Here is a 144,179-nt window from a genome sequence, read left to right on the forward strand (position 1 = left end):
TTTACTTCATTATCACATGTTTTACAGACATATGACCTTTTTCATAGGTCCTACATACACTTGATTACCACTTTACTTTCATTCACACCACCTTAGACCTTGTTATGGCCTTCTACTATTAGCCAGGAATATTATTGTTAGGTTCATTTCGACATCTTGATGTGCACATGCGCTTTGTTGTTGTGGACATGATCTCCTGCTTATGGCACTAGATAGGGTTAGTGACTTCCACCCTGTTTTGGCTGCTGGAACACATGCATTCCATTGGCTCCAGAGATGGGAGGTCCCTTGTGGCTGCAGCGTTGAGGACACATGCACCACCGGATATTGATGCCTTATGCGTTCATGGGGTAGTGAGAGTACGGGCACTTCTGCTGTTGGGAACGCAATGCTCTCCAACAATATCATTATGTGTCCATGGGGAATTTAAAGTCAGAGGGGCATTACCGCTGTTTTGGAACGCAGTACACTCCAACAACATCACTATATGTCCATGGGAAGTCCACTGTGTGGAACACAATGCACTCCACAATTTTACTTATGGGCAAGCGAAGTATGATAACAAAGACACATGACCAGATAAATCCAAAAATAGAGTAATTTACACCGGCTAAATAATTAACTACTCATTATAAGTGGGCATTTATGGGTAGTAATTGGCTAGAGGGTAGGATAAATACATCCCCATTTTCCACTGGTAAGCACACCCCGGAAGAAGATTATCTTGAAATTTGCGTTGGGGTAGAAAGCAGGTCTCTTGTAGCTCCCCATTGAGGTAATGATATTCACTTTATTAGATCTATTTGAGCTGGTAGTGTTTACACGCATTCAAGCACTTTGCTTTGGACTTTTTTTTAGGTCATTCTATTGCACATTGCCTACGATATATTTATTGTCTATCACACTTGCTCTTTGGCATTTTATTTTATTTATATCTGTGAATGGAAATAATTATTTTGACCCATGGAAAATTTCTATGAGTGGCATTACCAAGGCGTTATTGCTATTTGTATACTAGAGTATGTCACTCATGTTCTGGGGACCATTTTTTTTCTGTTTTTGACAGGTGACATCATCATTAATGTTTGTTAAATACCTTTGGATTCTTGTGATATAAATAAATATACTTTTTACATTCCTTTGCCTTTCCATTATGGTGGGAGGTTTGGCTATATATATACTGTACATGTGTGTATATATAGTAGTGTTTTGTGCTCACTCAGCTGTGGTTGAGGTAAGCACGGGAAATGGTTTCATTAACATGTCCAGGCAGGTTTACTAAACTTCATAAACCTCTCAGTATGATCAAGAAAATATGGCCTTCTCTAGACCAAAGTAAAAAAAAAACAGAAAGTAAACAGTCCACTTAGTAGTGTGGATTCACCTGCTCAAGTTACTGTCCTTGAGCAAACACACTGGCAGCCTCTACACCTCCTGTCAGAGACACAGATACTTTCTCTCCATTTTATTAGCCAAATCACACTCCAGGGTAGTTATATGTGAACAGTCATTCCCTCCCATCTCTTTTGACTGCTCGTAAAATCGACTGTGTTATGCCCTATTAACTCTTTCAGCACTACACGTGCTGGAGCATACTTTCCCTGGCTTACATCACCAAATCTACCGACCTCACTGACACATATCTCCCCTCAAGGACCTAGGTGTCTGTTGGCCATCTTACAATATGCAGATGAGTGAAAAAGATTTTGCCCCTTTCCGATTTCTTATTCTTTTGCATGTTTGTTAGACTTAATTGTTTCCGATCACAAAACAAATGTAAATATTAGACAAAGATAGCGCGAGTAAACACAAAATGCTATTTTTAAATGAAGGTCTGTATTATTAAGAGAAAAGGATATCCAAACCTTTGGAGCCCTGTGTGAAAAAGGGATTGCCCACCCTCTTAAAACATAAATTTACTGTGATTTATCACATTTTTGGGAAACTGAATTCAGAATTCCTAGCCAGACCCTGGTCTGATTCCTGTCACATGTGTTCTCAATCAAGAAATCACTTGAATAGGACTTGCCTGAGAAAGTGAAGTAGATCAAAAGCTTATCAAAAGCAAAACATCATGCTCCGATCCAAAGAAATGTTGGAACAAATGAGAAACAAAGTAATTATAGTCGGGAAAAGGTTAAAAAGCCATTTCTAAAGCTTTTGGACTCCAGCAAACCACAGTGAAAGCCATTATCCAGAAATGGTAAAAAAAATGGAACAACGATGAACCAACCCAGGAGAGGCCAGCCAATTAAAATTACCACAGTACATCAACTACTAATCCATGAGGTCACAAAAGACACCACAACAACATCCAAAGGGGTTCATAGGATCCAGTCTGGTGCCAAGAATCCTCCACGTATACTGGTAAGTGCTGCTCTTAGCATGAACTATACTTTTACACATCTCTAAAATGCTTACTCTATTGAATAGCATCTTACCTGTCTAATACAGAACATTGGTGGTTGTTTTGGCATCGGTGGTCCTACATTTCCATTCTTGTGGACTTTAACACTTTTTCTATTGTATATCTTTTGTACTAATTATTTGTTTATATGTAATTAATAGTGTTGAGCGATACCGTCCGATACTTGAAAGTATCGGTATCGGAAAATATCGTCCGATACCGGCAAAGTATCGGATCTGATCCGATACCGATACCCGATACCAATACAAGTCAATGGGACTCAAGTATTGGAAGGTATCCCTGATGGTTCCCAGGGTCTGAAGGAGAGGAAACTCTCCTTCAGGCCCTGGGATCCATATTAATGTGTAAAATAAAGAATTAAAATAAAAAATATTGATATACTCACCTCTACGACGCAGCCTGGACCTTACCGCTGTGAACCGGCAGCCTTCTTTGCTTAAAATGCGCACGTTTATGGCCTTCCATGACGTCACAGCTTCTAATTGGTCGTGTGCCGCTCATGTGACCGCCATGCGACCAATCACAAGCCGTGATGTAATTTTCAGGTCCTAAATTCCTAGAATTAGGAATTTAGGACCTGAGAATTACGTCACGGCTTGTGATTGGTCGTGTGGCGGTCACATGAGTGGCACGCCACCAATCAGAAGCCGTTACGTGATGGAAGGCCATAAACGCGCGCATTTTAAACAAAGAAGGCTGCCGGTTACCAGCGGTAATGTCCAGGGGCCTCCGGACAGGTGAGTATATCAATATTTTTTATTTTAATTCTTTATTTTACACATTAATGTTGTTTTGATACCGTTTCCCGATACCACAAAAGTATCGGATCTCGGTATCGGAATTCCGATAACGCAAGTATCGGCCGATACCCGATACTTGCGGTATCGGAATGCTCAACACTAGTAATTAATAAAATAATACTCTTTTTAAACCATGATACTCCTCTGTTCTCTTTATTTTCTAACATTCGAAGAACTACAGGCCTCTAGTGACGAGCAAGTATTCTCGTTAGTCGGGTTTCTCCGAGCATGCCTAGGTGGTCTCCGAGTACTTGAGCGTGTTCGGAGATTTAGTTTGTCGACGTAGCTGCATGATTTGTGGCTGCTAGACATCTTGAATACATGTGGGGATTGCTTGATTGTTAAGCAACCCCACATGTATTCAAGCTGTACAGCAGCTGCAAATTGTGCAGTTGCGTCGACATAAACTAAATCTCGGAGAACACTGAAATACTCAGAGACCATCCGAGCACACTAGGAGAAACTCGAGTAACGAGCATACTCGCTCATCACTACAGGCCTCATTTGCCTCAGTTAAGGTCAGTATTCCTGACTCCAATATAGAAAAGAGACTGGGCAAAAAAGGCCTGTGTGGCAGAATTCCAATAAGAAAACCATGGCTGAGCACTAAAAACAATAAAGGCTTGTCTCAGATGTGCCAAACACTATCTTGATGATACCCAAGACTTTGGTGAAATACTCTGTGGACTGATGAGACCAAGTTGTACTTTTTGGAAAGTTTATGTCCCATTACATCTAGAGTAAAAGAAACACAGGATTTTAGAAAAGGAACCTCATACCAACAGGAAAATATGGTTGTGGTAGTGTGATGGTCTGGGGCTGTTTTGCTGCTTCAGGACCTGGTATACTTGTTGTAAATGATACCATGAATTCTGCTGTTTAACAAACAATTCCTGAAGGAGAATATCCAGCTATCTATTTATGACCTCAAGCCGAAGCGAATTTGGGTTATGCAGCAGGACAATGATCCCAAACACATCAGCAAGTCCACCTCTAAATGGCTTAAGAAAAATAAAATTAAGACTTTGTAGTGGCCTCATCAAAGTCCTGACCTTTATCTGATTGAGTTGCTGGTTCATGACCTTGAAAAGGTGGTTCATGCTTGGAAACCCTCAAGTGTGCCTCAATCACAACAATTCTGCAGAGATGAGTGGCCAAAATTCTGCCCGAACATTGGAAAAAACTCACTGCCAGTTACCACAAATGCTTGATTTCAGCTGTTGCTGCTAAGGGTGGCCCAACCAGTTGTTGTGTTGAATGAGTAATCACTTTTTCCCACAGGGCCCTGTAGGTTTGGACTTCTTTTTTCTTTAATAAAAACCTTCAATGATAAACTGCATTTTGTGATTACTTCTGCTATCTTTGTCTAATATTTACATTTGTTTGTGGTGATTTGAGATATTTAAGTGTGACAAACTTACAATAAAACAGGAAACCAGGAAGGGGGCAAACTTTTTTTCACGCAACTGTATATACATGTACTGTATATATACATTGTATATTTGAAACCAATATGTGGCCTAGGTTTAAGCCCTTAGTGACCACCAATATGTCTTTTTACTGACCTGAGATATAAGAGATTAGCATCCCCAACGGGTGACAATCTAGCAGCTGTCGGCTGTACACTATAGCTGACAATTTGCTGCATCAGCCACAATCAGTGCTGGTGCCGACAATAATCATTTAACGCCTTAAATGCTGCTGTAAATAATGACTACAGCATCTAGATATTTAACAGGGTGTGAGGGCTTCCTCTTTAACCTCATCGACACCCTGAGATCTTGATCTTGTGGTCCTAATGTTTGTCATGGCAAGTCATGGCCAAATAACGGCCTTATAGTCTGACGGCTCTAGTGACCAGTTCGAAAGTTATCAACATTTATGTGGTAAAAATTAACTTCTTCATTTCTGTTATGCCACTTTGCATTAATTCCTGAAAAGCACCTGAAGGGTTAATGAACTACCTGAAAGCAATTTTGAATATGTTGAGGGATGCCATTTTTAAAATGGTATCCCTTTTGTCGGTTTTCAACATGTAGGACCTTCAACAGTCACTTCAAAACTTACCAAGTCTGTAAAAGTATGTTTTATACATTTCCTTGAAAACCTGAAAAATTACTGCTACATTTTTAAGCCTTCTATAATCAATATAAACAAAATAAAACAATTTGCAAATGGTGCTGATGTAAAACAGACACAAGGGAAATGTTATTTATTAATGTTTTTGTGGGTTTGACTGTCTGGATTAAAGGGGTAATCATTCAAAGTTAAAAAAAAAATGCAAATTTTTGGAAATTTTTGTAAAATTTCTGATGTTTTTATAAATAGCCACAGAAAATATTGACATAAATTAACCATTATCATAAAGTACAATATGTTATGAAAAAAAACAGTTTCAAAATCAATGGGACATATTTAAGCATTGCAGAGTAATTATCACAAAAATTGACGCTGGTCAGATTTGAAAAATGTGGACTGGTCACTAAGGGGATAAGATGTTTTTAACATGATGAACCATTCTAATCATTATTTTAACATTGATTTCAAGTCATTCGACCTCATCTTGTGAAATTTTAGAATAATGGGAAAATAAAAAATAATGGGGTCTAACTTAAAAAAAAAACATATTAGGGAACTTTTTTGTATTTTTAATATGTTTGTGTAACACCAATACACCAATAATAGAAATATATTGTAGCGGAATATAATACATAGATTTCCATAATAGAATGTAAGTCTTCAGTAGAATTCTGCATTTGGCTTGATTCCCATATGACTGCATAGAGCAGATGATTTTATATTAATATTGTACTAATAATATTCCCTCCCAATCTCTCACAAGCACCATCCTCACTATATAAGACGGCTCGTTCAGGAACCTACTGCTGTACACGACATTCAGAAAGCTGCAGGACAGATGTATCTGTTATGATTAGATTATATTCTAGGGAATATTCCATGGATGAGCCTCCTACCTGCAGAGATGTCGGGGAAGTCGCTAGTAGTAATAGTTATTATTTTCATCGTCTTTATAGTAACACAGAGCCAGAAGCTAAGCTCAGGACCAAACTGTTTTATTAGAAAAGACTATCCTGTGTTAAATACAAATTATTTCCAGGATGGAGATATGATCATTGGAGGAATATTCACTGTACATTATTATTATGATAACGACCAGAAACAGCCAATTGATGGAGTCTGTAAACTGTAAGTATAGATCTCGGAAAATCATTTTTATTTTGCTAGACACATCTTTCAATTTCTCTTTTTAATTTTTTTGATCCAATTATGGGATTTGACCCTGTATTTTTTTTAGTTGCCTCTACAATATACTGCAATATATCTATATTAAACTCATCAATGAAATACTGAAAGGCAGCCTAGTGAGCCTAGTGAGCTCAACTGTAGGGTATAAAGAGGTTAGATCCAGAGAAGTCAATATTTGCTTTATAGATAAGCCTCCAGCTGCCAAAGCAACAAAATAGCACCCAATGATCGCATTGCATGTCTCATGTGAGCTCCTACCCTTTATCTAGCCACATAGATTCTACTGTCAGCATTTACAACAGCACATTCAGTGGCTTTCAAAAGTATTCACCCCCTTGGCATTTTTGATGCTTTGCTACCTCACAACCTGGAATTTCACTGTTTTTTGAGGGTTTGCATCAGTTCATGTAAAGAAAATGCCTACAACTCTTAACATTTGATTTTATTTTTATTGTGAAGCAAACAAAAAATGGGGCAAAATAGCTGAAAACTTCAGTGGGCACAACTATTCACCCATCTAAAGTCAGTACTTGGCCGCTCAAAAAAACACTTGCACACTTTCCCTTAAACCACTAGAGATTTGCTTCAGCAGCATGCTTTGTGTCATTGTCTCGTGAAAGGTGAACGTCTGTTCCAGTCTCAAATCACTGGCAGACTGAAGCAGGTTTTGCTCAAGATTGTCTCTGTATTTCACCCTATCCATCTCCCCCTCGACTTGGACTATTTTCTCTGTCCCTGCTGTAAAAAAAACATCCCCACAGCATGATGCTGCCACCATCATGTTTCACTGTGGGGATTCTATTCACTGTGCTGGTTTGCCACCAGGCACAGCGTTTACCTTGTGGAACAAAAAGTTCAATTTTGGTTTGATCTGACCAAAGAACCTTCCTCCATACTTTTGGGGAGTCTCCCACATGTCTTTTGTCAAACTCATAACAAGACATACTTTTTGTGTGTAAGTAAAGGCTTTTTTTCTGCCCACTCTTCCATGAAAGCCACCTCTATGGAGTATATATGCTGTTGTGGTCATATGGACAGGCAATCCAGTCTCTGCTTAGAACTATGCAGCTCTTTCAAGGTTACCTTTTGTCTCTGTATTGCCTCTCTGATTAATGCACTCCCTACTCGGGCTGAGAGTTTTGGTGGGTGACGCTTTTTTGGCAGATTTGTTGTGATTAGTGTTGAGCATTCTGATACTGCAAATATCGGGTATCGGCCAATATTTGCTGTATCGGCATTCCGATACCGAGTTCCGATATTTTTGCGATATCGGAAATCTGTCGGAAGTGTGCGGTGCGTATGGTTCCCAGGGTCTGGAGGAGAGGAGACTCTCCTTCAGGCCCTGGGATTCATGTTCATGTAAAAAATAAATAATACAAATAAAAAATATGGATATACTCACCCGTCCGGCGGACCCTGGACCTTAGCGGTGTAACCGGCAGCCTCCGTTCCTAAGAATGCAGGGAGTGAAGGACCTTCGATGACGTTGCGGCTTGTGATTGGTCGCGTGAGCGGTCACATGAGCGGTCACACGACCAATCACAAGCCGCGACGTCATCAAAGGTCCTTCACTCCCTGCATTCTTAGGAACGGAGGCAGACGCTTGGACCGGTGAGAGCCGGGGCCGCCGGAGGGGTGAGTATATCAATATTTTTTTTTTTTATTCTTTATTTTATACATGAATATGGATCCCAGGGTCTAAAGGAGAGTTTCCTCTCCTTCAGACCCTGGAAACCATTCCGATATTTTGTGTCCCATTGATATGCATTGGTATCGGGTATCGGTATCGGCGATATCCTATATTTTTTGGATATCGGCCAATCCAATCCGATACCGATAGCTTTGCATATCGGAAGGTATCGCTCAACACTAGTTGTGATATTATATTCTTTCCATTTGATGATAATGGACTTGGTGGGGATCCAATGATCTGGGGATCATCAGAGATTGGGATATTATTTTATAACCCAACCCTGTATTGCACTTCTCAAAAACATTCTTCGTGAACTGTTTGGAGATCTCCTTGGTCTTCCTGGTGTTCTTTGGTTAGTGGTGCCTATTTTTAAAGGTGTTGCAGCCTATGTAGCCTTTTAGAAATGGTAAAGTGTATATATTGGTAGACTTCAACATCCCCATTAACAGCCCCACTTCCACATCTGCATCCCAGCTTCTATCACTAACCACCTCTCTAGGCCTCTCACAGCTCTCAACCTCTGAAACACACAAAGACAGTAACTCCCTTGGCCTGGTCTTTGTCTGGCTCTGTTTAATCTCCTACCTAAATAACTCACTGCTTCCCCTCTCTGACCACAACATTCTCTCCTTCACAATTTCTTGCCCATCCCAGCACACTCCTACCTAAGACACATTCAGAAATCTACATGCTATTAACCCTCATACACTTTCAGACTCCATACAGTCATTATTGTCCCCAATCTTCTCTTTTTCCTTTCCTGATCTGGCTGTACATCACTACAATGACACTCTTAGGCTGGTTTCACACTTGCGTTTTTATCTGCATGCGTTTTTTAAAAAAAACGCATGTGTGAAAAACGCATGTAAACGCGGTAAAACGCATGCGTTTTTTAGACGCATGCGTTTTTATAGAAAAACACAAGAAAAAACAAGAAAACCCTAACCCTAACCCTACCCCTAACCCTAACCCTAAACGTGACTGAAATACGTGGCACTGAAATACGTGCAACTGAAATACGTGGCACTTAAATACGTGGCACGTGGCACTTAAATACGTGGCACGTGGCACTTAAATACGTGGCACGTGGCACTTAAATACGTGGCACGTGGCACTTAAATATGTGGTACTTAAATACGTGGCACTTAAATACGTGGCACTTAAATACGTGGCACGTGGCACTTAAATACGTGGCACGTGGCACTTTAATACGTGGCACGTGGCACTTAAATATGTGGCACGTGGCACTTAAATACGTGGCACGTGGCATACGTGGCACTGAAATACGTGATACGTGGCACTTAAATACGTGGCAATATGACTGTCAGAAAATGTTCATTAAACGGTTAGGGGTGAGGTTAGGGGTAGAGTTAGGGTTAGGGTTTGGATCCCTTTATCACCTTGATGGTGGTGGGTGGCTTTTCAGTGTGGTTTCTGGTTTTTTTCTATAAAAACGCATGCGTTTTTAGCGCAAACAAACGCATGTGCTTAAAAGCGCATGCGTTTACATAGACAGCAATGCATTTTTTTGCCGCGAAAAAACGCATGCATTTTTTCGCGGCAAAAAAACGCGCAAGAAAATACTGCAGGTAGCATTTTTGAAAATGAACGCATGCAGACAAAAAACGCATGCGTTTGAAAACGCGACCAAACGCATGTGCAAAAAAACGCATGCGTTTTCAATGTTAAATATAGGAAAAAAAACGCATGCGTTTTTTGTGCAAAAAACGCTGCAGACAAAAACGCAAGTGTGAAACCAGCCTTAGAAGCACCCTTGACCAAGTAGCTCCACTCACCCTCAGAACCTCCAAACACAGAGTAAAAGAGCCCTGGTTTACATCGCAAATCCGATTTCTCCAGCGATGCTCTAGGTGTGCTGAACGCTTTTGGAGGAAAACTCGCACCCCAGAAGACTTCATACACTTTAAATTTATGTTTAGAACCTATAATTCTGCCCTTCATCTCGCCAAACAGACCTTCTTCACCACACTGATCTCCTCACTATCCAACACCCCAATAAACTTTTTGACACCTTTCACTCCCTCCTCAGGCCAAAAGCACAAGCCCTGTTGTGAATTCTGCTCTTGGGCTCCCTCCGGTGGTTGTTGGTGGTAATGCAGTTGTCCCTGGGTTGCAATCCTTGGCAGGTGTCCCTGCTGATTACAGCTCTGACTGGGGTATTTAGGTGTGCAGGATTCATTAGTCATTGCCAGTTGTCCATTGTTCTTGGAGGTTTTGCATCTCTGTGTCACCTCCTCGCGGCCCGGGGCACCTACTTTCTCTTCCCTGCCTGTTCTTACCTCCTCCGGTCCTGTCCTGAGCCAGCAGGGTCACGCTCCGGTCGTCCGCCGGCGCTCCGGGGTCCATCCCTGCAGACATGCTGCCCGGGTCCTTGCTCTCATGTCTGCTGCACTTCCTCGTTCCTCTCCCTCTCCAAGGGAGTGCATAGGGGGCAGGCAGGCCAGCTCTCAGGCTTCTTAAAGGGCCAGCCCGTTCCTACTCACTGCCCCTCCTCCCAGCCTATCACCTGCAGGCTGGAGGGATAAAAGGATCTCAGTCACTCCTGGACTCCGCCTGGGCAACTTCTATTATCCTGAAGTTGCTGCTCCAGGTCTGATCCTGCTATGCTTACCAATCCAATTTGCCTGCCTTACTCTGTGTTCCTTTTTCCCTAGGATCGTGTCTGGCCTTCTCGGCATCCTGAGTCCTGGATCCTGTAAGGCTCCCTGCAGTCTTCAGCCTGCTTCCTAGTTCCACGTTCTGCCCTGTTTTGTCAGTTCATTTCTTCCCAGCCTCCTAGGTCGGTTTAACACAGGTGTCTGCTTCATTGGACCCTCTATTGGTGGTCAAGGGGAAATCCCTGTATAGGGGTCACTCCAAGCCTTGGACTCCTTAGAGGCACCCTGGTGTTGTGGTCCTGTGGCCCGTCTTTGGGGTGTCTCCCCTAGTATTTGTATTACTTTACAATAAAGCGTTTGAACCTGCTTTCTTGGTCTGGCTCTCCCTTCCTGGTATCAGCAACCGCTGTATTTGCGGTCCAGAGGGTCCACCCGATAGATCCATCTGTAGGGCGTGACAGATTTTGCCCAGGCCATGGACCCCGCTGATGCCAGGTTCGATGCTCAGAGGGAGCTTGCTAGTCTCCGCCAGAGCCAGGAACAGCTTGTTGCGTTTATGTTGACCCTTGAGGCCCGTCTAGGTTCCCCTCAGGGGGTGGATGCATCTTACTCCTCTCATCTTGCAGATCTACATCAAGAGCTGGATCAACAAGGACGGATACAGACCCAGATGCTGGAGTACATGACGTCTGTTGACGAGCGGCTCTCGAATCGGCAGTGGTCTCCTCCTGCCACGGTTGCTGCACCCGTGTTGGATCCCGGTGCCGTAGGAGGCGTCTTCTCTTCCCCTCATCTCTGCAAACCCACCAGGTACTCTGGGGATCCAAAAATGTGCAGGGGTTTCATCAACCAATGCCAGCTGCATTTCAGGCTTCTCCCTCATCAATACCCTACGGATGTGGCGAAAGTGGCCTTTCTGGCATCACACCTGGAGGGCGAGGCCTTGGCCTGGTTCAACCCACTACTGGAGAGAGAGGACCCCATTGTATCCGATCTGCTGTCCTTCTTGGACACCTTCCGGAAGATCTTTGATGAGCCAGGTCGAATGGCTTCGGCCACGGAGGAGTTGTTCAACTTACAGCAAGGTACTCTGTCGGTTGGCCAATACGCCATAGAGTTTCGCACTTTGGCTTTGGAGCTTCGCTGGTCTGACGAGCCCCTGATCGGTGTCCTCCGGAGAGGGTTATCCAGTCACCTGAAGGACGAGCTTGCCGTACGAGACCTTCCCGGTACCCTGGACGAATACATCTCCCTTGCCGTCCGGATGGACCGCCGCCTACAAGAACGCACCAAGGAGAGAACCCAGGAGAGAAGACCACCTCAATTGGCACCCTCTTTTCAGAGGCCCCTGTTGCCAGGTAACGCCTCGTCTGCCGAAGCACCCGAACCCATGGAGGTGGATCGTCTCCGGCTGAGTCCCCGGGAGCGTGAGGAGAGAGTCGCCCGGAGGTTGTGTCTCTATTGTGGTGGCTCCAACCACTTCCGCCGGCAATGTCCCAGAAGACCGGAAAACTCCTCCACCTAGGACAGATAAGAGAGGCCATCCTAGGTGAGAGTGATACCTCTCTACCGTTAACTGTTTCCATACAGGTGAAAGTCGGTGACAGGCGGTTCTCAGAGTTGGCGTATTTGGACTCGGGATCTGCAGGTAACTTTATTCAACGAGACATGGCTCTCCGCCTCGGCATCCCTATACACCCCCTGCAGCATCCCCGCACCATCACCTCCATTGACGGGAGACCCCTACAAGTCTCCGTTGAGGGCATTACCAGTGAGGTGGAGCTTCAGATCGGAGCTCTCCATACTGAGAGGATTGCCTTTTACGTGCTATCCACTCTCTCCCCACCTTTCATGCTCGGTCTGCCATGGCTGCGTATGCATGAGCCAGTCATAGACTGGCGAAGTGGGGAGGTCCAGCGTTGGGGTTCGGCCTGCCATAGCCGTTGCCTGCTGTCTGTCCGGCCTATCCATTTGCCTCCCTCACCTACGTCCTTGCCTGGACTTCTGGAGGCCTACTGGGCATATGCGGATGTCTTTGATAAACGAGAAGCAGAGGTCTTGCCCCTGCACAGGCCTTATGATTGTCCCATCGATTTGGTTCCAGGTGCTTCTTTTCCTACAGGACGAATCTACCCACTGTCCCCTGCTGAGACTCAGGCGATGTCAGAATACGTCACAGACAGCTTGGCCCGGGGATTCATCCAGAGGTCCACATCCCCTGTTGGAGCCGGGTTCTTCTACGTGAAAAAGAAAGACGGGTCTTTGCGTCCTTGCATTGACTACCATGGATTAAATGCCATCACAGTAAAGAATAAGTACCCTCTGCCTCTTATTCCAGAACTCTTCGATCGGCTCCGGGGAGCCCGGATGTTCACCAAGCTGGACCTGCGAGGGGCTTACAACCTTGTCCGCATCCGGGCCGGTGACGAGTGGAAAACCGCCTTCAACACCCGTGATGGTCACTTCGAATACCGGGTGATGCCCTTCGGACTGTGCAATGCACCAGCCGTTTTCCAGGAGTTTGTGAACGACGTCTTCAGTGACTTGCTGTACGTATGTGTTGTGGTATACCTAGATGACATCTTGGTTTTCTCCCCAGACCTACCCACACACAGAAGAGACGTCCGACGAGTTCTCCTTCGATTACGGGAGAACCGCTTGTACGCCAAGTATGAGAAATGCCTCTTCGAGCGGTCTTCTCTGCCGTTCCTTGGATACATCGTCACTGACTCTGGGCTGGAGATGGATCCTGATAAAGTGTCGGCCATCATGAACTGGCCTTGGCCGGTCGGGATCAAAGCCATCCAGCGCTTCTTGGGATTCGCCAACTACTACCGGCAGTTTATCCCGCACTTCTCGGATCTGGTCAAGCCCCTCACTGCACTCACACGCAAGGGAACACCTGCTAATGGATGGGCTCCAGAGGCCGAGTGCTCCTTCCAGGCACTCAAACGGGCCTTCTCCTCCGCACCAGCCCTGCACAGGCCCGTCGCTGAGAAGCAGTTCTTTCTGGAGGTGGACGCATCCTCCACAGTTGCCGGGGCCATCCTCACGCAGAAAGCCGCCTCCGGACGTATGGTCTCTTGCGGCTTCTTTTCGAAGGCCTTTTCCCCCTGTGAGTGGAATTACTCCATTGGTGACCGTGAGTTGCTTGCCATCAAAATGGCCTTGGAGGAGTGGCGTTACCTCCTAGAGGGAGCGGTGCACCCGGTGGTGATCTACACCGACCACAAGAACTTGGCCTATCTCCACTCTGGCCAGAGGCTCAATCCTCGCCAGGCCCGTTGGTCTTTATTCTTTGCTCGGTTTGACTACCGTCTTCATTTTCGTCCCGCAGATAAGAATGTCAAGGCTGACGCCCTCTCCCGGTCTTTTCTTACCGACGATCATGAGGAGGAACCTCGTCCCATCATCGATCCATCCAAGGTGATCATAGTTGCACCGCTCCGACTGTCGCAGGTACCCCCAGGTAAGACGCTGGTGCCTGAACCTAATCAAGAACGCATCCTTCGCTGGGGACATTCCTCTTTACTAGCTGGGCACGCGGGTCTGACTAAGACCCTACAGTTGATCGGCCGGTACTACTGGTGGCCTGGGATGCGTCAAGAGGTGACAGACTACGTCTCTGCCTGTTCTTCCTTTGTCCGCAACAAGACCCCCAAACGGCTTCCCACCGGTCAACTCTTGCCCTTGCCTATACCATCAAAACCATGGCAACACATTGCGATGGACTTTGTCACGGATCTTCCTGCATCCTCCGGGAATACTGTCATCTGGGTCGTGGTGGACAGATTTTCCAAGATGGGTCACTTCGTTTCTCTGCCTGGTCTTCCTTCGGCACCCAAGCTGGCCGAGTTGTTTGTTCAACATATCCTCCGGTTGCATGGGTTACCCTCCAACATTGTTTCCGATAGGGGAGTTCAATTCGTGTCCCGATTCTGGCAGTCTCTCTGCAGGAAACTCGATATTGCCTTGGACTTCTCTTCGGCTTATCATCCACAGTCTAACGGACAGGTGGAACGGGTAAACCAGGTGTTGGCAGGTTATCTACGGCACTTTGTCAACGCACACCACGACAACTGCATGTCCCTACTGCCTTGGGCGGAGTTCTCGTACAATAATCATGTTGGTGAGTCTTCACGTAACACTCCATTTTTTATTGTATATGGGCAGCACCCGAGGATCCCGACTCCCTTGGACATCGCAACTACCAATCCTGCAGCAGAGGCCGTGGCTCGCGACTTCGCCGACATCTGGAACAAGACTCGTGTAGCTCTTGAGATAGCATCCCAGCGTATGAAGGACCATGCCGACAAAAGAAGACTTGATGCCCAGATGTTTCAACCGGGTGACAAGGTATGGTCATCACCAGCCAAGTACGTCCGCCTTAAGGTGCCCTCTTTCAAGCTCGGACCTCGGTACATCGGACCATTCGAGGTGTCCCGGAGACTCAACGATGTGTGCTATCGGCTACGACTGCCTCCTTCTCTGCGAATACATAATTCTTTCCACCATTCCCTCCTCAAGCCTGTGATCCTCAACCGCTTCTCCCAGGATCCGGGAGAGCGTCCTCCTCCTATCTCGGCCAATGACGAGTATGAGGTCAGTGCCATTCTGGACGTGAAAAAGAGAGGGCGTGCCACATGGTACCTGGTCGACTGGAAGGGGTTTGGTCCTGAGGAGAGGTCCTGGGAACCGGAGGGCAACATCCATGCTTCTCGTCTCCTACGTCGGTTCCTTGCCAGTCGCCGCCCGGGGGGGCCTGGAGGGGAGGGTACTGTCACCTCCTCGCGGCCCGGGAAACCTACTTTCTCTTCCCCGCCTGTTCTTACCTCCTCCGGTCCTGTCCTGAGCCAGCAGGGTCACGCTCCGGTCGTCCGCCGGCGCTCCGGGGTCCATCCCTGCAGACATGCTGCCCGGGTCCTTGCTCCCATGTCTGCTGCACTTCCTCGTTCCTCTCCCTCTCCAAGGGAGTGCATAGGGGGGCGGGCAGGCCAGCTCTCAGGCTTCTTAAAGGGCCAGCCCGTTCCTACTCACTGCCCCTCCTCCCAGCCTATCACCTGCAGGCTGGAGGGATAAAAGGATCTCAGTCACTCCTGGACTCCGCCTGGGCAACTTCTATTATCCTGAAGTTGCTGCTCCAGGTCTGATCCTGCTATGCTTACCAATCCAATTTGCCTGCCTTACTCTGTGTTCCTTTTTCCCTAGGATCGTGTCTGGCCTTCTCGGCATCCTGAGTCCTGGATCCTGTAAGGCTCCCTGCAGTCTTCAGCCTGCTTCCTAGTTCCACGTTCTGCCCTGTTTTGTCAGTTCATTTCTTCCCAGCCTCCTAGGTCGGTTTAACACAGGTGTCTGCTTCATTGGACCCTCTATTGGTGGTCAAGGGGAAATCCCTGTATAGGGGTCACTCCAAGCCTTGGACTCCTTAGAGGCACCCTGGTGTTGTGGTCCTGTGGCCCGTCTTTGGGGTGTCTCCCCTAGTATTTGTATTACTTTACAATAAAGCGTTTGAACCTGCTTTCTTGGTCTGGCTCTCCCTTCCTGGTATCAGCAACCGCTGTATTTGCGGTCCAGAGGGTCCACCCGATAGATCCATCTGTAGGGCGTGACAGATTTTGCCCAGGCCATGGACCCCGCTGATGCCAGGTTCGATGCTCAGAGGGAGCTTGCTAGTCTCCGCCAGAGCCAGGAACAGCTTGTTGCGTTTATGTTGACCCTTGAGGCCCGTCTAGGTTCCCCTCAGGGGGTGGATGCATCTTACTCCTCTCATCTTGCAGATCTACATCAAGAGCTGGATCAACAAGGACGGATACAGACCCAGATGCTGGAGTACATGACGTCTGTTGACGAGCGGCTCTCGAATCGGCAGTGGTCTCCTCCTGCCACGGTTGCTGCACCCGTGTTGGATCCCGGTGCCGTAGGAGGCGTCTTCTCTTCCCCTCATCTCTGCAAACCCACCAGGTACTCTGGGGATCCAAAAATGTGCAGGGGTTTCATCAACCAATGCCAGCTGCATTTCAGGCTTCTCCCTCATCAATACCCTACGGATGTGGCGAAAGTGGCCTTTCTGGCATCACACCTGGAGGGCGAGGCCTTGGCCTGGTTCAACCCACTACTGGAGAGAGAGGACCCCATTGTATCCGATCTGCTGTCCTTCTTGGACACCTTCCGGAAGATCTTTGATGAGCCAGGTCGAATGGCTTCGGCCACGGAGGAGTTGTTCAACTTACAGCAAGGTACTCTGTCGGTTGGCCAATACGCCATAGAGTTTCGCACTTTGGCTTTGGAGCTTCGCTGGTCTGACGAGCCCCTGATCGGTGTCCTCCGGAGAGGGTTATCCAGTCACCTGAAGGACGAGCTTGCCGTACGAGACCTTCCCGGTACCCTGGACGAATACATCTCCCTTGCCGTCCGGATGGACCGCCGCCTACAAGAACGCACCAAGGAGAGAACCCAGGAGAGAAGACCACCTCAATTGGCACCCTCTTTTCAGAGGCCCCTGTTACCAGGTAACGCCTCGTCTGCCGAAGCACCCGAACCCATGGAGGTGGATCGTCTCCGGCTGAGTCCCCGGGAGCGTGAGGAGAGAGTCGCCCGGAGGTTGTGTCTCTATTGTGGTGGCTCCAACCACTTCCGCCGGCAATGTCCCAGAAGACCGGAAAACTCCTCCACCTAGGACAGATAAGAGAGGCCATCCTAGGTGAGAGTGATACCTCTCTACCGTTAACTGTTTCCATACAGGTGAAAGTCGGTGACAGGCGGTTCTCAGAGTTGGCGTATTTGGACTCGGGATCTGCAGGTAACTTTATTCAACGAGACATGGCTCTCCGCCTCGGCATCCCTATACACCCCCTGCAGCATCCCCGCACCATCACCTCCATTGACGGGAGACCCCTACAAGTCTCCGTTGAGGGCATTACCAGTGAGGTGGAGCTTCAGATCGGAGCTCTCCATACTGAGAGGATTGCCTTTTACGTGCTATCCACTCTCTCCCCACCTTTCATGCTCGGTCTGCCATGGCTGCGTATGCATGAGCCAGTCATAGACTGGCGAAGTGGGGAGGTCCAGCGTTGGGGTTCGGCCTGCCATAGCCGTTGCCTGCTGTCTGTCCGGCCTATCCATTTGCCTCCCTCACCTACGTCCTTGCCTGGACTTCTGGAGGCCTACTGGGCATATGCGGATGTCTTTGATAAACGAGAAGCAGAGGTCTTGCCCCTGCACAGGCCTTATGATTGTCCCATCGATTTGGTTCCAGGTGCTTCTTTTCCTACAGGACGAATCTACCCACTGTCCCCTGCTGAGACTCAGGCGATGTCAGAATACGTCACAGACAGCTTGGCCCGGGGATTCATCCAGAGGTCCACATCCCCTGTTGGAGCCGGGTTCTTCTACGTGAAAAAGAAAGACGGGTCTTTGCGTCCTTGCATTGACTACCATGGATTAAATGCCATCACAGTAAAGAATAAGTACCCTCTGCCTCTTATTCCAGAACTCTTCGATCGGCTCCGGGGAGCCCGGATGTTCACCAAGCTGGACCTGCGAGGGGCTTACAACCTTGTCCGCATCCGGGCCGGTGACGAGTGGAAAACCGCCTTCAACACCCGTGATGGTCACTTCGAATACCGGGTGATGCCCTTCGGACTGTGCAATGCACCAGCCGTTTTCCAGGAGTTTGTGAACGACGTCTTCAGTGACTTGCTGTACGTATGTGTTGTGGTATACCTAGATGACATCTTGGTTTTCTCCCCAGACCTACCCACACACAGAAGAGACGTCCGACGAGTTCTCCTTCGATTACGGGAGAACCGCTTGTACGCCAAGTATGAGAAATGCCTCTTCGAGCGGTCTTCTCTGCCGTTCCTTGGATACATCGTCACTGACTCTGGGCTGGAGATGGATCCTGATAAAGTGTCGGCCATCATGAACTGGCCTTGGCCGGTCGGGATCAAAGCCATCCAGCGCTTCTTGGGATTCGCCAACTACTACCGGCAGTTTATCCCGCACTTCTCGGATCTGGTCAAGCCCCTCACTGCACTCACACGCAAGGGAACACCTGCTAATGGATGGGCTCCAGAGGCCGAGTGCTCCTTCCAGGCACTCAAACGGGCCTTCTCCTCCGCACCAGCCCTGCACAGGCCCGTCGCTGAGAAGCAGTTCTTTCTGGAGGTGGACGCATCCTCCACAGTTGCCGGGGCCATCCTCACGCAGAAAGCCGCCTCCGGACGTATGGTCTCTTGCGGCTTCTTTTCGAAGGCCTTTTCCCCCTGTGAGTGGAATTACTCCATTGGTGACCGTGAGTTGCTTGCCATCAAAATGGCCTTGGAGGAGTGGCGTTACCTCCTAGAGGGAGCGGTGCACCCGGTGGTGATCTACACCGACCACAAGAACTTGGCCTATCTCCACTCTGGCCAGAGGCTCAATCCTCGCCAGGCCCGTTGGTCTTTATTCTTTGCTCGGTTTGACTACCGTCTTCATTTTCGTCCCGCAGATAAGAATGTCAAGGCTGACGCCCTCTCCCGGTCTTTTCTTACCGACGATCATGAGGAGGAACCTCGTCCCATCATCGATCCATCCAAGGTGATCATAGTTGCACCGCTCCGACTGTCGCAGGTACCCCCAGGTAAGACGCTGGTGCCTGAACCTAATCAAGAACGCATCCTTCGCTGGGGACATTCCTCTTTACTAGCTGGGCACGCGGGTCTGACTAAGACCCTACAGTTGATCGGCCGGTACTACTGGTGGCCTGGGATGCGTCAAGAGGTGACAGACTACGTCTCTGCCTGTTCTTCCTTTGTCCGCAACAAGACCCCCAAACGGCTTCCCACCGGTCAACTCTTGCCCTTGCCTATACCATCAAAACCATGGCAACACATTGCGATGGACTTTGTCACGGATCTTCCTGCATCCTCCGGGAATACTGTCATCTGGGTCGTGGTGGACAGATTTTCCAAGATGGGTCACTTCGTTTCTCTGCCTGGTCTTCCTTCGGCACCCAAGCTGGCCGAGTTGTTTGTTCAACATATCCTCCGGTTGCATGGGTTACCCTCCAACATTGTTTCCGATAGGGGAGTTCAATTCGTGTCCCGATTCTGGCAGTCTCTCTGCAGGAAACTCGATATTGCCTTGGACTTCTCTTCGGCTTATCATCCACAGTCTAACGGACAGGTGGAACGGGTAAACCAGGTGTTGGCAGGTTATCTACGGCACTTTGTCAACGCACACCACGACAACTGCATGTCCCTACTGCCTTGGGCGGAGTTCTCGTACAATAATCATGTTGGTGAGTCTTCACGTAACACTCCATTTTTTATTGTATATGGGCAGCACCCGAGGATCCCGACTCCCTTGGACATCGCAACTACCAATCCTGCAGCAGAGGCCGTGGCTCGCGACTTCGCCGACATCTGGAACAAGACTCGTGTAGCTCTTGAGATAGCATCCCAGCGTATGAAGGACCATGCCGACAAAAGAAGACTTGATGCCCAGATGTTTCAACCGGGTGACAAGGTATGGTCATCACCAGCCAAGTACGTCCGCCTTAAGGTGCCCTCTTTCAAGCTCGGACCTCGGTACATCGGACCATTCGAGGTGTCCCGGAGACTCAACGATGTGTGCTATCGGCTACGACTGCCTCCTTCTCTGCGAATACATAATTCTTTCCACCATTCCCTCCTCAAGCCTGTGATCCTCAACCGCTTCTCCCAGGATCCGGGAGAGCGTCCTCCTCCTATCTCGGCCAATGACGAGTATGAGGTCAGTGCCATTCTGGACGTGAAAAAGAGAGGGCGTGCCACATGGTACCTGGTCGACTGGAAGGGGTTTGGTCCTGAGGAGAGGTCCTGGGAACCGGAGGGCAACATCCATGCTTCTCGTCTCCTACGTCGGTTCCTTGCCAGTCGCCGCCCGGGGGGGCCTGGAGGGGAGGGTACTGTCACCTCCTCGCGGCCCGGGAAACCTACTTTCTCTTCCCCGCCTGTTCTTACCTCCTCCGGTCCTGTCCTGAGCCAGCAGGGTCACGCTCCGGTCGTCCGCCGGCGCTCCGGGGTCCATCCCTGCAGACATGCTGCCCGGGTCCTTGCTCCCATGTCTGCTGCACTTCCTCGTTCATCTCCCTCTCCAAGGGCGTGCATAGGGGCGGGCAGGCCAGCTCTCAGGCTTCTTAAAGGGCCAGCCCGTTCCTACTCACTGCCCCTCCTCCCGGCCTATCACCTGCAGGCTGGAGGGATAAAAGGATCTGTCACTCCTGGACTCCGCCTGGGCAACTTCTATTATCCTGAAGTTGCTGCTCCAGGTCTGGTCCTGCTATGCTTACCAATCCAATTTGCCTGCCTTACTCTGTGTTCCTTTTTCCCTAGGATCGTGTCTGGCCTTCTCGGCATCCTGAGTCCTGGATCCTGTACGGTTCCCTGCAGTCTTCAGCCTGCTTCCTAGTTCCACGTTCTGCCCTGTTTTGTCAGTTCATTTCTTCCTAGCCTCCTAGGTCGGTTTAACACAGGTGTCTGCTTCATTGGACCCTCTATTGGTGGTCAAGGGGAAATCCCTGTATAGGGGTCACTCCAAGCCTTGGACTCCTTAGAGGCACCCTGGTGTTGTGGTCCTGTGGCCCTCCTTTGGGGTGTCCCCCCTAGTATTTGTATTACTTTACAATAAAGCGTTTGAACCTGCTTTCTTGGTCTGGCTCTCCCTTCCTGGTATCAGCAACCGCTGTATTTGCGGTCCAGAGGGTCCACCCGATAGATCCATCTGTAGGGCGTGACACTCTGTCTGGTTCCTCCTGCCCTGCTGCCAAATCAGCAAAGATAAGTGTCTGATTTTTGTTTCTGCAGCACACATGCTGTGTGCTTTACAATTCAGTGCTATTCATTGTTTTTTCTTGTCCAGCTTAGACTGTGTTAGGATTTTTTCAGTCAAGTTGGATTCTCAGGAGATGCAGATATACATTCCATGTCTTTAGTTAGATGGTGGAATTTTTGTATTATCTGCTGTGGATAGTTTTAGGGTTTTAATACTGACCGCTTAGTATTCTGTCCTATCCTTTCCTATTTAGCTAGAGTGGCCTCTTTTGCTAAATCTTGTTTTCTGTCTGGTGTGTCTTTCCTCTAATACTCACAGTCAATATTTGTGGGGGGCTGCCTATCCTTTGGGGTTCTGCTCTGAGGCAAGATAGAATTCCAATTTCCATCTATAGGGGTATTTAGTCCTCCGGCTGTGTCGAGGTGTCTAGGATGTGTTAGGTATACCCCACGGCTACTTCTAGTTGCGGTGTCAGTTTAGGGTTTGCGGTCAGTACAGGTTCCACCTACTCCAGAGAAAGTCTCATGCAGCTCCAAGGTCACCGGATCATAACAAAGCCCCTATTACAGACATTTGTGCTGATGACCTGGCCTCCCACTTTATAGAGAAAATAGATAATATCCATCAGTAAATCTGCTCCCAGCCACCAAGTTCAGTGACTCCCATCGCTCCCTGCATTTCTAATATACAAAGTTTAAAAACGTTTATCCAAAATTGCAGACAAGCAACAATACTCTAAATATACTATAGGGAAAAGTTAATGAAGACAAATAATATGTCCTATTGGGCCCTACAAATCAACTATGATGGCCCTTGCCTGACAGTGGAGGTTGGCACCCTAAGTTTCAGCAGTAGGCGCCCCCACTCCGTGGCGACTTGCCCTCCTGTCCCTACAAAACCCTATAGTCAGCTAAAAAATGTGTCCCAATACACCCATTGCCCAAGTGAAAAAACACAAATAAAATATACAAAAAACTAGAAAAAATGAAAAAAATGAAATAATAAATAAAGTGAGTAGATTCCACAAATGATCAATGCTCTATTAAACTCCAAAAAATGGGAGAAAAATGGCGACTAATATCCCCCCTTTTTTTTATTTATACAAAGTATTAATGTCAATCTATAGGGGAATATGGTGTAAAACTGTATACTTGTCTAGTTTATTCTGCAATGTTATTAGGGGGAAGCAAAAACAATGAATCCGCATTCAATATCACATATTTTTCATTCTAGATCACCAATGATTACCATTTGTATGAAGTATTGCAGATAATCAATACCCATTTAGATGGACATACACAGCGGAGTTTGCCATGCACAATGGGCCACCGATCGACACCAACAAAACTCAGAAGCCACTTTTAAACATAATAGTACAAATAGCCTCCTACAGGCATCACCTCCAAAATGTCATCTGCATATTTGAGGCTAGTAATACTCAATAATTCATGCCACATCAAAAAATGATGCTCAAATGACCATGTACTCATCTGTGCTGTGATGTAGGAGGTCACTGTCACACTGGGTCATCGATATGCCACATAAAAATGACATCCCAAACAGTATCCAATGCGTTTCCCCTCCATGGGAATAGTGGGGGTTCATCAGGGAATGTTGGCCATCACAGTGGAATAGGGCTGAAAGCACGCCGCTCATTCCCTTCTTTTAAACCTTACTAAAAATGCCGCTCGTCGCTCCTCTCAGGATCCACTTCCAGGGGTACGTCACTGCTCCCCAATGACTGGAAGCTGCGCAACAGAGCATGCGCAATCGGACAGGCATCCTGTGGAACGCATCTCGGTATTAGCTTCTGGGGGTATGCCCCCAATCACTGGTTACAGGAAGCTGTGCAGAAGAGCTGCGCCATCGGACCTACGTTCTGTGGAATGCTTCTGCGCACCACCGAATGGCGCACTAGCTTACATTTAAACCGGAAATGACGCTTCACAGTCTCAAAAAAAATACGGCAGCATATTACAGGGGCAACAAATAAATAAATAAATCATTGTCAAAAGCCATATGCACAATATACATGGCATAGGGCGCACGTGTGCTCAAATCCATAAAGAGACAATGATATGTAGTCAAAAAGAACCTATAACTACATGGGCATCATCCCTGTAATGCCACATATTGTGAACATGAGCAAAACGTTTGTGATTAGAGCGGGTAAGTACAGCCCTGAAAGGTCCAAATGCACAAAAACATACAAGAACAAAAAGCACAAAAAATGAACAACAGATATAAACAAACAAATAAACATTGTCAATCAATATAACATAAATGAAAATATGAATATATCAGGAAGTAATGATGCCTCAAAGGGACAATAAGTAGCTCTAAATGAAGCTTGTAAAGGACATCTGTTCGTTGAGACCCATCGGGCTCACTGACGTTAGCAGATAAATCCACCTGGTTTCTCTCTGAACAATTCTATTATCCCAGTCACCCAATCTCACTGATGGAGGGATAACCTCAATAGCAACAAAGGATATTGAATCCAAATCACCCCGATATATCTCAGTCACGTGTCTAGCCAGAGGGGTGTCCCTACCATGTCTGATATCCCCCAAATGATCCCCAATACGTACGCGTAACTCGCATTTCGTTTTCCCAACATAGTCATTTGGACAGCTACAGGTACACAGATAAACCACTCCTGTCATCCTGCAGCTGGCAAACTGTCTCATATAAAAGGTCCTGTTGGTAACCAAGCTTTTAAATGTCTTGGAGGGCCGCACATATTTACAAAAGGAACAGTGTCCACATTTAAACGTTCACTTCGATCTGTTAGAAAGCCACGTATTTGGTTTCTTTGGGGGAGAAAAATGACTATGAATGACCAAATCCTTAATTGATTTCCCTCTTCTGTATGTGATAGAGGGATATGGGGAAATGCAATCATCAATTTCCGGGTCTGACCTCAAAATCTGCCGATGTTTCTTCAAAATGTCATATAATTTCTTGGATTGGTCGTCATAAGTGCCTATGAGGCATGTAACAGGTTTTGTATCACGTTCCATTCTTGGTACCAATAAAGATGTACGATCAGCATTATATGCAGTCTCATAGGCAGAACTGATGACGTCCTCAGGGTATCCTCTGTCTCTGAAACGATACCTCAGATCTAGTGACTTGGCTTCAAAATCACCCATTGAAGAGCAGTTTCTCCGTAACCTAAGGAATTGCCCTTTCGGAATACCTCTCTTCAATGGGGCGGATGATGGCTTTCCCACCTTAACAGGCTATTTGTGGCCGTGGGTTTTCAAAAGATTGTGGTATTCAACGTGCCATCCTTTTGTCTTGAGATGTGGATGTCAAGAAAAGAAATCCTGTCCATGCCAATCTCATAGGTAAAAGGTAATCCCCCAATATTTGTATTGAGGTACTGCATGAATCCAGTAAAGGACTCAACATCCCCTTTCCAGAAAACCAAGATATCATCGATATATCAGCCCCATAAAATAATTCTGGGGACCCAAGTCACATCCTCATCACTAAAGACAAATTTATCCTTCCACCAGCCCAGGAGTAGATTAGCATAAGTGGGGGCACACGGGTTCCCCATAGCGGTGCCCCTGAGCTGGTGGTAGACCTTTCCGCCAAAAAGGAAGTAGTTCCGCTGTAGGACAAAGCCCAACAAGTCAATCAAAAACCTGTTATGAGGCCCAAAATGGACTCCTCTCCCCCCAGATAGAATTTTACTGCTTCCAGACCATCTCTATGTTGGATACTACTATATAGTGCCTCAACATCAATTGAGGCAATAAGGGTATCTGAATCTATTGTGATACCTTCCAGTTTGACCACAAGTTCACTAGTATCCCTGATGTAGGAGGGGAGGGCTAGTACAAAAGGGCGTAGTAACTTGTCCAGATAGATGCTGGAATTATGAGAGAGGGCATTGACCCCAGAGACGATAGGACGTCCCTTCAATGGGTCAATGCCCTTGTGCACCTTTGGAAGAGCATAAAAAGTTGCAATAGTAGGGAATTTAGGCAAAAGGAAGTCAAACTCGTTTTTAGATATTAATTTCAAAATGAAGAGCTTGTGTGAGAACCACAGATAGTTCCTGAGTATATTTACTCGTAGGATCGCATTTCAAAATTTCTTGTTTTTTCTTGTTTGGTTTTGTTGGTAATTGAGGATCCTGACTAGTGTTGAGCATTCCGATACCGCAAGTATCGGGTATCGACCGATACTTGCGGGTATCGGAATTCCGATACCGAGATCCGATACTTTTGTGGTATCGGGTATCGGTATCGAAACAACATTAATATGTAAAACAAAGAATTAAAATAAAAAATATTGCTATACTCACCTCTCCGACGCAGCCTGGACTTCACCGAGGGAACCGGCAGCATTCTTTGCTTAAAATGCGCGCTTTTACTTCCTTCCGTGACGTCACGGCTTGTGATTGGTCGCGTGCCGCCCATGTGGCCGCGACGCGACCAATCACAGCAAGCCGTGACGTAATTTTCAGGTCCTCAATACCTAATTCTAGGCATTCAGGATTTTAAAATTACATTCCGGCTTGTGATTGGTCGCGTCGCGGTCACATGGGCGACGCGACCAATCACAAGCCGTGACGTCACGGGAGGCAGGAAACGCGTGCATTTTTAAAATTACATCACGGCTTGTGATTGGTTGCGTGCCGCCCATGTGACCGCGACGCGACCAATCACAGCAAGCCGTGACGTAATTTCAGGTCCTGATGCCTATTTCTGCATTCAGGACCTGAAATTACGTCACGGCTTGCTGTGATTGGTCACGTCGCGGTCACATGGGCGGCACGCAACCAATCACAAGCCGTGACGTAATTTTAAAAATGCGCGCGTTTCCTGCCTCCCGTGACGTCACGGCTTGTGATTGGTCGCGTCGCCCATGTGACCGCGACGTGACCAATCACAAGCCGGAACGGAATTTTTAAATCCTGAATGCCTAGAATAAGGTATTGAGGACCTGAAAATTACGTCACGGCTTGCTGTGATTGGTCGCGTCGCGGCCACATGGGCGGCACGCGACCAATCACAAGCCGTGACGTCACGGAAGGAAGTAAAAGCGCGCATTTTAAGCAAAGAAGGCTCCCGGTTCCCTCGGTAAGGTCCAGGCTGCGTCGGAGAGGTGAGTATAGCAATATTTTTTATTTTAATTCTTTATTTTACACATTAATATGGATCCCAGGGCCTGAAGGAGAGTTTACTCTCCTTCAGACCCTGGGAACCATCAGGAATACCGTCCGATACTTGAGTCCCATTGACTTGTATTGGTATCGGGTATCGGTATTGGATTAGATCCGATACTTTGCCGGTATCGGCCGATACTTTCCGATACCGATACTTTCAAGTATCGGACGGTATCGCTCAACACTAATCCTGACGCATTTTTTTTGTGGATTTCTCACTGCATTTCCCCTGGCTAACTCTCCACATTCGATCCTATCACAGAAGAAGTCTCCAAGCTCCTCTCTTCTTCTCATCCGACTACATGCACTACTGACCCCACTCCCTCTCGTCTCCACCAGTCTCTCTCTCCAGTCATCACAACTCACCTAACTACAATCTTTAATATCTCTATCTCCTCTGGCATTTTCCCCTCCTCCTTCAAACACTCTATCATTACTCCATTGCTAAAGAAACCTGCCCTCGACCCATTCTGCACAAACAACAACAGACCAGTCTTTAATGTGCCCTTCATCTCTAAACTCTTGGAGCGCCTGATCTACTCCCGCCTTACCTGTTACCTCTCCACTCACTCCCTCCTAGACCCTTCACAGTCCTGTTTCCGCCCCCTACATTCGACATAAACTGCACTCATCAAGGTGACCAATGACCTTCTGACAGCAAAATGTAACGGTGACCACTCTCTGCTCATTCTTCTTGACCTTTCTGCAGCTTTCGACACTGTTGATCACCCTCTCCTAGTTTCTAGGTTCCAGTCACTAGGCATTAAGGACACTGCTCTCTCCTGGTTCTTGTCCTATCTTTCTGACTGATCCTTCAGTGTTCTGTTCACTGGCTTCACTTCAACTCCTCTTCCTCTCACTGTTGATGTACCTCAGGGCTCAGTCCTTGGCCCCCTTCTTGTCTCCCTCTACATGGCTCTAATTGGACAGACCATCAGCAGATTTGGCTGAACTATCCCTGTGTGGCCCATTCAAAAAAAAACTTTAATCAGGTTCCTCACATTATGTTCTCATACATTTCATGCAGTTAATAGCCCTCTGTGTCTGTACTGTTACATACTTAGGCTGTTAACTGGTTCATGAAGCTTTACATAAACACCCGATCCTTACACTATGGCTGGTCAGATCAACAAAAGCAATTGTTACCATCCACCTCTCGTGTCTCCCTTTTTCCTATAGATTGTAAGCTTGCGAGCAGGGCCCTCACTCCTATTGGTATCTATTTTGAACTGTGATTTTTGTTATGCTGTAATGTCTATTGTCTGTACAAATCCCCTCTATAATTTGTAAAGCGCTGCGGAATATGTTGGCACTATATAAATAAAATTATTATTATTATTAGGCTTACAGTACCATCTTTATGCTGATGACACACAACTATACACGTCATCCACTGACCTTACCCCTGCTGTACTACAGAATGCCAGTGACTGTCTGTCTGCAGTCTCCAACATCATGTCTACTCTCTATCTGAAACTTAACCTCTCCAAAACTGAACATCTTCAGTTGGGTGTTATCTTTTACTCCGATCTCTCCATCACATCCCATATATAATCTCTTGCCCGCTCATGCCGCTTACACCTAAATAACATCTCTAGAATCCGCCCTTTTCTCACCATGGAAACAACAAAATCCCTCACTGTCACCCTGATCCACTCCCGCCAAGACTACTGCAATGCTCTATTAATTGCTCCCCCCTTACTCAACTTTCCTCTCTCCAGTCTATCCTCAATGCAGCAGCCAGGGTTGTCCATCTAGCTAATCGGTATTTAGACGTGTCTGCTCTTTGCCAGTTGTTACTCTGGCTGTCCATTCATTATAGAATCCAATTCAAAGTACTTGATCTCACCAACAAAGCTCTCTACAGTGCAACCCCTTACATCTCCTCCCTCATTTCATTCTATTGGCCTAGCCGACCACTGAGCTCTGCAAACGACTTTCGACTAACCTCTGCACTAAGCCGTACCTCCCACTCCCACTCCTCTGGAATGCTCTTCCCTAGGATATTAGGACCATCCACAATTTGCATGGTTTTAGGCGCTCCCTCAAAACACATTTTTTCAGAGCGGCCTACCACGTTCACTAATCAAAGTCATTTTATGTTTGTGTATGTAGCCCATTCACTACTTCCATGTATCCCCTGCCCCATGAAGATGGCTGGACCATTATTGTAAATACATCATTGTAAATACACACCTGTACTTTGCATCTCCCCTACCTCAATGTAGATTGTAAGCTCTCACGAGCAGGGTCCTCTTATTTTGCTTTAATTATTGTATTGTTAGCGTTGTTACTTATGACTGTTGTGTTTGAAACTTTTAAACGCTGCGGAATATGTTGGTGCTATACACATAAAGCTTATTATTATTATTACTATTATTATTATATTGACAGATCATGTGACACTTTGATGGACTTCCTTTCACTAAGCACACAAAAAAGCACAGTAAAACAAAAAAATACTCTGTTTTAAAAAAAAAACCCAGTAAACAGCAAGTGCTAATAAAAAGATGGAAAAGCACAGGGTATTTGGTTAATACATTTTTTGCAAAAAATATATATTAAGCCGCTCCACCAAACATCAAGGTATACCTGTATTAGAGCAGTCCTAACTCATGTATGTAATCCCTAACTGATGTATTTAAAAACCTGGTCATATGTATAATACCTGTATGAGCAGGATTCAGAAAGGTAATGTCCAATGGGACACGCAGTATAGATAATAAAATCCGCTCTATACTGCGTACCACATTGGACATCACCTTTCTGAATCCTGCTCATACAGGTATTATATATATGACCAGGTTTTCAAATGCATCAGAGAGGGATTACATACATGAGTTAGGATTGATCTAATACGGGTATACCTTAACGTTTGGTAGAGTGGCTTAATATACAACTTATGCAAAAAACGTATTAACCAAATACCCTGTGTTTTTCCATATTTTTCTTAGCACTTGCTGTTTACTGTTATATTTTTTTTGCAGCAGAGTATTTTTTGGTTTTACTGTGCTTTTTTTGTGTGGCTTTTCTCCTGGTGGTGTGAACAGTGTCCCTACAGGCCTGTTCACTGTGTGCACAGCTCATGTGTTTCTGGTTTAATTCCTTTAACCCCTTCCCGACCCATGATGCCACGTAGGCGTCATGAAAACCCGTGCCAATCCGACCTGTGATGCCTATGTGGCATCATGGAATGATCACGTCTCTGCAGATCGGGTGAAAGGGTTAACTCCAATTTCACCCGATCTGCAGAGACAGGGGGAGTGGTGCTTCAGCCCAGGGGGGGTGGCTTCACCCCCCCATGGCTACGATCGCTTTGATTGGCTGTTGAAAGTGAAACTGCCAATCAGAGCGATTTGTAATATTTCACCTAAAAAACTGGTGAAATATTACAATCCAGCCATGGCTGATGCTGCAATATCATCGGCCATGGCTGGAAAACCTGATCTGCCCCCCCACACCCACCGATCGCCCCCCCAGTCCTCCGTTATGGGGTCCGGTCCCCTCCGTCCGCCTGCCCGCTCCCCCGTCCTCCTGTCCGCTCCCTCCTTGCTCGGATCCACCCCCCCCTGTGCTCCGATCACCCCCCCTGTGCTCCGATCCACCCCACCACCACCCCTTCATACTTACCGATCCTCCCGGTGTCCGTACGTCTCCTTGCTGGGAGCCGCCATCTTTCAAAATGGCAGGCGCATGCTCAGTGCGTCCGCCGAATCTGCCAGCCGGCAGATTCGTTACAAGTACATTTTGATCACTGTGATAAAACCTCACAGTGATCAAAATAAAAAAAATAGTAAATGACCCCCCTTTATCACCCCCATAGGTAGGGACAATAATAAAAAAAAGAAAATATTTTTTTTTTCTTTTTCCACTAGGGTTAGGGTTAGAACCAGGGTTAGAACTAGGGTTAGGGTTAGGGGTAGGGTTAGGGTTAGGGGTAGGGTTAGGGTTAGGGGTAGGGGTAGGGTTAGGGTTAGGGTTAGGGCATGTGCACACAGTGCGGATTTGGCTGCGGATCCGCAGCGGATTGGCCGCGGATCCGCAGCGGATTGGCCGCGGATCTGCAGCGGATTGGCTGCTGCGAATTCGTAGCAGTTTTCCATCAGGTTTACAGTACCATGTACACCTATGGAAAACCAAATCCGCTGTGCCCATGGTGCGGAAAATTCCGTGCGGAAACGCTGCGTTGTATTTTCCGCAGCATGTCAATTCTTTGTGTGGTTTCCGCAGCGTTTTACACCGGTTCCTCAATAGGAATTCGCAGGTGAAATTCGCACAAAAAAACACTGGAAATCCGCTGTAAATCTGCAGGTAAAATGCAGTGCCTTTTACCTGCAGATTTTTCAAAAATCGTGCGGAAAAATCTCACACGAATCCACAACGTGGGCACATAGCCTTAGGGTTAGGGTTGGAATTAGAGTTAGGGTTGGAATTAGGGTTAAGCTTAGGCTTGTGGTTAGGGTTACGGATAGGGTTAGGAGTGTGTTGGGGTTACAGTTGTGGTTAGGGTTGGGATTAGGGTTAGGGTTGGGATTAGGGTTACGGGTGTGTTGGGGTTAGGGTTGTGATTAGGGTTAGGGCTACAGTTGGGATTAGGGTTAGGGGTGTGTTGGGGTTAGTGTTGAAGTTAGAATTGAGGGGTTTCCACTGTTTGGGCACATCAGGGGTCTCCAAACGCAACATGGCACCGCCATTGATTCCAGCCAATCTTGCTTTCAAAAAGTCAAATGGTGCTCCCTCCCTTCCAAGCCCCGACGTGCGCCCAAACAGTGGTTTACCCCCACATATGGGGTACCAGCATACTCAGGACAAACTGGGCAACAACTGTTGGGGTCCAATTTCTTCTATTTCCCTTGCAAAAATAAAAAATTACTTGCTAAAACATAATTTTTGAGGAAAGAACAATTATTTTTTATTTTCACGGCTCTGGGTTGTAAACTTCTGTGAAGTACTTGGGGGTTCAAAGTGCTCACCACACATCTAGATAAGTTCCTTCGGGGGTCTAGTTTCCAAAGTGGGGTCACTTGTTGGGAGTTCCTACTATTTAGGCACATCAGGGGCTCTGCAAACGCAACGTGATGCCCGCAGAGCATTCCATCAAAGTCTGTATTTCAAAACGTCACTACTTCCCTTCCAAACCCCGACGTGTGCCAAAACAGTGGTTTACCCCCACATATGGGGTATCAACGTACTCAGGAGAAACTGGACAACAACTTTTGGGTCCAATTTCTCCTGTTACCCTTGGGAAAATAAAAAATTGTGGGCTAAAATATCATTTTTGAGAAAAGAAAAATTATTTTTTATTTTCATGGCTCTGCGTTATAAACTTCTGTGAAGCACTTGGGGGCTCAAAGTGCTCACTATGAATCGAGATTAGTTCCTTGGGAGGTCTAGTTTCCAAAATGGGGTCACTTGTGCGGGAGCTCCAATGTTTAGGCACATAGGGGCTCTCCAAACGCGACATGGTGTCCGCTAATGATTGAAGCTAATTTTCCATTCAAAAAGCCAAATGGCGTGCCTTCCCTTCCGAGCCCTGCCGTGCGCACAAACAGTGGTTTACCCCCACATATGGGGTATCATCGTACTCAGGACAAACTGCACAACAACATTTGATGTCCAATTTCTCCTATTACCCTTGGGAAAATAAAAAAATTGTTGCGAAAAGATCATTTTTGAGGAAAGAAAAATATTTTTTTATTTTCATGGCTCTGCGTTATAAACTTCTGTGAAGCACCTGGGGGATTTAAGTGCTCACTATGCATCTAGGTAAGTTCCTTGGGGGGTCTAGTTTCCAAAATGGGGTCACTTGCAGGGGAGCTCCAATGTTTAGGCACACAGGGGCTCTCCAAACGCGACATGGTGTCCGCTAACGATTGGAACTAATTTTCCATTCAAAAAGTCAAATGGCGCGCCTTCCCTTCCGAGCCTTGCCGTGCACCCAAACAGTGGTTTACCCCCACATATGAGGTATCGGTGTACTCAGGAGTAATTTCCCAACAAATTTTAGGATCCATTTTATCCTGTTGCCCATGTGAAAATGAAAAAATTGAAGCTAAAATATTTTTTTTGCGAAAAAAAAGTACTTTTTCATTTTTACGGATTAATTTGTGAAGCACCTGGGGCTTTAAAGTGCTCACTATTCTTCTAGATAAGTTCCTTTGGGGGTCTAGTTTCCAAAATGGGGTCACTTGTGGGGGTGCTCCAATGTTTAGGCACACGGGGGCTCTCCAAACACGACATGGTGTCCGCTAAAGATTGGAGCCAATTTTTCATTCAAGAAGTCAAATGGCGCTCCTTCCCTTCCGAGCCTTGCCGTGTGCCCAAACAGTGGTTTACCCCCACATATGAGGTATCAGCTTACTCAGGACAAATTGGACAACAAGGTTCTTGGTCCAGTTTCTCCTTTTACCCTTGGGAAAATAAAAAAATTGTTGCGAAAAAATCATTTTTGTGACTAAAAAGTTAAATGTTAATTTATTCCTTCCATGTTGCTTCTGCTGCTGTGAAACACCTGAAGGATTAATAAACTTCCTGAATGTGGTTTTGAGCACCTTGAGGGGTGCAGTTTTTAGAATGGTGTCACTTTTGGGTATTTTCAGCCATATAGAACCCTCAAACTGACTTCAAATGTGAGGTGGTCCCTAAGAAAAATGGTTTTGTAAATTTTGTTGTAAAAATTAAAAATCACTTGTCAAATTTTAACCCTTAGAACTTCCTAGCAAAAAAAGAATTTGTTTCCAAAATTATGCTGATGTAAAGTAGACATGTGGGAAATGATATTTATTAACTATTTTTTGTCACATAACTCTCTGGTTTAACAGAATAAAAATTCAAAATGTGAAAATTGCAACATTTTCGCCAAATTTCCATTTTTTTCACAAATAAACTCAAAAATTATCGACCTAAATTTACCACTGACATGAAGCCCAATATGTCACGAAAAAACAATCTCAGAATCGCTAGCATCCGTTGAAGCGTTCCTGAGTTATTACCTCATAAAGGGACACTGGTCAGAATTGCAAAAAACGGCAAGGTCATTAAGGCCAAAATAGGCTGGGTCATGAAGGGGTTAACTAAGCATTTGACTAATGAAGGTACCGTCATTGCCTGCACCAGAAGTTTATCAGATTACAAATATATTTAAAAATAAGTTTTAATATAACAAAATAGGTGAAAAGCTGTGGGAGAAAGGGGCGAATACTTTGGCAAGCCAATGTAGGATCAAATACATCTGTCATGCTACAGTAGTTGTTAGGTTTCTGCTAAAATAACTTTTACTTTTGTGCCGGTCTGGAGTCTTAAAGTTGAGACAAACATCTGTCAAGTAATTAGTGCAAATACAAGTGTTTTGCCATGACATTCTACAGTGAAGTTTAGCATATTGAATGTGGGATTACCAGTGTGAACCAATTATTAAATGACACTTTGCTCTCATAACTGCACACAGCTCTGCAATGAAATCAGAACATTACAACAGCGGTAGTACAGCAGAGCTATCAAAGTACAGCAGAAGTGAAGTTTTTCTCATTACAATCATTTGCAGCAGTTTTCCTTTTACAGTTCTGGCAAATCTGCTGCAGAGCTTTACCTGATTATTACTAATACAGTACAGCAGAGTTGAATCTTGCCTTATTACAAAAACAACAAGCATGTTTGCAGTTGTGGCCTCACAGTGCTGTCAGCTCTACTGTACTGCCTTTTCCCCCACCCTAGCTGCCTGTGAAATGGTAGCTGCTTTTGTAATGAGACAAACTTCACTTATGTTGTACTGTGTTAGCTCTGGTCTTACTGAAAAGTTGTGTGTGATTACTAGAGCAAAGTGTCAGTCATTACTTGTTCACACTGGCAATGCCCCCTTTCATTAATAATAAGCTCTGGAGGTGGATTCTTATAGAGAACTGTTATGACCCCAGTGGACAGGGTCTCAGAGGAACGTGTAAGTCTGCAAGATACAAAAATCCAGCTCATAGGGCTGTGGTAACTGGGTTGACCAAATAGCTACTCCTAACGCCAACACTAGAAGTAGCCGGGGATCATGCCTACGGTGATCGCTAGATGACTCGCGCCAGCCGGAGAATCTAACTACCCCTAGGAGAAGAAAACAAAGACCTCTCTTGCCTCCAGAGAAAGGGACCCCAAAGCAAGATACAAGCCCCCCACAAATAATAACGGTGAGGTAAGAGGAAATGACAAACACAGAAATAAACCAGGTTCAGCAAAGAGAGGCCAGCTTACTAATAGCAGAATAAAGCAAGATAACTTATCTGGTCAACAAAAACCCTATAAAAATCCACGCTGGAGATTCAAGAACCCCCAAACCGTCTAACGGTCCGGGGGGAGAACACCAGCCCCCTAGAGCTTCCAGCAAAGGTCAGGATACAGATAGGAACAAGCTGGACAAAAATACCAAACAAAACAAAAGCAAAAAGCAAAGAAGCAGACTTAGCTTGAAAAACAGGAACCAGGATCAGAGGACAAGAGCACAACAGATTAGCTCTGATTTCAACGATGCCAGGCATTGAACTGAAGGTCCAGGGAGCTTATATAGCAACGCCCCTGAACTAACGGCCCAGGTGAGGATATAGGAAAAGACAGACGCTCCAGAGTCAAATCACTAATGATCACTAGAGGGAGCAAAAAGCAAAATCACAACAGTACCCCCCCCTTAGTGAGGGGTCACCGAACCCTCACCACGACCACCAGGGCGATCAGGATGAGCGGCGTGAAAGGCACGAACTAAATCGGCCGCATGAACATCAGAGGCGACCACCCAGGAATTATCTTCCTGACCATAGCCCTTCCACTTGACCAGGTACTGAAGCCTCCGCCTGGAGAGACGAGAATCCAAGATCTTCTCCACCACGTACTCCAACTCGCCCTCAACCAACACCGGAGCAGGAGGCTCAGCAGAAGGAACCACAGGCACAACGTACCGCCGCAACAAGGACCTATGAAACACGTTGTGGATAGCAAACGACACAGGAAGATCCAGGCGAAAGGACACAGGATTAAGAATTTCCAATATCTTGTAAGGACCAATAAAACGAGGTTTAAATTTGGGAGAGGAAACCTTCATAGGAACAAAGCGGGAAGAAAGCCACACCAAATCCCCAACACGTAGTCGGGGACCCACACCGCGGCGGCGGTTGGCAAAGCGCTGAGCCCTCTCCTGTGACAACTTCAAGTTGTCCACCACAAGATTCCAGATCCGCTGCAACCTATCCACCACAGAATCCACCCCAGGGCAGTCAGAAGGTTCCACATGACCCGAAGAAAAACGAGGGTGGAAACCAGAGTTGCAGAAAAACGGCGAAACCAAGGTGGCGGAACTAGCCCGATTATTAAGGGCAAACTCAGCTAACGGCAAGAAGGTCACCCAATCGTCCTGATCAGCAGAGACAAAACACCTCAAATAAGCCTCCAAAGTCTGATTAGTTCGCTCCGTCTGTCCATTAGTCTGAGGATGGAAAGCAGACGAAAACGACAAGTCAATGCCCATCCTACTACAAAAGGATCGCCAGAATCTGGAAACGAACTGGGATCCTCTGTCTGACACAATATTCTCAGGGATGCCGTGCAAACGAACCACGTTCTGGAAAAACACAGGAACCAGATCGGAAGAGGAAGGCAGTTTAGGCAAAGGAACCAAATGGACCATCTTGGAGAAGCGATCACATATCACCCAGATAACAGACATGCCCTGAGACACCGGAAGATCAGAAATGAAATCCATGGAGATATGTGTCCAAGGTCTCTTAGGGACAGGCAAGGGCAAGAGCAACCCGCTGGCACGAGAACACCAAGGCTTAGCTCGAGCACAAGTCCCACAGGACTGTACAAATGACCGCACATCCCTAGACAAGGAAGGCCACCAAAAGGATCTGGCCACCAGATCTCTGGTGCCAAAAATTCCTGGGTGACCTGCCAACACCGAGGAATGAACCTCGGAAATGACTCTGCTGGTCCACTTATCAGGCACAAACAGTCTGTCAGGTGGACAAGAATCAGGCCTATCAGCCTGAAATCTCTGCAACACACGTCGCAGATCTGGAGAAATAGCTGACAAGATAATACCATCCTTAAGAATACCAACAGGTTCAGCGACTCCAGGAGCATCAGGCACAAAGCTCCTGGAAAGAGCATCGGCCTTCACATTCTTTGAACCTGGTAAATACGAGACAACAAAGTCAAAACGGGAGAAAAACAATGACCAGCGGGCCTGTCTAGGATTCAGGCGTTTAGCAGACTCGAGATACAACAGATTTTTGTGATCAGTCAAGACCACCACACGATGCTTAGCACCCTCGAGCCAATGACGCCACTCCTCAAATGCCCATTTCATGGCCAACAACTCCCGATTGCCCACATCATAATTTTGCTCCGCAGGCGAAAACTTCCTAGAGAAAAAGGCGCAAGGTCTCATAACAGAGCAACCAGGGCCTCTCTGCGACAAAACGGCCCCTGCTCCAATCTCTGAAGCATCCACCTCAACTTGAAAGGGAAGCGAGACATCAGGCTGGCACAAAACAGGCGCCGAAGTAAACCGACGTTTCAACTCCTGGAAAGCCTCCACGGCAGCAGGAGCCCAATTAACCACATCGGAGCCCTTCTTGGTCATATCCGTCAAAGGTTTCACAATGCTAGAAAAGTTAGCGATAAAACGACGGTAGAAGTTAGCGAAACCCAAGAACTTCTGAAGACTCTTAACTGACGAGGGCTGAGTCCAATCAAGAATAGCTCGGACCTTGACTGGGTCCATCTCCACAGCAGAAGGGGAAAAAATGAAACCCAAAAAGGGAACCTTCTGTACACCAAAAAGACACTTTGAGCCCTTGACAAACAAAGAATTTTCACGCAAAATTTTAAAGACCATCCTGACCTGCTGCACATGCGAGTCCCAATCAGAAAAAACCAGAATATCATCCAGATAAACGATCAGAAATTTATCCAGATAGTTCCGGAAAATGTCATGCATAAAGGACTGAAAAACTGAAGGGGCATTAGAGAGCCCAAAAGGCATCACCAAGTACTCAAAATGACCTTCGGGCGTATTGAATGCGGTTTTCCATTCATCCCCTTGCTTAATACGCACAAGGTTGTACGCACCACGAAGGTCTATCTTGGTAAACCACTTGGCACCTTTAATCCGGGCAAACAAGTCAGACAACAGCGGCAAAGGATACTGAAATTTGACAGTGATCTTATTTAAAAGCCGATAGTCAATACAAGGCCTCAAAGATCCGTCCTTTTTAGCCACAAAAAAGAATCCCGCACCAAGAGGGGAAGAAGACGGACGGATGTGTCCTTTCTCCAGAGACTCCTTGATATATGAACGCATAGCGGTATGTTCAGGTATCGACAGATTAAACAGTCTTCCCTTAGGAAACTTACTGCCTGGAATCAAATTTATTGCACAGTCACATTCCCTATGAGGAGGCAATGCACTGGACCTGGACTCGCTAAAGACATCCTGATAATCAGACAAGTACTCCGGAACTTCCGAAGGCGTAGAAGAAGCAATAGACACAGGCAGGGAATCCTCATGAATACCACGACAGCCCCAACTAGACACTGACATAGCCTTCCAGTCAAGGACTGGATTATGGGTCTGTAACCATGGCAGCCCCAAAACAACCAAATCATGCATTTTATGTAGAACGAGAAAACGTATCACCTCGCGGTGTTCAGGAGTCATGCACATGGTAACCTGTGTCCAATACTGCGGCTTATTTTCTGCCAATGGCGTAGCATCAATACCCCTAAGAGGGATAGGATTTTCTAATGGTTCAAGAACAAAACCACAGCGCTTAGCAAATGAGAGATCCAAAAGACTCAGGGCAGCACCTGAATCTACAAACGCCATGACAGGATAAGATGACAGTGAGCAAATCAAAGTTACAGACAGAATAAACTTAGGATGCAAATTACCAACGGTGACAGGACTAACAACCTTAGATATACGTTTAGAGCATGCTGAGATAACATGTGTAGAATCACCACAGTAGTAGCACAAGCCATTCCGGCGTCTATGAATTTTCCTCTCATTTCTAGTCAGGATTCTATCACATTGCATCAAATCAGGTGTCCGTTCAGACAACACCATGAGGGAATTAACGGTTTTTCTATCACATTGCATCACATCAGGTGTCTGTTCAGACAACAACATGAGGGAATTTGCGGTTTTGCGCTCCCGCAACCGCCGGTCAATTTGAATAGCCAGGGACATGGTATCATTCAGACCTGTTGGAATGGGAAAACCCACCATAACATTCTTAATGGCCTCAGAAAGGCCATTTCTAAAATTAGCGGCCAGTGCACACTCGTTCCAATGTGTCAGCACGGACCATTTCCGAAATTTTTGGCAATACACCTCTGCCTCGTCCTGGCCCTGAGACATAGCCAGCAAGGCTTTCTCTGCCTGAATCTCAAGATTGGGTTCCTCATAAAGTAAACCGAGCGCCAGAAAAAACGCATCAATATCAGCCAATGCCGGATCTCCTGGCGCCAACGAAAAAGCCCAATCCTGAGGGTCACCCCGTAAGAATGAAATAACAATTTTTACTTGTTGAGCAGAGTCTCCAGACGAACAAGGTTTCAGGGACAAAAATAATTTACAATTATTCCTGAAATTCCTAAACTTAAATCGGTCTCCTGAAAACAGTTCAGGAATCGGAATCTTGGGTTCAGACCTAGGATTTCTGGTAACATAATCTTGTATACCCTGCACACGAGCGGCAAGCTGGTCCACACTTGTAATCAAGGTCTGGACATTCATGTCTGCAGCAAGCTTAAGCCACTCTGAGGTAAAGGGGAAAAGAAAAAAAAAAATGAGAGAGGGAAAAAAAAAACTCAAAATTTTCTTTCTTATAATCCCACTTCTGCAATGCATTAAACATTTAATACTGGCCTGGCATACTATTATGACCCCAGTGGACAGGGTCTCAGAGGAACGTGTAAGTCTGCAAGATACAAAAATCCAGCTCATAGGGCTGTGGTAACTGGGTTGACCAAATAGCTACTCCTAACGCCAACACTAGAAGTAGCCGGGGATCATGCCTACGGTGATCGCTAGATGACTCGCGCCAGCCGGAGAATCTAACTACCCCTAGGAGAAGAAAACAAAGACCTCTCTTGCCTCCAGAGAAAGGGACCCCAAAGCAAGATACAAGCCCCCCACAAATAATAACGGTGAGGTAAGAGGAAATGACAAACACAGAAATGAACCAGGTTCAGCAAAGAGAGGCCAGCTTACTAATAGCAGAATAAAGCAAGATAACTTATCTGGTCAACAAAAACCCTATAAAAATCCACGCTGGAGATTCAAGAACCCCCGAACCGTCTAACGGTCCGGGGGGAGAACACCAGCCCCCTAGAGCTTCCAGCAAAGGTCAGGATACAGATAGGAACAAGCTGGACAAAAATACCAAACAAAACAAAAGCAAAAAGCAAAGAAGCAGACTTAGCTTGAAAAACAGGAACCAGGATCAGAGGACAAGAGCACAACAGATTAGCTCTGATTTCAATGATGCCAGGCATTGAACTGAAGGTCCAGGGAGCTTATATAGCAACGCCCCTGAACTAACGGCCCAGGTGAGGATATAGGAAAAGACAGACGCTCCAGAGTCAAATCACTAATGACCACTAGAGGGAGCAAAAAGCAAAATCACAACAGAGAACTATGCCCAGCCCATAGATTTTAACAGATCATTTACATATAAAAAAAAAAAACATGTTTTTCTCTGGAACAATCAGATCGCAGATATCAAGGTATCAATTTATTATATGACCTGCATGTTCATAATGACGGCTTAGGAGGGTAAATCCTACTGGCAGGTTACCTTTCAACTAACTGAAAATAATGTTGTCCCCTACCATTTTTTAGCCTGCATGATGTTTTTGCAGATACCTGAAAAATAAAAAAATAGAAGTCCTGTAGAGAACACATTGGTAAAGTTCCTGGTGTTCTAGTTTCATCTGAACAATTGGTTAATTTTCTTTCCTTTTTCAGCTCAGGAAAAGATGGTCAAGGAGAATTAGTATTGATTAAAGGTAGTTGTCCATGCAGAGGTATCAATGATTTATCATCAAGATGTAATCAAAAGTTGATCATTGGTAGTCCAACACCAGGCACGCTAACCGAGTAGCTGTTATTTGCTCAAGTGGAATGTCGTTGCCGAGCAATGCTACTGCTGGCTGGTGCCTGGTATTGAATTATAGCTTATAGCTCTTATTCTTTTGAACAGAAGTTGCTCTGTAGTAGCTGCTCACAGTCAACAGCGGTTGTAACACTTTAAATGGAGATTGCATGTTCAAGTTGGTAGGGACCTTCAGGGTCATCAATGCATTCAGCAGGTCCAGACAAAGCGTTTACATCTGGCTACCAACAAAACAAACAACAAATTACTAATTGATAAAATAAGGACACCGCGCTAACTAGATAAAGTAGTACAGGGGGATAAAAAGTGAACGTCTAACTAGACAAGACGTGCATCTCAATAGGAGTATAAACAATATAGGCAATATAGGCAATCAATAACCAATACAAGAAAGAGCAGAGCAGGTGCCTATTAAAGCCGAGATTTCACATCAAAGTGCGTGGCAAGTAAAAGTAAAAACAGCACACTTACTAAATAGTTGTAAAACTGCTTGAGAAGGTGCTAACGTGCTCCCAATGAAGGCTGTAGTCGTCCAGATGGGTATGGGAAGGGGAACACCAGCGGCCAAAGTAAATCGTATACGATGTCCAAAGTGGAAGCGTGGGGCGGTACAAACACCTGGTGGTATAGGGAGCGTCCTCCCTGGTGAGTGTATGCCCGCCACACACGATAGGAGCGCTGCTAACCGGCACACGTGGACAGGAAAAAAACCGCTGCACAGAGCGGTGAAGGGGGGGGGGCGTGATCTGGGTGACGTCACCAAAAACAAAAAGCAAAGGACGGATGCCGCACAGGACCAATTGCCTACGCGTTTCGAAGGTCTCCGGACCTTCTTCGTCAGGGCTAGAGGTGCTGGCGGTATCTTGCACCTTATAAAGCCCCATATACTCACACGATGTGCCGGTATTTGGAACAAAGCAGCACTAATGGGCCACTTAGCTGAATGAAAAGGGGGTAATGATTGAGAACTTAGATATGCGATGTGCATAATAAAACAGGATTTATCCTGACTAAAGCAACCCTTATTAAATATACATAAAACAAATAACCTTTATTTAATTGTCCATAGACACACAAAACACTGCATAAAAAGCAATATAAGCCAATAAAAACAAGGGCAAGAAACCCTCTATATGACAGGAGGTCTAAAACATTAAATAATGTAAAATGTGAAATATAATAATATATAGTAAATAATCAGCTGTATCGCTACAAGTTTTGAAAAAATATAAAATATATAAATATAGAGATGCATACAAATATATATATATATAAAAGTATATAAAAAAAAACATATAAAACAAATGAGCCCAATAAAAGGGAGGGGGGGGAGGGGAAAAGCGAGAAAAGAGGAGAAGGGCAGGAAGGGGACGAAAAGACACCTAACAAAGGAGGAGGCTACGCACACACTATAGACGAAAATTTAGCTGAAAGCATATAGCTCAATTTCACAGTTCAGACCTTTAGGGGCTAAACTGTCTAACATAAAAATCCACTTGGATTCAGTGCGTGACATTAACTTGATATAATCGCCTCCCCTCCAATTCCTATGTACCCTCTGAATACCACAAAAACTTAATCCTCTACTTGACCTCCCATGGTGCTCATTAAAATGTCTTGACAGAGGGTGGCCTACAAAGCCTTTCTCTATGTTCTTAAAATGTTCCTTAAGCCGGTCCATAAGTCTGCGTTTAGTCCGGCCTACGTAGATTTTATCACATGGACATTTAATTAAATAAATAACCCCCATAGACCAGCAAGATATGCTGTCTTTAATTAAAAATTCCCTAGAGCCGTCTGAGTTGAAGAATTTTAGTAGTTTACTTTTCTTAAAATTGGTACGCACACAACAAGAGCAGGTGCCACAAGGAGTAAAACCCGGATTTATTGAGGGTGTTTTCTTAAAAGGACCCTGTCTGGTTGGAGCTATAATATTCCCAATTGATTGCGATTTCCTAAAAATAAACTTTGGGTTTTGGGGTAATAAGCCGCCTATCACCTTATCTAATTGGAGGTTTGCCCAATGGTTGCGTATAATTTTTTTAAAACGTCTATACCCATGATGATACTGCGTAATAATGGGTAGACGATGAATTTGGTCTATAATACCTTCACCAATGGGTGTATTTCTGGTAGTTTTGTGTATAAGGGTGTCTCTTGATGTATCATAAACCTCCTTATTAGCTGCCGTAATTAGGTCCATGGGGTAACCTTTTTCCAGAAATTTTCCCGTCAGGTACTCGGCCTCGACTTCATAGTCCTGAATTTTAGTACAATTCCGTCTTAATCGCGTAAATTGACTTTTAGGGATATTAGTCAACCAGACGGGAAGGTGGCAGCTACTTATATCTATAAAACCATTAGAATCCACCGCCTTACGATGGCATTTGGTTAATACCTGATCCCCTTCAATAAAAATATTCAGGTCTAGGAAATTGACTGTAGTTTTACTAATAGTTGCTGTAAATTCCAACCCAAAGTCATTGTGATTGAGGCTGGCTACAAATACATCCAAATCATGTTGGGGGCCATTCCAAATAAACAAAACATCGTCTATAAACCGTTTCCACATGACCAACCCAGTATTGGGGCTATTAGTAAGTTTTATATGTAGCTCCTCCCATCTCACTACATAAAGGTTCGCATAACTGGGAGCGAAGCGGGTACCCATGGCCGTTCCCCATGTTTGAAGATAGAACTGGCCATCATATATGAAATAGTTATGTTCCAAGATAAATAGGATACTCTCAATAATAAATTCAATCTGTGTATCCTTATAAATATTCAACTTGTCCAAATAATATTCCGCTGCTTCACAACCTTTAGAGTGATTTATCACTGTATAGAGTGATTTAATGTCGAGTGTCCCAAGAATAAAACCACTCTCCCAGCGTATGCCCTCGAGTAATTGTAACACATGGCTAGTATCTTTGAGATAGGCCGGGACAATAGACATGCACTTCTGGAGATGTGTATCAATGTAGTGTGACAGGTTTGATGTTAAACAGTTAACGCCTGAAATAATAGGTCTACCTGGCGGGTGCATTAAATCCTTGTGCACTTTAGGCAGGTAGTAGAATACTGCAATACTAGGATTTTTATTCAAAATAAAATGAAATTCTTTTTTGTTCAAAATACCTAGAGTTTTACCCCGTGTTGCAAGAACACTAAGATTCATGACAAAGCGTTCAGTAGGGTCACTAATAAGTCTCTTATAAGTGGTTTTGTCAGTCAGGAGTCGAATAGATTCTTCCTCATAGGCAGTCTTGTAGAGTACCACGATACCCCCCCCTTTATCAGCAGGCCGTACGATAATGTCATTATTCTCCAGAAGGTCAAGGAGTGCTTTTCTCTCAAGATGCGTTAGATTTTGGGGAATATATTTAGCCTTATTGGTTTTTATTTTTCGAATATCCTGTGTCACTGCTGACTCAAATGCATGAAAGGCATTAGAGTATTCGTATATGGGGTGGAAAGTAGAAGGATTGGATAGCGATGTCTGTATAAACTCCTGGACATTGATGGTAGTAGGCTGAGAGCCTTTTTTAAGAAAACATTTTTTAGTAGCCAAGTTACGTAAAAATTGTTTCAGGCTAATATATAAATTAAAAGGCTTCACCATGGTGGTAGGTGCAAACTTGAGTCCTTTCTGGAGGAGGGATATTTCATTCTCCGAAAGTGTATGGGAGCTTAAGTTGAATATTTTTTGGGTAGAGGGGGATTTTGTCACTTTCTTTTTGGAGAGTTTCCCCCCCCCCTCTTACCTCTTTTGGAAGATTTACCCGAAAAAAATCCCGATTGATTGTTGATTGTGATTTAAATCCTCTCCCTCTGTTCGATAGGAGGCTGGGAATTCTTTTGGGGTTCTTACACCTAGTGTTAGTGTTCCCAGTATTAATGGTAACTAACCCTGTCCTTGCGGGGGGTTTTTGTATTTTCTGAGAGATGGAAGAACTCAGCGGTCTCACATTTCTATTAAACTGTTTATTATTGATGACATCATTAAACGTGATGGCATTAACTTGACTAGGTCCAGGAAGTTCGTTCCTTCCAGGAGTATCAACGCTATCTTCCTCTCAAGGTAGCTGTGCAAATCTATTAGTAGTGGGGACAGGAGTTTCATATATCTCCAGTATTTGTCCTGGCTGTTCAGGAATACTATGGTTCAATGACAGGTTGACTAATTCCATACTACCAATATCCAAGACATCAGAGGGTCGATTAAGTGGTTGATGCCTATTAGTAATCGAAACCGGAGTATATTGAGTAGAGTTGGTATTGGTATATGTGGAAAAAACAACAAATTACCATTGGCTGCGTCTGGTATTGAACATCCACAAATCTACTATTGATAACCTATCCTATGGATATGTCGGTAATTTATGCCTAGACAATACCCTTAACAATATTTGTGTTCTCATACAGATAGGTCTCAGAGAGGAGGCTCAAGCTGCAGCTAGTTGTCTTACAGCCAGAACAAAATTAGTAAAGAAAAGGAGGGAGGTAAAGCTAATCTTCTGGGACACAAGTTAATCCATTCTTCACACAAGTTTTAGCTTTAATTGCAATATGAGGCAAAAAGGATCAAATGAAGTTTAGGTAATAGGAGTTGTGATTTTATTTGTGTTATTTTTTTGCAAAATTCCTTTCAAGAAATGAGTGAAGAGTACAATTAAAGAAACAGAAAATGAGACAGCAGGATTCACAAAGTTAATATTAGGATTACTAATATTTCCCCTCTTTAAAACATAAATTAACTGTGATTTATTACATGTTTGGGAGGTTGAGTTCAAATTCTGCAGCCACACCCACATCTGTTCTCATTAGAGAAATCACTTAAGTAGGACGTGCCTGACAAAGTGAAGTTGACCAAAAGACTCTCAAAAGCTAGATATGTGACAGATGTAACAGAGTCTGGATACAACATGGAGAACGTTCTGCTGCTTGGAACATCCTTCAACATGACAGGTTTGGCAGTGGATCAGTAAGGATGTGCTAGCCAGAAGAACTCTGACTACAATTAGGTACTGAGCTGAGATCCTCAGACCCACTGTTAAACCATATGCAGGTTCCATTTGATGCATGACAACGCTAAGCCTTATGTGGCTGAAATGTGTCAACAGTTTCTGCTTGATGAAGGCATTGATGTTATGGGCTGGCCTGTTCATTTTCCAGACCTGAATCCAATCGATCACATCTGGGACACTATGTCTCATTCCATACACCAATGCCATGGTTCACCACAGACTGTCCAGGAGTTAACTGATGCTTTAATCCTCATCTGAGAGCAGATCTCTCATGAGTACATTTGCCGCCACATCAGGAGCATGACCGGGTGGTGTAGTGAGGTCACACAGGCACGTGAAGGCCACACACACTACTGAGCATCATTTCCTTTTCTTGAGGCCTTTCCACTGAAGTTGGATTAGCCTGTTTGATTTTCAACTTTCATTTTCAGTATCGTTTCAAATTAAGTCCTCTATGAGATATTAATTTTTGATTTTAAGTCCTCTGTGAGATATTAATTTTGATTTTAAGTCCTCTATGAGATATTAATATTTTATTTTAAGTCCTCTATGAGATATTAATTTTTGAGTTACATTGATTATTTTTGTTCTATTTTTCTCAACACATTCCACTATGTAATGAATAACGATTTACAACTGGAATATTTCATTCAGTGAAATCTAGGATGTGGTATTTTAGTGTTCCATTTATTATTTTAATTTCTTCAACAGTGCAAATAAAATATGAAAGCAAAGCTGAAAGAAAGATTAGCTTTAGGTAGAATGTACAGATTACAAAATGTGAACTACATAGTTTTCTTATTGAAGTACTTTAAAGAGCTTTTCTTATTTTGGTATCTTGAGCTAGTCTAAAAAAATGTTTTTTTTTTCTCTTTGCTACCCTTGCAGTCCTTTACTGTCCTTCTATAAGTATGTTCTTGCATTTATTTTCGCCATAGATGAGATTAACAAGAATCCATATATTTTACCTAATGTAACTCCTGGATACCATGTGACCGATTCCTGCAACAATGAAAATAAAGCCATAGAGAACTTACTACAGATCTTATCCGGTCCAGGAGACATAATCCCCAACTATTCTTGTCTCCGTAATGGCAAACTGGTGGGTGTAGTTGGCGATCAGTCAACGAAGACGTCATTACAGATAATAGAACATTTAAACGTTTATGGTTACACACAGGTAAGTATTGTTTATTCTTCGGAATTATTATAAAACCATAAACAAGATTTTGATTATAAACTGTATTGTTAATGGATTTTCATATGGACAATCCCATCAGTACCTGAAATGTAATTTTATCAAATAAAAATCTTGAGAAATAGTAATTAGTTTAAGATAAAAGCAGCTCTACATTTCTCCTGTATCAGTCACTAGAGTGAAACGGTGTCCAATGGATTGAGTTGAGTACCATGTGGTATATGGTCACCTTAAGTCTTTTGGTAATCTCAGTAACTCTCTATTATAATGTGAAGTCCCAAACTCAAATATCTATATATCTATAAAACTTATTAGATGGACCAATTCTAGATTTTCTCCTTAGGTGAAAAATGAAATGTTGTCCGTACCTGTGGGGCAATTTAAACCTGCAGTGAAAAGAAAGACAATTCCTTAAATGTTTGGTGGAGTTTCACTTTTAAGTTATTCATTCATTAATATTTAATTCCTTTGGGGGATTTGAACCTGTGACCACTTGATTATTTTTAGGACACATCACTGTCTCCTATAAAGAAGTACAGCAAAAGAATAATTATTAGTGCAGGAATACAGCACAACAACCACTATCAGTACATGACTACCAGTTCCACTATCAGTGTAAGAATACATGAACAAAACCATAATTAGAAAAACATCAACAGAACCATCATTGGTACATTAATACATCACCATACCCACCATAAGTACATTAATATACAAGTAAAACCAATATCACGGCTCAAAAACAACGCTCGAACCATCATCAGTACAATAATTCACCAGAGTCACCTGCCGTACATGAATGCAGCACCAAAACAGCCATCAATACATGAATATATCACAAGTACTACCTTCAGCACAGACATACAGCTCCAGAACCATCATCAGTACATGAAACATTATTAAATCATCCATCAGTGCATTCACATATCACCAGAACCCCATCAGTACATTAATAAATCATCAGAATCACCATTAGTATGTTAACACAGGACCAAGACCGTCATCAGTACATTAGAACATCTACAGCACTAGAATCAGTACATGAATACAGCATCAAGCTTAGTACAATAGTCAATTGTAGGGTTGAGCGAAACAGATCGGACATTTTCAAAAGTCGCCGACTTTCAGCAAAGTCGGGTTTCATGAAACCCGACCCGATCCCACTGTGGGATCGGCCATGCGGTTGGCGATCTTCGCGCCAAAGTCGCGTTTCATATGACGCGTTCCCCGCCATTTTTTCAGCCAATGAAGGAGTGTGGGCAGCGTGATGACATAGGTTCTGGGTTGCTTTGTGCGGCGTCACAGGGGGTAAAACCGCCATCTTAACGTTTGGGATATAGCGTTTTACACAAACTTTGCTTTGCAGGGACGGAGAGAGAGATAGAGGGAGAGAGACTTTATTCCCCCGTTGACTTACATTGGGTTTCGTGTTTCGGTCGATTCCGGACTTTGCGCGATAATCGGCCGATTTGACTCGACTCGACTTTTGACTAAGTCGGGTTTCGCGAAACCCTACTCGATCCTAAAAAAGTGAAAGTCGCTCAACCCTAGTCAATTGCAATGTCATGTCAGCACTTGCCATATACGTAGGCTTCAATTCAAGATATAACTCCTAGTATGTCCTTAACATTGGTAATTCGGTGGCAGTCGTAATCAAGCTACAGATCCTTCAGTAATCACAACACTGATGAACTATTGTCTACAGTATCTGCTCTCATCAACTATAGCCTCCATGCCATCCTTATATTTCATAACACACCATCAAGTCTTGTGATCTATAAATCTATAACAGCAGCAGCATCTGCCCTTATGAACTGTGACCTCAACACAATCTGCCCTTAAAAATCTTTGATACAGAAAGTTTCTATAAAACTGTGATATATACTTGAAGCATGGGCACTTTTTGGCAATTATGCATTATTTTTGGATTTAATGTAAATTGATATCCTCGCTGCTACTTTTTTATATACAGCTCTGGCAAAAATTAAGAGACCACCACATCAAAACCCTGTCATGGGCAGCCCAATCTCCAGACCTGAACCCCATTGAAAACCTCCGGAATGTAATCAAGAGGATGATGTATAGTCACAAGCCAACAAACAAATAAGAACTGCTTACATTTCTGTACCAAGACCAGTGTGAAAGACTTGTGGAAAGCTGCCAAGACGCATGAAAGCTGTGATTAACAATCATGGTTATTCCACAAAATATTGATTTCTGAACTTTTCCTGAGGTAAAACATTAGTATTGTTGTTACTAAATGATTATTAGCTTGTCTTCTTTGCATTATTTGAGGTCTAAAAGCACTGTTTGTTTGCTTTTATTTTGACCACTTTGCCTTTTCAGAAAAAAATACAAAATCTATTGCTTTGAAATTTGCAGACATGTTGTCAGTAGTTTATAGAATAAATGATAAATTTACATTTTACTCAAAAATATACCTATAAAGAGAAAAATCAGACAAACTGAACATTTTGCAGTGGTCTCTTAATTTTTGCCAGAGCTGTTTATTGAGAGTTTTTTCCAGCCTCGCCTTTTTCCTATCACCTTTTCCTGATTTTTATCTATGTCATCATTTTAATCATATATAAATAAAATGTAGTAATTTTAATTGAAGTTCATTTTGTCACTTCTAATATTTGCATATAGTTAAGTATAAGTTTGGATCCCTATTGCAAATACTTGTTTATGTATACTGGGCCAAAGCCCCTATATACAGCATGAAGGCCCATAGTTCTTATATACAGTATGATGACCACCACACCACATCACATGCACGGCTCAATTTGGTGGCTGCCACCCGGTACTGCCCCTCTCAATAGCGGCCAGATCCCAGTCCAATTATGGGTGCAATACCCTTACGGGGCCACTATTGCATTGACAGAGCTATGCTGTGCACCTCCGCAAGTCCATACACTTAGATAACGCTAGCACCGGGAACAGTTCATCTGTGGGACTGCCAGGGTTCACATCTCTACTTTTTTGACATTGATGACTTAGCCTAAGGAAAGGCTTTTAATATAAAAGTGTAAAAAGTGACAATGCCTTTAAGCATTATACTTGTGCTCAATGTGAATGTTAAATCAAAATATGGCACTGGCAATAGATGTGGTACAGTGAGAGAAAATTATCGTCTATATCATGGCAAAAATGGTGGGAAACTCTATCAGCACCACAGGTACTTATGGAATCACCCCAACAGAAGTAGTATAAATCACAGTTCACAACTGGCCAACTTTGCCTCTGGCAAATATGTCAGTGATGATAAAGTGGAGGGTGCCATGGAAGATATGTCACAACTAGTGTTGAGCGATACCGTCCGATACTTGAAAGTATCGGTATCGGAAAGTATCGGCCGATACCGGCAAAGTATCGGATCCAATCCGATACCGATACCCGATACCAATACAAGTCAATGGGACTCAAGTATCGGACGGTATTCCTGATGGTTCCCAGGGTCTGAAGGAGAGGAAACTCTCCTTCAGGCCCTGGGATCCATATAAATGTGTAAAAGAAAGAATTAAAATAAAAAATATCACTATACTCACCCTCCGACGCAGCCTGGACCTCAGCGAGGGAACCGGCAGCGTTGTTTGTTTAAAATTCGCGCTTTTACTTGGTTACGTGAAGTCCTGGCTTGTGATTGGTCAGGGCAGCCATGTTGCCGGGATGCGGACCAATCACAGCAAGCCATGACGAAATTACGTCACGGCTTGCTGTGATTGGTCCGCGTCCCGGCAACATGGCCGCCATTAACCAATCACAAGCCGGGACGTCACGGGAGGCTGGACACGCGCCCATTTTAAAAAGCGCGCGTGTCCAGCCTCCAGTGACGTCCCGGCTTATGATTGGTCACGGCGCCATGTTGCCGGGACGTGGACCAATCACAGCAAGCCGTGACGAAATTACGTCACGGCTTGCTGTGATTGGTCCGCGTCCCGGCAACATGGCCGCCATTAACCAATCACAAGCCGTGACGTCACGGGAGGCTGGACACGCGCGCTTTTTAAAATGGGCGCGTGTCCAGCCTCCCGTGACGTCCCGGCTTGTGATTGGTTGCGCCGCGGTCAACCAATCACAAGCCGGGAGGCTGGACATGCGCGCATTTTAAAATTTTAAAATGGGCGCGTGTCCAGCCTCCCGGCTTGTGATTGGTTGACCGCGGCGCAACCAATCACAAGCCGGGACATCACGGGAGGCTGGACACGCGCCCATTTTAAAAAGCGCGCGTGTCCAGCCTCCCGTGACGTCACGGCTTGTGATTGGTTAATGGCGGCCATGTTGCCGGGACGCGGACCAATCACAAAGCCGGGACGTAATTTTAAAATCCTTAAGGACCTGAAATTACGTCACGGCTTGCTGTGATTGGTTGTGTCTCCCATGTGACTGCGACGCAACCAATCACAACGCCGGAACGTAATTTTAAAATCCTGAAGGACCTGAAATTACGTCACGGCTTGCTGTGATTGGTTGCGTCCCGGTCACATGGGCGGCACGCAACCAATCACAAGCCGGGACTCACGTAAAGGAAAGAAAAGCGCGAATTTTAAACAAAGAACGCTGCCGCTTCCCTCGGTAAGGTGCAGGCTGCGTCGGAGAGGTGAGTATAGCAATATTTTTTATTTTAATTCTCTCTTTTACACATTTTTACATTAATGTTGTTTCAATACCGATACCCGATATCACAAAAATATCGGATCTCGGTATCGGAATTCCGATACAGCAAGTATCGGCCGATACCCGATACTTGCAGTATCGGAATGCTCAACACTAGTCACAACACTCGTCTCAGTCACAGCAGGATGATGTTACCTCTGACAGTAACATCAGTAGCCTGAGTCTGTGTTCTGTGCAGTTCATCACGTCCTCCTTTCGCCATAACACATAGACCCGATTCATCAAAATGTTTTTACCAGAAGACTGGCATCAACTGTTTGAGAAGTAAATTTTTATGTAATTGTTTATTATTGCTCGAAGATGTTGAGACTTTTAGTGTTTACCCAATAGTTAGGCCAAAATGGATGTAGCTGGGAAGGAATCATGATGGATCAGTAAGAGATTATGTCTGTCTGTCAAATTCATCAATAATGGTGACATTTCTTATGCCAGAAATTTCTGGTGATACGCACACCGCTGATCAAGGTTCTTAGCGCATAAATCGGCCAATTCATGTATGCCCTTCAACCATGACAAGGTGACCTCCCTCTGATGGGTCCCTGTTCTACTGTACATGCCACTCTTGGACTTATTCTGCATATTTATCTACCTATATATTCTTTATTATCCATCTATCTACCTATTATCTATTTATCTATTATCTATCAATAGTCTATTATCTATCTATATATATTTATGTGCTGTTTCTTGTTCTTTTTTCTATCTATCTATTATCTATCTACACTACTGTTCCAAAGTTTAGGGTCACTTAGAAATTTCCTTGTTTTTGAAAGAAAAACACACTTTTTTCCAATGAAGCTAACAGTAAACGATTCAGAAATACACTCTATACATTGTTAATGTGGTAAATGACTATTCTAGCTGCAGACGTCTGGTTTGTAATGCAATATCTTCATAGGTGTATAGAGGCCCATTTCCAACAACTATCACTCCAGTGTTCTTATTGTACTTTATGTTTGCTAACTGAGTAAGAATGCTAATGGATGGTTAGAATACCCTTGAAACACTTTGTGCAAGTATGTTAGGACAGCTGAAAACAGTTTGGCTGATTAGATAACCTATAAACCTGACCTTCCTTTGATCTAATGGAGAATCTGGAGATTTATATTTCTGGTTCCATTAAACTCTCAAAATGGCCAGAAAATAGAACGTTCATGTGAAACTTGACAGTCTATTCTTGTTCTTAGAAATGAAGGCTTTTCCATGCAAGAAATTGCTAATAAAATAAAGATTTCCTACAACGGTGTGTTCTACTCCCTTCAGAGGAGAGCACAAACAGGCTCTAACCTGAGTAGAAAGAGAAGTGGGAGGCCCCGCTGCACAAGTGAGCAACAAGACATTAGAATCTGTAGTATGAGAAATCGACACCTCACAGGTCCTCAACTGGCAGCTGGCAGCTTCATTAAATAGTACACGCAAAATGCCAGTGTCAACGTCTACAGTGAAGAGGCAACTCCGAGATGCTGGCCTTCAGGGCAGAGTGGCAAAGAAAAAGCCATATCTGAAACTGGCTAATAAAAGGAAAAAATTAATATGGGCAAAAGAACACAGACATTGGACAGAGGAAGATTGGAAAACAGTGTTATGACAGAGAAATCCAAGTTTGAGGTATTTGGATCACACAGAAGCACATTTGTAAGATGTAGAACAACTGAAAAGATGCTGGAAGAGTGTGATGCCATCTGTCAAGCATGGTGGAGGTAAGGTGATAGTCTGGGGTTGCTTTGGTGCTGGTAAATTGGGAGATTTTGAATAAGGAAGGCTATCACTCCATTTTTCAATGCCATGCCATACCCTGTGGACAGTGCTTGATTGGAGCCAATTTCATCCTACAACAGGAAAATGACCCAAAGCACACCTCCAAATTATGCAAGAACTATTTAGGGAAGAAGCCCGCAGCTGGGTATCTATCTGTAATGGAGTGGCCAGGGCAGTCACCGGATCTCAGCCCCATTGAGCTGTTGTGGGAGCAGCCCGCAAAAAGTGCCCATCAAGCCAAACCAACTTGTGTAAGGGGCTTCTGGAAGTATGGGGTGAAATTTCTCCAGATTACCTCATCAAATTAACTGCTAGATAGTGTTGAGCATTCCGATGCTGCAAGTATCGGGTATCGGCCGATACTTGCTGTATCGGAATTCCGATAAAGGGATTCCGATACTCTTGTGGTATCGGGTATCGGGTATCGGAACAACATTAATGTTAAAATGTGTAAAAGAGAGAATTAAAATAAAAAATATCGCTATACTCACCTGTCCGACGCAGCCGGGACCTCAGCGCAGGAACCGGCAGCGTTGTTTGTTTAAAATTCCCGCTTTTACATGGTTACGCGAAGTCCCGGCTTGTGATTGGTCAGGGCGGCCATGTTGCCGGGCCGCGGACCAATCACAGCAAGCCGTGACGAAAATACGTCACGGCTTGCTGTGATTGGTCCGCGTCCCGGCAACATGGCCGCCATTAACCAATCACAAGCCGTGACGTCACGGGAGGCTGGAAACGCGCTCATTTTAAAAAGGGCGCGTGTCCAGCCTCCCGTGACGTCACGGCTTGTGATTGGTTGCGTCGCGGTCAACCAATCACAAGCCGGGAGGCTGGACACGCGCCCATTTCAAAATGAGCGCGTCCAGCCTCCCGGCTTGTGATTGGTTGATCGCGGCGCAACCAATCACAAGCCGTGACGTCACGGGAGGCTGGACACGCGCCCATTTCAAAATGAGCGCGTCCAGCCTCCCGGCTTGTGATTGGTTGATCGCGGCGCAACCAATCACAAGCCGTGACGTCACGGGAGGCTGGACACGCGCCCATTTTAAAATGAGCGCGTGTCCAGCCTCCCGTGACGTCCCGGCTTGTGATTGGTCAGGGCGGCCATATTGCCGGGACGCGGACCAATCACAGCAAGCCGTGACGTAATTTCGTCACGGCTTGCTGTGATTGGTCCGCGTCCCGGCAACATGGCCGACCTGACCAATCACAAGCCGGGAATTCACGTAACCAAGTAATAGCGCGATTTTTAAACAAACAACGCTGCCGGTTCCCTCGCTGAAGTCCCGGCTGCGTCGGACAGGTGAGTATAGCGATATTTTTTATTTTAATTCTTTCTTTTACACATTTATATGGTTCCCAGGGCCTGAAGGAGAGTTTCCTCTCCTTCAGACCCTGGGAACCATCAGGGATACCGTCCGATACATGAGTCCCATTGACTTGTATTGGTATCGGGTATCGGTATCGGATTGGATTCCGATACTGTGACGGTATCGGCCGATACTTTCCGATACCGATACTTTCAAGTATCGGACGGTATCGCTCAACACTACTGCTAGAATGTCGAACGTCTGCAATGCTGTAATTGCTGCAAAGGGAGCAAAGATTGAAGGAGAAAATTATTATTTCAAATAAAATATTTTTTCGAACCTTGTCAATGTCTGGACTAGATTTTCAATTCATTTGGCAACTCATTTGATTAATAAAAGTATGAGTTTTCATGGAAAACACAAAATTGTCTGGGTGACCCTAAACTTTGGAACCATAGTGTATCTATCATCTATCTATTATCCATCTATCATCTATCTATTATATTATCTATTATATATATCTGCCATTCACTTCTATTTTCTTGTGCATAATTGCTGTTTTATTTTTCTAGATCAGCTATGGTGCCACAAATCCTCTTTTATCCAATAAGAAGATGTATCCATCCTTCTTCCAAACTCTTCCTAGTGATGAAACTCAATATCTGGCAATAGTTAAACTTCTCAAACATTTTGATTGGACATGGATTGGCGTTATTGCCTCCGATGATGATGGAGGGCACACACAAAGTCAGGAATTAATGAAACAGGCAGAAGTTTTTGATATTTGCATTGAGTTTATTCTAAAAATGAAAACTGATGATTTCACAAATGAAGAGAACAGCAATGAAAAGAACAGAAGGATATTTCAAAAATCAACCTCAAACATTATTGTACTTTGTGGTACAATTTCATTTCTCACTGTACAATTTATAGAGGAACAAAGCATTTCAGGAAAGGTGAAGACTCTGATTATACCAGTGGGGTCAAATATTCACATTCTTTCATCAGTAAAACGTAAAGCATCATGTGATGGCAGCCTCATATTTTCAGCATCAAATATAAAGAACCCACAGCTGAAAACATTTTTAGAAGATATTAGTCTTGAAAATCGTCCGAATGACCCTATACTTGAACATATTCTAATGGTATACCTGAGCTGTAAACCTTCAAACCCCATCCTAAAAATGTTAGCTGCAGAAAAGTATCCACACAAACTTAAATATTGCAGCAAAACTGTAAAACTACAAGAAATTGGCAGCAATCATTTTTACACTGAAACTTTCAGAACCACCTATCATGTATATATCGCTGTCTATGCCATGGCTCACGCTCTACATGAAGGCCTTCTTCATATGCCAAGAAATTTTAATTGTAAATACATGTTACAGGTAATTTAACCCTTTTACTCCATGTGTATTAGACACTTTTCTTCTCTGGTAATCATGACAATTTTCAAATTTTTTACATATGTAAGATGTCCAGGCCGGTAGTCGTGGGCGAGCTACTGCTTCTACACACCCTGGAACTCCACAAATAAACAATGTCTTAGTCCATCAAAGTTGTTCTGTATTTAATGCAGTGTATTCACTTTAAAGCTGGAGGTTTTTGCAATCTCCATGTCCTTTGGTCCAAGATCAGCTGCACACATCAGTAGACACTTGTTTTGTTATATCAAATTCAACTTTAAAGGACAGTTCAGATGTAACAGTCTTTAATAGGGTTGAGCGACTTTTACTTTTTTAGGATCGAGTCGGGTTTTGCGAAACCCGACTTTGTCAAATGTCGGGTCGAGTAAAATCGGCCGATTATCGCGAAAAGTCGGGGATCGACCAAAACACGAAACCCAATGTAAGTCAATAAGGAATCAAAGTCGGCAGTGAGTGGAGGACAGGAAAACACCAACAGTGCCTATTTTAATGTCAAAAACATCAATTCTTGTCACTTAAGCTTGTGAATCTTAATTTAACTTATAAATATAGTTAGGCATTGAAAATTGGGGGTCATTTGGCTAAAGTTGTGGGGAGGGGGGGTAGGGCTGGCTCAAGTTTTTTGTGGGCCCAGGAAACGCAGACTACGTCACGGCGGTGGAGCCGGGAGAGGTAAGTATTAAAACTTTGCAAGTGCTGTAATCCCGAGCAAGCAGGGGGGCACTTGTTCGCATTGGCACTGGCACAGAGCCCCTCAAAGTACGGCGGTGTGTTTGACGGCGGGGGCGCCTCCCACCGGCAGAGACACTTTTGCGTAATATGAGGGGCTCTGTGCCAGTCACGTCGCCAATGAGTATGCTCCACCACCTGATGAAGGAACCTGCACTTTCATCTGCACCTTCTTCTTTGTCCCCGTGTAAGGTGGTATAGTATGTGGGAAGGGGAACCTGACTTTCAGCAGGGTCAGATTCTGGCTGTGTAGAGTGCAAGGGGAATGTAGTGGTCTGGGTCAATGTACCAGCAGACTCATCTAGCAGTGGCGGGGCAATGGGCAGGATGAGGAGGAAACACAGATATAGTCCCAAAGAATAAAGTAGGCTAAATGCAGTTCAAAATTGGTAACAGGAGTAAACAGGCGGCACTGCTTTGTTCATTGGAGGAGAACACCAAGCAGCGGCAGACACCGTTAGTAGGCCCAACCAAACAAGTAGGCCAAATGCAGGCTAATATCTGATATAGGCCGAAAGCCTGAAAACTGAAGCTCAGCTATATTCAGTGGAGGAGACGAGCAAGGAGCAGCAGACACCGTTACTAAGGCCCAACCAAACAAGTTGGCAAAATGCAGTTTAAGATCTGATGTAGGCCGCAAGCCTTAAAATTAAAGCTCAGCTTTGTTCAGTTGAGGAGAAAAGCAAGGAGCGGCAGACACCGTTACTAGGGCCCAATCAAACAAGTAGGCCAAATGCAGTTTAAAATTTCCTATAGGCCGAAAGCCTGAAGATTGAAGCTCAGCTTTGATCAGTGGAGGAGACAAGCAAGGAGCGGCAGACACCGTTACTAGGGCCCAACCAAACTAGCAGGCCAAATGCAGGTTAATATCTGATGTAGGCCGAAAACCTGAAAATTGAAGCTCAGCTTTGTTCAGTGGAGGAGAAAAGCAAGGAGCGGCAGACACCGTTACTAGGGCCCAACCAAACAAGTAGGCCAAATGCAGTTTCATGTGTTATGTAGGCCAAAAGCCTGAATATTAAAGCTCAGCTTTGTTCAGTGGAAGAGAACACCAAGCAGCAGCAGACACCGTTAGTAGGCCCAACCAAACAAGTAAGCCAAATGCAGTTTAATATCTGACATCGGATGAAAACTGAGGCTCAGCTTTGTTGAGTGGAGGACAACTGTAATGGGAGGCAGACACAGTTAGTAGGCATAAATAAGAAAGTAGGTAAAATGCAGTTCAAAATTGGTTAGTGGAGTATACAGGCGCCATAGCTTTGTTCAGCAGAGGACAACTGTAATAAGTGGCTCAGACAGACAGACAGAGTAGGGCAACAATTAAAAAGGTGGCTAATTGCAGTTCAAAATTTGTAATAGGAGTACACAGTCGGCATAGAGTGGTTCAGCGGAGGAGGACAAGTGTAATTAGTGGCTCTGACACACTGAGTAGGCTTAAAATAAAAAAGAACGATATATGCAGTTCACAATTGGCAAGAGGAGTACACAGGCGGCCTTGCTGGGTTCAGCGGTGGAGGACAACTGTTATGAGAGTCTGACACAGTTACTAGGACAAAATAAATAAGTAGGCTAAATGCTGTTCTACATTGGTAAGAGGAGTACACAGGCGGCCTAGCTTGTTTCGGGGGGGGGACAGTTGTAATGTGTGGCACCAACAGACAGACAGACAAACAGAGGCCTAACCTAAAAAAAGGTGTCTAAATGCAGTTCAAAACTGCTAGCAGGACTAACCAGGCGGCCTAGCTTGTTTCAGCATGGGAGTACAACTGTTATGAGAGGCTGACACAGTTACTAGGCACAAATAAGTAAGTAGGCTACATGCAGTTCACAATTGGTAACAGGAGTACAGAGGTGGCATAGCTTTGTTCAGCGGAGGTCAACTGTTAGAAGTGGCTGACACAGTTAGTAGGCCAAAATACTAAAGTGGGCTAAATGTCAGCCAAGGAAATGGTCATAAATAAACTGGTGGCATAGCGAGGTACAGGGGTGGGCTCCTCTGCAGAGTTGCAGACAGGGGTAGTTGGCACAAAGTATTAAGGGGTCTAAATGGAGGCCAGGGCCCCTGTATATTTTTACTATTATCTATCATTGCAACAAATTTGTTATGGCAGTGCCATTTAAGGATTTAACAGCACAGACTACACAGTGGTGGGGCAGGGAGAGGTAAGTTTTGCAAGTGGTAGAGCACAGTTTGAGCTGGGGGGAACACTCTCTCGTGGGCGGCGGTACTGGCCCAGGGCCCCTCATATTACGACGGTGTGTCTGACATTGGTTGTGCACCACCACCGTCAGAGACACTTCATTGCACTATGAGGGACCCTGTGCCAGTGCCGTGGCCGAAGAGTGGGCACACCCACCTGTCCAGGCAAATGGCACTCACACGGGGCTTGCACCACGTTGTGACCACGGCCCTGTGGGGGGAGTCAGCCTATTTAGGGAGGTATACAAATAGCCTATGGTGGACATTCGGCACCTGCAAATGGCAGAATTGGAGCAGTCAGTAAGAGGAGGCCAAAAAAAAAGAAATTTTTCTGGCAAGCTACGTGTCAGCAGGGGAAGGTGGGGCAAAATAATTTGAAATCCATGATTAGTTCATTTTAATGAAGGTTAGATCATCAACATTTCGGGGAGCCAGACATGTCCTTTTTTCGGTCAGTATTGAACCAGCAGCACTGAAGACTCTTTCTGAGAGCACACTAGCAGCTGGGCAAGCGAGCTCCTGTAATGCATATTCTGCCAATTCAGGCCAGGTGTCTATTTTAGATGCCCAGTAATCAAAGGGGAATGACCTGTGAGAGAGAACATCGATAATGGTGGAAAAATAGTTAGTAACCATACTGGACAAATGCTGTCTCCTGTCACTTTGAATCGATGCAGCAGTACCTGTCGTGTCTGCGGTCACTGTGAAATCACTCCACAACCTGGGGAGAAGTCCCCTCTGTCCAACTGACACTTCTACTTTGTGCACCTCTAGCACCTCTGCCATGTTGCCCCCTACAGCTCGTGTGAGAACCATCAGCGCCGCTGTGTGCTGGGAATGCCTGAACCAAACGGTCTACAAGAGTTGCTTATTTGGTAGGCAATATTTTCTCAAGGTTCTCATGTGGCATGATATTTTGTAGTTTGCCTTTGTATCGTGGATCCAGGAGGCAGGCCAACCAGTAATCATCATCGGTCATCATTTTGATAATGCGGAGGTTCCGTTTTAGGATACACAAGGCATACTCTGCCATTTGGGCCAAAGTTCCAGGTGTCAATTCACTGCTTGTGCTGGGCTGAGGAGCACTTTCTTGAAAATCTACATCACTTGTGGCCCGCAAAAACCCTGTACCTGACCTTGCAATGCCACCAGTTTCTAATGCCCCCTGAGAAGCATCCTCCTCCCATAAATATTCAGCCCCATCATCCTCCTCCTCCTCCTCTTCATCCGCCACCTCATCCCGGAGACTTCCCTGACCAGATAATGGCTGACTGTCATCAAGGATTCCCCCCTCCTCTGCCGCAGATGCCTGCTCCTTGATGTGCGTCAAACTTTGCATCAGCAGATGCATTAGTGGGATGCTCATGCTTATGATGACGTCGTCCGCACTGACCAGCCGTGTGCATTCCTCAAAACACTGAAGGACTTGACAGAGGTCTTGGAGCTTCGACCACTGCACACCAGACAACTCCATGTCTGCCATCCAACTGCCTGCCCATGTATGTGTATCCTCCCACAAATACATGACAGCACGCCTCTGTTCGCACAGCCTCTGAAGCATGTGCAGTGTAGAGTTCCACCTTGTTGCAACGTCTATTATTAGGCGTTGCTGGGGAAGATTCAGCAATTGCTGATGGTTAAGTATATGGCTGGAGTGTACAGTCGAAAGGCGGATGTTCTAGCAAAGTCTGCACACCTTCAGGAGCAGGGCTGGTAAATCAGGGTAATACTTGAGGAAGCACTGCACCACAAGGTTTAAGGTGTGAGCCAGTCAAGGTATGTGTTTCATTTTGGAAAGAGCTATGGCAGCCATAAAATTCCTTCCGTTATCACTGACTACCTTGCCTGCCTCAAGATGTACACTGCCCAGTCATGACTGAGTTTCTTGCTGCAAGTACTCGGCCAGTACTTCCACGGTGTGTCTGTTCTTTCCCAAACACTTCATTTGCAGCACAGCCTGCTGACACTTACCACTAGCTGTTCCATAATGGGACACCACGGGTGCAACACAGGCAGCTGCGGATGGAGTGTTCGTATGACTGAGCTCTGTGGACGAGCTTTCGCTTGTGGAAAAGGAGGAAGAGGAGGTGCAAACGCCTACAGCCAACTGTTTCCTAGACCGTGGGCTAGGCAGAACTGTGCCACTATGGCTGTCCCCTGTGGACCCTGCATCCACCACATTAACCCAGTGTGCCATGATGGACAGGTAACCTCCCTGGCCATGCCTACTGGTCCATGCAACAGTTGTTAGGTGCGCCTTTCTACTGACCGATTGCCTCAGTGCATGGACAATGCATTCTTTGACATGTTGGTGGAGTGCTGGTATGGCTTTTCTCACCAAGAAGTGACGACTGGGTAGGTCATAGCGTGGTACTGCGTAGGCCACCAGGGCTTTGCAAGCTTCACTTTCAACCAACTGGTAGGGCATCATCTCTAACGAGATTAGTCGAGCAATGTAGCCGTTCAAACCCTGTGTACGCGGATGAGAGGAAGAGTACTTTCTTTTCCTATCTAGAGTCTCTTGTAGGCTGAGCTGGACTGGAGAGCTGCATATGGTGGAACTAGCGGGGGTGGTGGTGGACAAGGCAGATTGAGAGAGGCTTGGTGATGGTATTCTTGATGTGGGCCTACCTACAGTGTTTCCAACCAAGAACCTTGTGATTCCCTGACTGCTTTGGCCTTGCGACAATACCTCCACATTTGTTACTGGTGGTGCCATAACCGGTGGGCTTCCAGTGAGGAAAGCAATGTTGCGTTGCTGACTAACTTCAATATGAGCAGGTGCATCAATGGTACCGAAAGTTTGGTAGTTAGTCCATGCTTCCAAGTGCCTGGTTAGATGTCTACGCATGCACGTTGTATTTAAACTTTGTAGATTCTTCCCTCTGCTAAAGGTCTTGGAACATTTCTTACATATAACTTTGGACTGATCATTCGGATCTTGGTTAAAAAATTGCCACACTGCACTCATCTTACTATCGAATACCTTTTCAGGCTTTGCATGCCGTGCTACTGTTACCGGATTGCAGTGCTGTCCTACACCTGTTGTGTTTTTTGACACACGTTTTGGGCCTGAAGTGGACCTGCCTGATGACAGCTTTTGCGATGTAGATGGATGCAGCAGATCATCCTCCTCCGCTTCTGAGCTACAGGCAGTGGCAACCTCTTCCCCCAATGGCTGCCAATCAGGGTCAACAACTGGGTCATCTACCACCTCCTCTTCAATGTCATGTGCAACGTCCTCTGTGTCAATGTGTAAGGTGCTATAGCGTTCGGGACTGGGCACCATAGTCTCATCAGGGTCAGATTCGGGCTCAGTACACTGCGAGGGCAAAGTAGTGATCCGAGTCAATGGAACAGCATAATAATCAAGCTGTGGCTGTACATCTGTGCACTCCATGTCCCATTCATCCTGTAATGGGCTTTTAACAATTTCCCTCTCTAACCCAGGCACGGTATGTGTAAAGAGCTCCATGGAGTAAAGTGTAGTGTTGCCTGCCGCATCCTTCACTTTGGTTTTGGGTGAAGGACACAAGGAAGCAACTTTTTCCGGACCTGGAGCAGCCACTGACAACTCGCTGGTTTTAGATTTCAAAGCTTCTGAAGAGGAGGTGAAAGAGCTAGAGGCTGAGTCAGCAAGGGAAGCCAAAACTTGTTCCTGCTGCTCCAGCTTTAAAAGCTGTTTTCCAACTCCGAGATAAGGGAGCCTTCAAGGCCTTGTGTAGCCAGACGATGACGCTGCCTCAACACCTCAAGCCTTTTGTGCTATCTTGCTTTTCCCAGTACCACCAGATGCTCCACTACCACCACCACCATCAGTACCAGCTGGCAACAGCCGCCCATGGCCTCTTCCACCAGACTTCCTCATTTTTGCAGAAATGTTACCAATATAAAAACCATTATATGCTACTGTTAAACAAGGTAGAAGATGGTTAGGGTTGGCGGAACGCACCGAATATATTTATTAATGAGATAGGTGCGTTCTCAACCGGGGATCCACCGTGCAGGAAAGAACCTGCTGCTAAGTAAGGCGGTGAAGTAAGTTAGAATAAACGCACTCTGTTACTTCACAGAGCCCGTAGTAAAGAGAACGCTGTGCCCTGTTTAGCTCACAGGGAACACAGCTACTGAGTAGAGCCGACAGTAGTCATGCAGTCCCAACCAAACACGCTGCTCCTCTCTGGTTGAGCCGGAATTCTAATAGCTAATAGCCAGCCCTGAATTCACTCATGAGAAACTCCTCGCCGGAGGTGCGAGCATTCTAGGGGCTTATTTCAGCTGGGTCCCTGACTGCATACACACAAAAAACCCTCGCCGGAGGTTCCAGCATTCTAGTGGCTTATTTCAGCCGGGTCCCTGACCACACACACGACCACACTGGCGCTGAGCTCATACATATTTGATACTAGTGCATGGCCGTGCGGTCATGAGAACCTTATATATTTGTAGCACCTACAGGACCTTCCAAGAAGGACCAATGGAAGTTGCTGCAGTACTTGAGCATGTGACCCTAGATCTCCACTGATCTTGCCCTGGGCATGCTAAGTATGTGCAAAGCAGGACTTAGTCCTAGCACCTACAGGACCTTCCAAGAAAGACCAATGGAAGTTGCTGCAGTACCTGAGCATGTGACCCTAGATCTCCAGTGAGAGATCTTGCCCTGGGCATGCTCAGTGTGTGCAAAGCAGGACTTAGTCCCAGAAAAGCCTGCTCACCGCAGAACAGTGCAGGGTACAATAGTAAAGCCTGGAGAGGAAGCAGTAACCCTTTGCACAGTATCCGATTCAGTGAGACGCTGGGACCGACGTCTCTGCTGAGCAGGCGCCACTGTGGCCAATTTAGAATGGGAGACCACAGCAGACATGGTTTGAGATTCCCCCTGTGCAGAGGCGGGAATTCGACTCCTAACATTATGTATATTAACTTTTGGAGAATTTATATCTCTCTTTTTTTGGCGGTAAGACTGCAGGAAAAAACAGGCCCTGTGTATTACACCACACAATGTACAAGGCAGAACGTGGCTGGCAGATATACGACAAACAGAACTTACGTAGATCCACTAAGTGGCAATTTAAAGCTCCCTTTTTTTTGTGGGGGGGGAGACTGCAGGGAAAACAGGCCCTCTGTATTACACCACACAATGTACAAGGCAGAACGTGGCTGGCAGATATACGACAAACAGAACTTACGTAGATCCACTAAGTGGCAATTTAAAGCTCCCTTTTTTTTGGGGGGGACTGCAGGGAAAAACAGGCCCTGTGTGTAATACAAGCCTGGAGAGGAAGCAGTAACCCTTTGCACAGTATCCGATTCAGTGAGACGCTGGGACCGACATCTCCACTGCAGCCGATGCAGAATGGGAGACCGCATCAGACATGGTTCGAGATTCCCCCTGTGCAGTGGCAGGAACTCGACTCCTAACATTATGTATATTAACTTTTGGAGAATTTATATCTCCCTTTTTTTGGCGGGAAGACTGCAGGAAAAAACAGGCCCTGTGTATTACACCACACAATGTACAAGGCAGAACGTGGCTGGCAGATATACGCCAAACAGAACTCACATAGATCCACTAAGTGGCAATTTAATTCTCCCTTTTTATGTGTGGGACACTGCTGCAAAATTCAGGCCCGCTGTATTACACTACACAGTATAAGTGGCAGAAAGTGACTGGAAATATATATATAAAAAGGGACTGTACTACTATAACTATCTCCCTACAATGATCAAAGGACAAGTATGGCAGCAATAAAAAGGACTGCTGCACACAAAAGTGTGGACTAGGGTTGAGCGACTTTCATTTTTTTAAGATCGAGTAGGGTTTTGGGAAACCCGATTTTGTCCAGAGTCGAGTCGAGTGCAGTCGGCCGATTATCGCTAAAAGTCGGGGATCGACCGAAACACGAAACCCAATGCAAGTCAATGGGGAAGCATAGTCGGCAGTGAGTGGAGGCCAGGAAAACACCTACAGTGCCCATTTTAATGCCAAAAACATCCATTCTTGTTTCTGAAGCTTGCCAATCTTAATTAACTGTATAATAATAGTTGGGCATAGGGAATTGGGGGAAAGTTGTGGGGGGAGTAGGGCTGGCTCAAGTTTTTCGTGGGCCCAGGAAATGCGGACTACGTCACGGCGGTGTTGCAGGGAAAGGTAAGTATTTAAAAGTTGCAAGTGCTGTGATCCTGAGCAAGCAGGGGGGGCCCACTCGTTCGCATTGCCACTGGCACAGGGCCCCTCAAAGTACGGCGGTGTGTTTGCATGGCGGGGGCGCCTCCCACCAGCAGCGACACTTTTGCGTACTCTGAGGGGCCCTGTGCCAGTGACGTCGCCAACGAGTATGCCCCCCCACCTGATGAAGGAACCTGCACTTTCATCTGCACCTTCCTCTTTGTCCCTGTGTAAGGTGGTATAACATGCGGGAAGGGGAACCTTACTTTCAGCAGGGACAGATTCTGGCTGTGTAGAGTACAAGGGGAATGTAGTGGTCTAGGTCAATGTACCAGCAGACTCATTTAGCAGTGGCTGGGCAATGGGCAGGATGAGGAGGAAACAGATATAGGGCCAAAGAATAAAGTAGGCTACATGCAGTTCAAAATTGGTAACAGGACTAAACAGGCGGCATTGCTTTGTTCAGTGGAGTAGCAAACCCAAGAGCAGCAGACACTGTTTCAAGGGCCTAACCACACTAGTAGGCCAAATGCAGTTTAATATCTGATAGTATAGGGCGAAAGCCAGAATGTGGAAGCTCAGCTTTGTTCAGTTGAGGACAACACCAGGGAGGGGCAGACACCTTTAGTAGGCCGGAAAAGCCTATTGCATTTTTTAAAATGGTAATTTGGAGCAGAAGGTTGAAGCTCAGCTTTATTTAGTTGAGGGCAACACCAGGGAGGGGCAGAAGCCGTTAGTAGGCCCTAACCACCATTTTTTTTTTTTTAAAACCACTTAATGAGAGCCGGAAGGTTGAAGCTCAGCTTTATTTAGTTGAGGACAACACCAGGGAGGGGCAGAAGCCGTTAGTAGGCCCTAACCACCATTTTTTTTTTAAAACCACATAATGAGAGCCGGAAGGTTGAAGCTCAGCTTTATTTAGTTGAGGACAACACCAGGGAGGGGCAGAAGCCGTTAGTAGGCCCTAACCACCATTTTTTTTTTAAAACCACTTAATGAGAGCCGGAAGGTTGAAGCTCAGCTTTATTTAGTTGAGGACAACACCAGGGAGGGGCAGAAGCCGTTAGTAGGCCCTAACCACCATTTTTTTTTTTTTTAAAACCACATAATGAGAGCCGGAAGGTTGAAGCTCAGCTTTATTTAGTTGAGGACAACACCAGGGAGGGGCAGAAGCCGTTAGTAGGCCCTAACCACCATTTTTTTTTTTAAAACCACATAATGAGAGCCGGAAGGTTGAAGCTCAGCTTTATTTAGTTGAGGACAACACCAGGGAGGGGCAGAAGCCGTTAGTAGGCCCTAACCACCATTTTTTTTTTTAAAACCACATAATGAGAGCCGGAAGGTTGAAGCTCAGCTTTATTTAGTTGAGGACAACACCAGGGAGGGGCAGAAGCCGTTAGTAGGCCCTAACCACCATTTTTTTTTTAAAACCACTTAATGAGAGCCGGAAGGTTGAAGCTCAGCTTTATTTAGTTGAGGACAACACCAGGGAGGGGCAGAAGCCGTTAGTAGGCCCTAACCACCATTTTTTTTTTTTTTAAAACCACTTAATGAGAGCCGGAAGGTTGAAGCTCAGCTTTATTTAGTTGAGGACAACACCAGGGAGGGGCAGAAGCCGTTAGTAGGCCCTAACCACCATTTTTTTTTTAAAACCACTTAATGAGAGCCGGAAGGTTGAAGCTCAGCTTTATTTAGTTGAGGACAACACCAGGGAGGGGCAGAAGCCGTTAGTAGGCCCTAACCACCATTTTTTTTTTAAAACCACTTAATGAGAGCCGGAAGGTTGAAGCTCAGCTTTATTTAGTTGAGGACAACACCAGGGAGGGGCAGAAGCCGTTAGTAGGCCCTAACCACCATTTTTTTTTTTAAAACCACATAATGAGAGCCGGAAGGTTGAAGCTCAGCTTTATTTAGTTGAGGACAACACCAGGGAGGGGCAGAAGCCGTTAGTAGGCCCTAACCACCATTTTTTTTTTTAAAACCACATAATGAGAGCCGGAAGGTTGAAGCTCAGCTTTATTTAGTTGAGGACAACACCAGGGAGGGGCAGAAGCCGTTAGTAGGCCCTAACCACCATTTTTTTTTAAAACCACTTAATGAGAGCCGGAAGGTTGAAGCTCAGCTTTATTTAGTTGAGGACAACACCAGGGAGGGGCAGAAGCCGTTAGTAGGCCCTAACCACCATTTTTTTTTTTTTTAAAACCACTTAATGAGAGCCGGAAGGTTGAAGCTCAGCTTTATTTAGTTGAGGACAACACCAGGGAGGGGCAGAAGCCGTTAGTAGGCCCTAACCACCATTTTTTTTTTAAAACCACTTAATGAGAGCCGGAAGGTTGAAGCTCAGCTTTATTTAGTTGAGGACAACACCAGGGAGGGGCAGAAGCCGTTAGTAGGCCCTAACCACCATTTTTTTTTTAAAACCACTTAATGAGAGCCGGAAGGTTGAAGCTCAGCTTTATTTAGTTGAGGACAACACCAGGGAGGGGCAGAAGCCGTTAGTAGGCCCTAACCACCATTTTTTTTTTTTAAACCACATAATGAGAGCCGGAAGGTTGAAGCTCAGCTTTATTTAGTTGAGGACAACACCAGGGAGGGGCAGAAGCCGTTAGTAGGCCCTAACCACCAATTTTTTTTTTTTTAAAACCACTTAATGAGAGCCGGAAGGTTGAAGCTCAGCTTTATTTAGTTGAGGACAACACCAGGGAGGGGCAGAAGCCGTTAGTAGGCCCTAACCACCATTTTTTTTTAAAAACCACTTAATGAGAGCCGGAAGGTTGAAGCTCAGCTTTATTTAGTTGAGGACAACACCAGGGAGGGGCAGAAGCCGTTAGTAGGCCCTAACCACCATTTTTTTTTTTAAAACCACATAATGAGAGCCGGAAGGTTGAAGCTCAGCTTTATTTAGTTGAGGACAACACCAGGGAGGGGCAGAAGCCGTTAGTAGGCCCTAACCACCATTTTTTTTTTTTTTAAAACCACTTAATGAGAGCCGGAAGGTTGAAGCTCAGCTTTATTTAGTTGAGGACAACACCAGGGAGGGGCAGAAGCCGTTAGTAGGCCCTAACCAAAGTTGAAGGCCAAATGCAGTTTAATTTCTGATACTATAGGCCGAAAGCCAGAAGGTGGAAGTTCCGATTTAGACAGTGGAGGACAATTTGAATTAGGGACTGCAGACAGACTTAGTAGGCTGTCCCCTGTGGACCATGCATCCACCACATTAACCCATTGCGCCGTAATGGACACGTAATCTTCCGTGGCCATGCCTACAGGTCCATGCGTCTGTTGTCAGGTGCACCTTTGTACTCACAGATTGCCAGAGTGCATGGACAATGCGGTCTTCTACATGCTGGTGGAGGGTTGGGATGGCTTTTCTCGCAAAAGAAGTGTCGACTGGTTAGCTTGTAGCGTGGTACAGCGTAGTCCATCATGGCCTTATTAATAGTAAATAAAATATATAACTAGGCTCTATGAACTTTTAAATAGGTTCCAGGGGTACACGGGCAGCATTGGTGTGGTCAGTGGAGGAGTATTGCAAGTAGGGGCTGCAGACAGGCTATCAAAGGCCTAAAATAACAAACAGTAGGCAGTCATGGCAGTTTTACATCGGTTACATGGATACACAGGCAGGCACTCCAGGCAGCATTGTGCTCAGTGGAGGAGTATTGCAAGTAGGGGCCGCAGACAGGCTATCAAAGGCCTAAAATAACAAACAGTAGGCAGTCATGGCAGTTTTACATCGGTTACATGGATACACAGGCAGGCACTCCAGGCAGCATTGTGGTCAGTGGAGGAGTATTGCAAGTAGGGGCCGCAGACAGGCTATCAAAGGCCTAAAATAACAAACAGTAGGCAGTCATGGCAGTTTTACATCGGTTACATGGATACACAGGCAGCTAGGTGGTGAGTGGAGGAGTATTTAAAGTAAGGACCGCAGACAGGCTATCAAAGGCCTAACATAACAAACAATAGGCTCATGGCAGTTTTACAGCGGTTACATGGATACACGGGCAGGCAGCTTGGTGGTGAGTGGAGGAGTATTTAAAGTATGGACCGCAGACAGGCTTCGAAGGCCTAACACAATAAAATGGGCTGGCTGTAGGCACTTTAAAATTGGTTCCAGGGGTACACGGGCAGCAGTGGTCTGGTCAGTGGAGGCCTAGTGGAAGTATGGACCGCAGACAGGCTTCGAAGGCCTAACACAATAAAATGGGCTGGCTGTAGGCACTTTAAAATTGGTTCCAGGGGTACACGGGCAGCAGTGGTCTGGTCAGTGGAGGCCTAGTGGAAGTATGGACCGCAGACAGGCTTCGAAGGCCTAACACAATAAAATGGGCTGGCTGTAGGCACTTTAAAATTGGTTCCAGGGGTACACGGGCAGCAGTGGTCTGGTCAGTGGAGGACTAGTGGAAGTATGGACCGCAGACAGGCTTCGAAGGCCTAACACAATAAAATGGGCTGGCTGTAGGCACTTTAAAATTGGTTCCAGGGGTACACGGGCAGCAGTGGTCTGGTCAGTGGAGGACTAGTGGAAGGAGGGAGCGCAGAAAGGCTTCAAAGGCCTAACATAACAAACAATAGGCTCATGGCAGTTTTACAGCGGTTACATGGATACACGGGCAGGCAGCTTGGTGGTGGTGAGTGGAGGAGTATTTAAAGTAGGGACCGCAGACAGGCTATCAAAGGCCTAACATAAAAAAACAATAGGCTCATGGCAGTTTCACAGCGGTTACATGGATACACGGGCAGGCAGCTTGGTGGTGGTGAGTGGAGGAGTATTTAAAGTAGGGACCGCAGACAGGCTATCAAAGGCCTAACATAACAAACAATAGGCTCATGGCAGTTTTACAGCGGTTACATGGATACACGGGCAGGCAGCTTGGTGCTGAGTGGAGGAGTATTTAAAGTATGGACCGCAGACAGGCTTCGAAGGCCTAACACAATAAAATGGGCTGGCTGTAGGCACTTTAAAATTGGTTCCAGGGGTACACGGGCAGCAGTGGTCTGGTCAGTGGAGGCCTAGTGGAAGGAGGGACCGCAGACAGGCTTCGAAGGCCTAACATAATAAAATGGGCTGGCTGTAGGCACTTTAAAATTGGTTCCAGGGGTACACGGGCAGCAGTGGTCTGGTCAGTGGAGGCCTAGTGGAAGTATGGACCGCAGACAGGCTTCGAAGGCCTAACACAATAAAATGGGCTGGCTGTAGGCACTTTAAAATTGGTTCCAGGGGTACACGGGCAGCAGTGGTCTGGTCAGTGGAGGACTAGTGGAAGGAGGGAGCGCAGAAAGGCTTCAAAGGCCTAAAATAACAAACAATAGGCTCATGGCAGTTTTACAGCGGTTACATGGATACACGGGCAGGCAGCTTGGTGGTCAGTGGAGGAGTAGGGACCGCAGACAGGCTATCAAAGGCCTAAAATAACAAACAATAGGCTCATGGCAGTTTTACAGCGGTTACATGGATACACGGGCAGGCAGCTTGGTGCTGAGTGGAGGAGTAGTGCAAGGAGTGTCTGTCCCAGTACTCCCAAAATATAAATAGATGTTAATGTCTCGCAAAACAACCAAAACAAAAAAAAAGATGGCATACTTAGGTACAGGGGTGGGCTCATCTGCTGTGTTTCTGACATAGTAATTTGGCAGTAACTATTTAATGGTGCCAATATAGGACACAGACACAGACTACTTTAAGTTGCATCATAGATGTCTACAAATTTGTATTGTCAGTGCCAGACATTGAATGATGTCAGCGAATAGACTAAAGATTGGTGGAGCTGTGCGACATAATTTTGCACGTAGTAGAGCCCAGTTTGAGCTGGGGTAGGGGGGAACTCTCTTGAGGCCGGCGGGACCGCCCCAGGGCCACTCATGTTACAACGGTGTGTCTGACGTTGGGTGCGCACCACCACCGCCAGAGACACTACATTGTACTATGAGGGACCCAGTAGCAATGCCGTCAACCAAAAGCGAGCACACCCACCTCTTCAGACAAACAGCAGTCTCACGGGTGCTTGCGCCAAGTCGCGATACCACGGCCCCGTGTGGGGAGTTTGGCCATTTAGGGAGGTGTAAACATGTCGTATGCTGTACAATCTGCAGCAGCAAATTAGACATTAGAAAAGTAATTCACAGGCAAGAGCTTTTCATAGGAAAGCTAGGTGTCGGCCGGGCAAGGTGGGGCAAAAGATTTTGAAATCCAGTTGTGGTTCATTTTAATGAATGTTAGATCGTCAACATTTTGGGTAGCCAGACGAGTCCTTTTTTCGGTTAATATTGACCCTGCAGCACTGAATACTCTTTCTGATAGGACACTTGCTGCCGGGCAAGCAAGCTCCTGCAATGCATATTCTGCCAATTCTGGCCAGGTGTCTAATTTGGAGGCCCAGTAATCAAATGGGAATGACGGTTGAGGGAGAACATCGATAAGGGATGAAAAATAGTTAGTAACCATACTGGACAAATGTTGTCTCCTGTCACTTTCAATTGATGCAGCAGTACCTGTCCTGTCTGCGGTCATAGCAAAATCACTCCACAACCTGGTCAGAAAACCCCTCTGTCCAACGCCACTTCTGATGTGTGCACCCCTAACACTCCTAGTCTGCTGCCCCCTGGAGCTCGTGTGAGAACGATCACGTGCGCTGTGTGCTGGGAATGCCTGAAGCAAACGGTCAACAAGAGTTGATTGTTTGGTTGCTAATATTAGTTCCAAGTTCTCATGTGGCATAATATTTTGCAATTTGCCTTTATAGCGTGGATCAAGGAGGCAGGCCAACCAGTAATCGTCATCGTTCATCATTTTCGTAATGCGTGTGTCCCTTTGTAGGATACGTAAGGCATAATCCGCCATGTGGGCCAAAGTTCCACTTGTCAAATCTCCGGTTGTGATTGGTTGAGGGGCAGTTGCAGGCAAATCTACGTCACTTGTGTCCCTCAAAAAACCAGAACCCGGCCGTGACACGCAACCAATTTCCTGTGCCCCCGTGAAAGTTTCCGCATTAAAAATATACTCATCCCCATCATCCTCCTCGTCCTCCACCTCCTCTTCGCCCGCTACCTCGTCCTGTACACTGCCCTGACCAGACAATGGCTGACTGTCATCAAGGCTTCCCTCTTCCTCTGGTGCAGACGCCTGCTCCTTTATGTGCGTCAAACTTTGCATCAGCAGACGCATTAGGGGGATGCTCATGCTTATTACGGCGTTGTCTGCACTAACCAGCCGTGTGCATTCCTCAAAACACTGAAGGACTTGACACATGTCTTGTATCTTCGACCACTGCACACCTGACAACTCCATGTCTGCCATCCTACTGCCTGCCCGTGTATCCTCCCACAAATAAATAACAGCACGCCTCTGTTCGCACAGTCTCTGAAGCATGTGCAGTGTTGAGTTCCACCTTGTTGCAACGTCTATGATTAGGCGATGCTGGGGAAGGTTCAAAGACCGCTGATAGGTCTGCATACGGCTGGCGTGTACAGGCGAACGTCGGATATGTGAGCAAAGTGCACGCACTTTGAGGAGCAGGTCGGAGAACCCAGGATAAGTTTTCAATAAGCACTGCACCACCAGGTTTAAGGTGTGAGCCAGGCAAGGAATGTGTTTCAGTTGGGAAAGGGAGATGGCAGCCATGAAATTCCTTCCGTTATCACTCACTACCTTGCCTGCCTCAAGATCTACTGTGCCCAGCCACGACTGCGTTTCTTGTTGCAAGAACTCGGACAGAACTTCCGCGGTGTGTCTGTTGTCGCCCAAACACTTCATAGCCAATACAGCCTGCTGACGCTTGGCAGTAGCTGGCCCATAATGGGACAACTGGTGTGCAACAGTGTCATCTGCCGATGGAGTGGTTGGCCGACTGCGTTCTGTGGAAGAGCTGTAGCTTCTGCAGGAGGACGAGGAGGAGGAGGAGGGGGTGCGAACGCCTACAGCCAACTGTTTCCTAGACCGTGGGCTAGGCACAACTGTCCCTAAATTGATGTCGCCTGTGGACCCTGCATCCACCACATTCACCCAGTGTGCCGTGATGGACACATAACGTCCCTGGCCATGCCTACTGGTCCATGCATCTGTAGTCAGGTGCACCTTTGTACTCACAGATTGCCTGAGTGCATGGACGATGCGCTGTTTAACATGCTGGTGCAGGGCTGGGATGGCTTTTCTGGAAAAAAAGTGTCGACTGGGTAGCTCGTATCGTGGTTCAGCGTACTCCATCAGGGCTTTGAAAGCTTCGCTTTCAACTAACCGGTAGGGCATCATCTCTAACGAGATTAGTCTAGCTATGTGGGCGTTAAAACCCTGTGTACGCGGATGCGAGGATAAGTACTTCCTTTTTCTAACCAGAGTCTCATGTAGGGTGAGCTGGACTGGAGAGCTGTAGATCGTGGAACTTTCGGGTGTGCCGGTGGACATGGCAGACTGAGAGACGGTTGGAGACGGTATTGTTTCCGCCGGTGCCCTACATGCAATATTTCCTCCTACAAAACTGGTGATTCCCTGACCCTGACTGCTTTTGGCTGGCAAAGAAACCTGCACAGATACTGCCGGTGGTGCGGAAAATGGTGGCCTTACAGTGACGGAAGGGATGTTGCGTTGCTGACTAGCTTCATTGGCCGAGGGTGCTACAACCTTGAGGGACGTTTGGTAGTTAGTCCAGGCTTGAGAATGCATGGTGGTTAAGTGTCTATGCATGCAACTAGTATTTAGACTTTTCAGATTCTGACCTCTGCTTAAGCTAGTTGAACATTTTTGACAGATGACTTTGCGCTGATCAGTTGGATGTTGTTTAAAAAAATGCCAGACTGCACTCTTCCTAGACTCTGATCCCTTTTCAGGGATTGCAGACTGAGCTTTAACCGGATGGCAACGCTGTGCTCCAACAGGTTTTGGCTTTGACACGCGTTTTGGTCCAGATACGGGCCCGGCAGATGGAACCTGTTGCGATGTTGATGCCTGCTGCGGCCCCTCCTCCACCTCCGCTTCTGAACTACTGCCGCCTGCACCCTGTTCCCCCAATGGCTGCCAATCGGGGTCAATAACTGGGTCATCTATTACCTCCTCTTCGAGCTCGTGTGCAACTTCGTCTGTGTCACTGTGTCGGTCGGTGGTATAGCGTTCGTGGCGGGGCAACATAGTCTCATCAGGGTCTGATTGTGGATCTGTACCCTGAGAGGGCAATGTGGTGGTCTGAGTCAAAGGAGCAGCATAGTACTCTGGCTGTGGCTGTGCATCAGTGCACTCCATGTCAGAATATACTTGTAATGGGCATGGCCTGTTAAATGTTTCACTTTCTAAGCCAGGGACGGTATGTGTAAAGAGCTCCATGGAGTGACCCGTTGTGTCGCCTGCTGCATCCTTCTCTCTTGTTGTAGTTTTTGCTGAGGAGGACAAGGAAGCGACTTGTCCCTGACCGTGAACATCCACAAGCGACGCGCTGCTTTTACATTTACCAGTTTCGGAAGAGGAGGCAAAAGAGCTAGAGGCTGAGTCTGCAATGTAAGCCAAAACTTGCTGTTGCTGCTCCGCCTTTAAAAGCGGTTTTCCTACTCCCAGAAAAGAGAGCGTTCGAGGCCTTGTGTAGCCTGACGACGAAACTGGCTCCACAGCTCCAGACTTAGGTGGAATATTTTTATCCCCACGACCACCTGATGCTCCACTACCACTACCATCATTACCAGCTGACAATGAACGCCCACGACGACCTCTTGCACCAGACTTCCTCATTGTTTTAAAATCTTAACCAAAGTAACTTTATTTGTTGCTATCAAACAACTTACACGGTGAGCTATAACTTCAGTATGATTTCAATATCCCTTAACAGGTTGGTGAGACCACAAGGAAAATCAGGCACAATGTTACACACTCTGTTTTCTGTGGCACAAAATCACAGAGATGACACACACGCAGGACTGTCACTCAAGCACTAATGTCAATATTAATCTCCCACCTAATTTATTTATTTTTTTTTCTCAGGGAGACTTTAGAAACCAAATAATATTAAAAAAAAAAAAAAAAAAGGCTTTCTATGGCCCACAATTAGAGAGAGAGAGGTGGCACAACCAGGAGTCAAGACTGGCGCACAAGCTGAAAGGGCAATATTACTCTCCCACTGTTTTTTATGTTTTTTTTGTTTTTTTCAGGGAGACTTTAGAAACCAAATAATATTAAAAAAACCAAAAAAAAAAAAGGCTTTCTATGGCCCACTGAATGAGAGGGAGAGAGGTGGCACACCCAGGAGTCAAGACTGGCACACAAGCTGAAAGGGCAATATTACTCTCCCACTGTTTTTTTATGTATTTTTTGTTTTTTCAGGGAGACTTTAGAAACCCAATAATATTTAAAAAAAAAAATAAATAGGCTTTCTATGGCCCACTGAATGAGAGGGAGAGAGGTGACACACCCAGGAGTCAAGACTGGCACACAAGCTGAAAGGGCAATATTACTCTCCCACTGTTTTTTTAGGTTTTTTTTTTTTTTTCAGGGAGAATTAGAAACCAAATAATATTAAAAAAAAAAAAAAAATAGGCTTTCTATGGCCCACTGAATGAAAGGGAGAGAGGTGGCACACCCAGGAGTCAAGACTGGCACACAAGCTGAAAGGGCAATATTACTCTCCCACTGTTTTTTTATGTATTTTTTGTTTTTTCAGGGAGACTTTAGAAACCCAATAATATTTAAAAAAAAAAATAAATAGGCTTTCTATGGCCCACTGAATGAGAGGGAGAGAGGTGGCACACCCAGGAGTCAAGACTGGCACACAAGCTGAAAGGGCAATATTACTCTCCCACTGTTTTTTTAGGTTTTTTTTTTTTTTTCAGGGAGAATTAGAAACCAAATAATATTAAAAAAAAAAAAAAAATAGGCTTTCTATGGCCCACTGAATGAAAGGGAGAGAGGTGGCACACCCAGGAGTCAAGACTGGCACACAAGCTGAAAGGGCAATATTACTCTCCCACTGTTTTTTTATGTATTTTTTGTTTTTTCAGGGAGACTTTAGAAACCCAATAATATTTAAAAAAAAAAATAAATAGGCTTTCTATGGCCCACTGAATGAGAGGGAGAGAGGTGGCACACCCAGGAGTCAAGACTGGCACACAAGCTGAAAGGGCAATATTACTCTCCCACTGTTTTTTTAGGTTTTTTTTTTTTTTCAGGGAGACTTTAGAAACCAAATAATATTAAAAAAAAAAAAAAAAAAAAAAAATAGGCTTGCTATAGCCCACTGAATGAGAGATAGCACACACAGCAGTGGCACACAAGCCCTGACTGAGGCCAATATTTTTCTCCCACTGATTGATGTAGTGTTTTTGTGTTGAGGTAGAATTTAGAACACAAATCACGGAAAAAATAAATAGGCTTTCTATGGCCCACTGAATGAAAGGGAGAGAGGTGGCACACCCAGGAGTCAAGACTGGCACACAAGCTGAAAGGGCAATATTACTCTCCCACTGTTTTTTTATGTATTTTTTGTTTTTTCAGGGAGACTTTAGAAACCCAATAATATTTAAAAAAAAAAAAAAGGCTTTCTATGGCCCACAATTAGAGAGAGAGAGGTGGCACAACCAGGAGTCAAGACTGGCGCACAAGCTGAAAGGGCAATATTACTCTCCCACTGTTTTTTATGTTTTTTTTGTTTTTTTCAGGGAGACTTTAGAAACCAAATAATATTAAAAAAACCAAAAAAAAAAAAGGCTTTCTATGGCCCACTGAATGAGAGGGAGAGAGGTGGCACACCCAGGAGTCAAGACTGGCACACAAGCTGAAAGGGCAATATTACTCTCCCACTGTTTTTTTATGTATTTTTTGTTTTTTTCAGGGAGACTTTAGAAACCCAATAATATTTAAAAAAAAAAATAAATAGGCTTTCTATGGCCCACTGAATGAGAGGGAGAGAGGTGGCACACCCAGGAGTCAAGACTGGCACACAAGCTGAAAGGGCAATATTACTCTCCCACTGTTTTTTTAGGTTTTTTTTGTTTTTTCAGGGAGACTTTAGAAACCCAATAATATTTAAAAAAAAAAATAAATAGGCTTTCTATGGCCCACTGAATGAAAGGGAGAGAGGTGGCACACCCAGGAGTCAAGACTGGCACACAAGCTGAAAGGGCAATATTACTCTCCCACTGTTTTTTTATGTATTTTTTGTTTTTTCAGGGAGACTTTAGAAACCCAATAATATTTAAAAAAAAAAATAAATAGGCTTTCTATGGCCCACTGAATGAGAGGGAGAGAGGTGGCACACCCAGGAGTCAAGACTGGCACACAAGCTGAAAGGGCAATATTACTCTCCCACTGTTTTTTTAGGTTTTTTTTTTTTTTCAGGGAGACTTTAGAAACCAAATAATATTAAAAAAAAAAAAAAAAAAAAAAAAATAGGCTTGCTATAGCCCACTGAATGAGAGATAGCACACACAGCAGTGGCACACAAGCCCTGACTGAGGCCAATATTTTTCTCCCACTGATTGATGTAGTGTTTTTGTGTTGAGGTAGAATTTAGAACACAAATCACGGAAAAAATAAATAGGCTTTCTATGGCCCACTGAATGAAAGGGAGAGAGGTGGCACACCCAGGAGTCAAGACTGGCACACAAGCTGAAAGGGCAATATTACTCTCCCACTGTTTTTTTATGTATTTTTTGTTTTTTCAGGGAGACTTTAGAAACCCAATAATATTTTAAAAAAAAAAAAAGGCTTTCTATGGCCCACAATTAGAGAGAGAGAGGTGGCACAACCAGGAGTCAAGACTGGCGCACAAGCTGAAAGGGCAATATTACTCTCCCACTGTTTTTTATGTTTTTTTTGTTTTTTTCAGGGAGACTTTAGAAACCAAATAATATTAAAAAAACCAAAAAAAAAAAAGGCTTTCTATGGCCCACTGAATGAGAGGGAGAGAGGTGGCACACCCAGGAGTCAAGACTGGCACACAAGCTGAAAGGGCAATATTACTCTCCCACTGTTTTTTTATGTATTTTTTGTTTTTTTCAGGGAGACTTTAGAAACCCAATAATATTTAAAAAAAAAAATAAATAGGCTTTCTATGGCCCACTGAATGAGAGGGAGAGAGGTGGCACACCCAGGAGTCAAGACTGGCACACAAGCTGAAAGGGCAATATTACTCTCCCACTGTTTTTTTAGGTTTTTTTTGTTTTTTCAGGGAGACTTTAGAAACCCAATAATATTTAAAAAAAAAAATAAATAGGCTTTCTATGGCCCACTGAATGAAAGGGAGAGAGGTGGCACACCCAGGAGTCAAGACTGGCACACAAGCTGAAAGGGCAATATTACTCTCCCACTGTTTTTTTATGTATTTTTTGTTTTTTTCAGGGAGACTTTAGAAACCCAATAATATTTAAAAAAAAAAATAAATAGGCTTTCTATGGCCCACTGAATGAGAGGGAGAGAGGTGGCACACCCAGGAGTCAAGACTGGCACACAAGCTGAAAGGGCAATATTACTCTCCCACTGTTTTTTTAGGTTTTTTTTTTTTTTCAGGGAGACTTTTGAAACCAAATAATATTAAAAAAAAAAAAAAAAAAAAATATAGGCTTGCTATAGCCCACTGAATGAGAGATAGCGCACACACAGCAGTGGCACACAAGCCCTGACTGAGGCCAATATTTTTCTCCCACTGATTGATGTAGTGTTTCTGTGTTGAGGTAGATTTTAGAACACAAATCACGGAAAAAATAAATAGGCTTTCTATGGCCCACTCAGTGAGAGATGGCACACACAGGGATGGCACTGTAGCAGAAATGCCAATCTTAATCTCCCACAAAAAAAAAACAAAAAAAAAAAAAAAACTGTCCTACAATTACTATCTCCCTGCAGTAATGTAAGCCAGGTATGGCAGGCAGCAATAGGAGTGGACTGATGCACAAATTAAATAAAAAGTGTGGACAAACAAAAAAGATAGCTGTGCAGAAAGGAAGGAACAAGAGGATATGTGCTTTGAAAAAAGCAGTTGGTTTCCACAGTGGCGTACACACAGCAATACAGCTATCACGGAGCCTTCTAGGGCAGCCCAATGAGCTACAGCGCTGAGGGGAAAAAAAAAAAAAAATAGCTTCCACTGTTCCTGCACACCGAAGGTGGTGTTGGACAGTGGAAATCGCTGCAGCACAAGCGGTTTGGTGGTTAGTGGACCCTGCCTAACGCTCTCCCTGCTTCTGATGAAGCGGCAGCAACCTGTCCCTAAGCTCAGATCAGCAGCAGTAAGATGGCGGTCGGCGGGAACGCCCCTTTATAGCCCCTGTGACGCCGCAGACAGCAAGCCAATCACTGCAATGCCCTTCTCTAAGATGGTGGGGACCAGGATCTATGTCATCACGCTGCCCACACTCTGCGTTCACCTTCATTGGCTGAGAAATGGCGCTTTTCGCGTCATTGAAACGCGACTTTGGCGCGAAAGTCGCGTACCGCATGGCCGACAAGCACAGGGGTCGGATCGGGTTTCATGAGACGCCGACTTAGCCAAAAGTCGGCGACTTTTGAAAATGATCGACCCGTTTCGCTCAACCCTAGTGTGGACAAATAAACAATAGAACTGTGCAGAAAGGAGAAACAGGACTTTTGCTTTTAAAAAAGCAGTTGGTTTGCACAGCGGTGTACAAAAAGCAATGCAGCTATCAGGGAGCCTTATAAGCTACAGAGCTGATGCACAGAAATCGAGCCTCCACTGTCCCTGCAAAGAAAAGGTGGTGTTGGACAGTGGAAATAGCTACAGCACTAGCGGTTTGGGGGTTAATATTTCCTCCCTAACAATATCCCTGCTTCTGACGAAGCTGCAGCAACCTCTCCCTATGCTCAGATCGGCAGAAGTAAGATGGTGGTCGGCGTGTACGCCCCTTTATAGCCCCTGTGATGCCGCAGAAAGCAAGCCAATCATTGTCATGCCCTTCTCTAAGATGGTGGGGACCGAGATCTATGTCATCACGCTGCCCACACTCTGCGTCCACCTTCATGGGCTGAGAAATGGCGCTTAAAGCGTCATACAAAACGCGACTTTGGCGCGAAGATTGCCAACGCTGGGATCGGGTCCAGTTTCACCAAACCCAACTTTGCTGAAAGTCGGCGATTTTTGAAAATGTCCGATCCATTTAGCTCAACCCTAGTCTTTAACACTCAGTTTAGGGCACAGCACCCTCCAGTTCCTGTTGCATTAATACAGCATATTTCAAGCCTCTGCTTACTTTCATCTCAATTCATACTCTTGATCCTCCTGTCCGGCTTCCTCTGTATGGAAGAGATTAAGGCACACTCCTCAGTGCCTAGTTTTGGCACTAGGTACACAGGAAATTTCGTATAAGCTAATGCTGTTGGAACGATATGGACTCCTCGTGTCTCCAGCTCACTGCACACTGAATCGAAACTTCACACAACCTCTCAGCAACTCAGACTCCAACTAACTAAACCAGTAAATGCTTTCATTTTTTGCTCAACCTTGTCTCTCCCATTGGTGGCAAATATTTAACTGTATCCTAACCTACTCTGTCTGCCCCAGCAGTCTGTTGCAGGGGAAGAAATAATCACCTACTTAACTACAGTCACTATGTTTTAACAGTATGCATTGAACTTCTAATCACAGTCTAATTTTCTCTTCTCTGGGTCCTAAACCCTAACCGATGTTTAACCTGTGCTTACCCTGAACTTTCCGTTATACATGAGCTTAGGGTGCAAGGTCACCTTAGGCATTAGCAATACAGCACCCACACAGCAGCATCAGTACTTATAACATTCTACCCATTTACATGTTTATATTATACCATTAAACACAATCTCACCTTGTTAGTATTCACATTACAATTGGTGTCTTCATGCGAAGTTAGTTATATGACTGTTCACTTACACATATATAGAACGCCTTACAATAATTAACACCCATATCCATTATTATTTTCATAAAGGAGCCAGCAAGCACCTTAAATAGAGTCTGTCTGTCACACTGTTACGGTCTTCGGTAGGGAAGAGGGGCCTCAAAATGATCCCTGGAGCTGGGACCCTAATTTCCAGGGGGTACTCGTAAAAATAGAGAGGCCCAAGTCTCTGACCTTACTCTGCTAGTGTAAAAACCTAATCTGTTCTCTTCCCCACCCCATGAGGCATGGGACATCAAGGAAAGGTCAACCAGACACAAACACAAAACAGGGATAACAGAAAACCTGGATCATACAAAAGCAATAACCAACAATAGGGAGGTGGATAGGGACTGGGAGGAAAAGACTAAATGAGGAAAGGAATGAGGATATAAACACACATGTACAACAGCAAACTAAAGAACACCACAATGCCAACTCTGTTATGACCCCAATGGCGAGGGTCTCAGAGAAATAGGTAAGTCTGCGAAGTACAAAAGTAACTGGGTTGACCATATATCTACTCCTAACGCCAACACTAGAAGTAGCCGGGGAACATGCCTACGTTGGTCGCTAGATGTCTCGCGCCAGCCGGAGAACTAACTACCCCTAGAAGAGGAAAACAAAGACCTCTCTTGCCTCCAGAGAAAGGACCCCAAAAGTAGGATACAAGCCCCCCACAAATAATAACGGTGAGGTAAGAGGAAATGACAAACATAGAAATGAACTAGGTTTAGCAAAGAGAGGCCCGCTTACTAATAGCAGAATGTAGTAAGATAACTTATATGGTCAACAAAAACCCTATCAAACATCCACGCTGGAAATTCAAGAACCCCCGAACCGTCTAACGGCCCGGGGGGAGAACACCAGCTCCCTAGAGCTTCCAGCAAGGACAGGATACAGATTAAGTACAAGCTGGACAAAAATGCAAACAAAAACAAATAGCAAAAAGCAAGAAAGCAGACTTAGCTTAATCTAGCAGGAACCAGGATCAGTAGACAAGAGCACCGCAGATTAGCTCTGATTACAACGTTTCCAGGCATTGATCTGAAGGTCCAGGGAGCTTATATAGCAACACACCTGAACTAACGGCCCAGGTGAGCATACAAGGGATGACTGACATACCCAGAGTCAAATCACAAGTAACCACTAGAGGGAGCCAAAAAGCAAATTCACAACAGTACCCCCCCCTTAGTGAGGGGTCACCGAACCCTCACCAAGACCACCAGGGCGATCAGGATGAGCGGCGTGAAAGGCCCGAACTAAATCGGCCGCATGCACATCAGAGGCGACCACCCAGGAATTATCCTCCTTACCATAGCCCTTCCACTTGACCAGGTACTGAAGCCTCCGCCTGGAGAGACGAGAATCTAAGATCTTCTCCACCACGTACTCTAACTCGCCCTCAACCAACACCGGAGCAGGAGGCTCAGCAGAAGGAACCACAGGCACAACGTACCGCCGCAACAAGGACCTATGAAATACGTTGTGAATGGCGAACGACACCGGAAGATCCAGGCGAAAGGACACAGGATTAAGGATTTCCAATATTTTGTACGGACCAATGAAGCGAGGCTTAAATTTGGGAGAGGAGACCTTCATAGGAACAAATCGAGAAGACAGCCATACCAAATCCCCAACACGAAGTCGGGGACCCACACCGCGGCGGCGGTTGGCAAAACGCTGAGCCTTCTCCTGTGACAACTTCAAGTTGTCCACCACATGATTCCAGATCTGCTGCAACCTATCTACCACAGAATCCACCCCAGGACAGTCAGAAGGCTCCACATGTCCCGAGGAAAAACGAGGATGGAAACCAGAGTTGCAGAAAAATGGCGAAACCAAGGTGGCGGAACTAGCCCGATTATTAAGGGCAAATTCAGCCAACGGCAAGAAGGTCACCCAATCATCCTGATCAGAAGAGACAAAACACCTCAAATAAGCCTCCAGAGTCTGATTAGTTCGCTCCGTTTGTCCATTAGTCTGTGGATGAAAAGCGGACGAAAACGACAAATCAATGCCCATCCTACCACAAAAGGATCGCCAGAACCTGGAAACAAACTGGGATCCTCTGTCCGACACAATATTCTCAGGAATGCCGTGTAAACGGACCACGTTCTGGAAGAACACAGGAACCAGATCGGAAGAGGAAGGCAGCTTAGGCAAAGGAACCAAATGGACCATCTTGGAGAAACGATCACATATCACCCAGATGACAGACATGCCCCGAGACACCGGAAGATCAGAAATGAAATCCATAGAGATGTGTGTCCAAGGTCTCTTCGGGACAGGCAAGGGCAAGAGCAACCCGCTGGCACGAGAACAGCAAGGCTTAGCTCGAGCACAAGTCCCACAGGACTGCACAAAAGACCGCACATCCCTTGACAAGGACGGCCACCAAAAGGACCTGGCCACCAGATCCCTGGTGCCAAAAATTCCTGGGTGCCCTGCCAACACCGAGGAATGAACCTCGGAAATGACTCTACTGGTCCACCTAGCAGGTACAAACAATCTGTCAGGTGGACAAGAGTCAGGCCTACCAGCCTGAAATCTCTGCAACACACGTCGCAGATCCGGAGAAATAGCTGACAAGATAACTCCTTCCTTAAGAATACCCACAGGTTCAGCGACTCCAGGAGCATCAGGCACAAAGCTCCTAGACAGAGCATCGGCCTTCACATTCTTCGAACCTGGTAAATACGAGACCACAAAGTCAAAACGGGAGAAAAACAATGACCAGCGGGCCTGTCTAGGATTCAGGCGTTTAGCAGACTCGAGATACATCAGATTTTTGTGATCAGTCAAAACCACCACACGATGCTTAGCACCCTCAAGCCAATGACGCCACTCCTCAAATGCCCACTTCATGGCCAACAACTCCCGATTGCCCACATCATAATTTCGCTCTGCAGGCGAAAACTTCCTAGAGAAAAAGGCACAAGGTCTCATAGTAGAGCAACCAGGACCTCTCTGAGACAAAACGGCCCCTGCCCCAATCTCCGAAGCATCCACCTCAACCTGAAAGGGCAGTGAGACATCAGGCTGGCACAAAACAGGCGCCGAAGTAAACCGGCGTTTCAACTCCTGGAAAGCCTCCACGGCAGCAGGAGCCCAGTTAGCTACATCAGAGCCTTTCTTGGTCATATCCGTCAAAGGTTTAACAACGCTAGAAAAATTAGCGATAAAACGACGGTAAAAGTTAGCAAAACCCAAGAACTTCTGAAGACTCTTAACTGACGAGGGCTGAGTCCAATCATGAATAGCTCGGACCTTGACTGGGTCCATCTCCACAGCAGAAGGGGAAAAAATGAACCCTAAAAAGGGAACCTTCTGTACACCAAAGAGACACTTTGAGCCTTTAACAAACAAAGAATTTTCACGCAAAATCTTGAAAACCATCCTGACCTGTTCTACATGCGAGTCCCAATCATCAGAAAAAACCAGAATATCGTCCAGATAAACGATCAAAAATTTATCCAGATACTTCTGGAAAATGTCATGCATAAAGGACTGAAAAACTGAAGGCGCATTAGAGAGCCCAAAAGGCATCACCAAGTACTCAAAATGACCTTCGGGCGTATTGAATGCGGTTTTTCATTCATCTCCCTGCTTAATGCGCACAAGGTTGAACGCACCACGAAGATCTATCTTGGTGAACCGCTTGGCACCTTTAATCCGGGCAAACAAGTCTGACAACAGCGGCAAAGGATACTGAAATTTGACAGTGATCTTATTTAAGAGCCGATAGTCAATACAAGGCCTCAAAGATCCGTCCTTTTTGGCCACAAAAAAGAATCCCGCACCAAGAGGGGAAGAAGAAGGACGGATATGCCCTTTCTCCAGAGACTCTCTAATATATGAACGCATAGCGGTATGTTCAGGTACCGACAGGTTAAATAATCTTCCCTTAGGAAACTTACTGCCTGGAATCAACTCTATTGCGCAGTCACACTCCCTATGAGGAGGCAGTGCACTGGACCTGGACTCGCTGAAAACATCCTGATAATCAGACAAATACTCCGGAACTTCCGAAGGCGTAGAAGAAGCAATAGACACGGGCAGAGAATCCCCATGATTTCCACGGCATCCCCAACTTGACACTGACATGGCCTTCCAATCCAAGACTGGATTATGGGTCTGCAACCATGGCAACCCCAAAACAACCAAATCATGCATTTTATGCAAAACAAGAAAACGTATAACCTCCCGATGTTCAGGAGTCATACACATGGTAACCTGTGTCCAAAACTGCGGTTTATTTTCTGCCAACGGTGTAGCATCAATACCCCTAAGAGGGATAGGATTTTCTAATGGCTCAAGAACAAAACCACAGCGCTTGGCAAATGACAGATCCATAAGACTCAGGGCAGCACCTGAATCTACAAACGCCATGACAGGATAAGATGACAGTGAACAAATCAAAGTTACAGATAGAATAAATTTAGGTTGCAAATTACCAACGGTGACAGGACTAACAACCTTAGTTAGACGTTTAGAGCATGCTGAGATAACATGTGTAGAATCACCACAGTAGTAACACAAGCCATTCTGGCGTCTATGAATTTTCCGCTCATTTCTAGTCAGGATTCTATCACATTGCATTAAATCAGGTGTTTGTTCAGACAGCACCCTAGGTGAATTTGCGGACTTTCTATCACATTGCCTTAAATCAGGTGCCTGTTCAGACAACACCATAAGGGAATTTGCGGTTTTGCGCTCCCGCAACCGCCGGTCAATTTGAATAGCCAGGGCCATGGAATCATTTAGACCTGTGGGAAAAGGGAAACCCACCATCACATTCTTAATGGCTTCAGAAAGGCCATTTCTAAAATTTGCGGCCAGTGCACACTCGTTCCACTGAGTCAGCACGGACCATTTCCGAAATTTTTGGCAATACACTTAAGCCTCGTCCTGGCCCTGAGACATAGCCAGCAAGGCTTTTTCTGCCTGAATCTCAAGATTGGGTTCCTCATAAAGTAAACCGAGCGCCAGAAAAAATGCATCAATATCCGCCAATGCCGGATCTCCTGGCGCCAGCGAGAAGGCCCAATCCTGAGGGTCGCCCCGTAAAAAAGAAATAACAATTTTCACTTGCTGAGCAGAGTCTCCAGATGAACAGGGTCTCAGGGACAAAAATAATTTACAATTATTCCTGAAATTTCTAAACTTAAATCGGTCTCCGAAAAACAATTCAGGAATCGGTATCTTAGGTTCTGACATAGGATTTCTGGTAACATAATCTTGTATGCCCTGCACACGAGCAGCAAGCTGGTCCACACTTGTAATCAAGGTCTGGACATTCATGTCTGCAGCAAGCTTGAGCCACTCAGAGGTAAAGGGGAAAAGAAAAAAAAAAATGAGAGAGAGAAAAAAAACCTCAGAATTTTCTTTCCTATAATCCCGCTTCTGCAATGCATATAACATTTAATACTGGCCTGGCAAACTGTTATGACCCCAATGGCGAGGGTCTCAGAGAAATAGGTAAGTCTGCGAAGTACAAAAATCCAGCTCATAGGGCAGTGGTAACTGGGTTGACCATATATCTACTCCTAATGCCAACACTAGAAGTAGCCGGGGAACATGCCTACGTTGGTCGCTAGATGTCTCGCGCCAGCCGGAGAACTAACTACCCCTAGAAGAGGAAAACAAAGACCTCTCTTGCCTCCAGAGAAAGGACCCCAAAAGTAGGATACAAGCCCCCCACAAATAATAACGGTGAGGTAAGAGGAAATGACAAACATAGAAATGAACTAGGTTTAGCAAAGAGAGGCCCGCTTACTAATAGCAGAATGTAGTAAGATAACTTATATGGTCAACAAAAACCCTATCAAACATCCACGCTGGAAATTCAAGAACCCCCGAACCGTCTAACGGCCCGGGGGGAGAACACCAGCTCCCTAGAGCTTCCAGCAAGGACAGGATACAGATTAAGTACAAGCTGGACAAAAATGCAAACAAAAACAAATAGCAAAAAGCAAGAAAGCAGACTTAGCTTAATCTAGCAGGAACCAGGATTAGTAGACAAGAGCACCACAGATTAGCTCTGATTACAACGTTGCCAGGCATTGAACTGAAGGTCCAGGGAGCTTATATAGCAACACCCCTGAACTAACGGCCCAGGTGAGCATACAAGGGATGACTGACATACCCAGAGTCAAATCACAAGTAACCACTAGAGGGAGCCAAAAAGCAAATTCACAACACAACTCCAAACGTCAAATACTTAACTTTAGCACACAGCACAGAAAGACAAATCTGCAATAGCAACAACGAGCTCCTATTCAGTACAGCATCTCCTAAGAGCAAGGAAGAAGAGTTTTCACTGGCAGGACATAGAGGGTCTGGCTAGGTTTCAGACCAGATCTGAAGCAGTTGAAATGGAGCTGCATGTTTCTGACCAGCATGGGAAAGGTCATTAACCTCTTCAGCCCAAAGGAAACCAAATTCACTTACCGTATATACTCGAGTATAAGCCGACCCGAGTATAAGCCGACCCCCCTAATTTTGCCACAAAAAACTGGGAAAACTTATTGACTCGAGTATAAGCCTAGGGTGGAAAATGCAGCAGCTACCGGTGAATTTCAAAATTAAAAATAGATGCTCCATACTGTTCATTATGGCCCCATAGATGCTCCACATAATGCTGTGCCACATATAATGCTCCATACTGTTCATTATTGCCCCATAGATGCTCCACATAAAGCTGTGCCATATATAATGCTCTGCACCGTTCAGTATAGCCCCATAGACGCTCCACATAAAGCTGCCCCATATATAATGCTCTGCACAGTTCATTATGGCCCCATAGATGCCCCATAGATAGCTGTGCCATATACAATGCTCTGCACAGTTCATTATGGCCCCATAGAAAGCTGTGCCATATACAATGCTCTGCACCATTGATTATGGCCCCATAGATAGCTGTGCCATATATATAATGCTCTGCACCATTGCCCCATAGATGCTCCACATAAAGCTGTGCCTTATATATAGTGCTCTGCACCGTTGCCCCATAGATGCTCCACATAAATCTGTGCCATATATATAATGCTCTGTACCGTTGCCCCATAGATGCTCCACATCTGTGCAATATATAACGCTGCTGCTGCTGCTGCAATAAAAAAAAAATAAAAACACATACTCACCTCTCTTGCTTGCAGCTCCTCAGCGTCCCATCCCGGCGTCTCTCCGCACTGAATGATCAGGCAGAGGGCAGCGCGCACACTATATGCGCCATCGCGCCCTCTGACCTGAACAGTCAGAACAAGAGGACGCGAAGACTGAGCGGCGCCCGGCGTGTGGAACGTGGACAGGTGACTATGAGATACTTACCTGCTCCCAGCGTCCCTGGCTCCTTCTCCCGGACAGCTGGTCTCCGGGTGCTGCAGCCTCTTCCTCTGTCAGCGATCACTGGCACCGCTGATTAGAGGAATGAATTATGCGGCTCCACCCCTATGGGAGTGGAGTCCATAGTCATTTGTCTAATGAGCGGTCCCATGTGACCGCTGAACAGGGGACGAGCTGCGGCACCCGGAGACCGTGGGACGGGCAGGGGGAGCGCCAGGAGCGCCGGGACTAGGTGAGTATGCCTCAGCGCCCTCTCCCCCTCACCCGCCGACCCCACCGCCGACCGTGACTCGAGTATAAGCCGAGGGGGCACTTTCAGCCCAAAAATTTGGGCTGAAAATCTCGGCTTATACTCGAGTATATACGGTAATATGAGATCTAAACAAACAGGCTAAATGGAAGATCTGAGAATCAAAGTATTGAGAGATCTTCTACTTCCAGATATCCAAGGTTGGCATGGCACACACATGACAATGTCACAATAAAAGTACTTTCTAATAGAGACGAGAGAAATTATTCAATGCAAATCAAATTTATGTAATTTTTTTAGGAATTTGCTGAATCCAGCCAAATTAATACAATCTGTGTTTCTATTCATGAAAATCACCTACAAAAGTTTCTTCCATTGCAGAAAGTTACATCAACCAGAAAAGGCTCATGTGACCTCAAAAGCATCCATGATACCTTGCATGTTAAGATTGCTTTGCCATTTCTATTTCTGTTTGCTTTAATTGCTAAAAATGTTTTGAGTAAAGTAGAGATTAGAGATGAGCGAGCACTAAAATGATTGGGTGCTCATTGCTCGACTTGAGGGATTCCTAATACTCGAAAGCTCTTTATGAGATACACCATGTATTAGACATAAAGGAGGGCCTCATGTGCATTCTGTTAAAATTGTCATGTGTTGTTACTCCTAGACTCATAAAGGTTATGCTGTTTTGTGGGTTATATACCAAGAAAATGTACTCCAGGAATAGTCTGGGGGAGCAATATAATACCGATAACGATATGTGCACACGTTGAGTAAAACCATTTCTGTATCTTCTGGGAGGAAAATGCATTTTTCAATTTCAGTGAAGTCGGTAATGAAAAATGCAGACTATTTTCTGCACTAAAGCTGCAAGTCAAATTACTTAATGTGACACTTCAGGTTTCTCATTCACTTTGCTGGAATTAGATTTTACTTTGGTTTTTTTTTATAAATCAGTTCAGAAAAAACGCAACAAAAACATACCAAATTTGTAATGTGTACACACAGCCTAAAGTTTTGAAGAAGGCTTTTGAGGCAGATATAGCAACGAAGTGTACCCAAGAATATGTAAAAGTTTATGGATAGGGAATATTTTATACCGCTCAATTTTTGGACAAGTTTTTTAAGGCTTATATACCACTGAAACCTTCCCAATAATATGTTAAAATCTAATTACCGATATACTGATACATTTAAAAAAAAGTTTTTTGAAGTTTATATAGCAATGAACTGTTCCCAAGAAGACGTAATAGACTATGAATGAGTAATATACAGTAATCCCAAAAAAAATTTGAACAAGATTGAGGCATACATACTAATGAAATGTACCCAAGAATATGTAAAGTCCCCAATGTACCCAAGAACACATTATAATATGTGGATGAGTAATATAATACCAATACATTTTTGAACCAGTTTTTGTAGGGTTTGATACCACTGAAATCTAACCAAGAACATGTATTACTCTATGGATGAGCAATATAATATTGAATAAAAATTTAACAAATTTTTTGGAGGATTCGATATAATCAAAATGCACCCAATAAGATTTAATACACTATGGAGGAGCAATATAATACCAATACATCTTTGAACACTTTTTTGAGGATTATATAACAACAAAATGTATTCCAGAAGATGGAATAGTGCATGAGTGAGAAATGTAACAAAAACATATATATTTTAACGCTTTTTTGGAGTGTTATATGTCATAAAAATATGCTCAGAAATCGGCATAGTGATTTAGTGAGAAATGTAACAAAATTAAATTTAAATGTAGCAAATTTAAAAGGCAACAACTGGCACACCTCAGCATCTGCGTGAACCATCATCAGCAGTTCTACTTACCAATCCTTTAAAGCACACATTTTGAAATTGCTAGGTCTCTTTAATCCAAGTTTATTTTTAATAAAACAAAAAAATTGGTCACCTGCAGCAGTCAAAGCAGTTTTGGGGAGTTTAATACGACCATAATGTAACATAAAGAACGCAGAAGTGTATGGATGACAACCAAAATCAATCCAGAAAAGTGATTCAACTCTTTTTTCAGTGTAATATACCACAGAAATGTAACACAAATTATGTAATACTGTATGGGTTTGAAATTTAACCCATCAAAATTTTGAATTTTTTTTGAAGTGTTATATATCACAACCAATTTTTTTAGCACTTTTTTGTAATGTTAGATAGTATCACAGAAATTTACTCCAGAACATGGAATAGTGTGTGGGTGACAAATCTAATCCATCTAATTTTGTAACGCTTTTTTGAGTGTTGAATATCACAGAAATGTACCACAGATCACGCGTAACTGTATGGATGAGAAATTTTAGACTGGAAAATTTTTGAATACTTTTTTCCAGTTTTATAGATTACAGGAAATGTACATCAGAACACGTGATAATGTGTGGATGAGAACTGTAATCCAGCCAATTTTGTAATGTTTTTTTTTTGTAGTAGAAAGACAAGTTTACTGATTTTATTCAGCCACTCCCCCCACTCCTATGACTCTCTTCCTCCCAAAGGTATATGCAGCTCACAAAATTAGAATATCATCAAAAAGTGAATTTATTTCAGTTCTTCAATACAAAAAGTGAGTCTCATATAATATATAGAGTCATTACAGGTTGATCTATTTCAAGTGTTTGTTTCTGTTAATGTTGATGATTATGGCTTACAGCCAATAAAACCCCCAAATCCATTATCTCAGTAATTTAGAATACTTTATAACACCAGCTTGGAAAAATGATTTTAAAACCCAAAATGTTGTCCTACTGAAATGTATGTTCAGTAAATGCCCTCAATACTCGGTCGGGGCTCCTTTAGCATCAATTACTGCATCAATGCGGCGTGACATGGAGGCGATCAGCCTGTGGACAGGTGCCAAGTCCTGCTGGAGAATGAAATTTCCATCTCTACAAAGCTTGTCGGCAGAGGGAAACATGAAGTGCTCTAAAATTTCCTGATAGACGGCTGTGCTGACTTTGGGCTTGATAATTGTGGAAACTTCACACTAGACCTTGGAAATCAAGGTTCCAGAGCCTGGAGGAAGACTGGAGAGACAGACAATCCAAGCTGCCTGAGGTTTATTGTCAAGTTTTCACAGTGAGTGATTGCATCAGCTGACATGTTCCCCTAATAACCGTGGGTGGAACCACGATCCACCCATGGCTGCTAACCAGTTAAATGCTGCTGTCAATCAATGACAGTGGCATTTAACGTGATCATGCCAGTAACGCGTCACTTTTCCCACCCATCGGCTCCGTGTAGCATGCTATAAGCCCAGCGGTCGGCTCTAATAGCATGTGAGAATTTCAGCTACATTGGGCAGGGCTGTAGCTTTGCTTTATGTAGCACAAGTGATCGGATGACCGCAGCTTCTAGTTTCTCTTGGAGACTACTGAAGCCAATGAAAAGTAAGATAAGAATGTGTTTAAAAAATATTAAAAATATTAAAGTTTAAATCACTCCATCTGGCCCATTTAAAATAAAACAATAAAAAAATACACTTATTTCGTATCGCCCAGTTCATAATCCCTCAATCTATCAATATGTAAAAATAATTAATCAGATGGAAGAATAGCATACCAAGCAAATATTTTTGTAACAAATTTTTGGAATTTTTTGTCACTTCAATTAAAAAGAATCTATACATTTTTGCTACCTCTGAATTTGTAATGACCAAGAAAATCATTTGGCAGGTCAGATTTAGCATGTGGTGAACATGGTAAAAAAAACAAACAAACAAACAACAGTTGTGGTATTGCAGTTTTTTTGCAATTCCACAGCATTTGGAATTTTTTTTCCAGTACTTGATATGGTAAAACCAATAGTGGCTTTCAGAAGTAGAACTTGTCCGCAAAAAAAAACAAGCCTTCACATGGCCATATTGATGGGAAAAAAAAAAAAAAGTTATGGCTTTGGGAAGCAGAGGAGCAAAAAATAGAAATGCAAAAACAGAAAATGGCATGGGAGTGAAGGGGTAAAATCTCTGCTTTCCCGGGATTTTCCTCCACTGGGTGGACTTATGAGTGTCTTAGGCCGGCGTCACACTTGGCGTAAGACAATACGCCCCGTATTATACGTCCGTACTACGGCCGTAATACGGAGAAATGTTCCCAAAATATTGATCCGTAGTCAGGGTGTGTCAGCGTATTTTGCGCATGGCATCCTCCGTATGTAATCCGTATGGCATCCGTACTGCGAGATTTTCGCGCAGGCTTGCAAAACCGACATCTAATGGATTTATGTGCTCAAATGTCAGGGAAAACATATATACAGTATATATATAAATATATATATGTCATTGAGACACATATATATATATATTCTGTATTTAGATTTCATTCAGCGCGATATCTGTGATTAGCCGGTAATTCAATTGCCGGCTTCTCATTTCTCCTGCACAAACCCGACAGGATATGAGACATGGTTTTCATACAGTAAACCATCTCATATCCCCATTTTTTTTGCATATTCCACACTACTAATGTTAGTAGTGTGTATGTGCAAAATTTCAGCGCTGTAGCTGCTGAAATAAAGGGTTAAATGGCGGAAAAAATTGGCGTGGGCTCCCGCGCAATTTTCTCCGCCAGAATGGTAAAGCCGGTGACTGAGGACAGATATTAATAGCCAGGAGAGGGTCCATGGTTATTGCCCCCCCCCCGTGGCTAAAAACATCTGCCCCCAGCCACCCCAGAAAAGGCACATCTGGAAGATGCGGCTATTCTGGCACTTGGCCACTCTCTTCCCACTCCCTGTAGCGGTGGGATATGGGGTAATGAAGGGTTAATGCCACTTTGCTATTGTAAGGTGACATTAAGCCAGATTAATAATGGAGAGGCGTCAATTATGACACCTATCCATTATTAATCCAATCGTTTGAAAGGGTTAAAAAACACACACACACATGATTTTAAAGTATTTTAATGAAATAAACACAGCGGTTGTTTTATTAATTTATTGTTCTCTCATTCCATTTCCAGGCCCTCGCTTGGCAAAATAATAAACGCACAAGATACATACCTTCTGATGTCAGATCGCGTCCCACGAAGTAATCCATCTGAAGGGGTTAACTAATATTACAGGCACGAGCTGCGATAAACCACTCGCTCGTGCCTGTAATCCCCGGGTGCTGAAAGGAAAGCTGGATCTGTACTTACATTGAGTCGCGGTGAGGCGCCCCTGCTGGATGTTCTCATGAACTGCAACCTGGGAACTTTTTCCCACGCTCCAGGTCATATGAGGACATCCACCAGGGGGCGCATCACCGCGACTGAAGGAAATGTAGGTCAATTACAAGCAGGAGCACACCACTGCATTTAGCAGGGCTCCTGCCTGTAATATTAGTTAACCCCTTCAGATGGATTACTTCGTGGGACGTGATCTGACATCAGAAGGTATGTATCTTGTGCGTTTATTATTTTGCCAAGCGAGGGCCTGGAAATGGAATGAGAGAACAATAAATTAATAAAACAACCGCTGTGTTTATTTCATTAAAATCCTTTTTAATCGTGTGTGTGTGTTTTTTAACCCTTTCAAACAATTGGATTAATAATGGATAGGTGTCATAATTGACGCCTCTCCATTATTAATCTGGCTTAATGTCACCTTACAATAGCAAGGTGGCATTAACCCTTCATTACCCCATATCCCACCGCTACACGGGAGTGGGAAGAGAGTGGCCAAGTGCCAGAATAGGCGCATCTTCCAGATGTGCCTTTTCTGGGGTGGCTGGGGGCAGATGTTTGTAGCCAGGGGGGGCCAATAACCATGGACCCTCTCCTGGCTATTAATATCTGCCCTCAGTCACTGGCTTTACCATTCTGGCGGAGAAAATTGCGCGGGAGCCCACGCCAATTTTTTCCGCCATTTAACCCTTTATTTCAGCAGCTACAGCGCTGAAATTTTGCACATACACACTACTAACATTAGTAGTGTGGAATATGCAAAAAAAAAGGGATATGAGATGGTTTACTGTACGAAAACCATGTCTCATATCCTGTCGGGTTTGTGCAGGAGAAATGAAAAGCCGACAATTGAATTACCGACTTTTCACTAACACCGCTGCGTATTTCTCGCAAGTCACACTGCTGGTCCGTGTGGAATCCGTATTTTTCTCGCCCCCATAGACTTTCATTGGCGATTTTTTTGCGCAATACGGTGACAAACGCAGCATGCTGCAATTTTGTACGGCCGTAGAAAGCCGTATAATACTGAACCGTAATATACGGCTGATAGGAGCAGCCCCATTGAGAATAATTGTGCCGTTTATTTTGCGAGTTTTACGGACGTAATTTCTGCACTCTTACGTCCGTAAAACTCGCCAGTGTGACGCCGGCCTTATACTGTTGAGTGTCTAATCAGTGGCTGTTATTTATACAATTGAACCAAAAATTCCCAGAAGAGCAGCTGTTTAAATGATGAAATTACTAGTTATACAGAGTCTACTTCTCTCCCTCTGTTCTACAATATGGTGCCTACGAAATGAACGGCATTTTCCTGTTAACAGTTTCCCTTTAAAATGAACTTGCAAACAAAATGCATTCTGGAAAATCTGGAAAACTGTTTTTAAAGAGTTTTTTTGATCAAATATTCCAAAATCCTCTCCAAATGCTGCTTCAAAAATACTTGGAAAATTCTTCCTTTTTATTTCTATTTGAACTGCACTTTTCTGTTCATATAAGGAGGGTTTTTTCACATTTGATGTTCTGGGATTTGGAGAGGTCTCATCAGTATAATGATACAATACATTCAATTTGCATCAAATACATTCAATGTAGAGATCAGTGAATCAGGCAAAATTCAAATTTGACTGTTTCCATATTTTTTCTGTTAGAAATTGTATTATTTGTGTTATTTTTCAAATTCTTAAAAACATTTTTTTCCTTTTTACTGTATTTTTTAGCCCCCTCATGGGACCTGGGCCTGGGATCATCCAATTGCTTTTACTATATATACTAATAAATCAGCCCTCATGGTTTTCAATTGACCCCAGCTAAACGCCGGCTTTCATGGAGAACCATAATGAAAAGTATAGAGGTCATCATCAGACTCCAGGCTCAGGCTGTCATGGCAACCCATCAGTGCCCCACGAAAACATCACAAAAACACTGATAAGCACATAGAATGATACACTCCTCTACCGGCTCGCATCAAATGCCGCTCTCAGAGATTGACATCATGTAACATGATAACAGCCATGGGTGGAGCTCTGATCCACCTGCCGCTGTTAGATGAAGATGACGACTGATTAAATCAACCATTATCTGCTGGGTAAGATGTGAGCTTGACATGCGAGCTCACATCAAAGTCCGTAACCGGATATGTGACTTAAATATGTTGGGAAGGAGTTCACAATTCTTTTGTGCTTTGGGTCGTTCACTTGCTACATGATCCACATTCTCTTGAGATTACTCTTGACATTTTCCTTTTTTGCTGATAAAATTCAGAATTCATTATTCCTTCAGAGATGGTTGCTCTCCTGGTCCTAATCGAGCAAAACAGGCCCCAAACCACGATACTGCTGCCACTGTGTATCACAGATGATATGACTTTATTATGTAGTAACCTGAGTCCACACATACTTACATTATGCTGCAATGTGAATCACAGGCAAAATTGTGACGTGACGTCAGACTAAGTGTTGGTGACTTGCAGCCACCTAAAAATATGCCATGCTTCTTTTTCTTTTTTTATTTTACTTGCTTATCTAATGCCATTAATTCCAAACTGTCTCATAATATCACTCTCCACATTGGGGCTCACAATCTATATCCCCTATCAGTATATTTTTGGAGTGTGGGAGGAAACTGGAAAACCCAAAGGAAACCCGCGCAAACACAGGCAGAACATACAAACTCCTTACCGATGTAATCTGAAGAACCACCTCTTCCGACAAGCCTACAACCTGCAGTAACCACCGATCAACGAATCGCTGCATGACCAGCTCTATCCTCGCCTACTGTATTCTCACCCATCCCTTGTAGATTGTGATCCTTCGCGGGCAGGGTCCTCTCTCCTACTGTACCAGTTATGACTTGTATTGTTCAAGATTATTGTACTTGTTTTTATTATGTATACCCCTCCTCACTTGTAAAGCGCCATGGAATAAATGGCGCTATAACAATAAATAATAATAATAATAATAATAATAATAATGTTGTCCTTGGGGGGAATTGAACCAAGGACCTTAACACTGAAATGTATTTACTTGCTTATTGTCCATTGTTTTTGATTTTTGGAAAATTTGTAGCCACATTGGTTTTTAAAGGGTTTTCGAGAACTAATATATTGATGCTATATTTTTAGGATAGGTCATTATCATTAATAGTAGATTTGTGAGATCCAACACCATGGACACTTTACCTCTCATTTCATAACTGTTTGCAGTTTTTTCTCCTTTGTGTGACCTTCCAACAATAAAATACTCACTTAGTCTAAATCCCATTGGATCCACTTTTCATTCCCTCTGGACTTCTTCAACCAGTAGTGCTCAAGGCTCGGTATTTTCCTTCAGACTCAGCCTGATGTACACAGTGTACTGGGCTATACCAGCACAGTTCCTTACCCTGTGTAGTGTTTGTCCTGGGGCACTGCAGCTCAGCTCCTATTGAAGGGAATGTGAGTTGAACATCAGAAAGTAGAAAAGACCACTGCACAGTTTAAAGGGCTGGCTCAGCACACTGTGAACATCCGGGTGCAGTGGGAGCTAAAAACAGGTATCCATGGTTGAATATATGCCAAGGATGGGCCCAGGATAGGAGGAAATACATATCCGGATTGGGGACATATATACCCAGAAGGCGCACAGAATGGGAGACAACTGTACCTGAAAGGGGCCCAGGATGAGGGATAATGAGTACAGGATGAAGGACATTGCTACGCTACATAATGAGTGGCAACATGTATGTTCTTATAGGATATAGAACATAGGCAGGATAAAGGAGGGCAGGTCTAAATTTTGCACCGAGGCCCATCAGATTCTAGTTTTGCCATTGTATATGAGCCCAGTTTTTTTCTATTCTTGTTTATTACTGTTTCCTTTGTTTCAGTACTTTTTACGAAATCTTAATTTCCAAGACACATTGGGAGAAGTAGTCCACTTTAATGACAAAGGAATAATGAACACTTACTATCACATTAATACTTTTAAAATAGTGTTTCAAAATTGGTTTATTCTAAACAATGTTGGAAGATTTAATCTATCTGTGCATGATGAAGAGCAGCTTTTCATAGATACTAATAAAATATTTTGGAAAAATGGCAAGGTCAGTATTATAATATCTAGTCATGTACGATCACTCTAATATATTTGGCTAAACATTCAATAAGTTATATTGCTTTCTTTAACCATTTTTCCCTGTAATAAAATTCTGTACTTTGGAAAATATATACCGTATTTTTTGGCATATAAGACGCACCGTCCTATAAGACGCACCCCAAATTTGGGGTGAAAAATGCAGAAAAAAAGATTTTTTATAAGATGGGGGTCCGTCTTATTGTCCGAATTTAAGATCTCTTACCTGAGGGCAGGCAGTGGCAGAGCAGGGTCACAGGAGGCATAGTGGTGGCAGAGGTGAGGTGATGCTGAGGTGCGGTGGGCGGAACGGCGTGCACCTGAGCAGGGTCCCATCCTGCTTAGGTGGGCGACGCCATGGCCTGGTGTCCATGGAGAGGTTTCTGTGGCGGTGGCAGACGTGCGGTCACTTCCTCAGGTGGCAGCGGCCAGGGTCCCTTCCACATTTGAGGTGACGCCACAGCAGTAGTGAAGGAGAGCAGCAGAGCTGGGTGGTTTTACTGGTGGCGGCGGGCTTACCGGCATTGTGGCGGCGACAGAGGTGCGGGCATGATGTGGCACGGTGAGCTGTATGGCGTGAGCAGGTCCCATCCATATTTGAGGTGAATCCACGGCCCGGTATTGATGGAGAGCAGCAGCGCTGGTGAGTTACGGTATTTTCCGGTGGCGGCGGCCATCTTGCTGAGGCCGCGCGTGCGCAGATTCACTACTCTGCATCCCAGGGCTTCAGGAAAATGGCCGCCGCGATCTCCATCTGCGCACGCGCGGCCTCCCGAGGCCATTTTCCTGAAGCCCTGGGATGCAGAGTAGTGAATCTGCGCACGCGCGGCCTCAGCAAGATGGCCGCCGCCACCGGAAAATACCGTAACTCACCAGCGCTGCTGCTCTCCATCAATACCGGGCCGCGGATTCACCTCAAATATGGATGGGACCTGCTCACGCCATACAGCTCACCGTGCCACATCATGCCCGCACCTCTGTCGCCGCCACAATGCCGGTAAGCCTGCGTTCCGAATATAAGACGCACCCCCCATTTTCCTCACAATTTTTTTGGGGAAAAAGTGCGTCTTATATGCCAAAAAATACGGTATTTCTTAAATGTCAAACAGTTTAAGAGTCTTCATAGTGTCTGTTTTAATAAAGGCTGATTTCAGATGTGTAAAAGTCAGATGTCGGAAGCTAGTTTAAAAAATACACAAACAACAATACTGAAAATTGTCTCCACTTAACTTAAAAAGGTGGTGCGATACCTAAACTGTCCATTATTTTATCACCCTAAGTAATTTCATAATTTGCTTCATAATACAATACCCTACACTTCACCCTATCCAGCTTTTCCTTTAATAAGTTGTTATACTTCATTTTATGTGACTGTTCGATAGAGGGACATCATAGTTGACTGGAGCTGAGTTCGATTTCCATCATTGTCTATCTCCTGTCCTGAAACAGGATGTCATCTGGGGGTAGCACAACTGCTTTCATTGCTGCCTATCGCTGTGAAACAAGACATCAGCAGGGTTTGGTGAAAGAAGCAGGGTGAGTCAAATCAATGCCACAGCAAAGCAGCTTTCATGTCACTCACCCTGCTTTTGTCACTGCCTACTGAGAATGTCTCCTTTCATAGTAAGAAGTTGCAGAAGGTAGAGATCGTTGCAAAGTACAGGTGACTTGTCACTTTTCCTACTGCTTCTATCAGCACCCTTGACTCAGGATGTTGTTATAGGGTGGCAATGAAAGAAGCAGTGACAAATGACTGCAGTACCTTTACTTGGTGACGTCTTGTTCCATGGGATGTGATAGACATTTCAGGGTAGTGGGTGCATCCCCAGCCCAGCCTCCTATGATATCTCCTTTCACTCATGCTGAGCTCTGCATCTGATTATGAGTGTCAGCTCTACAGTGACAGCAACATCACGGGGCATCACAGAGGGAAGGAGCTCCCTCTGTTCTTCCATCGGCACAATGCAATGCGATTGCGTAATGTTGATTGTCTCCGTTGTGACCCCAGGCTGATACATGTCCTCAGGGTCACAAAGGAACGGTGGCCTCTCAAATCATGCTCACAACACGAGCTGACATACATCATTCCTGCATGTCAGATGCTGACCTAATGCTCTGCAATGCAGAAACATTGCAGAGTATTAGATCAGCAATCTGTCAGTTTAAAGTTGATGACTCTTCCTGGGACAGTGTTAAAAGTAAAAAAAAAGTTAATAAAAATTGTAAAAGTATTAAAAAAAATTACAAAATAAAGAACAAAAAAGAAAAAAATATTAATCCAATAAATTCATTTTTTTATGTAAAAAACACATATTTGGTAATGTTGCATCCAGAACAATGCAACATATAAAACTGTCCCACTAGTTATCCCCTTCAGTGAACACCGTTAACAAATAAAGAAAAAACGATGCAAAAAACTATGCTTTATCATCTTACCGCTGAACAAAATGTGATCAAAAAGAAAAATGTAAACAAAAATTGTATCTCTAAAAAAGTCATCTTGTCACGTGAAAAACAAATCATAATACAGCTCCATCAGTGCAAAAATAAAAAAGTTATAGCTCTCGGAATAATGGGATGCAAAAATAATATTTTTTTCTATAAAATGGTGTTTACTGTGTAAAAGCACCAAAACATTAACAAAAAGATATAAATGCAGTATCGCTGTAATCATACTGACCCGAAGAATAAATCTAGCTTATCAATTTTACTACACACGGAACGGCATAAAAAAAATTCCTGAATTGCTGTTTTTTGTTTATTCTGCCTCCCAAAAATTAGAACAGAAAGCAATCAACAAATGTCACGTGCCCAAAGACGGTACCAATAGAAACATCAACTCTTCTTGCAAAAAGCCCTCACATGATTCTATCAGCCGAAATACGGAACAATTACAGCTATCAAAATATGGCTATGCAAAAACGTGTTTTTGCAATAAAAAGCATGTTTTAACGTATTACAACAGACAAACATACAAAAAAAATATAAATCTGGTATCGATGTAATTGCACCGACCTGAAGTCATCTAATCATTTATACCAGACGAGGAACGGCATAAAAACTAAATAAAACCAATTCTTTACCTCCTGTTTTCATTCTGCCTCTCAAAGATCGCAGTAAGACTCATCTCACATTTATCCTGTGCACTGCGCTGATCCAGATCCCCTATAATGAGGTAGACGGAGGCACTATGGATTCTGTGTCATGTAAAAAAGCGCAGTCCACCACAGTTTTGTGCACCTCTGAAAAGGACACTGCTGAACAGAGGCCAGATGGAGTCCAGAGTAACTTTGCTGCTGCGGTATAGTGACTGGATCCCTCGGGGATCTCATTGGCATCATGTCACTGGCAAATTTAGATGTAAAGCCAAATGTAAGTGCTCAGCGCAGAGCACCAGATAAATGTGATCCCAAGTGTTATGTAAAATGTTCCCTATAAAATCTTTAAATCAATGTACAAAAAAGCAAGTCCCCGCTCAGCTCTATGATCTGTTAATGGAAATATAGGGAACTTCCACTTTACTGGTAGAATGAAAGCACTGGGAAAGTGCTATAGTTCCTCGGCCCCCAAAAGAAATTCAGCAAATTCCCCACTCCCAAATCCAAATGCCCAATTTCTTCTGAGCACCACAGTGTGCCTAAATCACATTTAGCGTCCACATGTTTAACATTTCTGTAGCGATTACATCCCACCTAATTTACAGATTCATGTCTCCAGAAGCATGAGCTGGGCACTACCATGTACAGGTACCTATAACATACTGGTGACTGCAACGTACTGGTGACTGCAAAGGGGACTACAATGGCAATTTTCAATTTTCGCTCAGCAACATCCACTGCGGCTTGTTTCTGGAAAACACCCATGGAGTCAAAATCGTCACTACACCTGTAGATAAATTCCTAAAAAGGGGGTCACTTAAGGGAGGATTCTGCTGTTCAAGCACTTACGGACTCTATATGGAGTCCTCAGTCTAGCAATATCTGTATTCCAAGAGGAAAATAGCGCTCAGTCCTTCCTGAGTCTCCTTGTATGGCTAAGCAATAGTGTACAGCCATATTTAAGGTTTTTCCACATTCAGCAGAAATTGTGGGACAAATTTTGGTGCCGTTTTTACCCATTTCACAGTATGAAAAGGTAAAATATGGGGCTAAAACAAAATTTTGGTGTTAAAAATGTAATAATTTTTTATTAACTGACCAATGGTATAAAATTCTGTGACAAACCTGTGGTGTCAATATGATCACTGACACCATGTATGAATTAATTGAAAGGTGTGCTTTGTAAAATGTAGTAATTTATGGGGGATTCTGCTCTTCTGGAACCTCAAGGGCTCTGCCAAGGCTCCCTCAAAACAGTCCAGCAAAATCTGAACTCCAATGTGGCGCTTCTTCCCTGCTTAGCTTTGCACTGTGCCTCAAAGTAAATTTTAGGCCACCCCCACAAGAGGTATCGGCTTACTCAGGAGAAATTGCGCAAAAAAGTTTTGGGCTCCATTTTCCCTTGTTAACTTTGTGATAATAAACAATTTGGGACCAAAAGAACATTTTTGTGGGAAAAATGTTGTTATTTTTTTTATTTTTACGGCTCAGTTTTATTAACTTCTGAAAAAGCCACCGGAGAGCTCAAAGTGCTCACCTCCCATCTAAATAAATTAATTGAGGGGGCTTTGGCCCAAGACACCATGATACTTAAAACCATCCCTAAGCACTTTAGGAACCAGCATGATAGTAATCCTAAATGGCTCAAAGTTAGAGGGATAGACAAGGTGCAGTTAGGCATACGGGGAGGTGACTATAAGAAGGAGCTTTTAAAAAGGGAGGCTAAGTGGATAGTTTGCCTAGATACAGTCACCCCCAAGGGTCTTAACGAATCTCTAAGCTTCAAATCCTTTTTATAAATAGCGAGAATTTTAATTAAGTATGTTTATATGCATTGTTTACTATGTCTTGTCTTGGTGTAATGGATTGTATATTTTGTTCCGTGGTCCACTAACATCTGGTACATTATATCTATGGCTTTATGTGGAATGATATGAATAACAAATATATTTATTACAGTGTTACCATTACAGTGCTATTATTCCGAATTAATTATATAAGGATGTGATGACTATGAGATCTTGATGCAGACGGATGATAGGAAACTATACACATCAACATCTCACTCTGTAATGAACTGAGTACGTTATACCAAGTTGCAACAGCCAATTCAATCTGCAAGTGAAGACCTCCTGAGAAATGGACGCCCTATAATTTATTATATTATATTTAGCGATTTGGCTGTGTAGCTATACATGCTCGGAATGATATGTGATACTGTAGTAAGTCCAAATGGGTTTGATGTCTTAATAACGTTATATTTATAATAAGCTTTATATGCTGAAGACCCCTATGTTAGTATAATCTAGATCTATTTGAATTTATGTATAGCTATATTTCCCTTGGGTAAGGTATTTTAGGGACTGTGATGCATTTAGACATTATTTATTTGGATACAGGTCCTTTATAGCTTACCCGGCCATTCTTCTGTATGTTTCCTTCTTACCGGGTTTAGATGGCTGGAGCGCACACCGAGCATGCGCTGCCTTTCGGTGAGGTAGGCGACAGCTCTGTATGGCGTCGCTTCCTCATGGTTACAGAATCGGTCATGTGACTGGGTCACGTGTCCATGTGACGCGTCCCTTAAGCGCCGCCCCCCTCCCCGCGACGCAACATGGCGGATGCGCGCCGCTTACAGCTGTTACGGAGTTAGGCAATCACTGTTTAGGATAAATAGTTGGGCAAGCACGCTATTCACCAACCTCCTGACGAAACTGCGGGGGCAGTGAAACGCGCGTCGAGGTGTGCTACGGGACCACCATCCAGGCTCGCATCATGACTTCAGGTATCCTATGAGTTTTCTGTGGTGCAGTTCAACCCCTGTTATATAGGACGATCTTCTGGCAGGTATTCTATCAGTATGCCACTACACATGAATTCTTATATGTTGCAGGTTGAGCACTCTATAATTGATTCAGGATACACTATGATATTTGTCTGTTTGTGCCTAGCAGTAGGTAGGATCTGGTAGATATTATTGATATGTGCATTTGTTATTGGTAACTTATTACAGACCTAGCTACTCTTGTTATCATAATATTGTTATATTAGTGCTTTAAAGCAGATAGTGGCAACATTGGACATTTACTTATGAGCAACAGTAATCTAAGTGTGTATCTGCTCTCCTATTGAGTCGTGATGTGACATACCTGGATGGATGTGGCCCCATCCGTTTTTTTCGCATACTCAGCCTACTTTATTCCCCCCCTCATTTATAGGGATATGTCACTTTTTGTGCATTATTTGTGCTAATTTTGTATATATATGTAGTGTTGATATTTTTTCAATAAATTTTATACTTTTTTACGTATTTGTACCTTCGTTGTCCTCTATGGGAGATAAGTTCCCTGAGGAGTCTAGTTTCCAAAATGGTTTCACTTATAGTGGTTTCTACTGTTTAGGCACATAAGGGGCTCTTTAAAAGCGACATGGCTTCTGCTAATTATTCCAGCAAATTTTCCATTAAAAAAATCAAATAGCGCTCCTTTCCTTCAGAGCTCTACCGTGCACCCAAACAGTGGTTTTTCCCACATATAGGGTTTGGGTTTCTGGTACTCCTGCAAAAACTTCTCGATTGTGGTTTTGAACACCTTGAGAGGTGCAGTTTTGTATCAATTTTGGGTATTTTCCATAATATAGGCCCCTCAAAGTCTCTTCAAATGTGATGTGGTCACTGAAAAAATATGGTTTTGTAAATTTTGTTGGAAAAATTAGAAATCGCTAGTGAATTTTTAACCCTTATAACTTCCTGATAAAAACAAATTAATCATAAAACTTTAAGGGCATAAAAATTGAAATTGCAAAACTTTCCACACTTTTGCCAAATTTCTGATATTTTCACAAATAAATGCAAATCATATCAAACAAATTTACCACTATTATGAATTATAATATGTCATGAGAAAATAATTTCAGAATCAGGTGGATCCATTGAAGCGTCTCAGAGTTATTACCAGATAAATTGACATTGGTCATAATTGTAAAATTTGGCCTTTCAGGAAGGTGAAAACAGGCTTCAAAGTGAAGGTAAAAAGGTTACCGCTGGTTACAAGCATTGACTCATTAGAATATTTTTACCAAACGTATGATGGCGCTTGTGCAATGAATATATTTGAAAAAAGATGTGTGATCCCTTCCATTTTTTATAACTAGAGCAGGCAAAACCAACATCTGTGAGATGCAGCTCTCAGCTGTCAGCTTTATCTTGGCTGATTATCAAAAATAGAGGGATCCTATTTATTAATTTTTTAAATAAATAATTTAAAAAAAATGTTGCGAGGTCACCCACATTTTTGAAAACCAGCCAAGCTAAAGCAGACAGATGGGGCTGTTATTCTCAGACTGGTAAGGGGCCATGGATATTGACCCCCCAGCCTTCAAATAGCATCCCAATGCCGCCCCAGAAAAGGCACATCTATTAGATGTACCAATACTTGTGCTTTGCCCAGTTTTTTCCACTTGCCCTGTTGCAGTGGCAAGTGGGGTATTAGTTGTGGGGTTGAGGTCAGCTTTGCAATCTCAGATGACATCAAACCCACAGGTTAGTAATGGAGAGGCATCTGTAAGACACCCCATTACAAACTCCTTGGTAAGATTGTAATAAAGACACAACAAGAATACAGTCCTTTACATGAAAAATCTCCACACCCTCTTTTACACATTTATTTAAAAAAATTAAAAATAATAAAGCAACATATTCCTCACCTGTCTGACGTGCTGTGGTGTGGAGCTTGGCAGCGGGGCCTGGAGCTGTTACCTGTTTTCTTACCTTCTGTTTTCTTTCTTACGTCTGTCTCGTGCTTGATGCTCTCCCCTTTGTTTGTACCATCTGCAGTGGTGAGGCAAGCATCATTGCTGGCCAGTGCACTAGCCAGGGTATTGCGAGGTGACATCTAGGGACTAGGCACATGGCGGATGGGGGATGACCCACATAGGGCGTTAAAGAAGCTTAGGAGTAGGCACAGGCTTTGGTAAGAGGTGCCCCATCCCTCAATCCCTACTATTAGGGTCTTCATCTCCCTTTTTCCATCCCGTTGTGTGCATGTTGTGCCATCCGCTAGACCAACCCATGTTGAGTCATGACACCAAAAACTCACAAAAATGTTAGGAAACAAGCTCACAGAATTGTACAGGCACCTCCATGTTGAAGGTGGTGCTTTAAATAGTAAGTGACCTCCAGCTATTGGCTGGGGACACTTTTGAGTGATGCATACTGCCTCTTTAAGAAAGAGGAAGTTTGTGTGCACCCTATGCACAGTTCCCAGGGACCTGCATGTGGTGCACGCACCCAGGGTAGTAGCAGACCCAGAAGCAGCAGGATGGGGGCTGCAGTGGTAAGTACGCTGGCTTCTCTGCAGGGGAGACGGACTGCAGGCAGAGACAGGGGCGCTACAGGTTCGAAACCTTGCACCAACTTTGGTACCTGCTCTTGCAGGGCCAAAATGTAAGCAAAGAATGAAGTTGCATATATTTTTATAATAGCAAAATGTATTACAAATGTTAAAGATATTTAATATCTTATTATTTTTAATCTTCCACAATATTAGAACACATTTATTGTTTCAAAAAAATGTGATCGTTTATGTTTTAGATTCCAGTCTCTAAGTGCACTGAGGACTGTCCACCAGGTTATCGAAGGATCCTAATGAACGGAAGCCATAAGTGCTGCTTCGAATGTCTGCAGTGTTCTGATGGGGAAATATCTAATGAGACAGGTAATAATTGCTATTTCAATCCAGGATAATTTGTTTACATTACAATTCTAACAAACTTTACATTTTATTCAGCAGTTGTTTTCATGTTATAAGTTTATTTTATTACTCTATGTCTTAATAAGTACATTTATTGTTTTGCGTATAACTGAATGCTTCACATGTGTATTTGTACTGTTGGCTGGGGAGAAGTGGAGTCTAAAAGCTGCCTAAAGAGACTTCATAGGTAATGTCATCAAAGGCACAATGATCGCAGCTGAGGGGAAGGAAGGAGGGCCCCGATGCCGGTGATGATTTAAACTGAATGCGTATGCTTGGACGTACAGTTGATATATACTAAAACAATAAGCTGCAGGCACAGTATTAATATTTGGGCTGAGAACATAGTAGGTATATAACTCACCCAAAACAAAAAATGTTCAATATGTAAAAAGGCAGAGTACTCCCAAAAGCTATTAGAGAACTAAGGAATTTGAGTAAACCATAAACCACCAAAGAGTTATAACCAATAACAAGTCTCAAATTTTATTAATACTCAAAAACAAACATAAAAAATAACAAATATGTATCCAGGTATGAATGGAGACATATGGAGGAGGCATGGAAGTAGGCAAGGCAGGAAAAGACAGCTGACAGAGTAAAAAATAATAAGACCGGTAAGCCAGGTACAGAAGAGGAGATCATACCACCAATCCAGCAGTAAGAACAGTATAAGTAAAGTGCAATGTGCGTATCAAATAAAGACCTGGTCATAAAAAGCTCCTAAATGCATACCCATGATGTGTCACAGTAGCTGTTGCACGAATTCCTGACATTATGATTTTATTAGTATTGCATGGTAGGAACTAGAGAAGAGGACATATGCATATTCTGTGTGGATGCCACCAAAGGGTCATTTGTAGCGTAAGGAGGTAACAAAGAGAGACATCACTACTGTGATATATTTTATTTAAAATACTGATAAAATAGGAGGAGCAAAATAGAGGAATTGTTATTCTACAAAGGAACAAGTCAGATATTGTTGCACTTTTTCTTCAACTGGGCAGAGTAGAAGTGAGGGCAAAATGATGGCTGGTGCCTTAGTAGTGATCAGTCATAGATGTATGTGTGTTACTTTCTTCGGAGACAAGTTCAAGCTAGAAAAAGTAATAATGGTATTTGCCAGATGAAGAAAAAATGCAAAAAAAAAATACCTTTTTTTGGATACATTACCAGTAAGTCACTGGATTTCCCTGCACTATATACATTTACAACATGTATAAAAATCAAGTCGTTTTATTGTGGTTCATTAAAATCAAACAGGCAGCATTGGAGCTCGTAGGATGTGGTAGACTACCGGCAGTTTAGCGTGTCGATACACTCCTATAGGTGTGAATGCAGCATGACATCAGCACGCTTCCTAAGTACAAAAACAACAATAGTACAAAGTATATAATAACTGTCATGATCCAGGTCAGGGTTTCCTTCTTGCTTTTCCTTCCCCGCCCTGTTTATGCTGGGGTTAACCTTTCCTGACTCTCTTTAATTCATGGGTGGCTATTTATTGGTGCCACTCCTGCTAGGCATTGTCAGTGATGGTTCCAGTCCCTGGCTTCAGAAGCTGACCCATATACCCTAGTGATTAGTGTTGAGCGATACCGTCCGATACTTGAAAGTATCGGTATCGGAAAGTATCGGCCGATACCGGCAAAGTATCGGATCCAATCCGATACCGATACCCGATACCAATACAAGTCAATGGGACTCAAGTATCGGACGGTATTCCTGATGGTTCCCAGGGTCTGAAGGAGAGGAAACTCTCCTTCAGGCCCTGGGATCCATATAAATGTGTAAAAGAAAGAATTAAAATAAAAAATATCGCTATACTCACCTCTCCGACGCAGCCTGGACCTCAGCGAGGGAACCGGCAGCGTTGTTTGTTTAAAATTCGCGCTTTTACTTGGTTACGTGAAGTCCCGGCTTGTGATTGGTCAGGGCGGCCATGTTGCCGGGACGCGGACCAATCACAGCAAGCCGTGACGAAATTACGTCACGGCTTGCTGTGATTGGTCCGCGTCCCGGCAACATGGCTGCCATTAACCAATCACAAGCCGTGACATCACGGGAGGCTGGACACGCGCGCTTTTTAAAATGGGCGCGTGTCCAGCCTCCCGTGACGTCCCGGCTTGTGATTGGTTGCGCCGCGATCAACCAATCACAAGCCGGAGGCTGGACACGCGCGCATTTTAAAATTTTAAAATGGGCGCGTGTCCAGCCTCCCGTGACGTCCCGGCTTGTGATTGGTTGCGCCGCGGTCAACCAATCACAAGCCGGGAGGCTGGACACGCGCGCATTTTAAAATTTTAAAATGCGCGCGTGTCCAGCCTCCCGGCTTGTGATTGGTTGATCGCGGCGCAACCAATCACAAGCCGGGACGTCACGGGAGGCTGGACACGCGCCCATTTTAAAATGCGCGCGTGTCCAGCCTCCCGTGACGTCACGGCTTGTGATTGGTTGCGTCTCCCATGTGACTGCGACGCAACCAATCACAAAGCCGGGACGTAATTTTAAAATCCTTAAGGACCTGAAATTACGTCACGGCTTGCTGTGATTGGTTGCGTCGCCCATGTGACTGCGACGCAACCAATCACAACGCCGGAACGTAATTTTAAAATCCTGAAGGACCTGAAATTATGTCACGGCTTGCTGTGATTGGTTGCGTCCCGGTCACATGGGCGGCACGCAACCAATCACAAGCCGGGACTCACTTAAAGGAAAGAAAAGCGCAAATTTTAAACAAAGAACGCTGCCGCTTCCCTCGGTAAGGTGCAGGCTGCGTCGGAGAGGTGAGTATAGCAATATTTTTTATTTTAATTCTCTCTTTTACACATTTTTACATTAATGTTGTTTCGATACCGATACCCGATATCACAAAAATATCGGATCTCGGTATCGGAATTCCGATACAGCAAGTATCGGCCGATACCCGATACTTGCAGTATCGGAATGCTCAACACTACTAGTGATGCTTCTGCCTCTGATTACCCATATTTGTGCCTGACCCGTTCCCTGTCCTTGACTTACTGTGTGTTTGGTGGTTCCCTACAGTGTATGACTCGGCTTGTATTCTGAATCCTGCCTCCTGCTTTTCATCGCTGTTACTCCATTTCTCGTCTGGCTTTGACTCTCTGGCTTGTACCCCTACTACGTCTTGTGACTCACATTTTGGATCCCACGCTCCCATCTGGTTCCAATTTCTGGCTTGTCTCTGACCTGGTGCATTGCTGTGACCCCTGGTACTTTGTCTTCCTGTTTGTTGCTGACCGGCCTGTCTGACTGCTCTGCCGCCTCGTTGTGGCGCTCCTAGCTTTGCACTGTGGTACTACACAGTGAGTGATACCTTTTCCCCTTACCTGCGGTAGAGGTTGCGTGCAACTCCCCTGCAGTTGCATTACAATATTAACACAGTTAGATAATTCTTGTCACATAGGCCTAAAGGCCCTGTCTTATAACCCCTTTCTGAACTCGGACAGGATAGTACGTCCGAGGTCAGATACCCCGCTTTGATGCAGGGCTCTGGCAGTGAGCCCGCATCAAAGCCGGGACATGTCAGCTGTTTTCAAAAGCTGACATGTGCCCACAATAGCGGCGGGTGAAATCGTGATTCACCAGCCGCAATTAACTAGTTAAATGCCGCTATCAAACGCTGACAGCGGCACTTAACCGGTGCTTCCAGCCGGGCGGCCGGAAATGATCGCATCGCCGACCCCTGTCACATGATCGGGGGTCGGCGATGCATCAGAATAGTAACCATAGAGGTCCTTGAGACCTCTATGGTTACTGATCCCCGGTAGCTGTGAGCTCCACCGTGTGGTTGGCGCTCACAGCACACCTGCATTTCTGCTGCATAGCAGCGATCTTATGATTGCTGCTATGTAGCAGAGCCAATCGCATTGTGCCAGCTTCTAGCCTCCCATGGAGGCTATTGAAGCATGGCAAAAGTAAAAAAAAAGTTAAAAAAATTTGAAAAAAATAAAAAAAATGTAAAAGTTTAAATCACCCCCCTTTCGCCCCATTCAAAATAAATAAATAAAAAAAATCAAACCTACACATATTTGGTATCGCAGCGTTTAGAATCACCTGATCTATCAATATTAAAATAGCATTAAGCTGATCGCTAAACAGCGTAGCGAGAAAAAAATTGAAACTCCAGAATTCCTTTTTTTTTGGTCGCCGCGACATTGCATTAAAATGCAATAACGAGAAATCAAAAAAATGTATCTGCACAAAAATGGTATCATTAAAAACACCAGCTCGGCATGCAAAAAATAAGTGCTCAATCGACCCCAGATCATGAAAAATGGAGACGCTAAGGGTATCGGAATATGGCGCAATTTATTATTTTTTTTAGCAAAGTTTGGAATTCTTTTTCACTACTTAGGTAAAAAATAACCTAGTCATTTTAGGTGTCTATAAACTCGTAATGACCTTGAAAATCATAATGGCAGGTCAGTTTTAGCATTTAGTGAACCTAGCAAAAAAGCCAAACAAAAAACCATTGTGGGATTGCTCTTTTTTTGCAATTTCACCGCACTTGGAATTTTTTTCCTGTTTTCTAGTACACAACATGGTAAAATCAATGATGTTGTTCAAAGTGCATCTCGGCCCGCAAAATATAAGCCCTCACATGGCCATACTGACGGAAAAATAAAAAAGTTATGGCTCTGGGAAGGAGGGGAGTGAAAAATGAACACGGAAAAAAGGAAAATCCCAAGGTCATGAAGGGGTTAATATATAATGATCCACCTTGCCTTCCTTTGGAGTAATAATTTGTGAACGTCTCCTCATTCTGGCATATTAAACACTTAAAATCTTACAAAATATAAACCTTTTGGATTTGATGACTGGACCTCACTATGTTTTATTAATTTTGGTGAACCTTTCCCATTCCTATAGAACAATTGTGTTTTCTAAATCTTAAAAATAAATGTCTGATCTATTTTCCTATATAGAAACATTTACAAGAGCAGCAGAGGGAATAAATTACATGTTGAGTTTTGCATGAGACAAAGTGTTTTACCCAATGTGTAATAAATCCAATCCGAATGGAGTCTTGAAAAATATGGAAACTACAAAAATATCAATGGTTGCATTTACATTTCCCTTTAGTTATTGTTTTTTCAAGCCAAGAATCCTACTTGTTTTTCAAATGTTTTTGGAAAAATGTATCTTTTATGTTGTTGTTGTTTTTGTAAAGCTAGATCTTGTAAGTTCTTACCACTTTCTAGTAAATATTTATTATCCCAGTAATACATCTTACTGTTTCACCCATTTGACTAATTTAAAATAAAAAAGTTCCTTTTTTTCTTTGCTTGTAGACAAGCAATCATGCATCAGGTGTCCAAGAGACCAATGGCCAAATGACAGCAATCAATGTGCACCAAAGGAGACAGAATTTTTATCATATACCGATGACTCAATAACTCTTATAATTACTGTCATTGTTATTTTTCTTTTTGTTCAAACTTCAGTTATCTTGGGAATCTTCACTTTATTTAGAAATACACCAGTCGTAAAAGCATCAAACCAAAGCCTAAGCTTCTTTTTACTTATCTCCATTATGTTAAGCTTCCTGTGTATATTTTCGTTCCTTGGCCATCCTACAAGAGTCATGTGTATGCTTCGTCAGACTTTATTTGGGATCATCTTCTCAGTAAGCATCTCTTCTATTTTGGCTAAGACAATTATGGTCTACACGGCCTTCAAAGCCACCAAACCTGGGAGCAATTGTCGAAAATTTATTGGAGTAAAAATCACCAACTGTTTAGTCTTTGTTTGTTCGATTACCCAAGTTGTACTTTGCATTATCTGGTTATCTACTGCACCGCCATTTCCAGAAAAAAACTTTGACTTGTATGTGGACAAAATTATTCTTCAGTGTAATGAAGGCTCAATAGTAGCATTTTCCCTAATTCTGGGTTATATTGGTATTCTTGCTGCAGTGAGTTTCCTGGTTGCTTTTCTGGCGAGAAATTTGCCAGATAGCTTCAATGAAGCCAAAAATATTACTATCAGCATGCTGGTTGTCTGCAGTGTCTGGGTGGCTTTTATTCCGGCCTATTTAAGTGTAACTGGAAAAAGTTCAGTTCTTGTAGAGATATTTGCTATACTGTCCTCAAATGTTGCCATTTTGGCCTGTATATTTTTTCCTAAATGTTATATTATTATCCTAAGACCAGACTTAAATTCACGGGACAATTTGTTAAAAAAGCCTAAATATAATAATGAAAATATAACCACATAAATCATGCATAACAACTTAATGTATTCAGAAATGTTTTAATGTGTATTTTCACTACTTTCATAATGGCCCAACAATCAATTTACATTTTAGATCTTTATTGCTGATTCTGCTATAGGAAATCAATGGTATCAGAATTATTGAACAGTAAAAACATTTAAAGGACCACATGTTAACAAAATCTTTTAGGCAGCAAATTACTTATTCCAATATTGTAGGAAAATCTTTGCTTTCAAAATCTTGAAAACAGATCCTTTTACAGTTCATTAATAATATATGACAAAGATGACTATTTGTCAAGCAATTTTTTACAATTTTCTGGTGTAAAACTGCTTGAAATATGGCAAGTAAAAGAAATATGGGAAAGAAAGCAAGCAGATTCACTGCAGGGATTCAACAGGTGTTTAATTGCACTGTAACCTCTTAGCTGAACAACTAAAACTCTTAAATCCACATAGAGATATAGCCAGCAAGGAAGTGCAGTAAAGGGTTAGCATATTCAGTGAGGAAATTAAGTGTTTGATACACTTACAATGTTGCAACTTTTCTCATATTCAAAGAATGGAGAGCTCTGTAATTTTATCACACACACACTTCAACTGTCAGAAACAGAATCTTTGAAAAAAAATCCAGAAAATTACATTGTATGATTTTTACATAATTAACTTGCATTTTATCTCATGAAATTAGTATTTGATAATGTAGAAAAATAGAACTCTATATTTGGTGCTTGCAATTACAGAGGTCAGACGTTTCCTGTAGTTCTTGACCAAGTTTTCACACACTACAGCAGGGATTTGGCCCAATCCTCCAACAAGTCTTCTTTACATCTTTCAGGTTTTGGGGCTCTTGCTAGACAACCTTGAGTTTTCAGGTGGGAAGATCCAGCAGCAACCCATCTTCAATGCCCTTACTGAGGAAATGAAGTTGATGGCCAAAATATTGCAATATATCACCCCCATTTACCCTCCCTTCTATACGGTGCTGTTGTCCTGTCCTCTGTGCAGAAAGGCACCCCCAAAGTATGATGTTTCACCCACCTTGCTTAATGGTTGAGACAGTGTTTATACTTTTTCTTCTTCCAGCCATGACGAGTGAAGTTTATGCCAAAAAGTTCTATTTTGATCTCCATCTAACCACATGACCTTCTCCCATGCCTTCTCTGGATCATCCAGATCATCATTGGTGAACTTCAAAAGGGTCTGACAGGGGGAGTTGCGTGCCCTGCAGGATTTTAATCCATGATGGCATAGTGTATTACTAAAGGTAATGCTTGAGGCTGTTGTCCCACCTCTCTTCAGGTTATTGATTAGGTCATCCCATATACACTCACCGGCCACTTTATTAGGTACACCTGTCCAACTTCTTGTTAACACTTAATTTCTAATCAGCCAATCATATGGCGGCAACTCAGTGCATTTAGGCATGTAGACATGGTCAAGACAATCTCCTGCAGTTCAAACCGAGCATCAGTATGGGGAAGAAAGGTGATTTGAGTGCCTTTGAACGTGGCATGGTTGTTGGTGCCAGAAGGGCTGGTCTGAGTATTTCAGAAACTGCTGATCTACTGGGATTTTCACGCACAACCATCTCTAGGGTTTACAGAGAATGGTCCGAAAAAGAAAAAAAATCCAGTGAGTGGCAGTTCTGTGGGCGGAAATGCCTTGTTGATGCCAGAGGTCAGAGGAGAATGGGCAGACTGGTTCGAGCTGATAGAAAGGCAACAGTGACTCAAATCGCCACCCGTTACAACCAAGGTAGGTCTAAGAGCATCTCTGAACGCACAGTGCGTCGAACTTTGAGGCAGATGGGCTACAGCAGCAGAAGACCACACCGGGTACCACTCCTTTCAGCTAAGAACAGGAAACTGAGGCTACAATTTGTACAAGCTCATCGAAATTGGACAGTAGAAGATTGGAAAAACGTTGCTTGGTCTGATGAGTCTCGATTTCTGCTGCGACATTCGGATGGTAGGGTCAGAATTTGGCGTAAACAACATGAAAGCATGGATCCATCCTGCCTTGTATGGAGCATCTTTGGGATGTGCAGCCGACAAATCTGCGGCAACTGTGTGATGCCATCATGTCAATATGGACCAAAATCTCTGAGGAATGCTTCCAGCACCTTGTTGAATCTATGCCACGAAGAATTGAGGCAGTTCTGAAGGCAAAAGGGGGTCCAACCCGTTACTAGCATGGTGTACCTAATAAAGTGGCCGGTGAGTGTAGTTCTTGGTTGATTCTTGACCTTTCTCAGAATCATCCTTACGACATGAGGTGAGATCTTGCACGGAGCCCCAGTCCGAGGATGATTGACAGTCATCTTGCGTTTCTTCCATTTTCTGATAATTGTGCAAACCATTGTTGCTACATGTTGGTACATCACTACAACAACACTCTTAGAAGCACCCTAGACCAAGTAGCTCCCCTCACCCTCAGAACCTCCAAACACAGAGTGAAACAGCCCTGGCTCACATCGCAAACCCGATTTCTCCAGCGATGCTCTAGGAGTGCTGAACGCTTATGGAGGAAAACTCGCACCCCAGAAGACTTCATACACTTCAAATTTATGTTATGGACCTATAACTCTGCCCTTCACCTTGCCCTTCTACACCACCCTGATCTCCTCACTATCCAGCAACCCCAAGAAACTTTTTAACACCTTTCACTCCCTCCTCAGGCCAAAAGCACAGGACCCTATCACAGACATTTGTGCTGATGACCTGGCCTCCCACTTTATAGAGAAAATAGACCATATACGGCAGGAAATCTGCTCCCAGACACCAAGTGAAATGACTCCCATTCCTCCCTGCATCTCCCCTGGCTCACTCTCCACATTCGATCCCATCACAGAAGAAGAAGTCTCCAAGCTCCTCTCCTCTTCTTGTCCGACTACATGCACCACCGACCCCATTCCCTCACACCTCCTCCAGTCTCTCTCTCCAGTCGTCACAACTCACCTAACTACAATTTTTAATCTATCCCTTTTCTCTGGCATTTTTCCCTCCTCCTTCAAACACTTTATCATTACTCCATTACTAAAAAAAAACCCACCCTCAACCCATCCTGCACAAACAACTACAGACCGGTCTCCAATCTCCCCTTCATCTCAAAACTCCTGGAGCGCCTAGTCTACTCCCGCCTAGTCTACTCCCGCCTTACCCGTTACCTCTACACTCATTCCCTCCTAGACCCTTCACAGTCCGGGTTCTGCCCCTACATTCGACAGAAACTGCACTCATCAAGGTGACCAATGACCTTCTGACAGCAAAACATAACGATGACCACTCTCTACTCATTCTCCTCGATCTTTCTGCAGCTTTTGACACGGTTGACCACCCTCTCCTACTCTCTAGGCTCCAGTCACTAGGCATTAAGGACACTGCTCTCTCCTGGTTCTCTTCCTATCTTTCTGAACGCTCCTTCAGTGTTCTGTTCTCCGGCTCCACTTCATCTCCTCTTCCTCTCACTGTCAGGGTACCTCAGGGCTCAGTCCTTGGCCCCTTCTCTTCTCCCTCTACACGGCCCCCATTGGACAGACCATCAGCAGATTTGGCTTTCAGTACCATCATTATGCTGATGACACACAACTATACACGTCATCCCTGACCTTACCCCGCTGTACTACAGAATGCCACTGACTGTCTGTCCGCAGTCTCTGACATCATGTCCGCTCTCTATCTGAAACTCAACCTCTCCAAAACTGAACTTCTTCTGCTTCCACCTGCTACTAACCTCCCTAAATCTGACATTTCCCTCTCCGTGGGTGGCACCATAATAAAACCCCGGCAGCAGGCATGCTGTCTGGGTGTTATGTTTGACTCCGATCTCTCCTTCACCTCCCACATACAATCTCTTGCCTGCTCGTGCCGCTTACACCTAAGGAACATCTCTAGAATCTGCCCTTTTCTCACCATGGAGACAACAAAAACTCTCACTGTCGCCTTAATCCACTCCCGTCTGGACTACTGTAACGCTCTACAATTTTTTCCCTGATTTCCTTATACAGGTCTTTGGTCTTGGCCATGGTGGGAAAATTGGAGTGTGATTGATTGAGTGTGTGAACAGATGTCTTACATGCAGGAAACGAGGTCACAAAGGTGCTATTAATACAGTTAATGAGGGCAGAATAGAAAAACTCTCAGGTCTGTGAGAGCCAGATTTCTTGCTGAGTAAATCAGGTGATCAAACACTTATTTCATGCAATTAAAAGCAATTGAATTAATAAAAATCATGCAATGTGATTTTATTGTTATTTAGTTTTCGGTCTCTCACAGTTGAAGTGCACCTAAGACAAAAATTACATACCTCTCCATTCTTTATAGGTGGGAAATACTTATTTTCTCCACTTCAAAAATCAACCCAAAATGTGAAAGGACAGACCAAAATGGGAAAATGGAAAACAGTTGGAAAGAAGCAAACCAAGAAAGAGGAACAAAGATAATTGGAACCCTCAGCATTTGGGCAGGGTTGAAAAGGCAATAGCTCAGTAGTCAGGGGTACTATCCACGGAACAACAGGTCAGCAGATCAAATCGCCAAACCGACATATGACAACTAGGGTTGAGCGACTTTCATTTTTTTAAGATCGAGTCGGGTTTTGTGAAACCCGACTTTGTCCAGAGTCGAGTCGAGTGCAGTCGGCCGATTATCGCTAAAAGTCGGGGATCGACCGAAAAACACGAAACCCAATGCAAGTCAATGGGGAAGCATAGTCGGCAGTGAGTGGAGGCCAGGAAAACACCTACAGTGCCCATTTTAATGCCCAAAACATCCATTCTTGTTTCTGAAGCTTGTCAATCTTAATTAACTTTATAATAATAGTTGTTCAATGGAACTTGGGGGTCATTTGGCAAATTTGTGGGGGGTAGGGCTGGTTCAAGGTTTTAGTGGGCCCAGGAATCGTGGACTACATCACGGTGGTGGAGCAGGGAGAGGAAAGTATTTCAACGTTGCAAGTGCTGTGATCCTGAGCAAGCAGGGGGGCACACTCGTTCGCATTGGCACTGGCACAGGGCCCCTCAAAGTACAGCGGTGTGTTTGCACGGCGGGGGCGCCTCCCATCAGCAGCGACACTTTTGCGTACTCTGAGGGGCCCTGTGCCAGTGACGTCGCCAACGAGTATGCCCCCCCACCTGATGAAGGAACCTGCACTTTCATCTGCACCTTCCTCTTTGTCCCTGTGTAAGGTGGTATAACATGCGGGAAGGGGAACCTTACTTTCAGCAGGGTCAGATTCTGGCTGTGTAGAGTGCAAGGGGAATGTAGTGGTCTAGGTCAATGTACCAGCAGACTCATCTAGCAGTGGCTGGGCAATGGGCAGGATGAGGAGGAAACAGATATAGGGCCAAAGAATAAAGTAGGCTAAATGCAGTTCAAAATTGGTAACAGGACAGGACTAAACAGGCGGCATTGCTTTGTTCATTGGAGTAGCAAACCCAGGAGCAGCAGACACTGTTTTAAGGGCCCAACCACACTAGTAGGCCAAATGCAGTTTAATATCTGATACTATAGGCCCAAAGCCAGAAGGTTGAAGCTCAGCTTTATTCAGTTGAGGGCAAACACCAGGGAGGGGCAGACACCGTTAGTAGGCCCTAACCACCAATTTTTGAAAACACAGCACTTAATGAGAGCCAGTAGGATGAAGCTCAGCTTTATTCAGTTGAGGACAAACACCAGGCAGGGGCAGACACCGTTAGTAGGCCGTAACCAAAGTTGAAGGCCAAATGCAGTTTAATATCTGATACTATAGGCCCAAAGCCAGAAGGTTGAAGCTCAGTTTTATTCAGTTGAGGAAAAACACCAGGCAGGGGCAGACACCGTTAGTAGGCCCTAACCACCAATTTTTGAAAACACAGCACTTAATGAGAGCCAGAAGGATGAAGCTCAGCTTTATTCAGTTGAGGACAAACACCAGGCAGGGGCAGACACCGTTAGTAGGCCGTAACCAAAGTTGAAGGCCAAATGCAGTTTAATATCTGATACTATAGGTCGAAAGGCAGAAGGTTGAAGCTCAGCTTTATTCAGTTGAGGGCAAACACCAGGGAGGGGCAGACACCGTTAGTAGGCCGTAACCAAAGTTGAAGGCCAAATGCAGTTTAATATCTGATACTATTGGCCGAAAGCCAGAAGGTTGAAGCTCAGCTTTATTCAGTTGAGGGCAAACACCAGGGAGGGGCAGACACCGTTAGTAGGCCGTAACCAAAGTTGAAGGCCAAATGCAGTTTAATATCTGATACTATAGGCTGAAAGCCAGAAGGTTGAAGCTCAGCTTTATTCAGTTGAGGAAAAACACCAGGCAGGGGCAGACACCGTCAGTAGGCCCTAACCACCAATTTTTGAAAACACAGCACTTAATGAGAGCCAGAAGGTTGAAGCTCAGCTTTATTCAGTTGAGGAAAAACACCAGGGAGGGGCAGACACCGTTAGTAGGCCCTAACCACCAATTTTTGAAAACACAGCACTTAATGAGAGCCAGAAGGTTGAAGCTCAGCTTTATTCAGTTGAGGGCAAACACCAGGGAGGGGCAGACACCGTAAGTAGGCCATAACCAAAGTTGAAGGCCAAATGCAGTTTAATATCTGATACTATAGGCCGAAAGCCAGAAGGTTGAAGCTCAGCTTTATTCAGTTGAGGAAAAACACCAGGGAGGGGCAGACACCGTTAGTAGGCCCTAACCACCAATTTTTGAAAACACAGCACTTAATGAGAGCCAGAAGGTTGAAGCTCAGCTTTATTCAGTTGAGGAAAAACACAAGGGAGGGGCAGACACCGTTAGTAGGCCCTAACAACCAATTTTTGAAAACACAGCACTTAATGAGAGCCAGAAGGATGAAGCTCAGCTTTATTCAGTTGAGGGCAAACACCAGGGAGGGGCAGACACCGTTAGTAGGCCCTAACCACCAATTTTTGAAAACAGAGCACTTAATGAGAGCCAGAAGGTTGAAGCTCAGCTTTATTCAGTTGAGGAAAAACACCAGGGAGGGGCAGACACCGTTAGTAGGCCCTAACCACCAATTTTTAAAAACACAGCACTTAATGAGAGCCAGAAGGATGAAGCTCAGCTTTATTCAGTTGAGGACAAACACCAGGGAGGGGCAGACACCGTTAGTAGCCGTAACCAAAATTGAAGGCCAAATGCAGTTTAATATCTGATACTATAGGCCGAAAGCCAGAAGGTTGAAGCTCAGCTTTATTCAGTTGAGGAAAAACACCAGGCAGGGGCAGACACCGTTAGTAGGCCCTAACCACCAATTTTTGAAAACACAGCACTTAATGAGAGCCAGAAGGTTGAAGCTCAGCTTTATTCAGTTGAGGAAAAACACCAGGGAGGGGCAGACACCGTTAGTAGGCCCTAACCAACAATTTTTGAAAACACAGCACTTAATGAGAGCCAGAAGGATGAAGCTCAGCTTTATTCAGTTGAGGACAAACACCAGGGAGGGGCAGACACCGTTAGTAGGCCCTAACCACCAATTTTTGAAAACACAGCACTTAATGAGAGCCAGAAGGTTGAAGCTCAGCTTTATTCAGTTGAGGAAAAACACCAGGGAGGGCAGACACCGTTAGTAGGCCCTAACCACCAATTTTTGAAAACACAGCACTTAATGAGAGCCAGAAGGATGAAGCTCAGCTTTATTCAGTTGAGGACAAACACCAGGGAGGGGCAGACACCGTTAGTAGGCCCTAACCAAAGTTGAAGGCCAAATGCAGTTTAATATCTGATACTATATGCCGAAAGCCAGAAGGTTGAAGCTCAGCTTTATTCAGTTGAGGAAAAACACCAGGCAGGGGCAGACACCGTTAGTAGGCCCTAACCACCAATTTTTGAAAACACAGCACTTAATGAGAGCCAGAAGGTTGAAGCTCAGCTTTATTCAGTTGAGGGCAAACACCAGGGAGGGGCAGACACCGTTAGTAGGCCCTAACCAAAGTTGAAGGCCAAATGCAGTTTAATATCTGATACTATAGGCCGAAAGCCAGAAGGTTGAAGCTCAGCTTTATTCAGTTGAGGAAAAACACCAGGCAGGGGCAGACACCGTTAGTAGGCCCTAACCACCAATTTTTGAAAACACAGCACTTAATGAGAGCCAGAAGGTTGAAGCTCAGCTTTATTCAGTTGAGGAAAAACACCAGGGAGGGGCAGACACCGTTAGTAGGCCCTAACCACCAATTTTTGAAAACACAGCACTTAATGAGAGCCAGAAGGATGAAGCTCAGCTTTATTCAGTTGAGGACAAACACCAGGGAGGGGCAAACACCGTTAGTAGGCCCTAACCACCAATTTTTGAAAACACAGCACTTAATGAGAGCCAGAAGGTTGAAGCTCAGCTTTATTCAGTTGAGGAAAAACACCAGGGAGGGGCAGACACCGTTAGTAGGCCCTAACCACCAATTTTTAAAATAACAGCACTTAATGAGAGCCAGAAGGTTGAAGCTCAGCTTTATTCAGTTGAGGAAAAACACCAGGCAGGGGCAGACACCGGTAGTAGGCCGTAACCAAAGTTGAAGGCCAAATGCAGTTTAATTTCTGATACTATAGGCTGAAAGCCAGAAGGTGGAAGCTCCGATTTAGACAGTGGAGGACAATTTGAATTAGGGACTGCAGACAGACTTAGTAGGCTGTCCCCTGTGGACCATGCATCCAACACATTAACCCATTGCGCCGTAATGGACACGTAATCTTCTGTGGCCATGCCTACAGGTCCATGCATCTGTTGTCAGGTGCACCTTTGTACTCACAGATTGCCAGAGTGCATGGACAATGCGGTCTTCTACATGCTGGTGGAGGGTTGGGATGGCTTTTCTCGCAAAAGAAGTGTCGACCGGTTAGCTTGTAGCGTGGTACAGCGTAGTCCATCATGGCCTTATTAATAGTAAATAAAATATATAACTAGGCTCTATGAACTTTTAAATAGGTTCCAGGGGTACACGGGCAGCATTGGTGTGGTCAGTGGAGGAGTATTGCAAGTAGGGGCCGCAGACAGGCTCACAAAGGCCTAAAATAACAAACAGTAGGCAGTCATGGCAGTTTGAAATCGGTTACATGGATACACAGGCAGGCAGCATTGTGGTCAGTGGAGGAGTATTGCAAGTAGGGGCCGCAGACAGGCTCACAAAGGCCTAAAATAACAAACAGTAGGCAGTCATGGCAGTTTTACATCGGTTACATGGATACACAGGCAGGCAGCATTGTGGTCAGTGGAGGAGTAATGCAAGTAGGGACGGCAGACAGGCTATCAAAGGCCTAAAATAACAAACAATAGGCTCATGGCAGTTTTATATCGGTTACATGGATACACGGGCAGGCAGCATTGTGGTCAGTGGAGGAGTATTGCAAGTAGGGGCCGCAGGCAGGCTCACAAGGGCCTAAAATAACAAACAGTAGGCAGTCATGGCAGTTTGAAATCGGTTACATGGATACACAGGCAGGCAGCATTGTGGTCAGTGGAGGAGTATTGCAAGTAGGGGCCGCAGACAGGCTCACAAAGGCCTAAAATAACAAACAGTAGGCAGTCATGGCAGTTTTACATCGGTTACATGGATACACAGGCAGGCAGCATTGTGGTCAGTGGAGGAGTAATGCAAGTAGGGACGGCAGACAGGCTATCAAAGGCCTAAAATAACAAACAATAGGCTCATGGCAGTTTTATATCGGTTACATGGATACACGGGCAGGCAGCATTGTGGTCAGTGGAGGAGTATTGCAAGTAGGGGCCGCAGGCAGGCTCACAAGGGCCTAAAATAACAAACAGTAGGCAGTCATGGCAGTTTGAAATCGGTTACATGGATACACAGGCAGGCAGCATTGTGGTCAGTGGAGGAGTATTGCAAGAAGGGGCCGCAGACAGGCTCACAAAGGCCTAACATAACAAACAATAGGCAGTCATGGCAGTTTTATATCGGTTACATGGATACACAGGCAGGCAGCATTGTGGTCAGTGGAGGAGTAATGCAAGTAGGGACGGCAGACAGGCTATCAAAGGCCTAAAATAACAAACAATAGGCTCATGGCAGTTTTATATCGGTTACATGGATACACGGGCAGGCAGCATTGTGGTCAGTGGAGGAGTATTGCAAGTAGGGGCCGCAGGCAGGCTCACAAGGGCCTAAAATAACAAACAGTAGGCAGTCATGGCAGTTTGAAATCGGTTACATGGATACACAGGCAGGCAGCATTGTGGTCAGTGGATGAGTATTGCAAGAAGGGGCCGCAGACAGGCTCACAAAGGCCTAACATAACAAACAATAGGCAGTCATGGCAGTTTTATATCGGTTACATGGATACACAGGCAGGCAGCATTGTGGTCAGTGGAGGAGTAATGCAAGTAGGGACGGCAGACAGGCTATCAAAGGCCTAAAATAACAAACAATAGGCTCATGGCAGTTTTATATCGGTTACATGGATACACGGGCAGGCAGCATTGTGGTCAGTGGAGGAGTATTGCAAGTAGGGGCCGCAGACAGGCTCACAAAGGCCTAAAATAACAAACAGTAGGCAGTCATGGCAGTTTGAAATCGGTTACATGGATACACAGGCAGGCAGCATTGTGGTCAGTGGAGGAGTATTGCAAGTAGGGGCCGCAGACAGGCTCACAAAGGCCTAAAATAACAAACAGTAGGCAGTCATGGCAGTTTTACATCGGTTACATGGATACACAGGCAGGCAGCATTGTGGTCAGTGGAGGAGTAATGCAAGTAGGGACGGCAGACAGGCTATCAAAGGCCTAAAATAACAAACAATAGGCTCATGGCAGTTTTATATCGGTTACATGGATACACGGGCAGGCAGCATTGTGGTCAGTGGAGGAGTATTGCAAGTAGGGGCCGCAGACAGGCTCACAAAGGCCTAACATAACAAACAGTAGGCAGTCATGGCAGTTTTATATCGGTTACATGGATACACAGGCAGGCAGCATTGTGGTCAGTGGAGGAGTAATGCAAGTAGGGACGGCAGACAGGCTATCAAAGGCCTAAAATAACAAACAATAGGCTCATGGCAGTTTTATATCGGTTACATGGATACACGGGCAGGCAGCATTGTGGTCAGTGGAGGAGCATTGCAAGTAGGGGCCGCAGGCAGGTTCACAAAGGCCTAAAATAACAAACAGTAGGCAGTCATGGCAGTTTGAAATCGGTTACATGGATACACAGGCAGGCACTCCAGGCAGCATTGTGGTCAGTGGAGGAGTATTGCAAGTAGGGGCCGCAGACAGGCTATCAAAGGCCTAAAATTACAAACAATAGGCTCATGGCAGTTTTATATCGGTTACATGGATACACGGGCAGGCAGCATTGTGGTCAGTGGAGGAGTATTGCAAGGAGTGTCTGACACAGTTAGTACTCAAAAAAAATAAATAGATGTTAATGTCTCGCAAAACAACTATAAGTAAAAAAAGGGTGGCATGCTTAGGTACAGGGGTGGGCTCATCTGCAGAGTTTATGACAAAGTAATTTGGCAGTAAATTAGTATTTACTGGTGTCAATATAGGACACTGAACCAGACTACTTTAACTAGCATCATAGATGCAAACAAATTGGTATTGTTTGTCAGTGCCAGGCATTGAATGATGTCAGTGCATAGACTAAACATTGGTGGAGCTGTGCGAGATAATTTTGCACGTGGTACAGCACAGTTTGAGCTGGGGGGGGGAACTCTCTTGTGGCCGGCGGTACCGCCCCAGAGCCCCTCATGTTACAATGGCGTGTCTGACGTTGGGTGCGCACCACCACCGCCAGAGACACTACATTGTACTATGAGGGACCCAGTGGCAATGCCGTCGACCAAAAGCGGGCACACCCCACTCTTCAGACAATCAGCACTGTAACGGGTGCTTGCACCAAGTGGCGAGACAACGGCCCCGTGGGGGGATTTTTCCCATTGGGGGAGGTGTAAACATGTCGTATGCTGGACAAACAGCTGCTGCAAATTAACAGATTGGAACACTCAGTAAGACCAGTCCACAAGCAAGACCTTTTTATAGGAAAGCTAGGTGTCAGCCGGGAAAGGTGGGGCAAAATAATTTGAAATCCAGGAGTGGTTCATTTTAATGAAGGTGAGATCATCCACATTTTGTGTAGCCAGACGAGTCCTTTTTTTGGTTAATATTGAACCAGCAGCACTGAATACTCTTTCTGATAGCACACTAGCTGCTGGGCAAGCAAGCTCCTGCAACGCATATTCTGCCAATTCAGGCCATGTGTCTAATTTTGATGCCCAGTAATCAAATGGGAATGACGGTTGAGGGAGAACATCGATAAGGGAAGAAAAATAGTTAGTAACCATACTGGACAAATGTTGTCTCCTGTCACTTTGAATAGATGCTGCAGTACCTGTCCTGTCTGCGGTCATTGCGAAATCACTCCACAACCTGGTCAGAAAACCCCTCTGTCCAACGCCACTTCTGATCTGTGCACCCCTAACACCTCTGCCATGTAGCCCCCTGCAGCTTGTGTGAGAACCATCACCGGCGCTGAGTGCTGGGAATGCCTAAATCAAACGGTCTACAAGAGTAGCTTGTTTGGTTGCTAAGATTTGTTCGAGGTTCTCATGTGGCATAATATTTAGCAATTTGCCTTTATAGCGAGGGTCAAGGATGCAGGCCAACCAGTAATCGTCATCGCTCATCATTTTAGTAATGCGTGGGTCCTTTTTGAGGATACGTAAGGCATAATCCGCCATGTGGGCCAAAGTTCCTGTTGGCAAATCTGCGGTTGTGCTGGTTTGAGGGGCAGTTACAGGCAAATCTACGTCACTTGTCTCCCTTAAAAAAACAGAACCCGGCCTTGCAACGCCACTAATTTCTGTTGGCCCAGGAGAAGATTCCTCATTAAAAAAGTACTCATCCCCATCATCCTCCTCGTCCTCCTCCTCCTCTTCGTCCGCTACCGCGTCCTCTACACGGCCCTGACCAGACAATGGCTGACTGTCATCAAGGCTTTCCTCTTCCTCGGCTGCAGACGCCTGCTCCTTTATGTGCGTCAAACTTTGCATCAGCAGACGCATTAGGGGGATGCTCATGCTTATTATGGCGTTGTCTGCACTAACCAGCCGTGTGCATTCCTCAAAACACTGAAGGACTTGACCCAGGTCTTGTAGCTTCGACCACTGCACACCTGACAACTCCATGTCTGCCATCCAACTGCCTGCCTGTGTATGTGTATCCTCCCACAAAAACATAACAGCACGCCTCTGTTCGCACAGTCTCTGAAGCATGTGCAGTGTGGAGTTCCAACTTGTTGAAATGTTGATGATTAGGCGATGCTGGGGAAGGTTCAAAGACCGCTGATAGTTCTGCATACGGCTGGAGTGTACGGGCGAACGGCGGATATGCGAGCAAAGTCTGCGCACTTTGAGGAGCAGGTCGGGTAACCCCGGATAACTTTTCAGGATGCACTGCACCACCAGGTTTAAGGTGTGAACCAGGCAAGGAATGTGTTTCAGTTGGGAAAGGGCTATGGCAGCCATGAAATTCCTTCCGTTATCACTCACAACCTTGCCTGCCTCAAGATGTACAGTGCCCAGCCATGACTGAGTTTCATTCTGCAAGAACTCGGACAGAACTTCTGCGGTGTGTCTGTTGTCGCCCAAACACTTCATTGCCAATACAGCCTGCTGACGCTTGCCACTAGCTGTCCCATAATGGCACACCTGGTGTGCAACAGTGGCAGCTGCGGATGGAGTGGATGTGCGACTGGGGTGTGTGGACGAGCTCTCGCTTCTGCATGAGGAGGAGGAAGAGGAGGAGGGGGGGCAAACGCCTACAGCCAACTTTTTCCTTGACCGTGGACTAGGCAAAACTGTCCCAATATTGCTGTCCCCTGTGGACCCTGCATCCACCACATTCACCCAGTGTGCCATGATGGACACGTAACGTCCCTGGCCATGCCTACTGGTCCATGCATCTGTTGTCAGGTGCACCTTTGTAGTCACAGACTGCCTGAGTGCATGGACGATGCGGTCTTTAACATGCTGTTGGAGGGCTGGGATGGCTTTTCTAGAAAAGAAGTGCCGACTGGGTAGCTCGTAGCGTGGTACAGCGTAGTCCATCAGCGCTTTGAAAGCTTCGCTTTCAACTAACCGTTAGGGCATCATCTCTAATGAGATTAGTCTAGCAATGTGGGCGTTAAAACCCTGTGTACGCGGATGCGAGGATGAGTACTTCCTTTTCCTAACAAGAGTCTCATGTAGGGTGAGCTGGACTGGAGAGCTGGAGATCGTGGAACTAGCGGTGGTGCCGGTGGACATGGGTGACTGAGAGAGGGTTGGAGATGGTATTCTTGCCGGTGCCCTACATGCAGTGTTTCCTACTACTAACCTGGTGATTCCCTGACTGCTTTGGCCTGGCGACGAAAGCTGCACAGATACTGCAGGTGGTGTGGGAAAGTGTCGGCTTACAGGGAGGGAAGGGATGTAGCGTTGCTGACTAGCTTCATTGGCCGAGGGTGCTGCAACCTTTAGGGACGTTTGGTAGTTAGTCCAGGCTTGCAAATGCATGGTGGATAAATGTCTATGCATGCAACTTGTATTTAGACTTTTAAGATTCTGACCTCTGCTTAAGGTTGTTGAACATTTTTGACAGATGACTTTGCGCTGATCATTTGGATGTTGTTTAAAAAAATGCCAGACTGCACTCTTTCTACTATCGGATACCTTTTCAGGCATTGCAGACTGAGCTTCTTTAACCGGATGGCCACGCTGTCCTCCAACTGGTTTTGGTTTTGCCATGTGTTTTTGGCCAGATACGGGCCCGGTAGATGGAACCTGTTGTGATGTTGATGCCTGCTGCGGCTCCTCCTCCTCCGCTTTAGAACTACTGCCGCCTGCACCCTGTTCCCCCAATGGCTGCCAATCGGGGTCCACAACTGGGTCATCTATGACCTCCTCTTCTATGTCGTGTGCGATTTCGTCTGTGTCACCGTGTAAGCCAGTTGTATAGCGTCCGTGACGGGGCACCATAGTCTCCGCTGGGTTTGATTCTGCCTCAGTACACTGCGAGGGCAATGTTCTGGTCTGAGTCAAAGGAACAGCATAGTAATCTGGCTGTGGCTGTGCATCTGTGCACTCCATGTCCGATTCAACTTCTAATGGACATGGCCTGTTAACTGTTTCACTGTCTAACCCAGGAACGGTATGTGTAAAGAGCTCCATGGAGTAACCCGTTGTGTCTCCTGACGCATCCTTCTCTCTTGTTCTGGGTGAAGAAGACAAGGAAGCAACTTGTCCCTGACCGGGAGCATCCACTGACGATGCACTGCTCTGACATTTGGCACTTTCCGAGGAGGAGGCGAAAGAGTTAGAGGCAGAGTCAGCAATGAAAGCCAATACTTGTTCCTGCTGCTCCGGCTTCAAAAGTGGTTTTCCTACTCCCAGAAAAGAGAGCGTTCGAGGCCTTGTGTAGCCAGACAAGGAACCTGGCTCAACAACTCGAGACTTAGGTGCTGTACTGCTTTTACCATGACCACCTGATGCTCCACCACCACTACCATCATTACCAGCTGACAATGACCGCCCACGGCCACGACCTCTTCCACTAGACTTCCTCATTGCTTGCAAAACGTAACCAAAGTAACACTATTTGTTACTGTAAAACAACTTATAAGGTGAACTCAAACTTCTGTAGGATTTATATATACCTTTATAGGTGGCTGACACTGAAAGGAAAATCAGGCCCAATGTTACACACTAGGTTTTCTGTGCCCCAATAATTTGAGACAGATGGCACACACAGGCCCAGCACTCAAGCAGAAATGCCAATCTTAATCTCCCACTATTTTTTTTTTTTCTGGGAGAATTTACCCCACCCCCCAAAAAAAAGGCCCAGTATTACACAGTGTTTTCAGTGGCACACAATGAGAGAGAGATGCCACACACAGCAATGGCACGGAGTCAGACTTGACAATATTTATCTCCCACTAATTTTTTTTTGGAAAAGGGAGAATTTAGAAAAAAAAAGGCCAAGTATTACACAGTGTTTTCGGTGCCACACAATGAGAGAGAGATGCCACACACAGCAATGGCACGGAGTCAGACTTGACAATATTTATCTCCCACTAATTTTTTTTGGGAAAAGGGAGAATTTAGAAAAAAAAAAAAAAAGGACAAGTATTACACAGTGTTTTCAGTGGCACACAGTGAGAGAGAGATGCCACACACAGCAATGGCACGGAGGCAGACTTGACAATATTTATCTCCCAATATTTTTTTTTTTTTTTGAAAAGGGAGAATGTACCCCCCCAAAAAAAATGGCCAACTATTACACAGTGTTTTCAGTGGCACACAATGAGAGAGAGATGCCACACACAGCAATGGCACGGAGGCAGACTTGCCAACATTTATCTCCCAATAATTTTTTTTTTTTGAAAAGGGAGAATGTACCCCCCCAAAAAAATGGCCAAGTATTACACAGTGTTTTCAGTGGCACACAATGAGAGAGAGATGCCACACACAGCAATGGCACGGAGGCAGACTTGACAATATTTATCTCCCAATATTTTTTTTTTTTTGAAAAGGGAGAATGTACCCCCCCCAAAAAAAAAATGGCCAACTATTACACAGTGTTTTCAGTGGCACACAATGAGAGAGAGATGCCACACACAGCAATGGCACAGAGGCAGACTTGACAATATTTATCTCCCACTAATTTTTTTTTGGGAAAAGGGAGAATTTAGAAAAAAAAAAAAAAGGACAAGTATTACACAGTGTTTTCGGTGCCACACAATGAGAGAGAGATGCCACACACAGCAATGGCACGGAGTCAGACTTGACAATATTTATCTCCCACTAATTTTTTTTTGGAAAAGGGAGAATTTAGAAAAAAAAAGGCCAAGTATTACACAGTGTTTTCGGTGCCACACAATGAGAGAGAGATGCCACACACAGCAATGGCACGGAGTCAGACTTGACAATATTTATCTCCCACTAATTTTTTTTGGGAAAAGGGAGAATTTAGAAAAAAAAAAAAAAAGGACAAGTATTACACAGTGTTTTCAGTGGCACACAGTGAGAGAGAGATGCCACACACAGCAATGGCACGGAGGCAGACTTGACAATATTTATCTCCCAATATTTTTTTTTTTTTTTGAAAAGGGAGAATGTACCCCCCCAAAAAAAATGGCCAACTATTACACAGTGTTTTCAGTGGCACACAATGAGAGAGAGATGCCACACACAGCAATGGCACGGAGGCAGACTTGCCAACATTTATCTCCCAATAATTTTTTTTTTTTGAAAAGGGAGAATGTACCCCCCCAAAAAAATGGCCAAGTATTACACAGTGTTTTCAGTGGCACACAATGAGAGAGAGATGCCACACACAGCAATGGCACGGAGGCAGACTTGACAATATTTATCTCCCAATATTTTTTTTTTTTTGAAAAGGGAGAATGTACCCCCCCCAAAAAAAAAATGGCCAACTATTACACAGTGTTTTCAGTGGCACACAATGAGAGAGAGATGCCACACACAGCAATGGCACAGAGGCAGACTTGACAATATTTATCTCCCACTAATTTTTTTTGGGGAAAAGGGAGAATTTAGAAAAAAAAAAAAAAGGACAAGTATTACACAGTGTTTTCGGTGCCACACAATGAGAGAGAGATGCCACACACAGCAATGGCACGGAGTCAGACTTGACAATATTTATCTCCCACTAATTTGTTTTTTGGAAAAGGGAGAATTTAGGAAAAAAAAAAAAAAGGACAAGTATTACACAGTGTTTTCAGTGGCACACAATGAGAGAGAGATGCCACACACAGCAATGGCACGGAGGCAGACTTGACAATATTTATCTCCCAATATATATTTTTTTTTTTGAAAAGGGAGAATGTACCCCCCCCAAAAAAAATGGCCAACTATTACACAGTGTTTTCAGTGGCACACAATGAGAGAGAGATGCCACACACAGCAATGGCACGGAGGCAGACTTGACAATATTTATCTCCCACTAATTTTTTTTTGGGAAAAGGGAGAATTTAGAAAAAAAAAAAAAAAGGACAAGTATTACACAGTGTTTTCAGTGCCACACAATGAGAGAGAGATGCCACACACAGCAATGGCACGGAGGCAGACTTGACAATATTTATCTCCCACTAATTTTTTTTTTTGGAAAGGGGAGAATTTAGAAAAAAAAAAAAAAGGACAAGTATTACACAGTGTTTTCGGTGCCACACAATGAGAGAGAGATGCCACACACAGCAATGGCACGGACGCAGACTTGACAATATTTATCTCCCACTAATTTTTTTTGGGGAAAAGTGAGAATTTAGAAAAAAAAAAAAAAAAAAGGACAAGTATTACACAGTGTTTTCGGTGCCACACAATGAGAGAGAGATGCCACACACAGCAATGGCACGGAGTCAGACTTGACAATATTTATCTCCCACTAATTTTTTTTTGGGAAAAGGGAGAATTTAGAAAAAAAAAAAAAAAGGACAAGTATTACACAGTGTTTTCAGTGGCACACAATGAGAGAGAGATGCCACACATAGCAATGGCACGGAGGCAGACTTGCCAATATTTATCTCCCAATATTTTTTTTTTTTTTGAAAAGGGAGAATGTACCCCCCCAAAAAAATGGCCAAGTATTACACAGTGTTTTCAGTGGCACACAATGAGAGAGAGATGCCACACACAGCAATGGCACGGAGTCAGACTTGACAATATTTATCTCCCACTATTTTTTTTTGGGGAAAAGGGAGAATTTAGAAAAAAAAAAAAAAGGACAAGTATTACACAGTGTTTTCAGTGGCACACAATGAGAGACAGATACCACACACAGCAATGGCACGGAGGCAGACTTGCCAATATTTATCTCCCTGCAGTTATCTCAGAAAAGTATGGCAGGCAGCTGTAACAGGACTGCTGCACACAAAAGTGTGGACAAACACACAAGATAGCTGTGCAGAAAGGAAGGAAAAACAGGATTTGTGCTTTGAAAAAAGCAGTTGGTTTACACAGCGGCGTACACACAAAGCAACGCAGCTATCAGGGAGCCTTCTAGGGCAGCCCAATGAGCTACAGCACTGAGGAAAAAAAAATTTAGCTTCCACTGTCCCTGCAAACAAAAGGTGGTATTGGACAGTGGAAATCGCTACAGCACAAGCGGTTTATGGCTTTATGTACCCTGCCTATCACTATCCCTGCTTCCGAAGAAGCTGCAGCAACCTCTCCCTACGCTCAGATCAGCAGCAGTAAGATGGCGGTCAGCGGGAACGCCCCTTTATAGCCCCTGTGACGCCGCAGAAAGCAAGCCAATCACTGCAATGCCCTTCTCTAAGATGGTGGGGACTGAGATCTATGTCATCACGCTGCCCACACTCTGCGTCCACCTTCATTGGCTGAGAAATGGCACTTTTAGCGTCATTGAAACGCGACTTTGGCGCGAAAGTCGCGTACCGCATGACAGACCCCACACAGGGATCGGGTTGGGTTTCATGAGACGCCGACTTTGCCAAAAGTCGGCGACTTATGAAAATGAACGATCCGTTTCGCTCAACCCTAATGACAACACATTTACAAGTTTCACTCTAATGGGTTTGTTTACTTTATTCGCAAAAATCCATTTCCAATCTGTGTATATTAAGGTTATGTCCAAGTGATTTCTCGTCATTTAATGTTATGGTCCCTTTGCTTTGTCAGATCTCAATGCGGCAATACTTTACAGTAATCTTCCCCTAAGTCTAACATCTGTAAATACTTGGCTTCATATGTATTAATTAGATATTCTCTTGACGGTACAGTTTCCTGATTATTTGTATCTACTAACACATTAAGATCTCATCATGTACAGTTAAAACATGTATCTGCTGGATCTGTCTAAAAAAAGGACAGGTTTCTCGATGGAGTTAAAAAGCTGTTTCAGCATGATTAACTGGTCTTCTGGATACCAGAGCTTATTCTCATTGCAGTCACCCTGTGTGGAGGGGCAATCACTAGTGCCTGAGGAGAATTATTATATGGCTATCATCAGTTATTAGAGGAGTACTCCATAAGCCCCACCTACTATGCTACTCTCACCCTCCTCTTCACTCCATGTCAACAAATGTGGAGAGGTTGAGTGTTGTCTCCTATAGGCACTATTTCCACTTTAGTCACAGCATTAATAGGGGCATTTGAAACATTGAGCTCTCCAAAATTTTAAAAAATGGCATAGTATCCCAGCAGAACAATCACCCGAAGCATACATCAAGATCGTAGAAGAAATGGTAAAATGACAGTGATGTAGAGGTGGATATGCCCCCGCAGTCACTAAACCTCAATGCAATCTAACACCTGTGGTAGTCTTGCAGAAAAAACTGTATACATGCCCAAGTGAGTCAACCAGTGTGCACCAACTTTGGAAACGAATAGAAGAGCCGTGTGATCAGATTTTAGTCTTGACATGTTTGAATATGATTGAGAGCATGCCCAGAAAAATGCAGACAGTGATGAAAGTGAAAGGTGGATTTACAAAATACTGACAAAATTTTTAAAAATTTAAATTTAGATTTTTAGAAGCAAAATAGTAACACTGCATAAACATGACAAGAATCTTCACAACTAATCATAGGCTACATAGTTGCAAGTCAAATGCATGTATAAGATAGCCAAGTTGATTGTATATAAAATTCTGGTAGTCCCATGTTCAATGAAGTAGTGATGGTGATATATTGTGTTAGGTGTAGAGTTCCCACCGCTGCACAGGGGGAATCTCGAAACATGTCCGCTGTGGTCTCCCATTCTCCTCCAGCTGCAGTGGAGCCTGCTCAACAGAGACATCAGTCCCAGCGTCTGGCTCAAACTGATGCTGTGCGTCTGGTTACAGCTGTCGCCCCAGGTTCTGTCTTTGTAACCAGCATTGATCAGCGGCGAGTAGACATTCCAAGTAGGGTTGAGCGACTTTTATTTTTATAGGAACGGGTCGGGTTTCACGAAACCCGACTTTCTCAAAAGTCGGGTCGAGTGAAATCGGCCGATCCTATAAAAAAGTCGGGGTCGGGGTCGGCCGAAACACGAAACCCAATGCAGTGCAATGGGATACTATGGTTCCCAGGGTCTGAAGGAGAGGAAACTCTCCTTCAGGCCCTGGGATCCATATTAATGTGTAAAATAAAGAATTAAAATAAAAAATATTGATATACTCACCTCTCCGACGCAGCCTGGACCTTACCGCTGGTAACCGGCAGCCTTCTTTGTTTAAAATGAGCGCGTTCAGGGCCTTCCATGATGTCACGGCTTCTGATTTGTCGCGTGCCGCTCATGTGACCGCCACGCGACCAATCACAAGCCGTGACGTAATTCTCAGGTCCTAAATTCCTAATTCTAGGAATTTAGGACCTGAGAATTACGTCACGGCTTGTGATTGGTCGCGTGGCGGTCACATGGGCGGCCGCGACCAATCACAAGCCGTGACGTCATCTAAGGCCCTGAACGCGCTCATTCTTAGGAAGGAAGGCTGCTGGAAAGAAGCCGAGGGTGAGTATATTCCTATTAGGTATATACTCACCCTCGGACGCGCCCTGCTTCTTTCCAGCAGCCTTCCTTCTTAAGAATGAGCGCGTTCAGGGCCTTAGATGACGTCACGGCTTGTGATTGGTCGCGGCCGCCCATGTGACCGCTCACGAGACCAATCACATGCCGTGACGTAATTCTCAGGTCCTAAATTCCTAGAATTAGGAGTTTAGGGCCTGAGAATGACGTCACGGCTTGTGATTGGTCGCGTGGCGGTCACATGAGCGTCACGCGACCAATCAGAAGCCGTGACATCATGGAAGGCCGTAAACGCGCTCATTTTAAGCAAAGAAGGCTGCCGGTTACCAGCGGCGATGTCCAGGGGCCTCCGGAGAGGTGAGTATATCAATATTTTTTATTTTAATTCTTTATTTTACACTTAAATGTGGATTCCGATACCGATTTCCGATATCGCAAACATATCGGAACTCGGTATCGGAATTCCGATACCAGATTCAGAAGATCGCCGACCTCATGGCCGACAAAATGGCCGACCCGTTTTGCTCAACCCTAATTTCAAGTCCTGCTTTTCGTCTACTGAGCATGCCCGTGGGACGACCTCTCATTGAACGTCACATGCTCAGGTCCTGTAGCGGCTCCGATTGTATCACTATGAAGGTTCTGGAAGGCTACGTCTATAAAAGGCTTGCATGGCTCGGCCATGCGCTAGTATAAACCAAACATGTGTGTGTCTGCTTGTATAACTGTATCTGGTGAAAGATCCTTAATGTTCCCCCTCCCTCTGGTTGTTGCATGGGCATTAGGTTGAGTGGAGCTAGGATACAGCACCAGTTAGTGGATTAGCCACTGCCACACACTTGGCCAGCGTCTTTAGCGGCGTACGCAAGTGCGACGCTGCACGCTCTCCGTGTGCTGTAGCTTACAGTTAGCGGTTTCACAGTTGCGTCAGCACTTAAAGACTAATCACAGTCCCTTTTCAGAGTAGGGTGGGAATTCCCGTTTGAACCCAATATCTGTCTCTTGTGTGTTCAGGCTCGGGCTCAAAAGCCATTGATTAACAGGGTGAGTTCAACCACCAGCTTAGTGGGGGTGAGTGCTAGGGATCCCACTAGCTCCTGCTCTGCTGTGCCCTGTGACAGCTAACAGCGTTCAGCGTTCCTATTGTGCTCTGCGTCTCTGTGGAGCAACAGAGTTTGCATTTGTTCACACCGGGTAACGTTAACCATAGAGTGCCGCAATTACTTAGCAGCAGCTTCCGTCACTGCACGGTGGACCCCGGGCTGCCAACGCACCTTATACCTTTGTTAATATTATTTGGTGTGTTCCGCCAGCCCTAACATATGAAGCCTCAAAATCAAAAGTTCAAAACATTATTACCTTTTTGCTTGTCAGTATAAGAGCAAAAAATATCACTTTTTGGGATCTGGAACAGGTTTTTAATAAAAAAAAATAATTAAACAACTGCAAGGATTTTTATCAATCCATGCAAACAGCATCACATTTTTACAGAGAAGAATAGGCTAGCTACTTTCAAAGTACAGCACAAGGGCTTGTCACCAATTTGCTTCTATTTTGACAGCTTTTTTATTTTTTTCTATTCTGAAATAACTTTTAATCCAACACTATAAAACACAGTTAGTAGCTAGCAGATGTGTGGATGGTTTGGCTGTGTTGTGATTGTGGCAAAAGTGACACAGAAAAGAGTTAAAGCAAACCTGTCAGCAGTAAACTACAGGCAATTTCAGGTTGGCAGTTTTAATCTCATTGAAATGATACATAGGGTAAAGAAATCCATCTCGAGGTTCTTGTGTAATCAGTGTTATAAGTTTTCAGTTGATGAGATTCTCATGCTCTGGGGCGGGACTTTAACAGAGTCTTATCTTGGTGCTCTAAGCCAGAGAAACCAAGGAAAGAAATGCCCACAGGCCGCCCTGAAGAACAGTCAGTTTCTCTCTGTCTCTAAAATGAGGACATGTTTGTGCTTCGGGTCAGCCTGTGGTCAGGTCTTTCCTTGGTATCTCTGGCTTAGAGCACCAAGCTAAGAGTCTGCGTACAGTCCCGCCCTGGAGCACGAGCATATCATTATATGAAAACTTCTACCACTAATTACACAATTACACCAAAAGACAGATTTCTTCACCCCAGGTATCGTTTTAATCAGTTTAACACTGCCAACCTGACACTGTCTGTAGTTCACTTAGCAAAATCATGCTGGGAGGTTCACTGTAAGGCAAGGCAGGTAAGGAGACACTGAAGGGCCAGCAACAGCAGCCCTGGCAGCAGCAGCATTGCCAAACATTGCAAAACACAGTAGGAGAAGTGTGGCTTGTGTACCTCCGCCGTGGTTGTGGCAATGGCAGGAGATACAACAGTGTTCCCCAACTGTTGTGAATTAGACTTTTTTGGCTTCCTCTTGTGGTCACTAGTGACATGACTCTGGGATTGTCTTTACTCAGTTTGGCACCCACCTGGGTCGTTAGTCCAGGGGTGTTGCTATATGAACTTCCTGAATTCTCAGTCTGGTGCCTGGCATCGTTGTAATCAGTCCTTTCTGTTTGCTCCTGTCTGCTGGTCCGGGTTCTTGCAAAATTAAGCTAAGTCCTGCTTCCTTGTTTTTTGGTTATTTGTATAGCTCTTATTTTTTGTCCAGCTTGTACTAAATGTGATTCCTGATTTTGCTGGAAGCTCTAGGGGGCTGGTATTCTCCCCCCGGGCCGTTAGATGGTTCGGGGGTTCTTGAATATCCAGCGTGGATATTTTTGATAGGGTTTTTGCTGACCGTATAAGTCATCTTACTATATTCTGCTATTAGTCAGTGGGCCTCTCTTTGCTAAATACCTAGTTCATTCTTACGTTTGTCTTTTCTTCTTACCTCACCGTTATTATTTGTTGGGGGCTTGTATCCAACTTTTTGGGGTCTTTTCTCTGGAGGCAAGAAAGGTCTATCTTTTCCCTGATAGGGTTAGTTAGTTCTCCGGCTGGCGCGAGACGTCTAGAACCAACGTAGGCACGTTCCCCGGCTGCTGCTATTTGTGGTGCTAGGATTAGATATACGGTCAGCCCAGTTACCACTGCCCTATGAGCTGGTTTTTTGTGTTTGCAGACTTAGCATTTATTTCTGAGACCCTCTGCCATTGGGGTCATAACAGTATGCCAGGCCAACATTGAATGTTTAATGCATTTCAGAAGTGGGATAATAAGAAAGGAAATTCTGAGTTTTTTTTTTTTTCCTCTCTTTCTTCCTCCCCTTTACCTCTGAGTGGCTTATGCTTGCTGCAGACATGAATGTCCAGACTTTGATTACAAGTGTGGATCAGCTTGCTGCTCGTGTGCAGGGCATACAAGATTTTGTTACCGGTAGTCCTATGTCTGAACCTAAAATACCTATTACTGAACTGTTCTCTGGAGACCGATTTAAGTTTAGGAATTTCAGGAATAATTGTAAATTGTTTCTATCTCTGAGACCCCGTTCGTCTGGAGACTCAGCTCAGCAAGTTAAAATTGTTATCTCTTTCTTGCGGGGTGACCCTCAGGATTGGGCTTTCTCGCTAGCACCAGGAGATCCGGCATTGGCGAATATTGATGCGTTTTTTCTGGCGCTCGGATTGCTTTACGAGGAACCCAATCTTGAAATTCAGGCAGAAAAAGCCTTGCTGGCTATTTCTCAGGGCCAGGATGAAGCTGAAGTATATTGCCAAAAATTTCTGAAATGGTCCGTGCTTACTCAGTGGAATGAGTGTGCTCTGGCCGCAAATTTCAGAAATGGCCTTTCTGAAGCCATTAAGAATGTGATGGTGGGTTTCTCCATTCCTACAAGTCTGAATGATTCCATGGCGCTGGCTATTCAAATTGATCGGCGTTTGCGGGAGCGCAAAACTGCTAATCCTCTGGTGGTGTTGTCTGAACAGACACCTGATTTAATGCAATGTGATAGAATTCAGACTAGAAATAAACGGAAAAATCATAGACGTCAGAATGGGTTGTGTTTTTACTGTGGTGATTCTACACATGTTATATCAGCATGCTCTAAACGCCTAACAAGGGTTGTTAGCCCTGTCGCCATTGGTAATTTGCAACCTAAATTTATTTTGTCTGTGACTTTAATTTGCTCATTGTCTTCCTACCCTGTTATGGCGTTTGTGGATTCAGGTGCTGCCCTGAGTCTTATGGATCTGTCATTTGCCAGGCGCTGTGGTTTTGTTCTTGAGCCATTGGTAAATCCTATCCCTCTTAGAGGTATTGATGCTACGCCATTGGCGGAAAATAAACCGCAGTTTTGGACACAGGTAACCATCTGTATGACTCCTGAACATCGGGAGGTGATTCGTTTTCTTGTTCTGCATAAAATGCATGATTTGGTCGTTTTGGGTCTACCATGGTTACAGACCTGTCATGAATCCCAATGGCTAGGGATAGCAAGGGACAAGCAAAGTAATACAAAATATCGGACGAGCTCTAGGGTGATGGAACCTGGGCTGACCGCTGCCCTACGCCTGACAAACGCAACTAGAGATAGCCAGGGAGCGTGCCTACGTTGGTTCTAGACGCCACGCACCAGCCTAAGAGCTAACTAGTACTGCAGAGAAAATAAAGACCTCACTTGCCTCCAGAGGAATGAACCCCAAAAGGTATAGTTGCCCCCCACATGTATTGACGGTGAAATGAGAGGAAGGCACACACATAGAGATGATATATATAGGTTCAGCAAATTGAGGCCCGCTGTAAACTAGAAAGCAGAACGATACAAAAGGGGTCTGAGCGGTCAGCAAAAAACCCTAATCAAAAAACCATCCTGAGATTACAAGAACCCATGTGCCAACTCATGGCACATGGGGAGAACCTCAGTCCACTAGAGCTACCAGCTAGCATAGAGACATAATAAGCAAGCTGGACAAAAAAACCAACAACTGAAAATCAGCACTTAGCTTATCCTGAAAGATCTGGGAGCAGGTAGGCAGGAACCAAACAGAGCACATCTGAATACATTGATAGCCGGCAAGGGAATGACAGAAAGACCAGGTAAAATAGGAAACACCCAGCCTCTGATGGACAGGTGGAAACCAAAGGCCGCAACCCACCAAAGTCACCCAGTACCAGCAGTAACCACCAGAGGGAGCCCACAAACAGAATCCACAACAGTACCCCCACTTGAGGAGGGGTCACCGAACCCTCACGAGAACCCCCAGGGCGATCAGGGTGAGCTCTATGGAAGGCGCGGACCAAATCAGTCACATGAACATCGGAGGCGACCACCCAGGAATTATCCTCCTGACCATAACCCTTCCACTTAACCAAACACTGGAGTTTGCGTCTGGAAACACGAGAATCCAAGATCTTCTCAACAACATACTCCAATTCTCCCTCCACCAGCACCGGAGCAGGAGGCTCAACCGAAGGAACAACGGGCACCTCATACCTCCGCAACAACGACCGATGGAACACATTACGAATAGCAAACGATGCTGGGAGATCCAAACGAAAAGATACAGGGTTAAGAATCTCCGAGATCCTATAAGGACCGATGAACCGAGGCTTGAACTTAGGAGAAGAGACCTTCATAGGGACAAAACGAGAAGACAACCACACCAAATCCCCAACAAGAAGTCGTGGACCCACGCGGCGACGGCGATTAGCAAACTGCTGAGTCTTCTCCTGAGATAACTTCAAATTGTCCACCACCTGGTTCCAAATCTGATGCAGCCTGTCCACCACCACGTCCACTCCAGGACAATCCGAAGACTCCACCTGACCAGAGGAAAAACGAGGATGAAACCCCGAATTACAAAAAAAAGGAGAGACCAACGTGGCAGAACTAGCCCGATTATTAAGAGCAAATTCGGCCAGTGGCAAAAAAGCAACCCAGTCATCTTGATCAGCAGAAACAAAACACCTCAAATAAGTTTTCAAGGTCTGATTAGTTCGCTCCGTCTGGCCATTCGTCTGAGGATGGAATGCAGACGAGAAAGACAAATCAATGCCCATCTTGGCACAAAACGTCCGCCAAAATCTAGACACAAACTGGGATCCCCTGTCAGAAACGATATTCTCCGGAATCCCATGCAAACGAACCACGTTCTGAAAAAATAAAGGGACCAACTCAGAGGAGGAAGGCAACTTAGGCAAGGGCACCAAATGAACCATCTTAGAAAAGCGGTCACACACAACCCAGATAACGGACATTTTCTGTGAAACCGGGAGATCAGAAATAAAATCCATGGAAATGTGCGTCCAAGGCCTCTTCGGGATGGGCAAGGATAACAACAACCCACTGGCCCGAGAACAGCAAGGCTTAGCTCGAGCACACACTTCACAAGACTGCACAAAGGTACGCACATCCCTAGACAAGGAAGGCCACCAAAAAGACCTGGCCACCAAGTCTCTAGTACCAAATATTCCAGGATGACCAGCCAACACAGAAGAATGGACCTCGGAGATGACTCTACTGGTCCAATCATCCGGAACAAACAGTCTTTCTGGTGGACAACGATCCGGTTTATCCACCTGAAACTCCTGCAATGAACGTCGCAAGTCTGGGGATACGGCGGACAATATTACCCCATCCCTAAGGATACCAGTAGGCCCAGAGTCTCCAGGAGAGTCAGGCACAAAACTCCTGGAAAGAGCATCTGCCTTCACATTCTTTGAACCTGGCAGGTATGAAACCACGAAATTGAAACGAGAAAAAAACAACGACCAACGAGCCTGTCTAGGATTCAAACGCCTGGCAGACTCAAGGTAAATGAGATTCTTGTGATCAGTCAAGACCACCACACGATGTTTGGCACCCTCAAGCCAATGACGCCACTCCTCAAATGCCCACTTCATGGCCAAAAGCTCCCGATTACCCACATCATAATTGCGCTCGGCGGGCGAGAATTTTCTAGAGAAGAATGCACATGGCTTCATCACCGAGCCATTAGAACTTCTCTGTGACAAAACCGCCCCCGCTCCAATCTCGGAAGCATCAACCTCAACCTGAAAAGGAAGTGAAACATCTGGTTGACACAACACAGGAGCAGAAGAAAACCGGCGCTTAAGTTCCTGAAAGGCCTCCACGGCTGCAGGAGACCAATCAGCAACATCAGCACCCTTTTTAGTCAAATCAGTCAAAGGTTTAACAACACTGGAAAAATTAGCAATGAACCGACGATAAAAATTAGCAAACCCCAAGAACTTCTGAAGGCTCTTAACAGATGTAGGTTGTGTCCAGTCACAAATCGCCTGAACCTTGACGGGATCCATCTCAATAGTAGAAGGAGAAAAAATGTACCCCAAAAAAGAAATCTTCTGGACTCCGAAGAGACACTTTGAGCCCTTCACAAACAGAGAATTGGCCCGCAGAACCTGAAACACCTTCCTGACCTGTAGAACATGAGACTCCCAGTCATCAGAAAACACCAAAATATCATCCAAATACACAATCATAAACTTATCCAGATATTCACGGAAAATATTGTGCATAAAGGACTGAAAGACTGACAGAGCATTGGAGAGTCCAAAAGGCATTACCAAATACTCAAAATGGCCCTCAGGCGTATTAAATGCGGTTTTCCACTCATCACCCTGTTTTATCCGCACCAGATTATACGCACCGCGAAGATCTATCTTAGTGAACCACCTAGCCCCCTTAATGCGAGCAAACAAATCAGTCAATAATGGCAATGGATACTGATACTTGACTGTAATCTTATTCAGAAGGCGATAATCTATACAAGGCCTCAGGGAACCATCTTTTTTTGCCACAAAAAAAAACCTGCTCCCAGAGGGGACGAAGATGGACGAATATGTCCCTTTTCCAAGGACTCCTTAATATAATTCCGCATAGCAGTATGCTCTGGCAGTGACAGATTAAATAAACGACCCTTAGGGAACTTACTGCCAGGAATCAATTCTATAGCACAGTCACAATCTCTATGCGGAGGGAGCGAATTGAGCTTAGGCTCCTCAAAAACATCCCTATAGTCAGACAAAAAGGCAGGGATCTCAGAAGGAGTAGATGAAGCGATTGAAATCGGAGGTGCATCATCATGAACCCCCTGACATCCCCAGCTTAACACAGACATTGTTTTCCAGTCCAGGACAGGATTATGAGTTTGTAACCATGGCAGACCAAGCACTAGTACATCATGTAAATTATACAGTACAAGGAAGCGAATCACCTCCTGATGAACGGGAGTCATGCGCATGGTCACTTGTGTCCAATACTGCGGTTTATTCATAGCCAATGGTGTAGAGTCAATTCCCTTCAGAGGAATAGGAACTTCCAGAGGTTCCAGACTAAAACCGCAGCGTTTAGGAAATGACCAATCCATAAGACTCAGGGCAGCGCCCGAATCCACATAGGCATCGACGGAAATGGAAGACAGTGAAAAAATCAGAGTCACAGACAAAATGAACTTAGGCTGCAGAGTACCAATGGCAAAAGATTTATCAACCCTTTTTGTGCGTTTAGAGCATGCTGATATAACATGAGCTGAATCACCACAATAAAAACACAATCCATTTTTCCGCCTATAATTTTGCCGTTCACTTCTGGACTGAATTCTATCACATTGCATAGTCTCAGGTGCCTGTTCAAAAGACACCGCCAACTGGTGCACGGGTTTGCGCTCCCGTAAACGCCAATCAATCTGAATGGCCATAGCCATCGACTCATTCAGACCTGTAGGCGTAGGGAACCCCACCATAATATCCTTAATGGCCTCGGAAAGACCATTTCTGAAGTTTGCAGCCAGGGCGCACTCATTCCACTGAGTAAGCACCGACCATTTCCGAAATTTTTGACAATATATTTCCGCTTCATCATACCCCTGAGAGAGGGCTAATAAAGCCTTTTCAGCCTGAATCTCCAGGTTGGGTTCCTCATAGAGCAATCCCAATGCCAGAAAAAACGCATCCACATTGAGCAATGCAGGATCCCCTGGTGCCAATGCAAATGCCCAATTCTGAGGGTCGCCTCGCAGGAAAGATATTACAATCTTGACCTGTTGAGCAGGGTCTCCAGAGGAGCGAGATTTTAAAGAAAGAAACAATTTACAATTGTACCTGAAATTCAGGAAGGTAGATCTATCTCCAGAAAAGAACTCTGGAATAGGAATTCTAGGTTCAGACATGGGAGTGTGAACAACAAAATCCTGTATGTTTTGAACTTTTGCCGCGAGATTACTCAGGCTGGAAGCCAAACTCTGGACATCCATGTTAAACAGCTAATATCAGAGCCATTCAAGGGTTAAGAGGAGGTAAGAAGCAGCTAGACAGCAATTAAGGGCTAGGCAGCAAAACTCTGAAGGAAAAAAAAAAAAATGTCCCTTAAACACTTCTTTTTCTCCTGCTTCAGCCCAAACAATTAACACTTTGTGGTCCGGCTATACTGTCATGAATCCCAATGGCTAGGGATAGCAAGGGACAAGCAAAGTAATACAAAATATCGGACGAGCTCTAGGGTGATGGAACCTGGGCTGACCGCT

The 144,179-nt window shown here is 44.6% G+C and overlaps 1 protein-coding gene across 1 annotated transcript; it reads left to right on the forward strand.

The window, feature by feature from the left end:
* Positions 1 to 45,310: 45,310 nt before the first annotated feature.
* LOC143800697 (vomeronasal type-2 receptor 26-like) lies at positions 45,311 to 113,266 on the forward strand. Its single transcript, XM_077281205.1, has 6 exons — positions 45,311 to 45,316; positions 45,367 to 45,444; positions 46,879 to 47,148; positions 55,484 to 56,299; positions 106,863 to 106,986; positions 112,341 to 113,266. The coding sequence occupies exons 1-6, from the start codon at positions 45,311 to 45,313 to the stop codon at positions 113,264 to 113,266; spliced, it is 2,220 nt and encodes a 739-aa protein (XP_077137320.1).
* The last annotated feature ends 30,913 nt before the right edge of the window (positions 113,267 to 144,179 follow it).

The sequence above is a fragment of the Ranitomeya variabilis genome, chromosome 1 (genome assembly GCF_051348905.1).
Source record: "Ranitomeya variabilis isolate aRanVar5 chromosome 1, aRanVar5.hap1, whole genome shotgun sequence".
In the NCBI taxonomy this organism is placed as follows: Eukaryota; Metazoa; Chordata; class Amphibia; order Anura; family Dendrobatidae; genus Ranitomeya; species Ranitomeya variabilis.

What these genes read in the sequence shown, in the direction of transcription:
- LOC143800697 (XM_077281205.1), top strand. An exon ending in ACGTTTATGGTTACACACAG is followed by an intron (nt 47,149 to 55,483) that starts GTAAGTATTGTT and finishes TTATTTTTCTAG; the next exon opens with ATCAGCTATGGTGCCACAAA. An exon ending in GGAAATATCTAATGAGACAG is followed by an intron (nt 106,987 to 112,340) that starts GTAATAATTGCT and finishes CTTTGCTTGTAG; the next exon opens with ACAAGCAATCATGCATCAGG.